Below are 129,263 nucleotides of genomic sequence, written 5' to 3' on the forward strand. Positions count from 1 at the left end.
AGTAAATGTGTGGGTTCAGGAGCCTTGGTTCAGTCCTAGCTCTGCCACACCCTAGCTGTCTGAGCTTAAGCAAGTGACCTAACTTTCCAGTGCCTTGGTTTCCCCATCTGTAAAGTGAAGGTAACATGAGCACCCATTAATTACTGATTAAATGCCTTAGTTCATTCTGCGTGCTTGAAACAGTGCCCGGCACATAATAAGCATTTAATAAGTGTTAGCTGTTATCATAATTATTATTTTATTATGTTGGATTCCAGCTTCCTTCTGAGCTTCTAAGATGAGAACTTAGGGGGCTCCCACCCCCAAGATGGAGGAGGAAAGAGGTTTCCCAATAGCATTAGAAAGCTGGGACCACCCCTCCTTTTGCAAAGCCTGCTCAAGAGGTGAGGTAGCATGGAGAGGGAGACACGCTTCTGTGAAAGCATGGAGTGTGCAGTGCACACACACACATGGATATACACGTTTGCACACACAGTCCTTGCCCACACACCCCCTTTTAGAATGACTTGGGCACAAATGACACACAATTACCCGAAGCTCCCACACAGCCACACACCTGGTCGCGCACATTTTGTACAACACCCAGGCAGATGGACCGAGTCATGGGGACACTGACACACACAGTCCTTTACACACGGTCACAGCTGCCCAAATGCCACTGGGAGTAACACAGACCTCACTTGCTGCCACTCTGCCAGTCACACACACATACACAACTCCGGGTCACAGACTCACAAGCCTCCCACTGTCACAACAGCCCTTCAAGTCACAGCTTCCAGCTGTGACACTCAGACTCTGCCTCACGTACACACACCCTCTCCCAATCCCGCCCCAACTCAGGCACAGCCGGCCCCACACCTGCACAGCCACACACACAAACTCTCAGTCACACCCAACCGTGACACAAAGGCCCCCACGTTTACCCAGCACCCCTCCAGCACCTCACACACATCCCCATCAGTCACACACATGTGAGTCCCACCCCCTGCCCACACTAGGGGGTGCTGGCGAGGAGTGGGGGGCTGTGATGGAGGGAGTGAGGGACAAGTAATGCCCAAACCCCCCTGAAGTCCCCTCCCACAACCCCACTAAGCTCGAGCGAGATGGCGGGTGTGGGCTCCGGGTCACCAAGAGGTTGATAACCCCGAAGCTGGAGTCAGGTGGTCCCCCAAACCTAGGATGCTTTGAAGCTGAATTTAAAGCTTCCCTTCTTATTCCCAAAGCCAGGGTGGACCGCCCAGCCCCTCCCCCGCTGCGACCCCCCTTCCCTCACCGCCCCGGGGGGGAAGCCATGGAGCCCCCAGTCCCGTTTCTGCGGGACCTCCTGAGCCCCCTCCCCTCCTGGAGCCCTCCGCGCCCGCACCTGCCCGCCGGGCCCCTACCTGTCCGGCGAGGCCTGAACACAGTAGCAGCAGCAGCAGCGGCGGCGGCGGCGGCGGGACCGCGAGCGGCCACATGACGTGCCCCCGGCCCGGCGCCCCGTCCCCCGCCCGCCCTAGCGGCGCCTCGGCCCGGGGACCGCCACCAGGCGCGACCCCGCCCGCCCGCCGGCCAGGGCGACCCTCCGCCGCGCCTCCCCCGCCTCGCCGGCGGCTGGGATCCCGCCCCACCCCCGCCCCCCGCGCTCGCTCAGAGTCTTTGTTGCGGGCTCCGCCCCCCAGCCCAACCCCCAGCTCGTTTTCGGGAGCGGATCTTACTGGGTCTGGGGGTGGGGAAGAGGGGGAAGGAAGATGGAAGGAAGAGGGGGAGGGTAGCTGGGGACGCGACCCAGAACCCCAAGGCCATGGGGGGGGTGGTCATGGAGATGGGGGGGGGAGTGAGGTTCCATCACGTGGTTGTCAATTTCCCCCTCCCTGGACATTTCCTACGTTGTCGTGAGGGGTGGGAGGGGGGATCAAGGGACGGATTAGTAGGAGGAAGGCCTGGTAGCAAAGAAGAGACATTGAGAGGCCTCATGTTTAAAGAAGTCAGGAGTGAACAGAGAAACTGAGGCAAAGTGTGTGAAACTCTTCTTTGCAGGAAGGGGTCACGGCCATGACCTGGGGGGCGAGGGGTGGGGTGGAAGAAGGAGACAAAAAGGAAGACAGATGCAGCGGGCGGGAGGTCGTTAGACTAGGCCGAAAGGGGTGAGCAGCTGGCGCGCACCTTGTTTTCACCTCTGCCCCTTCTCCAGGGGTCCTCGGCTGCCTCCCTTCCCCCACCACACCAGCGACAGCCTCTCCCTCTCATTTCCACGGCCCGAGACTGGAGACCAGAGTCCTAAGAGAATCCGTACTAACGCCACCTCCACACGAAGCTGTTTGCAGACGAGGAGCGTCCTTGCCTTGCCTCCATCCTTGCTCTGCCTCCGCGCTCCTCCTCGGCTCCTCCTCGGCTTCCCCAATCGTCTTCTCTCCAAAGTCCTTCTGTGGCTTTTTTGACGGGGAGGGGTAGTAAGGGAGCAGGCCAGTCAGGTTATAGAGGAATTGATCATAAATATTGGGAATAGGGAAGCATGGAATTTTGCTGATCCTATTGTGCGGGACAGATAACAAGTTATGGGTGTTTTTGTCAAAGCAAGGAGAAAGAGCTTGTTATACGATAAGACCTGGGTTCCACCCTGCTCTGTCCCTTCTCGGCCATGCAATGCCAGGCAAAGAGATTTCCTTCTCTTGGGAGAACTGTTTCCTCTTGAGTTGTTTGCGGACTTTGTGACTCACGCATAAAGAGAGCACCTCGCCAGCGCTCAAGTCCCAGAGGGCATTACTACAATGAAGGATATATTAAAATTATGAACAGGTCATACTACGGTCAGGGTCATACTGGGTGTCCTGACTGTACGTTGTCAGTTTGGACATCAGCGCCATTGGGAGTCCTCACCATGGTTCATTCAGCTCCTGCCAGGTGGCCGTTACCCTGGTAACCCGCTCCTCCCTCTGCTGCTTCAGCCCTTGGAGGTGGTAGCTTGCTACTCTTGAGTAGATTCACTTTCTCGTATTTACTTTTAAAGCTTAACTGCCATCTCTGTGACTAAATCCCCATATAAAATTCTTGCTGTTGAACTATCTGGTGTGAGCTCTGTTTTTCTGACTGGACCCTGACCAATACATTCAACAGCTGTGGTCGGCCAATTTCAGTGCCCTGATCATGCTGTAGTCAGTGTTCTGTTAAACTATGACCTGTGCTGGCATCAGCACCCTGGTCCTACTGGGGTCAGCCCTGCAGTCAGTACTCTGGTCTCTACTGCTCTTAACTGTGCTGTGGTCAGTGTGGTGGTCAGCTTCCTGGCTGTATTGTGCTCAGAGTCACAATCACTGTCCTGGTCATGCTGTGGTCAGGGTTCTGACCTAGCTTAGGACGGTGCCCTGGCCATGCTACCATCAAAATCATGATCAGGCTTTACCGTGTTCACTGTCATGCTCAGTGTCCTGGTTGTACAGTTGTCAGCTCCGAGACCAGCATCACGGTCAATGCTATGATGAGCATGGTGTCTGCCTTCCTCTGTGGTTAGTGACGTGGTCAGAACTGAGCCCCAGCATTGAAAAGAGATCGGCTTCTCAAGGACCTTATACAACAAAACTGTTGGGCCAGGTGGCTTGGGGTCTGGCACTGGCAGTTGGCTCTCCACAGTGTGCAGAGGTAGGGTAGAAGGGCCATGGATCCCTGCCAACTCTCATCAGTTATCATTGGGTTTTCTTAATTGGTGCTTGGGTATCCATTGGCTTTACTCACCTATGACCCCTCTATGTGTCCAGCTAGAGGAAGAAACAGTCCAGGCCTTTGTTTTCCTTTACTCTTTGCAGAGCCTGACATGGAGAAGATGATCAAGAGCAATTTAATGAGTAAGTCAACCTAAGCCATGCATGTCTACCCATGCCTTTGCTCTTGCTAATCCCACCACATATTATTCAGTGCTCCTTTGATAGCAAGTAGCAGAAAGACAACTTGAATTGTCTTAAACAGTAAAGACTACCTATTATCTCACAAAACTGAAAAAAAAAACAAAAACCAGAGGCAATGGAATTCAGGCATGGCTGGATCCAGGGATTCTCTTGTATCATCAGAATTCGGTCTCTCCCCATTTATCATCTCTACTATTCTCTATGTTGTTGTTGTTATTCAGTCACTCAGTCATGTCTGACTCTTTGTGATCCCCTGGACTGCAGCACGTCAGGCACCCCTGTCCTTCACTATCTCCCAGAGTTTGCTCAAACTCCTGTCCGCTGAGTCAGTGATGCCATCCAACCATCTCATCCTCTGTTGCTCCTTCTCCTTCTGCCCTCAAGCTTTCTCATCATCAGGGTCTTTTCCAATTAGTTGGCTCTTTGCATCAGATGGCCAAAGTATTGAAACTTCAGCTTCAGCATCAGTCCTTCCAATGAATATTCAGAACTGATTTCCTTTAAGATTTACTGGTTGGATATCTTTGCTGTCCAAGAGACTCTCAAGAGCCTCCTCCAGTACCACAATTTGAATGCATCAATTCTTTGGCACTCAGCTTTCTTTACAGTCTAACTCTCATATCCACACATGACTACTAGAAAAACCATAGCTTTGACTAAACAGACCTTTGTCAGCAAAGTGATGTCTTTGCTTTTTAATCCCTATTCTCTATAAGGGATCTCTTTTAGCCAGGAGATGACATAGATACTTCCCAGAAGCTTTCATCTTCCAAGCTCAGCAGCTTTAGCAAAAAGAGAGCTTGCAAAATAATGAATCTCATTGGCCTGTCTCAAGTTATGTGCCTATCTCTGAGCCAATCGTATTTCAGAGGACTTGACTGTGTAGCTTGATCAGACCTGGTTCATATATCACCCCTCTGGAGCCAGAAGGAGGAGTTAGCCTCATTTAAACTATATTGAATAGAAAACAAGGGGGTAGGGGTGGAGGATATGAAACTTTTACCATTGAAAGAGGGAAAAAATTCTGTGTATCAAAACCAAGAGACAATGAACTGTCTCAACACCATCCCAAGCCCCTAGTGTGCCTTCCTGTACTACAGAAGCTGCAAAGCTAAAAACTATGTTCGCCAGACTCCCTTGCAGCTAGATTTCTGTATGGCAATGAGATTCCGTCAATTAGAAGCATGAGATGTGGGTGGGGGAAGTGAGTGAAGGTGGGTGGAGGTCATCTTTCTATTGTGTTACAGTGATGTCTAGCAAGCACAATTGTAGAGACACTAGGTTTTCCTGCAGGAATGCTACTGTCTACAGTCACGAGTGTCACTCACTTTTGTTGAGAGGCAGTTGCAAGTGCCAATGATGGAAGCTTCCAAATCTCTAAGTTAAAACCAGGGAGAAATATATATGTGTATATATATATATATATATATTTAAGTTTTATTGAGATATAATTCACATACCATATAATTTGCTCTTTAAAATGTACAATTCAGTGGGGTTTGGTATATTGCAGTATTCATTTTTTTAAGTTGTAAAATACATGTATCATAGAATTTGCCATTTAAACCATTTTTAAGGGTACAATTCAGTGGTATTAACTACCTCTGTGGTGTTGTGAAACATCAACACTATTTTTTTCAATTTTTAGTTTTTATTTATTTATTTTTAATTCATTTTATTGGAGTATGGTTGACTTACAATGTTGTATTAGTTTCAGGTGTACTGTACAGTGAATCAATTATACATATACACATATCCACTCTTTTTTATATTCTATCCCCATATCGGTCATTGCAGAGTACTAAGTAGTTCCCTGTGCCATACAGTAGGTCCTTATTAGTTATCTATTTTATATATAGTAGTGTGTATATGTTAATCCCAATCTCCCAATTTATGCCTCCCCCATGAAACTGTTTTCAGAACTTTTTCATCTTCTCAAAATTTTAGATATTCTATATAAGTAGAATCATACAGCATTTGTCCTTTTTTGTCTGGCCTCTTCACTGAGCATAATGTTTTTGAGGTTCATCCATGGTATAGCATGTGTGAGAACTTTATTCCTTTTTATGGTTGAATAATATTCCATCATGGGCTCCCCAGATGGCGATAGTGGTAAAGAACCTGCCTGTCAATGCAGGAGACAAAGAGATGCAGGTTCGATCCCTTGGTGGGGAAGATCCCCTGGGGGAAGGCATGGCAACCCACTCCAGTATTCTTGCTCGGAGAAGCCCCATGGACAGAGGAGCCTGGAGGGCTACAGTCCATAGGGTCGCAAAGAGTTGGACACAACCGAAGCAACTTAGCACACAATATTCCAATGTATGGCTGGACCAGATTTTATTTATGCATTATGGTGCATTCTTGAAGTCAGTGGTTCCCACTGTGTTATTCCCACCTTCCTGTGAATAATAGAGGTAGAAGTTCCTGGAAGCACAAAGTTCCCTGATTTTGGTCCTTATTTCCTACAGCTAATCCCTGATTGACATGTGCTTAGAACATGCATTCCTCTTATTTGTATGGAGAAAACCTCATCATTCACGAAGCCCTAATACCCCGGACTATGTGAGACTACCCACTCAGGTCTACATCTCTTTTAAAAAAAATTTTTTTTGGCCGTGTCTCACAGTTTGTGGGCCCCTAACAGGGGCCAACCCCATGTCCCCTGCTGTGAAAGTGTGGAGTTTTAACCACTGAACCAGCAGGGAATTTCCTACCTCTCTTTAACAACAACAATCCCACTCATTGAGCTCCCACTTAGGACTCAACACCAGGTGAAGTCTTCCATTGCTTCTTTGAATTCCTCCAACAACCCTTGAGGTAGAAATTAGTATCCCCATTTTAAGATTGAAAAGTCTGAGGCTCAGAGAGGCTAGGTAACTTGGCCAAGACCGCCCAGCTATGAATATCAGGCACAGGATTCAAAGCTAGTTCTGTCTGACACAAAGTCAACCTATTGACCTCCGTAGTATTGTATTGGGTTATTTGTTCTGCATCTTTCCTTTCCTATCAATTCCGATTAGACAACTGAGGGTCAGTCCTCCTGGAGACCCCTGGGAGAGTGTGTAGATGCTGGCTGCCCTTCATAATTGTCCCACAGGAGGGTGAGGGAGGTGGGTTTTTATTCTCCAAGTCCCACGTGTCACTGGGGGAGGGCTGCTCCCAGAAGTGTCAGCTCCTCAGCATTTCTGGTCTGGCCAGCATGTGAGCTGAGACATCCCTGAGGCTGAAATGTGCACAGGAACCCATGAGGGCAAGGGGTATACAGGCAGGGAAGTGACATCATCTGCCTAGGTCCCATTTTTCAGATGGAGAAATTGAGGCTCAGAGAACTTAAGACACTTGAGCAAGGCCACAGAGGGTGTATAGCAGAGCTTAAGACCGTAATTTGATTCATGTGCAATTCCAGACACAACGTACTTTATTTTCTTTATTTATTGAGTTTTAGCTGCACTGGGTCTTCATTGCTGCGTGCAGTCTTTCTCTAATTTTGGAGACCGTGGGCCACCCTTCACTGCAGTGGCTTCTCTTGCTGCAGAGCACAGGCTCTAGGGTGTGTGGGCTCAATAGTTGTGGTGCATGAGTTTAGTTGCCCCGCAGCACATGGGATCTTCCCAGACCAGGGATGGAACCCGTGTGTCCTTCATTGGCAGGAGGATTCTTAACCACTAGACCACCAGAGAAGTCCACAAGGCTCTTAATGCTGTGGTTGCCAGGGATATCAGGGCCAGCTCCTCCAGTGTCACATGGCTTCCAAACACCTGGTCTATCCCAGGTGAGCTGAGCATCATCCCTTCCCCTCCCCAGCCTCCGCATCTCCATGGCGATCATTCCAGGGCCCTTCCAGTCCAAGGCTCCCAATCCTGCCCCTCCCACTGCTCACCCAGAACGGAGCCCAACTCTCTTTCCGTGTCCTGGAAAAAGCTCCAAGTTTGAGCCCTTGAGCTTGGGGTTCCCCACAGACTGTCCCCACCGTCCAACCCCATTCTTTCCTTCTTGTGAGGCTTTCTCAGCATGGGACTGTAGTCACCCAGGAAATCCCTCCTCTCCAGGTATCACACACACACACATACACATTCACACTGAATGACCACATGAAAATAGGAATTTGTCCTCCAGTTGCATAAGACTGGCCTCAAGTCAACTGACGCACAAGCACACAACATGAGCGTATGGTCACCCAGGGACACTACACCCCCATAAGTGGTCCAGGCACAACGCCATGCTCAGACCGAACAGTGTACACACAACCACAATCAACATACAGCCAGATACGTGTTCCAGGCACAAGGGCCCACAGAAACCACCCCACCACCGCTGACACACACACACATACCCATCAAAGGGAAGAAGAACATCAGAGGTAAACCAGCCAGTTACCCAGGAACCAGTACTCACACAATTGACCCAACGCACACACAGACCCCCAACACAAAAAATACACAAACCCCACAGTTCCGGCACACAGCTCATGCACACAGATTCACACACATAGAGATCTGTAAAACAGATTGTTACTACATTAACATGCGGGACTTCCTTGGTGGTCCGGCGGCTAAGACTGCACTCCCAATGTAAGGGGCCCAGGTTTGGTCCCTAGTCAGGGAACTAGATCCCATATGCTGCAACTATAAGTTTGCATGCCACAACTAAGCCAAATAAATACATAAACATTTTTAAAAAATACAGTAACATGCACAAACCCACAAGACAATCACACAAAACAGGACAGATAGACTACATGCAACACAATTCAGACACAGTCACACGCACAAACAGTACAGGCAGACAGCTCAGACACACATACAGACCCACAGGGACCCATGACACGACAACAGACATCCTGGACACGCGAACCCCAGGCCGGGGCAGCGTGGGAATGAGGCTGTGAGAAGCTGGGAGAGGGGAGGTGGACCAGATGACTCAGGAGGCCTCTCTGGGGGAGGAGGTGGAGGAGGGCAGGCGGATGGGTGGGCAGGCGTCCAGCGCATATGGTTCCCATTAAAGGCTTGGGAATTGAGGGTTGAGTTGGCGGGACAAGGAGACCCAGCACTGCTCTCCAGCCCTGCCAAGCCAGGAAGGAGTGAAGCCCTAGTCCAAGGTTGTGGGGCTGGAACTTGGCTCTGAACCACAGAAGCTCCTACCAAGAGTGGTCTATCCTGAGCCAGGTCCGGCTGGGGCTCATTTGAACCCCTGCAACAGCCCTGGGAAGGGTGTCACAGAAGAGGAGCGTGAGGGGCTCAGAGGGGTTAAGACACTTGCCTGAGGTCACACAGCCAGGAAGCAGTGGAACTGGGATTGGAGCCCAGGTGTCTCTGCAGCTGCTGCCCCAGCCCCAAGACAGATGCAAGGACTCCTCCATTTAGCCAGCAGCAGAGACTGGGAGCTCAATCTGGGCCCAGCCTGATTTGAAGCAACCCCATTTACAAATAATTGAAAGTTAAGAGTGGGGCAGGGTTTGCTGACTGGGGGTGTCAGCATCAGAGAGTGACACCAGAGTTATAACCTAAAGGTTGAATAAGAGCTGACAGGGTGTGTTGGGCAGAAAGAAGTGCAGGTGCAAAGGACCTGAGGCCATGGGGTGCAGGAGGCTATGTCTTCTGGTGAGTTATGGTAACAAGCGAGACCAGAGAGGCAGGTAGAAGAACTTGGACTTTGTCTCAGGGCCAACAGGGAGCCTCAGGAGGGCTGTGAGCTGAAAGATACACAGTGAAGTTTGGACAACCAGCATGAAGATCATACTCAGGATAGATGAACATGTACTTTCTCCCTGACCCAGAATTTCCTGTTTTATTATATTTTTATACACTCTAGAAGGGGAAGATCCCCTGGAGGAGGGCATGGCAACCCTACTCCAGTATTCATTCTTGTCTGGAGAATCCCATGGATGGAAAAGCCTGGCTGGCTATGGTCCATAGAGTTGCAAAGAGTCAGACACGACTGAAGCGACTTAGCATGCACGCCCTGGATACACTTAGCCATGTGCACACATGCCTGGATGTTTGCAGAGGAACAAAATGGGAAACACCTAAAAGTTTATGAGTAAGAAAACAGCTAACTCTGTTGAGGTAAACCTTTTCAAAGCAATTAAAAAGATAAGATTAGAAATACTTGTGTCTACATGGAGAAGTTGGGGAAAAAAATCTCTGGCTGAGCTAACAAAGCAAGTCGCAAAAGAGCATGTTCAATATTGTACCCATGTGAGACAGTTTAGAAACTTGCCAAATCATGTTGTGCATCACCCCTGGATACAACTTCCTGTATGAGGTAAACATGGAGAAATAATGAGGTCAAAAATTCCCACAACCTAGGGAAAGGAAAAAATAGGGAGTTAGGGTTTTATGGGGACAGAGTTTCAGCTGGGGAAGATGAAAAAGTTCTGAAAGCGAATGGTGGAGATGATGGCTCAACAATGGGGCACAGAACCAGACATTTAAAATGGGTAAATGGTTTAAATTTTATAGTATGTGCTTTCAACCACAATTAAACCCATGTTTTTCACTGAAATTCATCTACACTTGGTGGAGAAGGAAGAGAAATGCCATGGCGGAAATATACTCTTGTGTGCAATGCTTGCTAAGTCATGTCTAATTCTTTGCTACCCTATGGACTGTATCCCACCAGGCTCCTCTGTCCATAGGATTCTCCAGGCAAGAATACTGGAGTGGGATGCCATGCCCTGCTCCTTCCCAACCCATGGATCTCAATTGTGGTTGTGATGCTTTATCCTTAGGTTGGGTGGTAGGCATATGTGTGTTCATTATAAAATTTCTCTCTTTTTCTCTCTCCATACGTGGATGTATATGTTGCATTTAAGTGTTGCATATATATGCATATTTTTATATATGCAACACTTAAATACAACATTTGTATAGCATTTACCTCATGGCAGACATTGCTCTAAGTGTGTGATCTCTTTTAACTAATTCAACCCTCGCACAAATCTGATGCTGTAGGTGCTATTATTCACCCCATTTTACAGCTCTGGAGACTGAGACTCGGTGTGGTGAAGATCACATCTGTTATAGCAAAGGAGCTGACCCTTGCACCATGTGACTTGGCTCTAAATATTATGCCACACAGCCTCTGTACAACTCCCATGTTTCATACATAGGTTTTGTCACACGTGGAATGGATCTGAGAAGCGGGTGTGTCTGGGGGCGCATGGGAAAGGATGTGAGGAATTTTCTGGGTGCTGGAAACAGTCTACGTCTTGTTTAGGGTGTGTAGACAATTGTCAAAATTCCTCCACAAGAACACTTAAGATCAATGCATTTTATTGTACATAATGTGTGTCTGAATGAAAACAACTTCCAAAAAGAAATAATACCCGATCCAGCAATTCCACTTCTGCGTATAGATCCAAAAGAATCAAAAGCAGGGTCTCAAAGAGATACTTGCACTTTTTTATTTATAGCACCATTATTTACAGTAGCCAAGATCTGGAAGCAATGCAAGTGTCCATCAACAGATGAATGGATAAACAAAATGTGGGCCAACCATCCATTGGATTATTACTCATCCTGAAAAAGCAAGGAAATTCTGACACATGCTATAACACAGATAAACCTTGAGGATACTATGCTAAGTGAAATAAGCCAGTCACAAAAAGACAGATATTGCATGATTCTACTTATATGAGGTCCCTGCTGCTGCTGCTAAGTCGCTTCAGTCATGTCTGACTCTGTGTGACCCCACAGACGGCAGCCCACCAGGCTCCCCCGTCCCTGGGATTTTCCTGGCAAGAACACTGGAGTGGGTTGCCATTTCCTGCTCCAATGCATGAAAGTGAAAAGTGAGAGGGAAGTCACTCAGTCGTGTCCGACTCCTCACGACCCCATGGACTGCAGCCTACCAGGCTCCTTCGTCCATGGGATTTGCCAGGCAAGAGTGCCGGAGTGGGGTGCCATCAAGGAGTCAAATTCCTAGGGACAGGACTTTCTAGGTAACCCAGTGCTTAAGAATTCACCTGCCAATGCAGAGGACATGGGTTCATTTCCTAATCCAGGAAGATTTCACATGCCATGGAGCAACTTAGCCCGTGTGCCACAACCGCTGAGCCCAGGCATCCTAGGGCCTGTGCTCCACAACAAAAGAAGCCACTGCAATGAGAAGCCTTCACACCACAACTCAAGAGTAGCCCCTCATCGCTGCAACTAGAGGAAGCCTGTGCACAGCAACCAAGACCCAGCACAGCCACAAACAAACAAACAAAAAATTAAAGGTGAGCACCAGGGTTTGATGGGGGGGAATGAAGAGTTGTTTAATGAGTATAGGTTTTCGGCTTTGCAAGATGAAAAAGTTGTTGCCCAGCGGTGTGAACATACTTAACACTACTGATCTGTACAGTTAAAAATGGTAAATGGTAAATTTGATGTTATGTAGTTTTTCAACACAAAAATACTGTAAAATAAATACAGCAAGGGAGGAAAAGCGTATATAAGGGAGATGAGACCAGCATCGTGGAGGGACAAGACAATCCCTTGATGTCAATCTGGTCTCTTGTCTGCTCAGCCTCCCATCTCTCCTGCGCTACACAGTCGCCTTCAGGGTCCAGGCCCGTCCCCTGAAAAGGAAGTTCTGATATGTCTGGGACACTAAGCATGGGAGGCCACACGTCTGCTCTTGTGGGGTCGGAACCTCTTTGTGTGACCAGGTGGGAATCAGCATGGTTCTGAGTGGTTCACTGCCTCTGGGCCCAGCTGTGTGAGGTGTTGCTAGGCTCCCTCTCTCTCTCTGTATGAGCCTCCACTTCAAAGATGCCTTCTCCAGGAAGACTTCCCTGACTACCCTGTCTTAAAGAACACCCCTCTAGTCCTCCTCCCTGCCTTATTTTCATAGTGCCACCTGACACATCATATATATATATATCTGCTCACTGACTGTCAGCCCCACTAGAGTGTTAACTCCACGAGGGCAGGGAATCTTGTTTTGTTCACTGCTGGGTCCCTGGAGCCTAAAACAGTGCCTGGCACATGATAGGTACTAAATTCAGATTTGTTGGGACTTCCCTTGGTGGTCCAGTGGTTAAGAATTTATCTTGCAAGGCAGGGGACAATGTGGATTCAGTCCCTGGTCAGGCAGCTAGGATCCCACATGCCACAGGGCAACTAAGCCCGTGCATCACAACTACTGAGTCGCCCATGCCACAGCTAGAAACTGTGGGCCCCTGCAATGAAAGACAGAGAAAGCAATGGCACCCCACTCCAGTACTCTTGCCTGGAAAATCCCATGGACAGAGGGGCCTGGTGGGCTGCAGTCCATGGGGTCGCTAAGAGCAACTTCCCTTTGACTTTTCACTTTCATGCCTTGGAGAAGGAAATGGCAACCCACTCCAGTGTTCTTGCCTGGAGAATCCCAGGGACAGGGAAGCCTGGTGGGCTGCCGTCTGTGGGGTCGCACAGAGTCGGACACGACTGAAGCGACTTAGCAGCAGCAGCAGTGAAAGATCCTGCGTGCTGCAGCTAGGACCCAGTGCAGCCAAATAAATAAATTAAATATTTTTTAAAAAATCGGTGGATTGATTGAGTGAATGAATGTGTGGGCAGAGCAAGGGTGGTCTCTGAAACAACCATGATGGAGTTTACCTGGACCCACATCTGTGGCTTGTGTGTTGGTGGCATGTCTCTGTGTGTGGGGTTGTGTGTCCGTCTGTGTATCTAGCGTCTGCCAAGATGTGGTACTTCTGTGTGTGACAGTGAGGCTCTCCCTCCATAGGTGGCTCCATCTCTGAGTGTGGGTTTGTGAACACAGTGGTCTGGGGGGCTCTGGGTGTGCATCCAGACACAACTGTGTGTGTGGCCTGCTATGCATGTCACCATTTCTGCATCTGACTAAGGATGTAGGGGTGTATGTGAGGCAGGTCTGCCTCTCTGAGTCTGCCTGTGGGCCCAGACTTGCAGCTGTTGGTGGCAGAGGGGGAGGGGAGGAGGTGACAAGATGCGGGTCTGATTCCACCTGCCCTTGGTCTGTGTATGTCATTGTTTGTATCTCTGACAATGTTGTCAGTGAGTATGTGTAAATCACCCTGCTCCAGCCACAGTCTAAAGCCACAGGCAGGCCTCCCCACTGGCTGTCCCATGCCCCCTCCACCACCACCTCGAGAGTAATTGCTCAAGAAGCACTAGCGGTGTGATTAATTATGGCTGCTGAATATGCAAATCAGCTGGGGGTTTCCTAGCAGCCGCCTGGGTGCTGGTGATGATGCTGAGTAAATACACAGAGCAGAGGCGAGCCAGGCCTAGAATTCCCTCCTTACATCTTTGTCAATTACCCTTTAATTTAGCAGGGCAGATTTCTAATTCTTTAATGAGCTTTTACCTAATTAAAGAGTCCTCATTACACTATTAATTGGTCCTCCCCTCCAAAATACCTGTACCAGCATGGGATTGGAGTTGCCAAAGCAGATGCTGGCTGACCTGCACTCAAACCCTGGGGTGTTATTGGGTGTAATTTTTAAGATTATGTTGGAAATAATTCCCTTTAGGGAGAAGATGGCTTTTTGCTTAGCAAAATCTTTAGCTGTAGACTCTGGGCATGTTACTCTCTACTTGTTTCTTAGCTCCGTTATCTGCAAAAAGGAGGTAGTAAGAGAACCTAGTGGCTCAGACAGTAAAGAATCTGCCATCCTCTGGAGAAGGGAATGGCTAACCACTCCAGTATTCTTGCCTAGAGAATTCCATGGACAGAGGAGCCCGGCAGGCTACAGTCCATAGGATTGCAAAGAGTCGGACACAACTGGAGTGACTGAGCACAACAGAACCCTCCTCAAAGGTGGTGATGAGAAATAAGTAAAAGCATTCAGGAAAGGCATTTGATGAACAGTGTCTGGCATGGAGGCTATCAATGGTCTTTATTAATATTATTAACAGTGTGAGTTGAACTAATCGTGGATCATGTAGTCATGGGGACAGGATCTGAACAAAGGGTTGAGGTGATCGCTCTTCATAAGAAAGTGAGATAAATTCGATCTAGCAAGATAAGTTTGATCCAGGGAATTCCCTGGTGCTCCAGTCATTTAGGGCTCTGTGCTTCTGCTCCAGGGGGTGTGGTTTCGATCCCTGGTCAGGGCACTAAGATGTTACAAGCCGCACTGCATGGCCAAAAATTAAAAAAAAAAAAAAAAAAAGAGCAGAAAGACTTAGAGGAAGGGAGTGAAGACTCAGGCAAGGAGAGCTATCAGGGAGGGAAAGATGGTCGGGGGCGGGAGAATGGTAGGAAATCTGGGCTTGGGAAGAGCATACCTCCAGTGACAGATTCACAGTGGTGGACACATTTGAAGATAATGATATTCAATAGTAAACTTTTGGAGAAGGCAATGGCACCCCACTCCAGTACTCTTGCCTGGAAAATCCCGTGGACAGAGGGGCCTGGTAGGCTGCAGTCCATGGGGTCGCTAAGAGTTGGACACGACTGATCGACTTCACTTTTACTTTTCACTTTCATGCATTGGAGAAGGAAATGGCAACCCACTCCAGTGTTCTTGCCTGGAGAATCCCAGGGACGGGGGAGCCTGGTGGGCTGCCGTCTATGGGGTCGCACAGAGTCAGACACGACTGAAGCGACTTAGCAGCAGCAGCAGCAGCAGTAAACTTTAGCTTGATTTTCCTGCAATGAGACCTCCTGGTTTGCACACATGCTTACATGCTGATCTTCAGTAAAAGTTGGATTTATTCACTGTGTTAGGATAATTAATGATAGCTGCTGTAACAAGCAACTCTTAAAAATCTCAAGGGCTTCTTCATATCTAATGGGGTTCTCCCTGACAGCATTCTTCCAAGTGCAGTTGACCCTTGCACATGAGTTTGAACTCACAGGTTCTTTTATATGTAGATTTTTTTCCAATAAATATATACAGTACCACGGGCTTCCCTTGGTGGCTCAGCGGTAAAGAATCTGCCTGCAAAGCAGGAGCCACAGGAGATGTGGGTTCGATCCCTGGGTTGGGAAGCTCCCCTGGAGGAGGGGGCAATCCACTCCAGCATTCTTGCCTGGAGAATCCCATAGACAGAGGAGCCTGATGGACTACAGTCCATGGGGTCACAAAGAGTTGGACATGGTTGAAGCGACTTAGCATGCTCACATAGTACTATAATGACCTGAAGCTGGTTGAACCCATGGATTCGTAATCATGGATGCAGAGGTCTGACTATAAAGTTATGTGCAGATTTTTGACTATGCAGGGGTTGGCTTTCCTAAACCCAGCCTTGGTTCAAGGGTCAGCTGTAATAACTAATGGAAGCAGTCTTTCTAGTTCCACATCTGATACTCTCATCTGACACACGTGATCTCCAAGATCTTCATGGAGTGGAGAGAAAGAGCAAAGAGGGCTGTGTGGGAGGTTTTATGGCTACACACATCCTATTAGCTAAGACCCAATTGTCCCCAACCTGACTACCAGGGGAGCTGCGAGATGTGATCTCAATTATGTGTGCCCAGGAAGAGGAAAATAACATACAGCATTGGTGATACTATTATGCATTCTTCTGGGGGGCTGTGATGGGTCTTAACTGCAGCACGCAGGGTTTTGGTTGCTACATGTGGAATCTAGTTCCCTGACCAAGGATGGAACCTGAGCCCCCTCCATTAAGAGTCTTAACCACTGGACCACCGGGGAAGTTCCCACTCTAGGCCTTCTTTTTTTTTTTCCTTAAAAGATGCATTTATTTATTTATTTTATTTAGCTGTGGTGGGTCTTTGTTGCTGCACGCAGACTTTCTCTAGTTGCAGCAAGCGCAGGCTACTCTCTAGTTGCAGTGCGCGCCCTTCTCTGCCGTGTCTTCTCTTGTTGTGGAGCACAGGCCCTAGGTTCGTGGGCGTCAGTAGTTGCAGCTCTCAGGTTCTAGAGCACAGGCTCAGTAATGGTGGCCCATGGGTTTAGTTGCTCTGCAGCATGTGGGATTTTCCTGGACCAGGAATTGAACCTGCATCCCTGACATTGCAAGGCAGATTCTTAACCACTGGACCACCAGGGATGCCCATCATATGCATTCTTGAGTTAAAGATGTCTGAGAGAGGAACTAAAAGAAGGCAGGGCCAAGTTAACATTTGGATTGATAGAAGTCAGGATGAAGAAATCAGCAAAAGCCACACATCCAGAGAAGAGGGGACTGGGAGAAACACCATCCTCTCAAGAGCCCTCAAGGGTATTTGATGCTTTCCGGGTTCTTACACTGTGTGTCAGATGCTTCCTTAAGACTTCACATGATGAGTTCCCTGGTGGCCTAATGGTTAGAATTTGGGGCTTTCACTGCCATGGCCTGAGTTCAATCGCTGATCGTGGAACTGAAATCCCAAAAGCCACATGACCAAAACAACCTCCATATGGCTCTTCTCTCACATCCTTCAGATCTCTGCTAAAACACCGGCTCCTCAGCAAAGCCTCATCTGACCAACCAGTTTCAAACAAGCCATTACTCCGTCAGTCTCTATCCATGCAACTTGTTTGATTTTCCTTCACAACAATTGGAAGTGTTAGTGGCTCAGTTGTGTCCAACTCTGCGATCCCATGGACAGAGGAGCCTGGAGGGCTACAGTCCATGGGATTCTCCAGGCAAAAATACAGGAGTGGGTTGCTGTGCCCTTCTCCAGGGGATCTTCCCAGTGGACTCTTTACCATCTGAGCCACCAGGGAAGCCCTTACCACAATCACTACCACCTGAAATCATATTACACAGCTATTTGTATATAATGTTTTCCACAGGAATAAGATCTTAAGGGCAGACACCACATCTTTCTTTTATCCCCAGCACCTGGAAACATGCCTAGTTCTGAGTACATGTGCCACAGAGATAAATGAATGAATGAATAAGTAAATAAATGGATGACCTCTGGGCATCAACATTCTTCATAGAATTTCAACTCTTAGTAACATTTATTGAATGAAGCTAAAGCTGAAACTCCAGTACTTTGGCCACCTCATGTGAAGAGTTGACTCACTGGAAAAGACTCTGATGCTGGGAGGGATTGGGGGCAGGAGGAAAAGGGGACGACAGAGGATGAGATGGCTGGATGGCATCACTGACTCGATGGAAGTGAGTCTGAGTGAACTCTGGGAGTTGATGATGGACAGGGAGGCCTGGCGTGCTGCGATTCATGGGGTCGCAAAGAGTTGGACACGACTGAGCGACTGAACTGAACTGATTGAATGAATAAATGAATCCAGGTGGCCTCAGAGAGCCTGCTGGCAGAAATAGCAGAGTAAGCCCTGGTTTGGGCTTCCCACGTGGCTCAGTGGTAAAGAACCCACCCACCAATGCAGGAGACACAGAAGACTCATGTTTGATCCCTGGGTCAGGAAGATCCCCCAGAGAAGGAAATGGCAACCTACTCCAGTATTCTTGCCTGGGAAATCCCATGGACAGAGGAGCCTGGGGGGCTACAGTCCATGGGCTGGCAAAGAGTCAGACATGACTGAGCATGCATGCATGCAAGCCCTAGTTTGGGAGAGGCAACTTACTCCAACCTGTTACTTCTGCCCACCCAATCCCACCTGATCCAACTTAATGCACACCAGCCCTCCCTCACTCCTAACTCAATAGTGTCTATCAGTCCAATGAATGGATAAACAAAATGCAGTAAATTATTATTCAACAATAAAAAGGAATGAAGTTCTTATACATGCTGCAACTTGAACTGTGAAATTATGCTAAATGAAAGAAGCCAGACACAAAGGACCACATGTTGTATGATTCCATTTATGGGAAATGTCAAGAATGGGCAAATCCATAGGGACAGGAAGATTAGTGCTTTTCTACCACTCAGAGGTTTGGAGGAGATGATGAGTGACTGCTAATGGATATGGGATTTCTGTCTGAGGTGAGGAAAATGTTTCAAAATTGATTGTGGTGATGGTTGCACAAGTCTGTGAATACCCTAAAAACCATTTAATTATGTACTTTAAGTGGGTGGATTAGATGGTAGGTGAATGACATCTCAATTCAAGCCAGTGGCTTGTGGGATCTTAGTTCCGCCACCAGGGACTGAACCTCGGCCACAGCAGTGAAAGCACCAAGTCCTAACCACTTAATCACCAGGGAATTCCCAATCAATCTGTTTTTTAAAACCCTCAACCCGGGGACTTCCCTCGTGGCGCAGTGGATAAAAATCTGCCCGCTAATGCAGGGGACGTAGGTGCAGTCCCTGGTCTGGGAAGATTCCACGTGCCACGGGGCCACGAGCCCACACACCACAGCCCGTTCTTGAGTCCGTTCTCGAAGGTCTGTGAGGCCCAAATACTGAGCCCACGTGCTGCAAATACCAAAGTCTGAATGCCCTAGGGCCCGACAGCCAGGACTAATGAATACCTGTGCCACAACTACTGAAGACTGTGTGCCCCAGAGCCTTTGCTCCACAAGAGAAGCCACTGCAAGGAGGAGCCTGCACGCTGCCACTGCAGTAGCCCCTGCTCTCCAAAATGAGAGAAAACCTGCGTGCAGCAACAAACACCCAGCACAGCCCAAAATAGATAAAATAAAGCAGTGTGTCCACGTCAACACCAGAGTGAAAATCCTCAACATCTAATCCCCAACACAAGTCATCCCACATCCAACTCATCTTAACTGATCCCATTTTGACTCACCAAATAGGTAATCCTCCACCTCAAATTCATAGTAACCCCCACTCACCTCTACTCAACTCAATCTACTTCTTAAGTCAACCCTAATTCAGCTCAATCCAGTATCCAATTTCAAAACCTTAACTCAGTCTTCTCATCATTTCAACCTCCAACTCAGCGGATACCCAGACCAACTCAACTCACTCCAAACTAACTTCAACCTGACTCATCTTTAACCCACCTCCCCAGTGGCTCAGGGGATAAAGAATCTACCTGCAATGCAGGAGACACAGGAGGTGTGGGTTCAGTCTCTGGGTTGGGAAGATCCCCTGGAGGAGGAAATGGCAATCCACTCCAATATTCTTGCCCGGAGAATTCCATAGGCAGAGGAGAGCCCGGTGGGCTACAGTCCATGAGGTCACAAAGAATCAGACACAATTGAGCATGCACGTGAATCACTAAAGCTGACTCTACCAAAAGGCACAATTAATTAAGACAGATGATGGCAAGATGCCTTGGGTGAGACAAGAGCCAGACCCTAAGAGAGCACCAGTTGACAGACACAGACAAGGAACCTCCCTGGTGGCCCAGTGGTTAAGACTCCGCCTTGCAACGCAGGGAACATGGGTTCTGTCTCTGGTCTTGGAAAATTCCATATGACTCGGGACAATTAAGCCCGTGCACCGCAACTACTGAGCCCACGCTCTCACACTCTAGAGCCCAGAAGCTGAAACTACTGAACCCGTGTGCGCTGAAGTCCATGCTCTGGAATAACAGAAGCCACTGCAATGAGAAGCCCAGAGACCATGGCTAGAGAGTAGCCCCTGCTCACTACAACTAGAGTAAGGCTGTGCACAGCAATGAAGACCCAGCGCAGCCAAAACTAAAAATAAATAAATAAAAAGGTAAAAAGAAAGAAAGACACAGACAGGACACAGTTCACTGATTTATTCTCAGACTTGAGATGCCAATTATGCCCTATGGCCTGGGGCAGGTGGTGGTATGGGGGAGTTAGGGTGGGGATGGGGATTTCTCTCATCATATCCCAGCCTTCCCTAAGGAGGAAGCAGATTAAATATACAACAGAGGGGATTCTCCCTTTTAATACAGACCCAGGTATAAATAGGGCAGCACCATTAGAATCCTGGTTTCCCCCCAACCCCACCAGTTTGGTCCCCACGCCTCCTGGCATGGCAAGGTGTATTTGGGGAGTCATGGAGGGAGACAGTATTCAGAGCTAGGCTGAGGCAGCAGAAAGAGTACGCAGCTCAGTCCAGGGAAGTCCCACTTCCCTCCGTAGTCTGACATCAATCCCTTCACTGCGAACCCACCTGAAAAGAAGAAATGAGCGAGGGGATCCCAGTCTGGGCTCAGGAGACATCCAGTGCTTAACTATGCAGAAGGTAGCACCAAAGGGTGTTGAGAGCACTGACTGAGGGGGTGGGAGGCGGGCGTGGGTGGGGGCATTCATCAGCTCTGAGTTAGAAGTTCATTGCTGGGGTGGGGGTGGGGGTTCAGGGGAAGGAGATGAGTGATGGGCACCAAGGGGAGAAAGAGCCAGACTACAGTTATGCCAGCTGGGGCGCAGTGCAGAGAAACGGGACCCATGGACCAGGGTAGGCCAGCCCCCAGACCCCCTGGAACGGAGAAGGAATATTGTTTGACCGTGATGAGCAGACCGTTTCCTGGCTCCACGCAGTCACAGGAGACAATAAATCCGACGGCTTCAAAGCCTCAGCACCAAATGTGGCCCATCTGGGGGGCTCCTTCATTGTCCCTCCAGCCCCCGAAGCTCTCAGCTGCTAAAGCAGACAGGGCCCAGTTCAAACCCAAACTTCTGGTTCGTCTGGCCAAAGTCAGCAGCTGCCACATCCAACAAGGGCAGAAATCCCACTCGGGAGGAGTTGAACTCGAAGAGGGTCTTCGACTGTCCCTTCCGGAGCTGACACGGGACGACACGGATGGTGGGTGAGTCAGGGGGAGGGGAGTAATCACAGGCTCCCCTCCCCAATCTGGCCAGTCCCTGCCCTCTTCCTTACCCTGCAGCCATCGTAGGGGACCGTGATGGTGGCGGCTGCCGTCTGGTTGAAGGACAGCTCCTCCCCATTGGCCCCGAGGAAACGGGCAGAGCGGTTGTGGTCACCTGCAGCTTCGTCCAGCCAGGCGGCCGCGTTCTGGCAGGTGTACGTGAAGCTCTGGCGGGCCGTGGCACTCAGCAACTTCAGGAAGGTCAGCTGTACCACACTCACCGGGGCCCCATCGGCATCCACGTAGGAGAACTGGAGGTGGGACAAAGAGGAGGTGAGGGTGTGTCCTTCGCCTCGACTCTTTCCGAGGTACCCACCTCCCAGGATCTCTATCCACTGCCGACCCACCCCTGCTGCCCTGATTTCCTCTTTGGCTGCCCCACCAGCCATCTGATCATCCCTGGTTCTCCTGCAAGCCCCTAGGCCTGTGTGGCTATTGAGCACTTGAATGGTGGCTGGTGAGACTGAGAAACTTTTCATAATTTCAGTTAAATTTTAATTTTTTTGGGGGGGGAGCACTCATTTCTTAAGAATTGAAGTATAGTTGATTTACAATGCTGTGTTAGTTTCAGGCTTATAGCAAAGTGATTTAGTTATATGTATATATATATAGATATACACACACACATATATATACATATATATTCTTTTCGATTACAGTTTACTACAAGATACTGAATATATAGTTCCCTGTGCTATAGTAGGTCCTCGTTCATCTATTTTATACATAGCAGTGTATAGTGTGTATATGTTAATCCCAAACCTCCAATATATCCCTTTCTCCCTTTCCCTTCTGGTAACCGTAAGTTGGTTTTCTGTGTCTGTGAGTCTATTTCTGTTTTGTAAAGAAGTTCGTTTGTGTCATATTTTAGCTTCCACATGTAAGCAATATCATCCGATATTTGTCTTTTCTGACTTACTACACATAGTGTGATAACCTCTGGGTCCATCTATTTAAATTATTTAATTAAAAACTGTTTAACTTTATTTAATTTATAACTAACAACTGAGCCTCAACCCATTTATCAGAAAACTGAGGTTTGGAACAACTTGAAGATGCAAATCTACCTTTTCAACTGCAGGTTTTATGCAATCTAAGTATTTCCAAGGAAATTTAGTATCAAAATCATGATGTGCTATAAATATAAAATATGCACCAGACTCTGAAGAACTCACGGGGAAAAAGTTGAAAATGCTTCAGTAATCTTTATATTGATACGACAATATTTTGGATATATTGGGCTGCATAAAATATATTATTAAGTTATCACTGGCTTGAGATAACCAGCCCAGTAACGCATCTTTTCTGGCTTCCTTCTCTTCCCTGTATCATTTCACATTTCCTGATTTATGTTTTCTGGACTCACATCACAGATCAACCCCTCGCAATTGAGTCTCAGTGTGTTTTAGGGGACCCCAAACCCATATACCACTTGGCATTATATGATAGCTTTATTTCCTTGGTTATTCTCTGTCTGCTTCCTTGGTCCCATTCCCAATAGAACAGTAACTTCAGGAAGTCAGGAACTGCGTTTCCTTGGCTGCGATGTTCCCAGTGCTTAGCACACATACACATGTTACATAAACAAGTCTCAAGTGGACCCAAGATCCCCCACCACTGCATAAACCTGATCCTCTTCCCTTTATATATCTCAGGATCTCACTAGACTGTTCTTCAAACCAGGAACCTGGGCATCATTTCTATCTCTTTCTTTTCCTCCCCTCCATCTCATCAATTAATATTGATAGGTCCCATTGACTTGCCATCTCATCAATTAACTAGGTCTATGGACTTGCCCTCTTAGATAACGTTCTAAGCCATTCCTTCCTCTTCATCCCCCATGCCACTAGCTCCAGCCTCTTCCCTTCCTTGCCTTTCTAAACCAACACATCAGTCTCCTCCTGGGTCTCCCAGCCTCCAGTTTCCCCACCACCACCACCAGCAGCCCAGAGGCATTTTCCTATCATAGAGATTGAACCTCAGTCCCTCTCACTTAAACACGTCCCATGGCTCCCTGCTGCCCATAGTCTTTCTGAGGAGGTGGTCTTAGCTCTCACCTACCTGCCCAGCCTCTTCTCCTACCACACTCCCCCTCACTCTCTCTAGAGCAGAGCAAGTCGCTTTTTCTTCTTTTAATCTACCAGGCTTTCTCTTGACTCTGGGACTTTGTATATGCTGTTCCATCTCTCCAGAACACCCTTCCTTGTCCTCCCAAACTTGCAAACCAGTTAATTCCTTAGACCTCAGCTGAGCTGTGACTTCCCTCAGGAAGCCTTCAGGTCCTTCCAGCACTGCCTTTAGACCACCACCATGCCCTGTGTTTCCCCCCATATCACACATCTGATGCTGCTCCCCCCCCCCGCCCCCCCCCACCACAAGCCTATGATCAGCATAAAGGCAGAGATGAGGCTATTCTGTTCATCTCGCCTCCTCCAATTCCCCATGCTGGTTTACACCAATTTTTATACCATTCCCACCCTGGCTTTGCAGGTAACTCACCTTTTTCCCTCGACGAAATGTGCTATACCAGCCACCTGGCTTTTCTTTGGACCAAGAGGCCAATTTCACCTGGGGGACAGAGAGAAGGGTGTAACAGGTGCCCTGGTCGGGGGTGCTGGCAATGTGTCAACTTTGCATTTACCACCCCACACTGAAAGCCATGAAATTAAAAGACGCTTACCCCTTGGAAGGAAAATTATGACCAACCTAGATAACATACTGAAAAGCAGAGGCATTACTTTGCCAACAAAGGTCCGTCTAGTCAAGGCTATGGTTTTTCCAGGGGTCATGTATGGATGTGAGAGTTGGACTGTGAAGAAAGCTTAGCGACGAAAAATTGATGCTTTTGAACTGTGGTATTGGAGAAGACTCTTGAGAGTCCCTTGGACTGCAAGGAGATCCAACCAGTCCATTCTGAAGGAGATCAGCCCTGGGATTTCTTTGGAAGGAATGATGCTAAAGCTGAAACTCCAGTACTTTGGCCACCTCATGCAAAGTGTTGACTCATTGGAAAAGACTCTGATGCTGGGAGGGATTGGGGGCAGGAGGAGAAGGGGATGACAGAGGATGAGATGGCTGGATGGCATCACTGACTCGATGGACGTGAGTCTGAGTGAACTCCAGGAGTTGGTGATGGACAGGGAGGCCTGGCGTGCTGCGATTCATGGGGTCACAAAGAGTCGGACACAACTGAGCAACTGAACTGAACTGAACTGAAAGCTACTGACTGTAGGGGACTTCCACGGTGGTCCAGAGGCTAAGACTCCGCACTCCCAATGCAGAAGACTCCGGTTCAATCCCTGGTCAGGGAACTAGATCTCACATGCTGCAACTAAGATCCAGTGCAGCTAAATGAATAAAAAGAAATCTATTGACTATAAATATCAGGAACGCTTAGGTTATTCTCTGGCTGTGGGACTGGGCTTGGCTGGTACCCAGGACAGATCCAAGAGGCTGGGGGTTTCTGACTTCTGAGGGTGCCTCCACTAATGATTGACAAGAGCTGGTGGATAAATGCTCTGGCTCCCACCTCCCCCCACCCCCCGAGCTGAGGTAACTCCCAGGAGCCTGCCCTACACTGTCTCCCTGAAGCCCACTGTGGATTGGAGCCTTGGGTGTCCAATGGTGATGTTTTAACAATACACCCCTTGGGATTTTCCGGGTGGTCTAGTGGTTAAGAATCCACCTGCCAATGCAGGGGATACGGGTTCAGTCCCTGGTCTGGGAAGATGCCACATGTTGCATAGCAACAAAGCCTGTGCGCCAAACTAATGGGCCTGTGGGCCACAACTACTGAGTCTGTGCGCCTAGAGCCCATGCGCCTCAAAAAGAGAAGCCACTGCAATGAGAAGCCTGTGCACCACAGCAAAGAGTAGCTCCCGCTCACCACAACTAGAGAAAGCCCACACACAGCAAGGAAGACCCAGTGCAGCCAAAAAATAAATTAACTAAAAAAAAGAACAACATTACTGTGCACTTTTGCAGGCCCTGTGCTCACTATGTGGTTTACCAGCAGTAGAGATATTAGCAAAATGTGTTAGTCAAGTGACTCAGTCGTGTCCGACTCTTTGCAACCCCATGGACTGTAGCCCGCCAGGCTCCTGACTGTCCATGGAATTCTTCAGGCAAGAATACTGGAGTGGGTAGCCGTTCCCTTCTCCAGGGATCTTCCCAAACCAGGGATCAAACCTGGGTCTCCTGTATTGCAGGCAGATTCTTTACCATCTTAGCCACCAGGGAAGCCCCAAGAGGTATTAACACAGCCCTGCACACAGTCAGTGTATCAGTGTCATCTGATATGTGTGCTGGTAACATGAGTGCTCAACTACCCTATGAGGCAGATACTTTCTTGAGCCCCCACTTTACAGATGGAAAAACTGAGATAACAGATCTGGATTCCAACCCAAGCAGTCCAGGGTCCAGAGGCTCACTGCTCACCCACTGCTCTCTACAGCTAAGCCTGGTTCTTAGTGTCAGAGACTGTTAGGCTCCCTGATGGAGAACCCCAGGATTTCTGGGGGACCAGATGGGGCCTGGAGAAGGCAATGGCACCCCACTCCAGTACTCTTGCCTGAAAAATCCATGGACAGAGGAGCCTGGTAGGCTGCAGTCCATGGGGTTGCTAAGAGTCGGACACGACTGAGCGACTTCACTTTCACTTTTCACTTTCATGCATTGGAGAAGGAAATGGCAACCCACTCCAATGTTCTTGCCTGGAGAATCCCAGGGATGGGTAAGCCTGGTGGGCTGCCGTCTATGGGGTCGCACAGAGTTGGACACAACTGATGTGACTTAGCAGTAGCAGTAGCAGATCAGGGCGGGGGGGGGGGCAGTTAACCCATGGGACCTATAAGAGAGCAGGTTAGGAGGCAGTATAGATGGGTGGTTAAGGGCTGAGACAAGGGCCAGGTGGTCATAGGTAATCTTGTCCTTCGTGCCTTAGTTTCCCTATCTGGGGGATGATAACAGAATTGTTATTTTTTTAAATGGAAACAGAGCTGACTTCTAATGTTGTGTTAGTTGCAGGTGGACAGCAAAGTGATTCAGTTACACACATATATCTTTTTTTCTTTTCAGATTCTTTGCCCTGATGTTGGTGTTTAGTCTCAGTTGTGTCCAGCTCTTTTGCAGCCCGATGGACTGCAGCCCAGCAGGCTCCTCTGTTCATGGGATTTCCCAGGCAAGAATACCAGAATGGGTTGTCATTTCTTTCTCTAGGGGATCTTCCTGACCCAAGGATCTGACTCAGATCTCCTGCTCAGCAGGTGGATTCTTTGCCACTGAACCACTAGGGAAACCCTTTCTCCCCTTATAAATTATTACAAGATATTGAGTATAGTTCCATGAGCTGTACAGTAGGTTCTTGTTGGTTATCTATTTTAGGGATAATAATAAAATGACCACATCGGTGGCTGGGACTCAGTAAGTTAATGCAGCTGAGTGCTTAGGGCTGGCACATATATCCTGCTATTTCAAGGTTCACCACTATTATTGATTTCTTTACTATTTTTTCTTATCTGTCTTTCCCCACAGAAAATAAGCTCCATAAAACAAAACGAAGCAAAGAAGCGTTTTGGTTTTTTTTTGGTTTGGTTTGTCTGTCTGATTCTCTGCCGTAGCCCCAGCATTTCAAGGACTTTGACATACAGAAGGTGCCCAATAGACGTCGGCTGGAGGGAAAATAAAACCTCAATCAACTCCTGGGTGGGGGGAGGGGTTGGGAGCGGCGAGGTATGAATGAGATATTTTCGAGTCCCTCCTTCCACCAACTCCTCCCAGCCCCCTTCGCAGGTACTCACGGTCTCAAACTTCTTGTCTGGGTAGAGGCAGGTTTCTCCTCCTGCCGTGAAGTTACAGAAAACCCTGAGTGCATCCCGCGCGCAGCCTTGATTGGGATCAATCCAGTATTCCCCTGCCGCAGAGCCAGTGAGGAGAGGATGAGCCGGGGGCTGGATCCCACGGCTCCCCGCCCTCCGGGGGGAAGGGCGGGACCTCACCATCGGGCAGATGTGGATGGCTGCGGTGCAACTCTTTGCACACGAGACCCGGGCGCTCAGCTGTGCCGGGAGGGCGCCGCAGCTGCTCTAACTCGAAGCTCAGCGACGCCATTGAGGCCAGCACCTCCTCCAGGCCGCCCTCCGGGGTCCCCAAGCCTGGCAGGGAACGTCGGCGCCGGCGCAGCCCGTGCAGCTCCGCAGAGGGACCCTGGGCAGAGGTGGGGATGGAGGAGAGGAGGACGGCAAGAAGAGACAGGGAGAGAGACAGGCAGAAATGAGAGATGTGGGAGGCAGAAAGACACAGGGGTGTCGGGGGAAGAAAAAGAGTAGAGAGAGATACAGACAGGAACCGGGGACATGGACAATCAGAGACAGAGGGAGACACAGGAAGGAGAGGGACAGAAAGGCTCAGAGATGGGAAGTGGAGAGAGGAAAAAGAAGAGCCAGAACCACAGTCAGGCAAAGGAGAGAGAGACAGAGAGAGACCCGAAAGACAAAAATAAAGATAAAATAGTGAAACAACGTTTTGAGGTAGACAGAAAGGCCAGAGAGATGGACAGACAGAATCCAATCAGAGCCCCCATGGAGGTCCCCCCAACCCCCTACACACAGCCCAGATCCTCCTTCAGCTTTTGAGCCACCTCCCTTCCCACATGCAATCCCTGAACACGTGGTGTGCACTCCGCCCACTTCTAGTCACTGAGAGACCAGGGGAGACACTGGGACAGAGCCCCATGGGGAACTTACCGGGGGACCAGGAGGACCTGGGGGGCCGGTGTCTCCACGAGGACCTTGGGATCCCTGTAGGGAGAAGTCACTCGGGTGTGAACTCTGTCTATGGAGACCCCTGCCCGCACACACACACACACACACACACACACACACCACTGGAGGAAGGACAGGCAATTTTCAGCCCCAAGCATAAAATGCAAATTTTCTTTCCATAGTTGAACATCTCTGAAATCAGCATCTTAACATCTATGACAAGTCATCATTTACTTGGCAGAACTGTTTTCTTCTGCACAGTTCATAAAACAATGGCGCATCTTACAATGGATGACATCTTAGATTTGATAAAATACAATGGTAAGTGGTGAAGAAATAGTCAAATGCCTGACTGAATAAATAAACGAATGAACCCAAAGGCATTGAGGGTTCTGGTACAGTGAAGGGGGCTGGGGAGTTGGGAGGTGAGAGCCCAAGGGAGCAGTGACTACTTACTGGGGACCCCTTTGAGCCTTTCTGTCCTGGAGGACCCTGTAGGGTAGAAATAGGAGGGCTTGGACTCCTGGCCCAACAGGGTGACCCCCCCCCACCCCCGCAAACCCCTCATACTCACCACCACGCCTTGGGGCCCAGGGTGGCCCAGAGAGCCAATGGGGCCAGGGGAACCCTGGGGAAAGGACATCAGAATCATCACTGACGGGGTTCATCCTTATGGTCCAGACACATCCCCCAGACCCCATGGACTGCAGCCTACCAGGCTCCTCCATCCATGGGATTTTCCAGGCAAGAGTACTGGAGTGGGGTGCCATTGCCTTCTCCGATCCCCCAGACAAGTCCCCTCCAAAGAAGGCCCTCAACCCCAGACACAACCATCAAGTCCCCCAGATAGAGCCCCACATTTCCTTCAGACACAAGCCCTATCGTTCGAGACCCAGGCTTCCCAACCCCCCACACCCAAACAAGCCCCATTTCTGCTTTCCCATTCCCCTCGAACACAATCTTCCCTCGGGGCAGGACGAACACTCACCGGTTCTCCCTGGAGGCCAGGGGGGCCTTGCACTCCTGGCAACCCCTGATCCCCTTTCTCACCAGCCTCCCCAGGGGGGCCGATGAGACCAGTTAATCCAATGTGGCCCTGGAGGATATGAGAGACACATGTGGGGGAAGAATGGGGACGGGGAGTTGACAGACTGTTCCCTTCCAGCCTTGGGGCAGTGAGTTTGGGAGCAGAGAAGACCCCAGTCTCCTAGCCCTCTGGCTACGGAGGGAGGTAGCTGGGGGAAAAGAAGAAGAAAATAAGAAGCAGAGAATAAAAAGAGGCATCCTTACCTTTTCTCCCTTGGGGCCAGCATCTCCCTTCAGCCCTGGGAGGCCAGAGGGCCCCTGGAAGGAGAGTTAGGATCAGTTGAAAGAGAAAATATTAGTCACTCAGCGGTATCTTTGCAACCCTATGGACTGTAGCCCGCCAGGCTCCTCTGTCCATGGGATTCTCTAGGCAAGAATACTGGAGTGGATTGCCATGCCCTCCTCCAGGAGATCTTCCCAACCCATTGACTGGACCCAGGTCCCCTGCATTGCAGGCAGATTCTTCACTGTTTCAGCTACCCGGGAAGCCCTAGGGGCAGTTGTTAGTCTCAAACAGAAAGCCTCCTGTGAGTGACTGGGGGGTGGTCAAACGGGAGATTACCTAGATTTCAAATGGAATTTACCAGGGAAGTGGTCGTGGGGGTGGTCAGGAGAGGAGAGAGATGATGAGAGATGAATGGAGGGGCTTTTGGAGGATGGTCAAGATAAATGATCTGTAGCCCACATTGGTGTGGGTAGTCAGTGTAGACTGTTAAGAGAGATGGTCAGTTTGGTCAGTGTAGACCATCAAGATGAGTGATCTGAAGAGATGGTTAGTATAGATGGTCAGGGCGGACCATCAGAAGGGTAGTCAGTGAGGGGTCAGTCTGCACTATCAGTACCCAAGGTCACTAGATGGTCACTGGATGGATGCCCAGTGTGATTCTCAGTGCTGGGACCTCAGGGATGAAGGAGTCTCTTACCAGGGGACCAGGAGGGCCTAGCAGTCCAGGAGGTCCCAGGAGGCCTGGTTCACCCTAGGGCAAAATAGAACATGAGGGGCCTGCACTCTGCCAGAACTCAGTGTGGCGCCCCACCTCCCACCCGGACCAGGGTCAGCTCCTCCCAATTATGATGACAAATTACAAGAAGCGAGCAGACAGGGAGGGCCTGATCCCGCAACCAATCCCAACCCTATTCCCAGTCCACTCACCACAGGTCCAGGGATCCCACGAAGACCCTCAGGTCCGACACGTCCAGGGGGCCCTACAGCCCCCACTGGGCCTGTCCTCCCTGGGGGTCCATCGGGACCTGGTTCCCCCTGAAAAGGAGCAAGGTGGAAGGGAGGAGGCAGAGAGAATCAGGGGCAGCCTGCCTCCTGACCCTCCAGCCAAGAACCATCAGGGAGTGGGAGAAATTGGGGCAACTGTGGTGGTCACAGGTCCCTCCTCATTCTGCTGGCCCAACTGTTGACCAACGGGTCAGGATAAGGACCATTCCCTGGGACTTCCCTGATGGTCCAGTGGTTAAGAATCCACCCGCCAATGCAGGGGCTGCTGCTGCTGCTAAGTCGCTTCAGTCGTGTCCGATTCTGTGCGACCCCATAGACGGAGCCCACCAGGCTCCCCCGTCCCTGGGATTCTCCAGGCAAGAACACAGGAGTAGGTTGCCACTTTCTTCTCCAATGCATGAAAGTGAAAAGTGAAGTCGCTCAGCCGTGTCCCACTCTTAGTGGCCCCATGGACTGCAGCCCACCAGGCTCCTCCGTCCATGGGATTTTCTAGGCAAGAGTGCTGGAGAGGGTTGCCATTGCCTTCTCCACCAATGCAGGGGACACGGATTTGATCCCTGCTCTGGGAAGATCCCACATGCTGCAGGGCAGCTAAGCCTGAGCACCACAGCTAGAGGGTAGCCCCCACTTGCTGCAACTTAGAGAAAGCCCACACACAGCAATGAAGACCCAACACAGCCAAAAAGAAAAGGAACTCACCTTGGCACCTTTCTCTCCTTCTCTGCCTTCTCGACCCATGCGGCCAGAAGGACCCTGAGGGGTGAGTAGAAAGTGTGAGTAGAGGGCTGTGAGCTGAGTAGGGGGCTGTGAGCTGAGTAGGGGGTTGTGATGGTGAGTGGAGGGCTTGTTGGGATGCGTGGGGGCCTCTAGGTATGAGGGGGGCTTGTGGAGGTAAGGGGGGCCTATGAGAGTGAGTGGAACCAAGTTAGAGCCAGGGGGTGGGGTGTCATCACTCACCCTTTTACCAGGAGGCCCAGGGGCGCCAGGCTCCCCAGAAGCGCCAGGTGGACCCTATGGAGATTGTAACCAGCATGGGAGTCAAGGATGACAGTTTCAGGATGCCTCTGATGGGAAGACAGCCTTCCCCAAGCATCACCCCAGCACCAGCCATCCCCCCATCCCCTGCCTCCTGCTCACATGCATGGTACAAAGCAGATGCGCCTCTGGGCGCCCTGGGGCCCTCACTAACCCATTCTCCTGGCCCTCAATTCACCCACTCAACTGCCCCGACACCCCTCTTTAGGCACCACCTCCTCTGTTCCCCTACTCACCGGTCCCCCCACATCTCCAGGGTTTCCCTTCTCCCCTGGGGGGCCACCTTGACCCTGTGGTAGAGGAAATGAAGTTGGGAGCGGTCGTGAGGGCACAGCAGAATGTTGGGGTGATGCTTGGAGGAAAGTGGAGGTTTTTTGCTTCATTGACCTTGCTCAGGTTTGTGATGAGATTGGGGACAGAATAGGGAATAGGCTGGGCTTTTGAGGAAGAGGGGGTAACACTCACCGAAACTCCAGGGTCTCCAGGGGGGCCTAGGTCTCCTGGGAGGCCGGCGGGGCCCTGGGACACAGAATAATGAAAAATCATATCTCTGAGTGAGGGAGCATTCATCCATCCATTCATTTATTCATTCATCCAGCTGTCCTCAGACACAGTTCTGGTTGCTGGGGATGCATTGGTAAAGAAAACACAAAACCCCAGCCCTGCTAGAAGGAACATTCTGGTGTTTAATGGGAGCTAAAAATGTTCCATGAATCATTTCACTGCATCCTCCCAGCTAGGGATTCACAGATAAAAATCAGAGAGGGGACCCGGTAAGGGGCGGGGTACTGAAATTCAAATCAAGGTCCCTCAGACTCTGAAGCTCCTCACCACCCTCCCTCCCCACCCGGAGCCCCCTCACCATGGCAGGAGGGGTCACCCTCTACCCTGATGGCAAATCCCAATCAGCCAACCCTGATCCCTCATCAGTGGCAACTTTGACCTTTCCAGCACTGTTAGAATGACTCGATGTGGAAGCAAGTTTCCCCTGCTGCCATGACCAGTTACCACTGTATGTTTACACTGACTCATTCTTTCATTCAACCATTCATTCATTCGGCCACGTTCTGGGTTGCTTGTGGAATCAGCACACTGACCAGCACACAGGACCCCTGGCTGGAAGTTGGGGAGCAGGTTCGGGTTGACACACGTGCCCCTCCCCGGGTCATGGCCTCCATGTGCCCCTCCCCGGGTCATGGCCTCCGTGTGCTGCAGGACTCACCACATTCCCCTTTGCTCCATCCTCTCCAGGGGGGCCTTTCTTGCCTGGGGGTCCAGCAGCCCCAGATGGGCCTGTATCCCCCTTTTCACCAACTTCTCCCCTGGGGCCCTTGGCAGAAACAGAGGTCAGAGGTCAGAGTAGCCTGGACTCTCCAGGGGTCAAGGTTAGCATACCTGAACTCAGGAATCTGCGTGGCTTGGGACTTCCCTGGGGTTAGGGGTCAAAGTAGCCTAGACTGCCCAAGGGTCAGAGGAATCTAGGATTTACCGGAGTCAGGGGTCAGGGTGATCCAGTTGACCAGAGGTCATGGGCAAGTTTGGGCTAGCCCATGTGCCACCCTGGGGTGAATCAGAAAAGAGATCCCAGGACCTCCCTAGTGGCCCAGTAGTTAAGAATCTGCCTTGCAATGCAGAGAACACAAGTTCAATCCCTGGTCAGGGAACTAAGATCCCACACGCTGTGGAGCAACTAAGCCCACATGCCACAACTACTGAACTCTCGCAACACAACTGGAGCGTCTGTGCACCCCAAGGGAAGCTCCCACACGGCCCAGCAAAGCTCCCACGTGTCCCAGCTAACACTGGACACGGCCAAACAAATAAACATCAATAATTTCAAAAGGAAAAACAGGGATGCCCTCTGGGCAGCTCATCCCTAAGCCAGGGCTTGTGCTTTAGGTCTGAGCCCCTCCTGCCCCCTCAGCCGCACACCCTTGCGCAGTGCACAACCTAGAGAACTTGATGTAGCAACCCTGACACTTTCCAGGTCTCTGTCATCAAGATAACTGGGGATGCCCAGAGGTCTGGGTCCATGAGTGACCTAGGGCTGCCCAGAGGTCATGGGGGTCCAGGATGCCCAAGGGTCAGGGATTCCCTGAGATGGGTGCAGGGGCCCAGAAGAAAGTCACTCACCGGGGTGCCTGGGGTCCCTGGGGGTCCTGGGTCTCCAGGCTCTCCTGGCTCACCCTGCGGGAGGCAAAGTGAAAGTGAAGAGGGGTCCCCTCCTGGCAGCCAGAACTGCCACCATCCCCCGCACTCCCACAACCAGGCAGGACTGGTTGAGCCTCCCCGACCCTGGGCAGCCCCTTGTTCTCTCTCTCACCTTCTCACCCACAACGCCGGGCTGACCAACTCCCCCAGGCAACCCTGGAGGACCCTGGAGAGACAATGAGGGGTACAGGTGGGATGGAGGGATTCCAACAGCCCCTTCTTGGGAAAGTGATGTCCTGGGGCCTCCTGAGGCCCTCCCCCCAAGTCCTCACCTCTGATCCGCTGGGGCCCTGGGGGCCCCGAGGGCCTGGAGCTCCATGGGGACCCTATGGGACAGTCAGAATAGCATCCAGTGACCTCACGGCCCCTCAAAAAGCTCCAAGCAAGAGGAGAAGGGAGCGACAGAAGAGGAGACGGTTGGATGGCATCACTGACTCAGTGGACATGAATTTGAGCAAACTCGGGGAGACAGTGAAGGACAGGGAAGCCTGGCGTTCTGCAGTCCATAGGGGTCACAAAGAGCCCAACACAGCTGAGTGGCTGAACAACAAACCACAAACACCACCCTTGATACTGATGACCCGCACGATCCTTAAAACAATGTGCCCCATGACCCCCCAAACTGATCTGATGGCCAACCCTGCCCTACCACCCCTCCCATTTCCCCCCATAGTTCATACCATGGACCCGACATCTCCAACTTCTCCCTTTTCTCCAGCAGGGCCTGGCATTCCCTGTGGAGCAAAGAAGCAAAATTGGGCCACAAAGTGGGAAGGATCAGAGGCCATACCCTCAAACTCAGACACCCACCTGTAGGCCAGGAGGACCAATCACGCCAGGGAAGCCTCTCACTCCGTCATCTCCTTTCTGCCCAAAGAGGCCTGGGGGTCCCCGGCGTCCCTGAGCCCCATCTGCTCCCTAGAAGGAGGACAGGGTAGGACACAGTTAGGGTCTGTGTCAAGGGTTGGAGTTAGGTTCAAGGTCAAAATCAGGATGGATGTTCAAGGTTGGGATGAAGTTTGGGGAGGGTCAGGGTTGGGTCTGAAGCTAGGGGTGCAGGTTAAGGGTCAGGGTTTAGGAATGAAATCTAGGACTGAGTCAAAGTTTTGAGATGAGCTTGGTGGAGAGTCAGGGTCAAGCTGAGGTCAATTAAGGTCCAAGTGGGGTTGAGAGGTAGGGTTGGGCTTGAGCTCAGGTCTGAGGTAAATTCAGAATTGGAGCTCAGGTTTGGGGTCAGTATTAGAGGGTGGGTCTGGACTGAGGTCAAGGGTAGGACTGGGTCAGGTTCAGCTAATGTTGGATGTGAAGATAAGGTCTGAGTTGGGATTGAGGTTAAGGTCACAGTTAAAATTAGGGTGTTAAAATTAGGGCTGTGATGAAGTTTGAGGGTTGAGGTCAAGACTGAATCAAATTCTGGGGTGAGTTTGAATTGAGCATTGACACGAAGGGGTAGGGGTTAGGGTTGAACTGGGGCCTGAGTCACAGTGGAGAACACTGTCCCTTCCCATAAGGGATCCAGAGGAGGACCACAAAGCTGGGAGTACTCACTGGAGAGCCTGGGTGTCCCACCAGACCCCGTATCCCTGTTGGTCCAGGCGGGCCCTGGAGGTGGGAACAGAGTAAAGAAACCCTCAGGTTTAAGATTAAGGTCGCAGGTGGGGAACTTCCCTGGTGGTCCAGTGACTAAGACTCTGCACTCCCAAGGGGGTCAGGATTCGACCCCTGGTCAAGGAACCGGATCCCATGGGCCACAATGAAGATCAAAGATCGCATAAGCAGCAACTAAGACCCAGTGTAGCCAAATAAATAAATATTTTTTTTAAAAAACTGAAAAAAGATGAAGGGGGAACACTAGCGACATCAATCACTGCACCCCTGTCCACTCCCCACTCCACTAGAAAACTGAATTTCTCTCCCCACAACCCTGTCTTCCTCGCCACCAACTCATGGGACCAGACACAGCATCTCTCATAAGCTTGGCCCATCAGAACGTTGGCCCCAAAGTCCCATCGATTTCCCAGGACTGAGCTGGCTTCCGGGTGATGGGTGCTGAGACTGAATTCCTGGAGGGAAGTTGGGAACACAGTTGGCCCCTTTATTCTGGGTAGCTTAAGTGACTTCTGTTACTTGCGAGTGTCAAGATGGGGCTCAAGAAGGCAGGAAACCCCGTGACCCACGCCCCTGCCCATCCTCTCAGTATCCCTTTTACCCTCTCCAAAGACCAAAGACCAGCTCCCTCTCTGGGTGCCCCACTCACCGCATCTCCCTTGTCTCCTTTGCTGCCTTTGTGACCGGGGGCACCCACTTCTCCCTGCAAAGGAAACAGGATGAGCAACGACCCAGCGTCCCTCTTCCCCCGTCCTCCCCCAGCCCCTCCCCTCTGCCTCAACTCTCTCTCACCTTGTCCCCTTCCTCGCCAGAAGGCCCCGCAGCTCCAGGGGGCCCAGGAAGGCCCAGGGGCCCGGGGATCCCATCTTTACCAGTGGGGCCAGGGGCGCCACGTTCACCCTGTTAGGGGGAGTAGAAAGAGTCAGGGCAGAAATGCAGTCCTGGTATGTGGAGGGCTGGTTCTTGGGGATGAATGGAGGGGGCAGGAACTTACCGGGGAACCCTTCTCGCCTGTGGGGCCCACGGGGCCTTGGCCTCCACTTTGACCAGGAAGCCCAATGCCCCCTGCTGGGCCTACAGGACCACGCTCCCCAGGGGATCCCTGAAAACGGGGGGAGGGTCAGGAATGATAGCAATAACAGTAGATCTCATTTATTGGAGGGTTTGCAAGCAGCCTGAGTTAGGTGGTTACCACCAATCCAGGCCGTTCCCCACACAGCAGCCAGAGGGCGCTGTGAACATCCGAGTCAGAGCACGTGACTTCCTCTGCCGGAAGCCCTCCAAGGCTTCCACTCACTTGGAGCAAAAAAGCTCTCCCGGCAGCTCATGAGGCCCTCCGCGACCTGCCCCTATCTCCTCCCTGCCCTCACTTCCTCCCACTCACTTCCCTCCAGCCGCGCGGCCCCCCTCACTGCTTCCTCCAGCCTCAGGACTTTGCACGTGCTCTTCGCTCTGCCTGGCACCCACTCTTCTCCTAGCCAACCACACGGCTCCTTCCTCAGGTCTCAGCTCAAATGTCATCTTCTCAGGAGACTCTCCCTAGTCAGCTTTTTAATTTATTTTTTGGTGCCTCAGGGTGGCATGTGGGATCTTAGTTCCCCCACAAGGCATTGAACCAGCGCCCCCTGTATTGGAGGCACGGAGCCTTCACCGCTGCACCTCCAGGAAAGTCCCCTGGCCAGACTGTTTAAGGGCTCTTCCCTGCTCCCCCACTAGCCTGTGTTATTTGGCTTTGTGGCATTCACCGCCGCTGATCCATTATCTCCTCGACTAGATAGTAGTAAGCTCCAGAAGAAAGGAGGTTTTTAAAGGGGCTCATGTCCAACTTCCCTGAGGTCCAGTGGTTCAGACTTTGCCCTTCCAATTCAGAGGGCACAGGTTTGATTCCTGGTCAGGGAACTAGGGCCCACATTTAAACGGTAAGGTCTGGGATGCCAGTAAGTAAGTGTTGGACGGATCATCTCATTGAGGTTTACAACCTAGAGACAGGACTATTTTACAGACAAACCAACTGAGGCTGGTGGAATGATAGACTGCCTGGCCAGTGAGTGGCAGAGAGGAGTGTGACTCAAGCCTGTTTGGCTCCCAAAATAGCTGAACATGATCATGACCATACCCAGCTTCCCAGATATTTTGAGACCCCTCCACCCTGCCCACCCCCCATAGCAGATGGATTTACACTTACGTTGGCACCGACAGGACCTGGGGGACCCTTGTCACCCTTTAAACCAGTTGGTCCCTGAGGAGGAGATGATTCATAGTCAAGAGACCCCCAAAGGTAATTCACTGGTAGTCCAGTGGTCAGGACTCTGCTCTCATTGCTGAGAGTCTGGGCTCAATCCCTGGTTGGGAAACTAAGATCCACAGTTCAGTCGCTCAGTCGTGTCCAACTCTTTGCGACCCCATGAATCGCAGCACGCCAGGCCTCCCTGTCCATCACCATCTCCTGGAGTTCACTCAGACTCATGTCCATTGAGTCCGTGATGCCATCCAGCCATCCCATCCTCAGTCGTCCCCTTCTCCTACTGCCCCCAATCCCATAAGCCCCCATGAATTGCTTTCCCAGAAAGAGAGACCCCCCAAAGTGCTCCCAGGTCCTGTGTTTACTCTGGGGGGCTCAGAGCTCCTACCCACTTCCTGGCACTGAGATTCAGGGATCCATCCCTCCTCCTCCATGGTTAGGAGGCTATAGCCATGTCCCTCCTAAGCCCCCCTTTCTTTCTCCATTTCACAGCCCAGCCAGGCACATGCAAACCATACTTACTGGTTCCCCGGGGGCTCCATGAGGACCAGGGAGACCTCTGGGTCCAGGTGGCCCTTCCTTCCCAAGGGGTCCCAGTGGTCCCACGTCCCCCTGCAGGAGTCCAGGGGAGGGAAGTCAGACTGTGGAGGAGGGGGCGTCTCCCCTCAATCTGTGAGTCTGGGTCCCCTCCCCCACAGGGTTGATGCTGAGACTGGGGATGACAGTAAGGCCATTCCAGGATCTTTGAGGTCACTCAACCGAGATGTCCCGTGGGGTGGTGGTCTCACCTTGGCCCCCTCTCTGCCTTCCAGGCCCGGAAGACCTTGTTCACCTGGAGGTCCAGGGGGCCCTGGGGGCCCCCTCTCACCCAGAGGCCCTGCTTCTCCTGTCTTTCCCTGGAGAGGAAGAAGGCTCATCTTGAATGGAGGTGGCCTGGGGTAGTGGTTCTGTCTGGGATCACCATCTCCCCTCCCCCCAAATATCCCCAAACTGGTGCAAAACTGGGGAGACCTGTGGGGGCCACTCTGACCTGAGGACCCACGACACCAGCCGGTCCAGGTGGGCCTGTCTGACCTTGGAAACCCTGAGGAGAAACGTTGAAAGAAGGTGTCATGGGACTTCCCTGGTGCTGCAGTGGTTAAGATTGAGCATCCGCTGCACAGGGTGCCAGCTCCCTTCCTGTAAGGGAACTAAGATCCCACATGCCACAAGATGTGGCCAAAAAAATTTTTTTTAATAAAATATAAATGAAAAAAATATCATGGAGTGGAAGAAATGAAGAGCCCAATGGGGTCAGGGGTCAGAGGTCAAAGGGTTGCTCACCAATTCTCCTCTCTGTCCAGGGTGTCCAGGTAGCCCATCTTTCCCCTGGGGACCCTGACGGACAAAGCATGAGAGCACAATAAGGAGTTTCCCTGTCTGCCTGGCTCCCCCTCCCCCCAGCAGGATATGCTGACTTACAGGGGGACCCTTTGGTCCAGAGAACCCAGGAGGACCTTGCAGACCTGGGAGGCCCTGAAACGGAAGCAGAAATCATTAGAGCATCGTTTCTGCTTTCCTCCCCCTCCCTCTGAGTCCCACCTAATGACAACAAGCATTTTGGGTGCTTCCTGCAGGCCAGGCATGGGGTCAAGCATTCTGCCTGCAGGAAGTCATTTCATTTGCCACTGCAGCCCTTTGGGAGGGGAACTGTGGCTATTCTCATTTGGTAGAGGGAGAAACCAAGGCACAGAGAGGTTAGGTGACTCAACCAAGGTCACAGAGCAGGTGAGCAACAAAGTTAAGACTTGACTCACAGCTCTCAGATATCAGAGGCTTTTTCTGCATTCTGCATTATAATGTCTCCCTACCTTCTGGGCTTGTCTCCCACCCAGAATCACACACACACACACACACACACAAACACACACTCACTCACTCACCTTTTCTCCAGGGAACCCAGGGGCTCCATCCTGGCCCACATCACCCTAGGATAGAATGAATTAGACTCAGGCTGCAGAACAAACTCAACAGGGATGTATTGGGAGGGACTTGGTGAGCCTGAACCAGAAGGCTTGCATGGGGGTGCCTGGCCACCCGTCCTCTCCATACCTTAGGGCCCGGCTGCCCTGTGGCACCTGGTTGCCCTCTCTCTCCACGGGCACCCTGAAGAGAAAAGAAGCAAAGATTAGAAGGGAGAGGGTGGGGGGGCCCAGGAAGTGAGGCCAAGTCCTTAGGGCCCCTTCCCTCTGTGACCACCCAAGGACCACCGACATGCCCCAAACTCTCTTCCCACCCACCGCTCCCCTCGTAGCCCATCTTTCTGGCCCTGTCCCCATTTTCTTACTGGTGGTCCCCGCTCTCCTTCCAGGCCTGGCTGCCCGGCCTTCCCCTGGAACATAAATTGGGGCGAGGGGGAAGAAGAAGTTGGTGTTGGTGCAAAGACAGGACAGACACACACAAATACACCCAGTCAGAGACCTGGAAAGATGTCTGTCTCACATTTGCTCACAAGCCTTTCACTCACTCATATACATAAACACAACTTACACATCCAACTATGAAAAGATGACACACACCCAGTTATATTATGATTGCACCTACAGGGTCCACACCTAGAAGCACGCTAACTCACACAGACGCCTGTTTAGTTATCACAGCTGCATGGTGTGCATACAGGATTGTGTACCACCGTGGCATGCAAGGGGTAACCACAGCTTCGAGATGACACATGGAGCTTGTCGTGTAATATGTTCTTTGCCCATGTGTCTACCCAATGTGGTAAACACATATGTACGTGGGCTCATGTGAGGACACAGTCTTGATAAACACAGTAGTATACACGCTGGGTGCATATACGCAATATCCATTTACATAGCTGCAGTGCACACATAGCCAAACCCTGCATGCAAGTGTACACAACCCCTCAGGTGCACAGAAACACATACACCTATGTGTGTTTCCCTATTCTTTCGTACACATCAACATGCCCTCTCATGCATTTATGCCCACAGTCACACAACAATCATGCAGCTGGTGCCCTTGTTCACCCACAAGCCCCGAGGCTACAGCATCCAGGCCCCATCTGATTCGCACTGAAGGGCATGTAGGATGCACATGGACACATGGGCACATGGGCACACATGCTGTAGTGCCAGGTGGGATCACCTACATGTGCCCTGCATTGCATGTGGCAAGGTGTGTGCACACAAGGGCTTCCAGGCATAGACACACCTGCCTAGGGTCCCACCTGCTGTCACGCACAGCCACACACACTCCTCCTCTCGTGCAAGCCCTTCCCCTCCCCCCTGACCCCTAGATCATGACTCACCCGCTTCCCTTTTTCTCCTAATGGTCCCAGGGGTCCCGGAAAGCCAATAGATCCCTGAATCAAGAGAATGAGAGAGAAGAAAAGGAGATGAGGCATGGGCGGCGGGCAATGGTAGCCCTCCATTTGGCCATCCCATCGTTTCAGGCATTTCCAGGCCACTGATTCCAGAGGCTTCTTTGGTCCCTCCAGCCCCTGCCTCCTCCAAGACAGCCCTCAGGCGTCCTCTCCTCTCTCCTCTTGCTCTCTCCTTTCCAGCCACACTGGCCTCTTTAATGCTACTCACATACCAGTACATTCCTGCCTCAGGGCCTTTGCACTGTCTGCCTTTGCCTAAAATTCTCTTCTCTCAGATCCCCTCCTCATCTAGATCTCATTCAGATGTCACCTCCTTCCAGAAGCCTCCCACCACCATCCTGACCACCTCATCCTCAAATCACACACTAACACATTTTCCTATTTTGTTTCCCCTATAATATTTGTCTTGAAATGACCTTGCTTATCTGCTTACTTATTCAATGACTGGGACATAATGCTCTGGTCCTAATCCCCACTGCCTGGCATATTAACTGACTCCAGTAGTTGCTCTCCTGCCCATCATGGAGGCATCCTCCCTTGACCGGGGGGGAAGACGCCATAGGCTCCAATATCCCCTCTCACCCCTCACTGTGTTTTGAATCCTAGATCCATCACTGGACTAGCTGTGTGGCCCTAGACAAATGGCTGAACCTCTCTGAGCACCAGTCTCCTTGTTTGTAGCCTGGGATGATATGAACAATACCTCCTTCACAAGGTTCTGGTTAGGATAGATGGGATATGTGTAGAAAGTGTCTTGTTTCGTTTTATTTTTGTTACAAAGTACTTGGTACACAGCATGAATTCAAGGAATGTTAATTGTCATTTTATTCACGCAACTACTAACTGCTATGGGTTGAATGTTTGTGTCTTCTAAAAATTCATATGTTGAATCCTCAATCCCTAGTGTGATAATATTTGAAGGTGGGGCCTTTGGGAACTAAGTAGGTCATGAGGGTAGGAGCTTCGTATATAGGATTAGTGTCCTTATAAGAAGAGACCAGACGTACTGAGTGAAGGAAGTCAGACAAAGAAGGAGAAATATCGTATGACATCCCTTATATATGGAATCTGAAAAGAAATGATACAAATAAACTTACTTGCAAAACAGAAAGAGACTCACAGAATTAGAGAACCAACCCATTGCTGCCGGGGGAAGGATGGGGGAAGGGATAGTTAGGGACTTTGGGATGGACATGTACACACTGCTATATTTTAAATGGATAACCAACAAGGACCTACTGTATAGCACATGGAACTCTGCTCAATGTTATGTGGCAGCCTGGATGGGAAGGGAGTTTGGGGAGAATGGATACATGCATATGTATGACTGAGTCCCTTCATGGTTTACCTGAAACAGTCACAACATTGTTAATTGGCTATACCCCAAAGCAAAATAAAAAGTTTTTTTTTTTTTTTAAAGAAAGAAGACTATATCTCTCTTGGTCTGTGTCTCTCTCTGGCTCCCCCCTCTCTCCTTTGTTGTTGTTCCATGGACTGTAGCATGCCAGGCTTCCCTGTCCTTCACTATCTCTCAGAATTTGCTGATTTCTGTCCATGGAGTCGGTGATGCCATCCAACCATCTTATCCTCTGCTGCCCCCTTCTCCTTCTGCCTTCAATATTTCCCAGCATCAGGGCCTTTTCCTCCCCTATGTGAGGGCAAAGACAGAAAATGTTCATCTACAAATCAGGAAGAAAGTCCTCACAGAATCCAACCATGCTGGCGCTCTGATCTCAGACTTTTGGCCTCCAAAACAAATTTCTATGTTTAGAACATCCAGTCCAAGGCATTTTTATTCTAGCAACCCAAAACTGACTTCAGCTTAACTAATACATCAGGCCTCCGGTAATGTGCTCAGTGCTTGATGCCCAAGGCACACTGCTCAGTCTTGGCTATGAGCCTTTGAATTTCTTTGAACTCCCAGGAATTCCTGCTCCAACAGGCTGAGTTCTGCTCCGAATTTTGGTGCCTTGAGTTAATTCCCAAACCTGTTTATAGCAGTTCCCCTTGCCAATGGACTCATGTGATTTAATGAAAGCTTATGAAAATGGATGAAATGTAGAAAGGGAAAAGAAAGATATCTCTAAAATCAAAGTTACATGGAAAAGACAAGAATTCCCTGGCAGTTCAGTGGTTAAGGTTCAGAGCTTTCACTGCCGAGGGCCTGGGTTCAATTGCTGGTCTGGGAACTAAGATCCTGCAAACAGCAGAGTTCAACCAAAAAAAAAAGAGAGAGAGAGAGAGAAAGGAATGGAAAAGACTTAATATAAAGGAAAGCAATTAAAAGAAAAAAATCACTGTCAAATTAGGCATGGGCAAGATAACTATGGGGCTTCCCAGGTGGCGCTAGTGATAAAGAACTCATCCGCCAATGCAGGAGTAAGAGAGGCGGGTTCCATCCCTGGGTCTGAGAGATCCCCTGGAGAAGGGCATGGCAACCCACTCCAGTATTCTTGCCTGGAGAATCCCACGGACAGAGGAGCCTAGCGGGCTACAGTCCATGGGGTCACAAAGAGTCGGACATGACTGAAGCCACTTAGCATGCACGCAGGCAGGGCATCCAGGGTATGCAGGGCCCTGGTTAAAGGGAAGCCTCAGAGGCAGCACCAGGGGCAGGGTCAAGAGCGTGGGGGCAGTTGGGTAAGGGGCAGGTTAGAGGCAGGAAGATCCCCTGCAGGAGGGCATGGCAACCCACTCCAGTATTCCTGCCTGGAGAATCCCATGGACAGAGACTAGCGGGCCACAGTCCATGGGATTGAAAAGAGTCAGACACAACTGAAGAGACTTAGCACACACAAACGCAAGGTAACTGTGCCAGAGCAAGATGCCAAAAGTATGGAACTCGAGGATTCTGTGCTCAGATTTCTTCTAAATGTCTTTGATTTTCCTGCTCCACTTTATGTAAATAAAAACTACAAATCATCAGTGATGTAATACGGGTGTGGCTTAGGCAGAAAGACATGTCTTACCAACAGCCTCATCCATCAAAACATTGGCAGCCAAAGGTACATTTTTACACAAATACACTCTAAGTTATAATTAATTCAAGATATGTAAGCTGCGTGTTTTGTATGATTCTCCTCCTTACTGACTTTTTGTTTGAGCCAACCTTAATCATACCAGTAAGAAGGATCCTACAGATTTATTATCACCAAAATCATCAACATTATTATAATCAAATTGATGAGGTAGCTACTGCTGGTATCTCCATTTTGCAACTGAGAAAAATGGCTCAATAGACTTGTTCAAGTTCGTTTAGCAGGTATTAGGGGGTGACTTACTCAAGGTCATTTAGCAGGTGAGGAGTGACTTACCCAAGGCCACTCAGCAGATAAGGTTGGGTATTCGAGCCTAAGTTTGATGTCAAAGCCCACATCTTACACTTTCAGTGCCCCATGAGGTGGCCAGTTCACACCCCCAGACCATAGCCTAGAACCCCAGATGTTAATCAGTCTCTAAACCCTACCCTTGCCCACCACCCGCCTCATAGCGTCTGACCTTAGGGCCTGGACGTCCTGGATAACCTGGAAGACCCGGCACGCCAAGCTTGCCCTGCAGAGAGATTGTAGGAAAAAAAGTCAGAGATTGCAATTTGGGTGTCAGTTGGGGAGGGGCAGGATGGCTGGGGCACGGTGGCAAAGGGAGGTGGGTGGGATCCAGGGAAACATGGGTTCAACTCCTGGTCCCTGCCTGCTAGGGGCATGTCCTTGGACAGCTCACTCAATCGTTCCAAATCTCAGTTTACTTGTCTGTAGAACGGGGATAAAAATGTCTGTTGCCTGTCGTGGTTATAGGGATATAAATAAGATAGAGTGCATGGCATTGCTCTATCATGCTGAGCTCCAGAAGTGAAGAAAGGAAGAGCCTCCTAAAGTTGGAGATAGAAGAACCGAAGGCTGAGGGCAAAGGGCCAGGGAACACCTTGGCTGGAAGCTGGGGACAGACTGGAGGGGGGTGACCAGGTCCACTCACCTTCTCCCCAGCCGAGCCTGGGGGACCCTCCTCGCCAACCAGCCCCTCCTGCCCCTTGAGCCCTTCAGGACCATCCTCTCCCCGAGGACCTGGAGGTCCGGGTTGCCCCTGGAACAGAAAGGAGAAACCCTGATATCAGTCCTTCTTTGTCACCCCTGCCCCCTGTCTTTGCCCCAGTTCACCTCCTCACTGTTTTTCCCAAGTCCCCCAGATTCACCAGACTCTTCCCTTGGAGAGCATCTTACCCGATCTCCTTTAAGCCCCGCATCACCCTTGAAGCCTGGGAAACCATCCTCTCCCTGGGTGGAACACAGTACAGAGATCAGAAGCCAAGGTTTTCACGAAGGGGCAGAGTCAGAGCCCCATTATTAGGGTTCCCCTCTCCCAAGGAATCCCCTTCTTTCTTACCCTCTCTCCTTTCTCCCCCTGGAGGCCCCGATTGCCAGAAGTACCCTGAAAAGAAAGAAGCTCTCAGTCCCCACACTGCTCTGAAAGGGCCCGGAGCTCAGTCCTCTGCCTGAAACAGCCAGGACAATCCCAAGAGGATGCAGGGCTAGAGGGAGGGGGTGGGGAGCAGCCCCAGAGAAAATTATCTGGTCCCATCATCTGCGAGTATGGTGTACAAGAGACTGCATTTCCCCTGCCCCTTCTCACTGGCAGCCTCCCAAGGTCATCTGTGTGGGGGTGTGAAGGGAAGGCCAAATTTCCAAGTAATTGATTTCCATCTCCTAGGGACACTGTGTCCACAGTTCCTTCTGGCAGGAGGAAAAGGATGAACATTCCAGAACCCAGCTTCATTCTAAAGGCGAAGGAATGCTTCCCATTGTGCTGGATACAGCGCGACTCTGTGCCTGGCAACAAGGGGAGTCTGTGCTTGGCTATACAGCACGACTGCTCAGTGCAAGCCCAGATGCTGCTCACACCAAATTCTTGGCTTGGGCCATAAGAAAAGCTGCACTTGGCTACAGTGTAACTGAGCTGTGAGTTAAATGAAATTGTACTTGGATACACTATAACTATGTTTTGACAATAGCATGACTGTTTCCAGCCACAGGGAGACACACTATAATGGAATTCAGTGACTACAATGAAGTTACACTTGGATACAATGTAACTATGTGTTTTGACAATATCACCACTGTCTCTAGCCACAGGGCAATTCATGGACCATGATGTAACCAAGTTTGACTACAATTGTTCTCTGACCATGGCTATGGTGTAACTGCTGCTAAGTCATTTCAGTCCTGTCTGACTCTGTACAACCCCATAGACGGCAGCCCTCCAGGCTCCCCCGTCCCTGGGATTCTCCAGGCAAGAACACTGGAGTGGGCTGCCATTTCCTTCTTCAATGCATGAAAGTGAAAAGTGAAAGTGAAGTCGCTCAGTTGTGTCCTACTTTTTGCAACCCCATGGACTGCACCCCACCAGGCTCCTCCATCCATGGGATTTTCCAGGCAAGAGTACTGGAGTGGGGTGCCATCGCCTTCTCCGATGGTGTAACTAGACTCAGCCAAAACATAGCCTTCAACTCTATATAGAAAACCACGCCTGACTTTCAATGGAACTCTGAGTTTGGACACCCACAGGACTTCATGGCCAGCTACAACATAACTACACCTCCTTGGTTATAGGGTAACTAACCCACTCCAGTGTTCTTGCCTGGAGAATCCCAGGGACGGGGGAGCCTGGTGGGCTGCCGTCTATGGGGTCGCACAGAGTTGGACACAACTGAAGCGACTTAGCAGCAGCAGGCAGAAGCTGGTCTATAATGCAAAAATGTGAGGAGCTGGCTTTTAGACTGTTCTTAGACTAACCAAACTCTGTTCTTAGACTACAGGTAATGGATACCTGTACTTGGCTACAAGGTAACTGGACTTAGCTACCATACATTTTAATTACAATGTCCCTACAGCTGGTCAATAGTAAATCTCTATTCAGTACAGCTCTCAACTGGTCCTAGCATTTCTAGGCTTGTAGATTGTATGGCTCTTGGCTTGAGTTTTTGTTGCTTTTGTTTGTTTTAATTTATTTATTTTTAATTGAAGGATACATGCTTTACAATGTTGTGTTGGTCTCTGCCATACATCAACATGAATCAGCCATAGGTATACATATGTCCCCTCCCTCTTAAAATTCCCTCCCACCTCCCACCCCATGCCACCCCTCTAGGCTGTTACAGAGCACTGATTTAAGCTCTGTGCATTAAACAGCACATTCCCACTGGCTATCTATTTGAGCTTTAAAAACAACCCTCTGCTTGATTATAATGTGTTGACCTGGGGATGGGATGTATGTGCTTAACAGTGAAATGGGTTCAGCCTGTAATGGGTTTAACTATTCTCAACTACAAGGTGACAACTACGCTGTAATGTTACCCTTTGGCTGTTCAGCTTCAAAGTAGCACACACCCTACTGTATACGGTCAGTCCTACCGCACTTTGCCTGGCAGGCTGATTCCTCTCTCACACTCTTGCAGAAGTGTCTGATGGAGCCAGCTTCCCGAAGTCAGTGGTGATGAATCAGCCCTAACTGCAGGCCCCAAGCATCACTTACCTTCACACCCCGAGGTCCCGGATAGCCCGGAGGGCCTGCTGACCCTGTTGGACCCTGAGATGGAGATAAGATCAATGTCAACCTGTTCTTCCCCATCGTGTTCCCAGTGCACTCATCTCTCTTCTCGTGAGACTCCTGGCCCTGCCTGCCAACCCCCATCCCCAGATCAGCCCCTCTTCAGGTCACTTACCTGGGCCCCTTTCTCTCCTGTTGGGCCCTCATGACCTGGGTGACCCTGGGAGAAAGACGTTCTGAGTTGTCAAAGACCTGATTTGCCATCCAAACTCCCAAGCCTCTCCCTTCTCCTTCCTCTTCCTCCCAGAATCTAGTTCTCACCGGAGGGCCTTCAGATCCTGGGAGGCCTGGAATTCCTGGGTTTCCAGGGGGACCCTGAAAGAAGATGAAAAGTAGGGAGAGATACAGGGTCTCAGAGCCTGGCATTCCACCAGGAACATCCCTGCTCAGACATGCAGCTACCTCAAGGTTAGAGAAAAAGCAGATTCTACTGGTCACGCAATCTATTCTCAGCAATTCCGAACTTGCTGTATGACCCTGGACAAGCCACCTCCCCTCTCTGTGCCTCAGAAAGCCTCTGCTTCTGGGAGAATTCAGGCAAGGGATATAAAAACAGTGTGAGAGACATGCTGGGATGGGGGACTCCTTCCTTTAGAAGCCCCTTCAACCCATAGTTCCACCAAAGGCTGGTGGGTCTACACAGGCATGGGGGTGACCTCTCTATGTCCTGCAAACAGTTGATGAGTCCAGAGAGGGGATCCTGGCCAGTCAGCTAAGCCAGTCAGACTCTCTCCTGAAATTCTGAGGGAAGTGACACCTTGCCTCATAGAAACTATGATCAGATGGATTTGGGTAAAGAAACGATTAGATTCTAAGGAGCTGGGGACTGAAATAGCGACAGCAGTACAAGATGAGCTGGAGTAAGAACAGACTCAGACGGTAAAGAATCTACCAGCAACGCGCGAGACATGGGTTCGATGTCTGGGTTGGGAAGGTCCCCTGGAGAAGAGAATGGCAACCCACTCCAGTATTCTTGCCTGGAGAATCTTGTGGACAGAGGCACCTAGTGGGCTACAGTCCATGGGGTCAGAAAGAATCAGACGTGACTGAGCGACTAACATTTTTGCTTTTTCAAGATGTATATAGAAAGAATCCTGTCCTTCAGGGGAGATGGGAACAGACTTGCAGAGGAACAAAGACGACACTGCAAGACCCCAAAGGAAAGGATTTCTTGGCCCATGAATCTTGGTAATACTTTCTGGCTTCTGAGAGATTCCCCCGTGTCTTGATAATGTCCCCCTGTACTCCAGACTTGGTGGAGGTCTATTTCTCACAATCAGCCCTTCTCCAACAATGACACTTGGTTACTCTGAGCTGGTTTAGGGACTGTTGCAACTGATCATTATCCATGGCTTACAAAAGGGGCCCGATGGGAAGTTTTTCCTGCAGGCAGAGTCGGAGGAAGAAGACATGAAGGGGAGGAGGGAAAGGAGAGCTGTCACTCACCTTCTCCCCAGGAGTGCCGATGGGCCCCTGGGGGCCAGGAATTCCCTGGAGATATTTTAAAAGAGAGAGAAGAAAAAGCTTTAGAAACGGACAGTGAGTGCAGAAGTTGGAGGAGCTAGGAATGATCTATGACCTTCATGGACCACCGCTCCCCCCCTTATTGGAAAAATAGCTCAAACCTGGGACCCAGGATTTCCCTGCTGTCCTGGGGGGCCTGGTTCTCCTGGAGGACCCTGGGGAGAAAGTGAGGCTTCTGTGAAGCTGGAAAGGTTGTGGTGTTGAGGTGTCGGTGAAGCTGAAATGAGGGAGGGGGTCACGGGAGTGGACAAGGATACGGGTGGCCATAGGGTCAGAGTGTCTGAAAGCATCAGGGGGACTTCCCTGGAGGCACCCTGGCTGGGAATCCACCAACCGATGCAGGGGGCATGGGTTCAATCCCCGGTCCAGGAGGATTCCACATGCCGCGGGGCAGCTGAGTCCATGCACCACAAGTACTAAGCCCAAACACTATAGAGCCCACAAACTGCCAACTACTGAAGCCCGTGGGCCTAGAGCCCATGCTTTGCAAAAGGAGAAGCCCGCACACCACAGTGAAGAGTGGCCCCGGCTTGCCACATCTAGAGAAAGCCTGTGCCCAGCAACGAAAACCCAGTGCAAGCAAAACCTTAATTAATTCATGAATTTAAAAGAAAGCATCAGGTGGGGCTTCCCTCGTGCCTCAGTGGTAAAGAATCCACCTGCCCATGCAGGAGACACAGGTTGGATCCCTGATTTGGGAAGATTCCACATGGCAAGGAACAACTAAGCCCGTGCGCCACAACTACAGAGCCTGCGCTCTAGAGCCTGGGAGCCGCAACTACAGAGTCCACGTGCTGCAACTACTGCAGCCCATGGACCTAGAGCTTATGCGCCTAGAGCCCGTCCACACTCCGCAACAAGAGAAGCCACTACAATGAGAAGTCTGTGCCCTGCAACTAGAGAGTAGCCCCCACTTGCAACTAGGAAAAAAGCCCGTGCAGCAGCAAAGACTGAGTGTAGCCAAAGATAAAGAAAGCAAGCACCAGGTGTTGGAACACGTACCCCATTTCCTTTGGCACCTGGAGCACCATCACTTCCAGTCACACCCTGGGGGAGGAGAGGGTGTGAGACCAGGGCAGACACACGTGCAGGAGCCTGCGTCTGAGACGCTGAGAGGCTCAGGGGGAACGGTGAGTGGGCAGAGAAGCCAGGCAGCAAGGAATGGACACGCAGAGGAGAGAACGGTGAGGAAAGGACAAACAGGGATGTCGAAAGACAGCGGCGTTCTCACCGGGCGTCCCAGGGGTCCGGGGGAGCCTCTAGGGCCAATCAGTCCTCGGGGGCCCTGCAAGGAAGCGGGAGCTAACGTTATTCCAGCATCCCTGCTCTGAGGCCCGAGGAGGCCTGCCTCCCTCCTCTGTGTCAGACAAGCCGTCCAGGGGTCCCTCATACTCACCGGCTCCCCCGCCTGGCCAGTGGGCCCCGGAGGTCCCTCTGCTCCCTGTGGGAAAATGGCATCACTCGGGGAGGCAAGGGTATAATCTTCAGAGAATCACCTTCCCTCATCTGGGCAGCCCCTTCCAGGGCATCTCAGAGTCAGAACTTGCGGTAGAATCCAGCCAACGGGGTATACGTGATTTGAAATTCAGGCCTGTGACCCCAGTCCTGGACCTGCAGTCCTGGGCCTCACCTCTGAACTCAAGTTGTTGTCTAGTCTCTAAGTCAAGTCTGACTCTTTTGAGACCCCATGGTCTCCAGGCTCCCCTGTCCATGGGATTTCCCAGGCAAGAATACTGGAGTGGGTTGCCATTTCCTCCTCCAGGGGATCTTCCCACCCAGCGATGGAACCCATGTCTCCTGCACTGGCAGGTGGATTCTTTACTGCTGAGCCATAGGGAAAGCCCGGTAACTCTAGTACTAACCCCCAGCTCTCTATCTGTCTTTTTGAGCCCCTGATAGGGCCTCCTGTCTCTCCAGTGCAGACCTTCACCCCTCCCTCAGTCTCCTGAATGTTCTATTTCCCTCATTCTGGCTTTCTGGCTTCCAAACCACCCCCTAACTTGCTTCCAAACTTACCTTCCGCCCATCCTCTCCTGGGGGACCAGGTTTCCCCACATAACCAAAGTCACCCTGCAGTGGGGACACAGAGGGCCATTCAGGGTCAAAAGATGAGGGTAGAGAGCAGCCCCCAAGGAAGGGAGATGGGGTGTGAGGGGTGAGCACTCAGACACAGGGATGGAGGCTCTGATATTGGGGATGGGGAGAGTGTCATGAATATATTGGGAGGGGTTTGGGTGTGGGGGAGGGGCCTCACACACTCACCCTTTGGCCCTTCTCACCAGGCAGCCCTGGCAGGCCATCAAAGCCCCGATCACCCTGCACAAAGAGACAGCATCTGAGCCCTGAATCCTCTACCCTGACGGTCCCTCCAAGTCCCAGTCCTGGCCACATCACCTACCTTAGGTCCCGTGGTGCCTGGGAGGCCCCGAGCCCCATCCGCTCCAGGGCGGCCCTGTGGGGGGTGGGGGTCACACAGTCGAGCTGTCTACTGCCGTGTGTGGAGTTCCTTCCTCCTGCAGTCCCCTGTGCTGGCAGTTTCTCGTGTACTAATCGAAGCTCTCAAGTATATCTCAAACCCATCCATTGCTCGTTACCCCTAGTGCCCTTTCTCTAGTCCAAGGTACCAGCATCACAAAAATGAGGAACCCTCATCTTCAGGGAATTCCCTGGCAGTCCAGTGGCTGGGGCTCCATGCTTCCACTGCAAGGGGGCAAGGGTTCCATCTCTGGTTGGGGAACTAAGATCCCACATACCGCATGGCCAAAAAACAAAATAAAATTAAAAGAGGACTTCCTTTTTGGTCCAGTGGTTGAGAACTGGTCCCTGGTCCAGGAAGATCCAACACGCCATAGTGCAACTGAGCCTGTGCACAACTACCGAGCCTGAGCTCTGAGCCCATGAGCTACAACCACTGAAGCCCGTGGGCCCTGGAGGCTGTGCTCCACAACGAGAGAAGCCCCCACAACGAGAAGCTTGTGCACCACAACTAGAGAGTAGCCCCCACTCACTGCAACTAGAGAAAGCCCTTCACAGCAATGAAGACCCAGTACCGTCAGAAAAACTAAAAATAAATCAATTTTTTAAAAAGAGAAGAAAGAGTACACTTTAAAAAAAAAAAAAGCCCCCATCTTCAGTCCCCATTAATCTCCTTGCTGTATGTTCCCCATGGAATGTTAATGCTATCTGGAAATATCATTTTCCCCAATGTGCCAGTCTTTCCTTTTGCAAAACCCTCAGTGGACTGCCATTCCCTGTCCTCAGTGCTCTTATCCCACCAATGACACCAGCAGACCCTGAGAGCACAGAGCCGAGGCTCGTGTTGGGTGCTGAGAGATGGCTAAGGGATGATCTGAAGACCTACGAGTCACTCACCATCTTTCCTTCTCGGCCAGGGGGCCCATGAGGTCCCTGAAGCCCTCGGGGACCCTAGAAGAGAAAGAAAAGGAGGCAGAAAAAGAATAACAAAGAGTAAGGACTTAGTTTAAGTCATTCCCTGTTGTGTTCAGTCACTAAGTCATGTCTGACTCTTTGCGACCCCATGGACTGCACCACGCTAGGCTTCCTTGTCCTTCACTATCTTCTGAAGTTTACTCAAACTCATGTCCATCAAGTTTGTGATGTTATCCAACCATCTCATCCTCTGTTGCTCCTTTCTCCTCCTGCCTTCAATCTTTCCCAGCATCAGCATCTTTTCTAATGAGCTGGTTCTTTGAATTAGGTGGCCAAGTTATTGGAGCTTCAGCTTCAGGATCAGTCCTTCTAACAAATATTCAGGGTTGACTTCCTTTAGGATTGACTAGTTTGATCTCCTTGCTGTTCAAGGGACACTCCAGCACCACAATTTCAAACATCAAAAAGGCAGTAATTGCAAGCGTATCACCAGCCCTTTTGCCATTTTCCCCAACTCGCACTTTATCCTGTGGCCGTGGGAGACATCCACCTTCCCATCCACCCTGCCCCTCACCCCACGAATCTCACCTGCGGCCCCATTTCTCCCATCTCTCCTTTCAGACCTGGATACCCAGGGAGGCCCTTGGAGGAAGAAAGACAGGGTGATGCACTTAGAGGGAGTTTGAGTTAGAGTCATCTCCACGGATGCGTCCCCTCTTCCATGCAGCCTCCTTACTCACCACGGGACCTGGGCGTCCAGTGAGCCCCACCGGGCCAGGAGGGCCTTTCATAGAGAGCTAAAGAGACAGAGGGGAACAGAGCCTCAGGTCTTCTATATCCCCACAAAGTCATCGTCGAGAGTTAAATACCCACCTGTCTGCGGACTGTTCACTGTCTCCCATCTTTGGCATTCTCTCAGTGTCCTCCCATTACCTCCCGACACGCATGCTCAGTTGTATGCCACCTCATAGACAGTAGCCTGCCAGGCTCCTCTGTCCATGGAATTCTCCAGGCAAGAATATCCGAGTGGGTGGCAATTCCCCTCTCCAGGGGATCTTCCCGACCCAGGGATCAAACCTACATCTCCTGAACCGCAGGCAGATTCTTTACCGCTGAGCCAGTGGGGAAGCCCCACCCTCCAACAGTCCCCATATTATCCTCCCCTCACCTGAGCTTGTTGCAGGACTGCCTGAGCCTGGGCCTGCTGGAAGGATACTGGGGGTCCTTTGTGAGAGCCTCTTGCAAACTGGAACTAGAGGGCAACTAGTAGTGAGGGTAACTTCTACAAGAGGTCCCCACTTCCTGGGTCAGGACTCCACTCCCCAAGGCCAGGCCAGCCTGTCTCCCTCTTACCGGTATCATGATCACAGTGCCTGGGAGTCCCCGGATCCCATCGATGCCAGGGATGCCTGGGAGGCCAGCAGGGCCCTGAGAAAGGAAGAGAGACACACAGGGATGGAGATAGAGAGATGGAGCAAAAGATAGGGGAAGGAGGGGACAGAGAGAGACAGAGCGGGAGAGAGGGAGAGAGACAGGTGAAGGCAAAGAGACGGAGAGAGAGGGGCAGGGAGAGAGAAAATACGGAAGACAAGACAAACACAGAGAAATGGAGGGAGGGAGGGAAAAAGTGACGAAAAGTGAAAGAGAAACAGAAAGAGACAGATGAAAGAGGGGTGAGGAAACAGACATAGAGAGAAAGAGACAAGAAACACTCAGGGATACAGACAGAAGGAGGAAAGCAGGGGATAGCCCCACCCCCAAGATGGCAGAGGAGCCAGATGGCAATTCACAAGTGGGGAGAAAGAGGAGCAGGAGGGGATAGTGCCAGCCCCATGTGATGTCCCCAGCCCCAGCCATGCTCCCAGCTTCAGCTCCACAGCTTGAAATCTCCCTCCCCCCAAAAGGTTACATGCCAGAGAGACTCTCTTACCGGTAGACCACGGTCTCCAGGGAATCCTGGGGGCCCAGGAGGGCCTGAGGGGCCAACCACCCCCTGTTGCAGACAGAGGAATAGAGGTCATGAGAAGTGCAAAGTCTGAGCCAAGCGGACTTGCGGCCCACCACTGACCGTGGCCCCATGTTGACCTTCCTACTCCATCGCTGAGCCACTCCTGGCCCCTCAATGCTATGCTGATCCATATAAATCTCCAGCTTTACATCTCAATCCCCTTTTTCATTCATCTTTTGAGCCTCAAGTATCTTAACAGTCTTTGAATGATCTGGCAACATTACACTCCAACTCCCCACCCCGGGAGATCAAACACCCCAACTGGAAGTAAAAGGCAAGAAGAGAGGAATGCAGTCATGACTCACTTGGGGTCCTGGGGCTCCTGGGGGTCCTTCAAACTGCTGTCCCTGGGGGAGAAAGGAGTGTGACCCCCATTCTTGCCCATACCCCTGCAACTCTACCCGCCCCAGACCCCTTACCTGTTCAACCACGGCTGGTTCTCCTTTTTCTCCTTTCTCCCCAGCACCCTGGGGCAGGGGGTGGAAAGAAAAGAGATGTGAGCCTGGAACTCAGACACAAAACTCTCAGCTAACTGACTTCACACTAAACACACACACATACACTCATGCATACACAGGCATTCTCTGAGCTGCCTCTGTTCTTCCTTCAACCAATATGTTGCGAGCAGCTCAGCTTCCAGTTTTGAGCTGGCTGTGCTGCAGCAAGGTGAAGACCATGAACTCTGGGACATGCTGTGGGACCTTAATCCTGGAACTGCCTCTCACTTATTCAACGTATTCAACTCCTGCAGACTCACCTGCAAGGTTCATGGGTCAAGGCCTACCCTATACATCCCATGGGAGGATGAAGAAGTTAAAACAATGCTTAGTACATCACAAGCACTCAGGCTAAGATGGTTAGGATTATTCACTTTCTTCCCTGTCCAACATCAAGGCTTGGTTGAATAGAAAGTGGTAACCTGGATGAGAGTGGTGGTGGGGGTGGGGGGGTGGTGCCTTCCCTATCTGTGGTATTTTTCTAGACAATCTCCTCCAATCCCTGGACTAAAGATAGAATCTCTCTGCTAATGAGTTCTAAGTCTTTATCTCCAGTCTAGACCACCCCTTGAGCTCCAGAATTTTCTAACCAATCACTTGCACGGACAACCGAATAAGGGTTGCCAATTTGTCACTGTTGTTTAGTCGCTCAGTCAAGTACGACTCTCTGGGACCCCATGGACTGAAGCCCCCCCCTGGCGCCTCTGTCCATGGGATTTTCCAGGCAAGAATATGAGAGAGGGTTGTCATTTCCTTCTCCAGGGGATCTTCCCAACCCGATGATCGAATCAGCATCTCCTGCGTTGGCAGGCGGGTTCTTTACCACTGAGCCACCAGGCAAGCCCAGTTGCCAATTTAGCACATCCAAAATAAGATCACTGGCCCTTTCCACCTGCTCCTCCCTCATTCCCCATCTTACTCAGTGGTGCCACCATGCATCTACCCAGTCGTCTTAGCATCTTTCTTCACCTTCAGCAGCAAGAGCAAAATGGGGCATGGTTCAAATCAGTCCACTCCTGTCTATCTGCACCCCCACCCCTACTCTCCCCCCACCACCACCACTCTCATCCAGGTTACCACTTTCTATTTTGTATGTGTGTGTAAATTAATTGCTCAGACACGTCCTATTCTTTGTGTCCCCGTGGACTGTAACAGGCCAGGCTCTTCTGTCCGCAGGATTCTCCTTTTGCATAGACCGCTGGTTTCCCTGGCTCCCCCTACAGTCCATAGGCTGTTCAGCACCAGAGAGAGCTTTGAAAACTCCCAAGTCATGTTTCCTCTCCAGGGGCTTCTCATCATGCCTAGACTAAAAGCCAAATGAATCACTCTACCCACAGAGCCATTCATTAGCACAATGCCTGTCACATTAGCACAATATCTGTAGATAAATATTTGTCAACTGCACTGGGGTGGTGGGAAGGCATTCTAGGCCAGAGCAAAGAAAGCAAAAAAGAGGATGTGGCCAAGCGTGGCTCCAGGAAGGAGTCCCTGCACCTAAGCCACCCAGACTCACAGGAAAGATCTGGAATTCAGTATTCCATGACTGTTCTGCTGCCCGGAAGAGGGGGCCCATGGTGGGACCATCTTCTTCTTCATCTTCTCTGGCTAACTCAGTCTCCAGGGTCTCCAGTTCAGTTCCATTGTCAGGGTCCAGGCCCTCCTGAGGACATTGGAACAGACCAAAGTTTGCCCCTGACCTCTTCATCGTCTGCCACCACCACCACCCCAGGACCTTCCCTTCCAGCGCAATCCACTTCCCACCAACCTCTAGGATGGTGACATTGCTACCAAAGGTCACAGCTGTGGTGATGACCAAAGGCGTGGATGTCGGAGACAGAGGTGGTTCTGGTGTCTCTGTCTTGGGGATGTCAGTGGAGGTCTGGAGGAAGGACAGAGAGAGAGTATCAGGTCTGGGGCCAGGACAATCAAGGTGGAAGGGAGGGAACTTCCCTTGTGGTCCAGTGGCTAAGATTCTGCACTCACAATGCAGGGGGCCCAGATTCAATCCCTGGTCAGAGAACTAGATCCCACATGCTGCAGCTAAGAAAGATCCCACATGCCACAGCTAAGACAGTGAAAGTGTTAGTCACTCAACTGTGTCCAACTCTTTGCGATCCCATGGACTGTAGCCCGTCAGGCTCCCCTGTCCATGGGATTCTCCAAGCAAGAATACTGGAGTGGTTTGACATTTCCTTCTGCAGGGGAACTTCCCAACCCAGGGATCAAACCTGGGTGTCCCACATTCTGGGCATATTCTTTACCCTCTGAGCCACCAGGGAAGCCCAAGACAAGGTGAAAAGGGAAGATACTTTAAAAAAAAAAAAAAGGCAAAAGGGAGGTGAAGGAAGAGACAGACCCTGTCTCTCAGAGCACTCAGTCCAGGGAGGGGGACAGAGGAGGATTCTCAGAAAACAGCAGAGGGGTATAGGCCACCCGCAGGCCTGTGGAGGCGAAAGTGTACTGGCTGGATGAGGACAGCCAGCAGGGGGAGCCCTCGTGTGTGGAGGACAGACGGGGCTGGCCAGGGCTGGGAGGCCCAGCAGGACTGGATCCAAAGCCCAGTGGTCAAGGTCAATGTCCAGCACTCAGGGCCAGACTCCCAGCAGCCTAGCTCATGTGTCCGTTCCCAAGGCAGAGCTCAGCGGTCAGCCAGCCAGGCTGCAGTCAGAGGGGGAGTTGGAGCTCCTGCTGGCCCAGACGGCTGCACAGGAACTGGGTCAGGGTGCAAAGCGGGTGGTGGGGCCCAGGTGAAGGGCTGGCACTGAGGAAGGGGCTGAGGAAGGGTAGAAGAGTCCTGGCATCTCTGTTCTAGGCTGAAGTGCTAACCTCTTTCTCCACACTGATGCTGAGAACCGATGTAATGCGACCAGTGACCCTGCAAACAAGGACCCCACCAAAGGGCACCTACCAGGGGCACCTACACAGTAGCCCTGCCAACTGATGACCACCGTCAATGGCCCCAATTATTCCTACAGTCATGATCCATTGCATGCATGCGTGCTAAGTCGCTTCAGTCGTATCCGACTCTTCCTGACCCCATGGACTATAGCCTGCCAGGCTCGCCTGTCCATGGGATCCTCCAAGCAAGAATACTGGAGTGGGTTGCTGTTTCCTCCTCCAGGGGACCTTCCCAACCCAGGGATCAAATCTGCATCTCCTGCCTTGGTAGGTGGGTTCTTTACCACTAGCTGCACCTGGGAAGCCCAATTTAGTGACCTTCCAACTAATAACCTGTGATCAGTGACCCCCATTAAGAACCAATGACTAACCAATGACTAACCAAAACACCTCCTAATAATCTGTATCATTGATCTTCCACCAGGTATTCCTATAACCAGTCACCTATCACTGGCCCCCCAATTAATGACTTCCATCAATGACCCCAACCAGTTACTCCTTCAGTCAGTGACCTCCCCAACCAATGACCCTCCACAAGAAGTACCAACGAGTGACCCCCTAACCAATGAATCCTCTTAGCCAGTGATCTTCCAACAACGAATACCCACAAGTGAACTCAACTAGTGCTCTCCAACCAATGACCCCCAGACAGTAATTTCATTAACCAATGACCCATCAATGACTTCCCAACTAATTGCCCATCAGGGACTCCCAAATTAACTATGTCATCCATGATCCCCCCAAAATCACTCCTGAACTAGTGATTCCAACTGGTGACCGCACTAGTGCTTTCTAATCAATGGTTCCCCACTGGCGCCTTCCCCAATTAGTGATCCTCAACAATGACACTCCCCCACCATTAGGCCTAAACTAGTGACACCAGTAACACCAACAGTGGCCTCCATCAATGGCTTCCAAGAATGAACTCCAATTAGAAACCCCCAAACATCATCCTTAATAAGTATCTCCTTACAGTAACCCATCTCAACCAGTAGTCTCTATCAGGGAGTCCAAATAGTGTGCCCCTAATTGCCGTTGTTGCTGTTCAGCCACCAAGTCACATCCAACTCTTTGGAATCCCATGGATGTTAGAAGACCAGGCAACTCCACCCTCCATTATCTCCTGGAGTTTGCTCAAATTCACATTCCATTGAGTCAGTGATGCTATCTAATCATCTCATCCTCTGCCATCCCCTTCTCCTATTGCCTTCAGTCTTTCCCACCATTAGGGTCTTTTCCAGTGAGTCCCCCCCCAGTGAGTGACCCTTCACTGAATAACCCCAACCAGTCAATGCCAAACAATGATAAACCAACAAACCCATCACTGAACCTAGCCAGTGGCTCTTCTTAAACAGCAGCCTTCACAAGAACCCTGCTAATAACAATGTACTCATCTGGGTTTGCCCCCTCCCTCCAGCACCCCCACCCCCAGAACTGGAGGTTGGGAGGAAGATATGAGAGAGCTCCTAAGACAGGATCAGCACCCCCTCCAACAGTGACTGGTCAGCCGAGAGAAGTCAAAAGTCAGGGATTGGAGACCAGAGTGGGAGACCCTGGGTGAGGCAAAAGGGATCAGTGCGGATCAGAGGCCAGAAGCAGGGCGGTCAAAGGGCAGACCCCTTACCTGGTTGTCCAGGGGCCCAGGAGGCGGACTCGCAGCCACAGCGTCCTTGTGCTTCTTCTTCCTGCCCTTCCCCTTACGACCTCGCCCTTTCTTCTTCCCTTTTCCTTTCCCCTTCCGCCTAGGGGGAGGGGTTTCTGGCTCCCCCTGAGGGGCCTGGGGAGAGGATTCCAATCAGACCCAGAGTCCCTGAGTGGAAGCTCCATCACTCAGATCACTGGAGGTCATGCTGGCACATGGGCCACTGGCCCTGTGCTTTAAAGCCAGGGCTCGCTCAGCACTGGGAACTGGGCTCAAGGTCAATATACGATCTGGGGCCAAGGGCCAGTTATGTGACCGGAAGTCAAAGTCACTCATGCCTAGGAATGGTTTGAGGGCGGGGGTCACTCAGCCCCATGGACAGGGCTCGGAATTCACTTATTCCTGAGACCTGGGGCCAGCGATGTCTGAGCCAGTGACTGCAAGACAAGCCCCGTACTCACCCTGGTGACTGTTGGATCCAGGTCATCACAGCCAGGAAGGTACCGTTCACATGCCTGGAAGGCAGCCTGGGGATCTGGGCTTATCACCAGCTCCTGGACATCTCCCTGGGGAGAGAGTGGGGGGTGGCGAAGGGGTCCACAGGCTGACCCCAATTCCCATTCCAAGCATCACGGTCTCGTGTTTTTCCGCTCAAATCACCACTACTAAGTATAAGGAAGGGATAGCCCCACCACAGCCCCAGAAATCCCTCTGCACCCCAAAACTGAGAGCAGGAAGATTCCATCAGGGTAATGCCAAACCACAAGCCACACCCCAAAAACGTCTGTCCCATCAGAGGCACGTTTGTTCCTTTTTTCTCAGGCACACGGTGACACCTACTGTGAGTCAGGTGCCCTTCAAGGTACCAGGGACAAGAAGGGAAACAGAAACTTTCCCAGTGGTCCACTGGTTAAAAATCTGCCAGTGCAGGGGACATGGGTTCGATCCCTAGTCCAAAAAGATGCCACGCGCGGCAGTGAAGCGAAATCCATGCATCACAACTACTAAAGCCCACGTGCCCTGGAGCCCATGTTCCCCAACAAGGAAAGTCACCACAAGGGAAAGCCCACGCACTACAACCGGAGAGTAGCCACAGCAGCAACAAAGACCCAGCGCAGCTGTAACGATAGACATTTTCTTTTTTAGAAAAAGAAGGAAACCAGATGAAGAGTTCCCTGGATTTTTATGACACGCACGACAATCACTTCATTGAAAACACATCTGTCACAGAGCCTCATGACACCTTGCCCTGCTGGCAACACACATCATCACAACAGCCAGTGTGGTCACGGATCACAGTCTTATCCTCCCACCATAAGCCAAGTAGGGGTGTGCATGCTAAGTCACTTCAGTCGTGTCCAACTCTTTGTGACCCCATGGACTATAGCCCGATAAGCTCTTCTGTCCATGGGATTCTTCAAGCAAAGATACTGGAGTGGGTTGCCATTTCCTCCTCCAGGGGATCTTCTCGACCCAGGGGTCAAACCCATGTTTCTCTTGTCTCCTGCATTGCCAGGCAGGTTCTTTACTACGAGTGCCACCTGGGAAGCCTAAGCCTAGTATGCACCATCACAAATGATTGATTCGTGGTTCTACAGTCTCACAGCACACACCAAAGATGCATTAGAAAGGGCTCCCTTCTCTCAGCTTCCTGGTGCTGAATTGAAGCTGGATACTTCCCTTCTCCAATCTCTTCTCCGGATTCAGGCTGCAGACAAAACTTCCTTCAGCCCTCTGCCTCAGTTTCCCCATCACTGAAGTGAAGTGAAGTGAAAGTCACTCAGTCGTATCTGACTCTTTGCAATCCCATGCCCTATACAGTCCATGGAATTCTCCAGGCCAGAATACCGGAATGGGCAGCCTTTTCTCCAGCGGATCTTCCTAACCCAGGGATAGAACCCAGGTCTCCCACATTGCAGGTGGATTCTTTACCAGCTGAGACACAAGGAAAGCCCAAGAATAGTGAAGTGGGTGGCCTATCCCCTCTTCAGCGGATCTTCCTGACCCAGGAATCGAACCAGGGTCTTCTGCATTGCAGGCGGATTCTTTACCAACTGAGCTATGAGCGAAGCCCAATCCCTGAAAGGCTACCTCAAAAGTCTCCTCGCCAAGGTCCTGGGTCCCCAGCACAGTGAGTCCCGCTGTACTGATGAATCGAGGTCCCTGAGCCAACACGGGGAGCTGAGGTTCACAATCAGCCACCAGGGTCACCATCCCACCGTCCACACTGACTGCCACACGGTGCCACCTGCAAGAGCACAGTCTCAGAGGAGGGGTGGTCCTCACCCACCCTCCCGGGACCCCCCACCCTCCCCATATTCACCTGCCATCCGTGAGGTTGACCTGCTGGGGGAGGGGGCTGAAGGAGTCACCTAGGAGGTCCAGAGCTGGCCCCAAGGCCAAGCCCAGCTGCCGGACGCCACCCTCATCATAGATGGACAGAAGGACAGAGCGGTTGGTTGGCTGGCCCCGCAGGGTGATCAGGATGGAGAAGTTCTCAGGAAAGTGCCCATCTGGGAGGACAGAGGGAAGGGGGCAGTTCATGTTGTGACCCCAGCTCCCAGGATGACCCAGAGCCCCTCTGGCCCCGACTCACCTTGGAAGAGCTCCTGCGTGGGGACACCAAGTGTGCTGGTCTTGCCCACCCGGAATGCTCGGTCACCCTCCGGGGCCCTCTGGGGGCAGAGGCCAGGGCCCTCAGGGATCCCAGCCTGGCCCCCCCGCATGCCCAGCGCCTTCAGCACATCCACAGGATCTGCTAGAGAAAGAAGGTGGGTTGCGGGGCAGTCAGAACAAGCCCAGGATTCTGTGTGAGCAGCTCCAGTTTGGAGGACTCAGCATCTCCAACTGTGTTTATGGGTCGGGGGAAGGAGCGGGCCTGGGACCTGTGATCCCCTCACCCCTCCACAGCTGTTCCGGCCTCATCAGCCTGTTGACTCCTGTTTTTTTCCCCTCGGTTTTTGGTGAGAAGAAAAAAAAAAAAAAAGCTGACCTAGTTCTGGGATGAATCAAAGCTTCCTGGCCTGAGCCCCAGAGCCAGGCGGTCCCCCTCTCCACACTCCCCCGCACCAGCTCCCTGGGGCTGCTTCCCAGGCCTGAAGCCCCCTTGCCAGGGGAAACCCGCTTAGAGAGGAGCGGCTCCTTCTGCGTGTTCTTCCCACCTCTTCCCTTGGCTCCACTCCCTCTGACCTCCGCCCTCTGACCACCCTCGTCCATGACTTCCTCTGACAGCCTTCACCCATGACTTCCTCCCTCTGACCGCCACCTCTCCTGGCTTCTCCCTCTGACCACCATCACCCAGGACTTCCTGTCTTTGACCACTGCCATGTTGGATCTCTTCCCTCTGACCACACGTTATCTGATCCCCACTGATTTCTGGCCATGCCCTCTGACCTTCCTCTGCCCGACCCTGACCATCTCCTTCTGACTACCCCCTGACCTCTTTCCTCTGCCTATCCCAGTTTCTTTCAACCCATGACCTCCCCATTTTATCACCCTCTCCGACCTTCTCCTCTGACCACCTCTCCCTGATAACCTCCTGACTTCCTCCGTCTGACCCTCTCCCTCTCATCCCAGCAAAGAAAGAGACTGGTCCAATCAGATCTTAACCCAGGCTGTCCTACCAGCCCCACCCGGCACAGCCTGGCCAGTGCTAAGTAGAACCACATGGCTTGGGCAAGGGTGGGCGGGGTCCTCCCCTGGGCCCAAAGCCCCTGCCTGATCCCCCTCCCCTCAGCAAGACTGTCCCACTGACCCCCTGACCCAGCCTCTTGGCAGGAGCCAGATTCTGCCGAATCTGCCATGACCTCACCCTGGGGGCGGCTCGGCTGAGCTCACCATTGGGGAGCCAGGGTGAGGGGCCAGACTTGGGGGAGATCGGGGCTCAGATGTGGGCTTCCCATCTCCACTCCTCCTGGGTCAGATCCCGCGTTCACCAGACTACAGAACCCTGTTCTAGCCTCAGCTCTCTCCTGCCCCAAACTTCTGCTATTTTTCCTTCTCTCCCTCTCCCTGCCTTCTCCGCATCCCACTCTCTGTGTCCAACTCTGAATCAGTCCCTCTCCCTCTCTCTTTTGCTAACTCACGCTCGCTCTCACTCTCTAGCTCTCTCTGTCTCTGCCTCTTGGTACTTCCCTGGTTCTCACATCTGTTTTTCTCTGCATGCCTCTCTCTATCTCTATGTGCAGATTACTCTCCCCATCTCTCTCTCTCTTTCTCTCTCTCTCTATCCATACCCACTCCCCAACAACTCTGCTGTTTCCACTAGCCCCATCTTTAATTGCCTGAATTGCCTGTTCTATGGCTGGGCTGTCATTAAGAGGTATTTGGGTTACAGCCCCCTGGGGCTAAGATCTGGACTCCCAGGCTCTCCTGACCACAAGGGTCACTCCTGGGTGGAATAATCAGCCCAGCTACCCTCTCTCCAGGCTGGAGCCCCGGGGAGGGCTGAGATTCATGATTCCACCCAGCGTGGCTCTCCCAGGCTCTCTTTTCACCCAGACTCAGAAGGATCTCCCCTCGACCAACTGCTCAATCACATTTTAAAAGCCTTCCCCATCACCTAACCCAAATGTCTCCTACTTCAATCTGAGTTCCTTCTGTCATGGCCTTTCAGAAACTAACTGCCCTTTCTTTTCAGAGCTGGCTTGGTGACAAGGAAATACACAAGAGGCATTGAGTTCCGCCTGCAGGGCCAGGAGGTGGGGGTCTGTCAAGCACCCAGCTTGCCCTTCTCCCCACAGACTCTCCCCCGTGCTGGTTAGGACCCCAGGGAGATGCTGGGTGGGGTCTAGGATCTGGAGGGAGGCAGGCAGGGATCAGGCTGGGACAAGGCTGGGACCCCTCAGATGTGTAGGGGAGCTTATATATGAATGTGCAAATATGTGTACGTGCTATAATGTATGTGGGTGAGGCTGTGCAAGCACGTGTATGACTCTATACGACCCAGGGACTAGCTGAGCGTGTGCTTTGCGGTGTGTCTATGTCTGTGAGTATTCGGCCTATGATGGAGTGTTTAGGTGCAGTTCTTTACTTGTTCTGGCATCCCAGCAGTGAGTCAGAGGTTCTGCAGGTGATTCAGGGAAATCTGTGATTGTTATAGCTCAAACTTGAGCGAGATACAGGCGTGGGGTTATCTGTGAGACTGCGGCCAAGTCAGCGAGTGGGTGACTGGTTGAGAATATTTACTGCTTTGTGCAGATGCCAGTGGGAGAACGTGTGAGAGTTTGAAAATGTAGGCGGGTGACAAAAGCTGTGGCCGTGTGGCGGATGGCTGATGGGGTGGCCTGGGTGTGGGCATCAGGTGTTTAACATTCTTGGTGTCCCAAGGGCCTTATATTCGAAATGCATCCCTGAGATCGCACGACTGTGTGGATGTGAGCATAAGAATGGGGCATAGGCTAATATGGGATCATCTGAGGGAGCAGGGACCTCTCTGAACTGCTGAGAAAATTGGAGGGGCCAGGGTGCTCGGGTGGGAGTGGGCTGCGTCTGAGTTCGCCTTAGTGGAGGATTACCGGGAGGGCCTGACTTGGGGTATCTTAGACCAGGGAAGCCCCCTTAATCACACTTGAAGAACCACGACCTTCCCAAAGCCCGGGGGGCCCCCGACCCAGAACCCTGAGGGGAGGGGCGTGGCGTCCGGCCAGAACCGCACAGCTGGGCGTGCGTCAGCGCTGACTCATCTGTCCGGCGGCCCCCGGGACCCCCTGGGGGGCCCTGAGAAATTCCTCGGGAAAAACACCCGAGGCTTGCTCAGCTTGGGGTAGCAACTTCCACTCCCCCCACCACCCGGCCCGCACTCCGCCCCTCCCTTCCCTGAACCCCGCCCCATCTCGCCCCTCCCCAGGGCCCTCCCGAGGCCCTGTCCATGGTGCTGATCCCGGCTCTGGGGAGCGCGGGGTGGGGGAGGGGGGCAGGGATGGGGGGGAAAGGAGGTGGGAGCGCGCTAACTGGGGTCAAAGGAGGAAGAGGAAGAATAAGGTGAAGCCATTTGGGGAGCCGCCAAGGGAGCTCTGAATCCCAGGTCAACCCTCTCCCCTACAATCCCCACCTACCATCCCCCTTAGAATGAGCCTCATGGGCAGTTATTTACCTGTGTATCACCCAAGTCACAACCACAGCCCTCATAGCGTCACCCAGAGACACACAATCACACGCATAACACACGCGGTCATTTTTAAAAATCAGCCCCACACACAGACACACCCTCGCAATACAACTCAATCACAGATTCTCCCAGGGATTGTCCCATCGCCCATATCCATACAATCGTCAACTCCCACTCCGAGCACACACATAATTTCACTCTAAATGCCCCCCAGCTCATGGCTGCGCACGCACACATACCTATAAATTGCATGCGTTCCCATGCACACACCACGAAACAGGGTCACAGGTTTCCATGCCCCCCCAAACTGTCACACCCGCAAACCGCCCAGAGTCGAACACTAGCGCCCCACGCAACGTGCACACCCGCATTTCCCACTCCGCGGCGTCTTTGGGAGCCTCGCTGGACCCTGCACTCCAGGTCCTATTTCCCCTCTCCCAGCTCACCGGCCTGCGTCCGGGGCAGAAGCTGCAGAGAGGCCAGGAGCAGGCAGAGGCCGGCCCGCGGCTGGCCCGGGCCCCGGCGACTCCCCATCCCGGCGGGGCCCACACTCAAGGCGGGGGACTAGCCCTGGCGGCTGCGGGGCGCGGCGTCTCCTAGGGCTCGGTGCAATCCCTCCGCGGCCGACTCCACTCGGGATCCGCAGGAGACTGCCCGAGACCCCGCCCTGGCCTCGCCCTGCGCTCCAGAGCCCGGCCAGGCGGAGCTCAAGGGAGGGGGGGCAGCTGACAGCTGGTGTGGGGAATTGGGAAAGTTTGTGCTGAGCGCTGATTGGCCAGCTAAGGGTGGAGCCCTGGGCCGGGAGCTGGGCCCTTTTTGCCCCACCCCACAGTAGCGGAGAGTGAAAGAGCCAGCTTAAAACTAAATATTATTTAAAAAACTAAGATCATGGCACTTGGCCCCGTGACTGCAGCCATGAAATCAGAAGACGACTGCTTCTTGGCAGGAAAGCGATGACAAACCTAGACAGCGTGGTGAAAAATAGAGACATTACTTTGCCGACAAAGGTCCGTACAGTCAAGGCTGTGGTCTTCCCAGTGGTCAGGTACAGTTGTGAGAGTGGACGGTAAAGAAGGCAGAATGCCAAGGAATTGATGCCTTCGAAATGTGGTGCTTTAGAAGACTCCTGAAACTCCCTTGGACAAGGAGATCAAACCTGTCAATCTTAGGGAAATCAACCCTGAATACTGGTTGGATGGACTGCTGCTGAAACTGAAGCTCCAGTATCTGATGTGAACAGCCGGCTCATTGGAAAAGTCCCTGATACTGGGGAAGATTGAGGGCAGAAGAAGAGTGTATCAGAGGATGAGATGTCTGAATGGCATCACCGATGCAATGGACATGAACTTGGGCAAACTTCAGGAGATGGTGAGGGACAGGGAAGCCTGGTGTACTTCAGTCCATGGGGTCGCAAAGAGTCGGATACAGCTGGCCGACTGAACAACAGCGGTGGGGGGGGAGGGTCACTCCCACCCAGCCTTAAATTCCAGGGTCCCAGACTTTGTCTCCAAACAGGCTCTGTCGAAGAGCTTAGTGGCTTCCAAACCTGCAACCTCCATCTAGGGCCTGGAATTAGAGGGTAGAGCTTTATACCAGATCCTTTGTCTCAGTCAGGCCCCTAAATGGGGTCCCAGTTCAGTTCAGTTCAGTTCAGTCGCTCAGTCATGTCCAAATCTTTGCAGCCCCATGAATCACAGCACGCCTGGCCTCCCTGTCCCAGCCTGATGCTAAATCCTCACCCACAATAAGGTACCAGCCTCACCCCCTGCCTCCCCTGTGTGTGCTCAGCCATGCCTGACTCTTTGGAGACCTCATGGGCTATGGGCTGCCAGGCTTCTCTGTCCATGGAATTCTCCATGCAAGAATACGGAGCGGTTTGCCATTTCCTTCTCCAGGGGATCTTCCTGACCCAGGGTGAAACCTGGGTCTCCTGCATCAGAGGCAGATTCTTTGTTGTCTGAGCCACCAGAGAAACCCAAACTCTTAATCTTCAAATAAGGCCCCCACCTCCATCCTTGACGCTCTTCTCCCAGACTCAGATCCCAGCGGGATGTCCCAGGCAAAACCCCCAATCGTTACACACTTCCCTATTAAATCAGGGAGTCTGGTCCTACCCTCAAGCAGGGCACTGCTGCAGGGAGGGGTGAACCCCTGTCATTCCTGGGGTGAGGCAGAACGCTCCCTTCACCCCACTGGGAACCCTCCCCCACCCCAGTGTGGGGAGGACCCAGGGGGTCAGGTCAGGCGGAGCAGTCTGTGCAGTTGAACAAGCGCAGACAGGCAGGATCTGAGAGAGCTTCCGCAGGGAGGAACCCAAGGGGCGTGTCCCGGGCCCTGAACTGCCCCGCCCCCAATGGGGAAGAGGGAGAAGCCTCCCTCCAGGCCTCTGACTCTTAGACAAAGAGACTTTGTGTCCCTGGGGAGGAGGGGGTGGGGACCCATCTGGCGTGAGGGGGAGGGGTGGCCTTGAGTGGGAGGAGGAGAGGGAATCTCCTCAAGTCACTGCTCCCTCTTCAGGGACACTGGAGACTAAGACTTCCCTAGCTGAAGACCCATAAAGTTCCTGCCCTGCCCTGTTTTGTTGGGAAGTTCTTCCTATAGTCTACCCTCATCTTCTGCCATTTCTATGCCCTTTCTCTCTTTGAAAGGACCCTTCTGGGACCACATTCTCTCCACCAGAGATTCTTTGCCCAGGGTAGAAACAGCAAGAGAACACCCCTGCTCATTCCCCATGCACTCCAACCACCCCCCCCTCACCAGCCCTGAATAACTTATCATCATAATAAAAGCCCCCAGTTATGAGTGTATTGGGGAGGAGAGGAAATATTTGACAGATAAAAATAAAGGACTATATTGAAGTTAAGGGATTCTCCCCCACCCCCACCCTCCCGCCCTGTGGCTGCCTGTGCAAAGTCAGTTCATAATCGAGGGATCCCAAGGTCCCTTCACGCTGCTGGGGATCAGGTGGAGGGTGCTTAGGAGAGAGCAGATGAGCGGATGACAGGTGGTGGGAGTCAGCTGCTGGCCAGTGGAGGTCACGCGTCCAGGGAGGAATCAACATGGCCGATGCACCCCGGACTGTACTCATCTCAGGATGCTCCTCTGGGATTGGCTTGGAGCTGGCAGTGCAGCTGGCTCATGACCCCAGGCAGCGCTACCAGGGTAAGGGGGCCTGGGGGTGGGGAGGACAGGCCAGGAAAGACAGGAGTGGGCATGGTTTCCCAGGACCTCTCTGCTCTCCCCAACTATTTCCACTAGTCCATGCCTTCAGCTGCCTTGGTGAACTTGGGGAGAACCCAGAACACCAAGAGGCCCCCTTCCCACCTCTGCTTGTGAATCATCCCCCATCCAAAGAAAGTTTCTGATGCACCTATTGGGTCTCAGGTTTTAGGTGTGGAAATACAGCTGCGAAAAAAAAAAAAAAAAAAGACAAAAATCTGGGGGAGGAGAGGGAAGACAAATACTAAACAGATAATTTAATTGTATTATATGGCTAGTGCTGATGAGTGGTCAGAAGCAAAATAAAGGAACCGGGGTGCACGTGTGTGATATTTTTAGAAGGGCTGGCTGGGGAGGACTTTTCTGAGGTTTCACTTAGGCATTCCCCAAAGACTCCCCTCCCCCACCCCTCCCCAGATTACTATTCAGTGATAAGCCTCTTAAGTGACCCTGACCTTGAGGGTTTGTGGGGGGGAGCGCTGTAGATCTAAAGACTTGGCCTCCTGCCGCTCTGGAGTCAGTGGCCCCAATCTGCACCCCACCCAGAACCTCTGACCCAGAGCGCTCTAGAGTCGAAGCAGCCAAAGGGCCATTACTTAATAGGATGCAAGGATGAGGACATTGCCCCACTTGGCAAGGCTGCTTCTCCCAAGCGCTCTGCTCTCTGTCTTAGAGACATGCACAACTTTGGCAAAACCCACTGTCAGAGGAGCCTGGCGGGCTACAGTCCATGGGGTCGCAGAGAGTCGGATTTGACTTAGCAACTAAACAACGAGGATAAATTAGGCAAGAAACTTCATTTTGTTGAGACTTGGTGAGTTGATGGGGATACTAACATTATCTATGTGTTCTGATTACTACTGTTAAAAACAGAGCACCCCCAGATGTATGGCATACAACAGCTGTGATCACCTTTCTTGAGAGATTTACAAAGGTTATGAATTTGGAAGAGCTCAGCTGCGCAGTTGAGGCTCAAGGTCAAAGGCTTCAATGAGAACAGAGGAGACTGGAGCATGTCAGGGTTGGGCAGACATCTCTCCCTTCCAGCCATCTCGGGGCTGCTTCGTGTGGTCTTTCTGTCTGGCCTGGCTTGGGCTTCCTCCCAGCATGGTGGCCTCAGGACAGGGCTGCTATAGGGTAGCTAAAGGCTTCACCAGTAAGTGTTCCAGCAAGCAAGGCAGAAACTGCAACATCTTTTCCAACCGAATCTCCTAAGCCACACAGTGTTACCTTTATCACAGTCTATTGATTCCCAGCTAGTCACAGGATTCAAGAATCAGATTTCATGTCCTGCTGGGTGAGAAGCTACATTGTAGAAGAGCATGAGCAATAAAAGATGTTGTGGCCATCTTTGGAGAGTAAGTCAATGACCTAATCATAGGATTCCTGTGAGGATTAGAGTTAGCATTTATTAAAAAATGTTTAGCATAGTATATGGCACATAGTCGGAGAAGGCAATGGAAACCCACTCCAGTATGCTTGCCTGGAGAATCCCAGGGACGGGAGCCTGGTGGGCGCCGTCTATGGGGCCGCACAGAGTCGGACACGACTGACGTGACTTAGCAGCAGTAGCAGCATGGCACATAGTAGGCATTCAATAATTGCAATCTATGCTGATGATGTAAATGTGGCTATTCATACTTACATGTGCATATTTGCACATATGTTGACTTTATTTTTTTATTGGAGGATAAGGTGGTGCTAGGGATAAAGAACCCACCTGCCAATGCAGGAGACATGAGAGATACGGGTTCAATCCCTGGGTCAGAAAGATGCCCTGGAGAAGGAAATGGTAACCCACGCCAGTATTCTTGCCTGGAGAATCCCATGGACAGAGGAGCCTGGCAGGCTACAGTCCATGGGGTCACAAAGAGTTGGACACGAAGTGACTTAGCACAGCACAGCGGCTTTACAATGTTGTGTTGGTTTCTGCCATACAATGCAAATCAGCCACAATTATATTATATCCCCTCCTTCCCACTCCCATTCCTCTAGGTCATCACAGAATGGAGGCTGGGCTCCCTGTGTTATGAAGCAGCTTCCCACTAGCTATCTATTTCACACATGGTAGTGTATATCTGTCAATGCTACATTCTCAATTCATCCTACCCTCTCCTTCCCCCACTGTGTCCATTCTCTATGTCTGTGTCTCCATTCCTTCCCTGCAAATAAGTTTATCAGTACTATTTTTCTAGATTCCATATATATGCGTTAATATACAACATTTGTTTTTGTCTTTCTGACTTACTTCACTCCGTATAACAGGCATATGTTGACTTTAGATGTTCACACATTTCTTTTCTCAAACCAATCTGTTCTATGCTTATTTTATTGTCTCACCTACTGGTTTTGAATTCCTTGAAGGCATGCACTTTATCTTATTTCATGGGATAGCCTCTGCACCTCAAATAGGCCATAGGGTAGAGTGGATGTAAATAAATGTTTGTTAGATGAATGGATGGATGGATGGATGGATGGATGGAGGTACATATAAATGTCTGTACATAAGCATGCATTTGTGATTGTATGGTGAATGTAGATGTATAAACCTATGGGTCTCCATTCCTCTGTGACATTCCTCATGCAGTATCACAGGAACATGGAAGTTCACTCACAGGGTAAAGGAACCCCAGTGCCTGCTCCAACTCTGCTCTCTGTTCCCAGTGGTGGCCACCATGAGGGACCTGGGAAAGAAGGGGACACTGGAGGCAGCTGCTGGGAAGGCTCTGGGTCAGACCCTCACCGTGGCTCAGCTGGACGTGTGCAGTGATGAGTCAGTGGCCCAATGTCTCAGCTGCATCCAGGGAGGGGAAGTGGATGTGCTGGGTGAGTCTGAGCATCCCCTGGGGTCACTTGCCTCCTCCTTGGCCTAAGCAGAGATCCTCAATCACAGCAAGCCCTCTCCAGTGTCTGGGAACCAGCCCTCTTCTTTCACCAGTAACCTCTGACAGTGTACGGAAGGGGTAGACCAGTTGACTAAGAGCCCAGGATACCATCCAGTTTATTAAAGAAACAAAAAATAAATTGAGATCTGGGAATAGGGTGGATTTTTTTAATGGAACTTCTCACGTATGAAGAAAACCATACGTGGTTGGGAAAATTAATTTGATGAGTCATTGAGGGAAAGGAGCATGATGAAGAAGCAACTCATGGTCCCTAAATGGTCTTCTAAGGAGGGGTGATTATGGCTGTTTTGATGCAATTTGGGGTCAGAGCTGAATTGCTCATGCAATGAAGGAGAGGCTGTTCCCAGCAGTCCTCTTCCCCAGCCAGGGTTAAGAGTTCCCTGTAACAAACGCTAAACTGTATTTAAAGATTTTCAAGGTTCCACATTTGTCTGCCCTAGATACCCTGGATTAACCCCAGACTTGGAGTGGGGGAGGGGTGGGACAATTTAGCGAGTGTCCCTGGGATAGTAACCCTAGAAGGTTGAGGGACTTCAAAGTAACCCTCACTCCTACCCCCGTTAGTGAATAATGCTGGAGTGGGCCTGGTGGGGCCCTTGGAAGGGCTCAGCCTAGCTGCCATGCAGAACGTCTTTGATACCAACTTTTTTGGGGCTGTCCGTCTGGTCAAAGCTGTGCTTCCCGGCATGAAGAGGAGGCGACAGGGCCACATCGTGGTGGTCAGCAGCGTCATGGGGCTGCAGGGTGAGTCCTGAGGATCCAATGCTGGGAATCCTCCCAGTGTCTGACCCTCCCCCAGCTGGAAGGATGGCAACTAGGTTTTAACTCATATTCCCTAAATAGGCCTGCATTGAGAAGAATACTGAACTTCAGGAGGAAAAAGTTCTGGGATAGATAAATTACGTCTAACATGGTACAGGATTAGACAGGGCTGGTATACATGCTGCCAATGGCCATCCACATCCATTATCAACCCCACTTCTGCAGACCTCCGAAAATCTCTTCCAACCATCCCACAAAACTCAAAGGAACCATCAGCACTCCTCCTGAGACTCCTTCTTGCCAGACCCCACCAGACCCCAGAGATGTCTGGATCTGGGACTCTGAGGTTCTGTAGGAAAGAGAGTGGTGATTGACTAGAGATGTCTGCTATAGGCCTATTATGGAGGCCACCTACTTGCCATCCTTGTGCCTGGCTCCTTCCTTCTCAAACCTCTCTCAACTTCCTTCCTCTCCCTGGAAATTTCCTTGGAGTTGCCCCTCTCTCCAGCAGCCCCCTAAGGAATCCATCCTACTTGTAACCTTGACATGGAAAATCTGCATTTACCCAGCTCTCTGGCCCCTCTTCCAGCTACACTCCCTGACTTTGGGGGGACACATTCATGGTTCAATAAAGGGGCCAATAAAGACCCTGGTGAGTGGGGCTTGTCCTTGTGGACCCCAGGAATCCCATGACCAAGCAGCCCAAGCATTTAGAGGATGGAGGGAAATAGGAGAGTTCCTTGGACTGAGGATGGATGGAACACTGCAAGGAAGAGGTGGGACCTGGCACCCCAACTTCATCCTGACCCCACATGGTCCCATAATACACTTCCATACACCCATCACATTGGCCCCAGATATCCTCTGATCCCTAAATCCTCTTTGCTCTGTCTCCCAAGACCCCATCCCTCTGGACCCACTAAGCCCACCACCCAGACTCCCAAAGGGCCCGCCTTCCTGCCATCCTCTCAGGTGTCGTGTTCAACGAAGTCTATGCGGCCTCCAAGTTTGCCATGGAGGGGTTCTTCGAAAGTCTGGCTGTCCAGCTGCTACAGTTCAACATCTTGTGAGGCGGGCATTTGGACAGTGATGGGGGATGGAGGCAGTGGCAGGACAGACAAGGAGAGAGGAGCAGCAGAGGAGACGGGTGGGAGCGAGGGGGCGTGAGATAACAGTGGGAGGCATGGGGAAGTGAGGAGAAGAGAGGGACAGTGCTGGAGACTTTCCTGGCAGTCCAGTGGTTAAGACTTCACTTCCAATGCAAGAGGCATGGGCTCAATCCTTGGCCAGGGAACTAAGATCCTACATGTCATGCAGCCACAAAAGAAAAAAAAAAACAAAAACAAAAACAGAGAGACAGAGAGAGAGACAGCATTAGACAAAATGGGGTATCTGGCATTTGGGGGGCACCAGACTCTCTCCCCTCCCCCTTTTCTCAGCATCTCCCTGGTGGAGCCAGGCCCGGTTGTCACCGAATTTGAGGGCAAGCTCCTAGAGCAGGTTTCCACAGCCGAGTTCCCAGGCACCGACCCTGACACGCTGAGCTACTTTCGAGATCTGTACCTCCCAGCCTCCAGGGAGCTCTTTCACAACGTGGGACAGAGCCCACAGGATGTAGCCAAGGTGAGGTGGGGCCCGGAGCCCCAAGACGTGGCTCAGGTATGTGAGGGGGCCCCTCCCTACAGACACCCTGCCCCTCCTTGGGTCCCAGAGCTCAGGGCTCCACCCCACAGGTCATCGTCAAGGTCATCGGCTCGGCCAGACCACCCTTGCGCCGACAGACCAACGCCCGCTACACTCCACTGAGCGCGCTCAAGGCCATGGACCCCTCCGGCAGCCTGTATGTGCGAGCTTCCCACCGCCTGCTCTTCCGCTGGCCACGCCTTCTCAAGCTTGCCCTTCGGTGCCTGGCCTGCAGCTGCTTCCGCACCCCAGTGTGGCCCCGATGAACAGAGCCTCACCCAACCCTTCTCACCCCTGAACAACCAAGCATCTTTAGTTCACACCCCTCTCTGTATGTACGACCCTTCATTCATTCATTCATTCATTCATTCATTCATTCAACAAACTCTGCCTGACACATTTTTGTGTCTGGGCATTGCTGGAATCCCAGAGAGCACTCAGCCTCCAGGCACAGACCCCTCTGTGGTCAAGGCTAGGAGCAGAGAGAGCGGGCCCTGGGATCTTGGCATCCTGGGCTGAGGAGCCCAGATCAGAGAGCTGGAGTTGTGTCTGGGAAGGCAAGGAAGGCTTCCTGGAGGAGGGGGCATTGTCCCTGGACCTTGAAGGATGAAACAGGCTGTCTCAGTCAACCTCTGGACTTCATTATCTTCAATGTGGGGATTTAGGAATGATCCAAACATCCCCATCCCTCCTTCCCTCCTACAAACACACACTCAAAACTGGTTTGACTAAGGGGTTTCCAGACTTCCTTGTCACATACTCCATCAGGACAGCTTCCCAGGTGGTGCTAGTGGCAAAGAACCTGCCTGCCTGTAGGAGATATAAAAGATGAGGGTTCGATTCCTAGGTTGGGAAGATCCCCTGGAGGAGGACATGGCAACCTACTCCAATAGTCTTGCCTGGAGAATCCCCATGGACAGAGAAGCCCGGTGAGCTACAGTCCATAGGGTCACAAAGAGTGACCCTATGGATGTGAATGAAGCAACTTAGCACGCACACATTCCATCAGTAAAATGTGTTTGCAGACACACCAGCAATGTATGTGTATTTTTTCGTAAAATATATATTTGCAACTAATAGTAACCACTGTAAGTAATAAAGCTCAATTCCTCATGTATAAATAAAAACATTAAAAAGAAATAAGGCCTTTCTCACACCTATTAGCAAGACTACATTTTTTTTAATGCCCAGAAAATAGCAAGTGTTTGCAATGATGTAAAGAAATTGGAACCCTGTGCACTGTTGGTGGGCATCCCGGATGAATCAGCAGGTAAAGAATCCGCCTGCAATGCAGGAGACACAGGAGACTCAGGTTCAATCCCAGGGTTGGGAAGACCCCCTGGAGGAGGAAATGGCAACTCACTGTAGTATTCTTGCCTGGAAAATCCCATAGACAGAGGAGCCTGGTGGGCTGCAGTCCATGGGGTCGCAAAGAGTCGGACATGACTGGGCCCTTGGCACATTCCGCATTAGGCAGGCACTGTTGGTACGAATATAAAATGGTGCAGCCACTATGGAAAGTGGTATGGCAGTTCCTCAACCAATGAAATGAAATTATCATATGACTCAGCAGTTCCATCCCTGCTGCTGCTGCTAAGTCGCTTCAGTCGTGTCCGACTCTGTGCGACCCCACAGACGACAGCCCACCAGGCTCCGCTGTCCTTGGGGTTCTCCAGGCAAGAACACTGGAGTCCATCCCTGGATATTACCCAAAAGAATTGAAGAGATATTGTACACCCATGTTCAGAACAGCATTGTCCACAGTAGGCAAAAGGTGGAACCAACCCAAATGTCCATCAGCGGATGACTGGATAAACAAAATGTGACCCATCCGTACAGGGAGCATTTATTCAGCATTCAAAAGGGAGGAAATTCTGACACATGCTAGAACGTGGGTGAAACTTGAGGACATTATGCTGAGCGAAAGAAGCCAGACACAAAAGGATAAATACTGTACGATTCCACTTATACGAGGTCCCTAGAGGAGTCAGATTCAAAGAGACAAAGTAGAATGGTGGGTGCCAGGGGCTGGGATATGGGGGAACGGAGCGTTAGTGGTTAATGGCGACAGAGTTCCAATTCCGCAAGATGAAGAAAGAGTTCTTGGCGATGGATGGTGGTGGCAGTTACACAACAATGTGAATGTACTTGCCACTAATGAACTGGAGGGGCTTCGCTCGTGGCTCAGTGGTAAAGAAGCCGCCTGCCAATGTGGAAGAGATGGGTTCAATCCCTGATCAGGGAAGATCCCCCGCACCACGGAGCAACCGGGCCTGTGTGCCACGCTGTTGAGCCTGCGCCCTAGAGCCTGGGAGTCACCATTACTGGATCCCGAGAGCCCTAGAGCCCATGTTCTATAGCAAGAGAAGCCACTGCAATGAGAAGCCCAAGTACCAGAGCTGGAGAGAACCGGAGACTAGAGAGAGAGCAGTCCTTGCTCACGGCAGCTAGAGAAAGGCTGCACACAGTGATGAAGATTCAGCAACGCCAAAGATAAGTGAGCAATTTAAAAAAAAATCTAGTCAACTATACACTTAAAAATAGTGAAGAGGGGCTTCCCTGGAAGTCCAGTGGTTAATACCCCATGCTCTCCATGCAGGGGGTGCAGGTTCGATCCCTGGTCAGGGAACTCAGATCCTGCATGCCTTGGACAAAAAAAAAAAAAAAAATTAGTGAAGATGACACATTTTGTATGGTATATACTTTGCCACAATTTAATTTTTTTTTAAACCAATAAGGATTCCATCTGAACCCTGAGACAAGTGTCCCCCAAGTGTCTTGGCCTCCTCTTGAGAATTTGGAAGCAAATGGACTCTGGGTGTAAATGCAGACTTTGCCTATCATTCAGTGGGTGGCCCTGGGCAGGTGACCCCTCTGGTGTCATCTTCTACCAAACAGGACTAGCAATAAAGTGCTGAAACCGAAGTCCTCTGGACTGTTTCATTTCACTGGGAATACTTGTTGTGGTTTTGAGTTCAATAACCACCTTGAAATGCCAAGCTCCAGGCAAAGTGTTTTAATTAAAGTTTGCTCGGCAGCTTTATGGGATGGAGTCACTCAGAACATCCCCAGTTTCAAGAGATGGGGGTGGGAGGGGTGGGGAGAGACAGGAATCTAGTCTGGGGCCATCCAACTCCGTCTATGCTGGTCTTTAGAACCTCTTCCAATAAAAGGGAAACTGAAAGGAAAATCCCAGATCCTCAGAAGAGATCTTTTTGAGTCAGTGTGGGGGCTACTCAATATTTTTTTAAATCAGTTCCTCCTTTCTGCTCCCTCTGCACTGGATTTTTGAACAATGTTGGAATACCTGCAGAAGAATATCTGAAAGCAGACAATGGTGATGGTTGCACAAGCTTATGAATCCACCCAAACCCGCGGAATTGTGCACTTAAACAGGGCAGTGTTTGTGGCATATAAATGATATCTCAATTAAAAAAAATTTTTTTGAGTCCATCTGAAGAGGACAAGGGTTCAATCCCTGGTCAGGGAACTAAGATCCCCATCATGCTGTAACTCAGAGGGTAAAGAATCTGCCTGCAATGCAGGAGACCTGGGTTCCATCCCTGGGTTGGGAAGATTCCCCTGGAGAATGGAATGGCTACCCACTCCAGTGTTCTTGCCTGGAGAATCCCATGGATAAAGGAGCCTGACAGGCTATAGCCCATAAGATCACAAAGAATTGGACATGACTGGACAACTAACACTTCCATTTTCATCCCCGTAATTTCATTTCACGTGACCTGAATACTGATTTTTTTAATTAATTTTTCTTGGAATATAGTATTCACCTGTGATGTAGGAGATGCAGGTTCGATTTCTAGGTCCGGAAGATCCCCTGGAGAAAGAAACAGCAACCCACTCCAATATTCTTGCCTGGGAAATCCCATGGACAGAGGAGCCTGGCAGGCTACAGTCCAAGGGATCACAAAAGAGTCACATGCAAATTAGCGACTAAACAGCAGCACAATTGTGTTAGTTTTTGCTGTACATCAGAGTGAGTCAGCTAGACGTATACATATTCTTTTTTATTTTTATATTTTTCCCATTCTTTTTTAGATTCTATTTCCATATAGGTTAGTATGGTCTTCCCGCGGCACAGTGGTAAAGAATCCACCTGCCAAAGCAAGAGACCCAGGTTAGATCCCTGAGTCAGAAAGATCCCCTGGAGATGGAAACGGCAACCTGCTCCAGTATTCTTGCCTGAAAAATTCCAAGGACAGACGAGCCTGGGGGGCTACAGTCCATGGGGTCACAAAAAGTTGGACACAGCTGAGCGACTAAGCACATAGGTCATTACAAGGAATTGAGTAGAGTCTCCTATGTCAATTTTTAAATTAAATTAAATTTTAAAAATAATAGGTGAGGGACTTCCCTGGTGATCCAGTGGTTGAGAATCCTTCTTCCAATGCAGGGGACTCGGGTTTGATCCCTGGTCAGGGAACTAGATCTTTCATGTCACAGCTAAAAGGTCCCATGTACCACAAATAAGACCAGGTGAAGCCAAATAAAATAAATAGAGAAGTAAACACTGGGCTTCCCAGGTGGCGCTAGTGGTAAAGAACCCATTTGCCAATGCAGGAGACATGGGTTTGATCCCTGGGTCAGGAAGATCCCCTGGAGGAGGGCACGGCAAACCACTCCAGTATTCTTGCCTGGAGAATCCCATGGACAGAGGAGCCTGGCAGGCTCCAGTCCATAGGGTCGCACAGAGTCAGATACGACTGAAGAGAATTAGCATGCACAGACAAATAAACATTTAAAATAAAAAAGAGTAGATGACATAACATATGCAAAAGGTCTTCAATCAGGAGGCTCACCCAAGGATTAGATCAATCAGTTTCCTTCACCTCCGGCTTCCAGTTGCATTGGGTTCTGCCAGTGGGAGGCATCAGCAGGAGGTCAGAGGGTGGGAGGGGAAAGACCAGGGTGTTGTCCCTTCCATGCAGAGTCCCTGTGGATTTGAAGCATCTGTCCATCTCAGGCCCTGACTCTAGTTTCTGAGGACCCTCTCCCTCCTTTTGCCCCTTTCAGCTAAAGATAGTTGGGACCCCATGGTTGGCAGCACGAAGGCACTGCGTTATCCTCCATTAGGCTCCCGACCCCGGACCCTTCTTTAACCATTGAGCCTGTCCCCATCATTCCCCGAATTACCCATTGTGAGTGTGCTCTCTCTTCCCACCTGGGACGCTGACTGATGGAACAATACATGCATTTGACAAGACAGAGGAGCAAAGTGCATGCCCAGTAGCCTACCGTCAGACTCCACCATTAGAACGTTATTGATATTGGCTGCCTGCCTCGCCCCAAAGGGCTCCTCTGCCCTGAATTTTATGATTTAAAAAAAAAAAAAAAGAACTCCGATTATTTTTTTAGGACTTCCATATTGGTACAGTGATTAAGGATCCACCTTCCAATTCAAGGGACCTATTCAACCTCTGGTTGGGGAACTAAGATCCCACATGCCTTGGAGCAAGCCGCAACTACTGAGCCTGGGCACTCTGGAGTCCATGAGCCGCAACTCAAGAGAAGCATACCTGCCGCCACTGAGACTCGGCACAGCCTAATTAATTAATGTAGAACCTCCTTTAGAACTCTCCAGAATATTCTGCGATAACCTCTATGGGAAAAGGATTGGAAAAAGAATGGCTATATGTGTATATATAACTGAATCACTTTGCTGTACACCAGAAACTAACATAACATTGTAAAGCACTATACCCCAACACAAAATAAAATCTGTATTTATAAAATGTTTTTAAAACTCCCTTAAGTAAATTATTTTAAAAGACACAATTACCTCCTTACCAAGAAGGAAGAGCCATCATAGCCAGGATGAGTGAAGCCGAACTTGATTTTTATTTGCAGGTGGGGCAGACAGTATTCCAAACCCTGCTCATATAGATTTTTTTTTTTTTTTTTTTGGCTGCTCTATGTCTTCATTGCAGCTCACAGGCTTTCTCTAGTTGCAGTGAGCAGGGGTTGCTCTTCATTCTGGTGCACAAGTGTCTCATTGCAGTGGCTTTCTTGTTGCAGAGCATGGGCTCCAGGCACGTGGCTTCAGTAGCTGTGGAGCGCAGGCTTAGCTGCCCTGCGGCATGTGGGATCTTCCCAGACCTGTGTCCCCTGCATTGGCAGGCGGACTCCTAACCACTGGACCACCAGGGAAGTCTCCGTATAGACTCTTGGAACAAGAACACACCAGACCTTCTCTCCCAGCTTCCCTTGCAGCTTGAGGGTGAGCATGTGACCCTGATCCCACTCTGTAGATGCACAGGATTTAGAATGGAGAGCTGCCCACCCGGAGGAATGATCAGGAAGAGGAGGGGGCAGAAGGGATGCAAGCGTGGCATCACCAGTGTTGGCAACAAAAGCCAGAGCTGCTGGCTGGTTCCAGGAGGTGATTTCAACTGTGGTCTTAGCTGCTGTCCTGCCCTCACTTTGTCCTTTTCCATCTTCCAAGGCTGCTGATCCTATGAGGCCCCAGTATCCACCCAAGAAATTCCTCTGCAGCTTAAATCACCCTGAGTCAGTTTCTGCTGCTAATCAGGAAGAATCATCATCAATCCAGATAGCAACTCTACAAACAAATGCAGAGCCTCCCTGGTGACTCAGTGGTAAAGAATCAGCCTGCCAATGGAGGAGACATGAGTTCAATCCCTGGTCCGGGAAGTTCCCACATGCCACAGAGCAACTAAGCCCGGGCATCACAACTACTGAGCCTGTGCTCTAGAGCCCGGGAGCCTCAACTACTGAAGCCCTCTCGCCCTAGAGCCTGCAACAAGAGAAGCCACCACAATGAGAAGCCCACGCGTGGCAACTAGAGAATAGCGCCCAGCTTGCTGCAACTAGAGAAAGCCCACCAACAGCAAAGAAGACCCAGTCAAAAATAAATAAATAATTTACAAAACAATTGCAGTGGGAAGAGAAAGGCTGCTATTAAATTCTAGGTGGATGCTACCACTGACCAGCAGAGACTGGTCAGAGCTCAGAAGGTGATAATAACCAGCCTACACTTGACTCTCAATTTCTACACTCACACACCCCCCCATCCCATCTTCCCATCTTAGCAAAAATAAGTCCATCCTAACTGCTCGAGCCAAAAATCTTGGCATTATCTCTACTTTCTTTCACACCTCATAGATCATCTATCAGGAGATCCTATTCACCTGATCTGCAAAATATACTCAGAACCAAGTACTTCAAAACACCTTCTTGGCCTCCAGCCTAGTCCAACCGCCAAGATTTCTCACCTAGAATATTGTCCCAGCCTCCTCCCCTTCTGCATTTTCCTCCCTACAATATAGTCTCCAGACAACAGCCCAGAGGACCTTTAAAGATATCTTTCAAATAGTTAAAACATTCACAGTGCTTTTCAAAATAAAAAAATACAAAAGAACATACCCAAAAATAAAAATAAAAAATACATATTAAGAAATATTTTTAAGCCATTCTCTGACCCTTATCATTACTCAACTACCAAGTTTCTGATTCCCCACCCCTGCCTGTTATGATTTCCATGAGTTATTTATCCAGATTTTCTTTCTGAATATACAAGGGAAAAAAATACCTAATGAATGGATAAATGAACTGTGGTATATACACACAAAGGAATAGTATTCAGCCTTAAAAAGGAAGGAACTTCTCTGGTGGTCCAATGGTGAGGAATCTGCCTTTTATTGGAGGGTACACGGGTTCAAGCCCATGTCAGGGAACTAAGATTCCACGTGCCACCAGGCAACTAAGCCTGCATGATGCAATTAGAGAATCCCACGCACTGCAACAAAGACCCAGAGCAAGCAAAATTTTAAAATAAAAGGGAAGGAAATCCTGACCTGTGCTACAACACAAATGAACCTTGAAGACATTATGCCAAGTAATACAAGCCAGATGTCAAAGAACAAATACATCGCGTGATTCTATTTATATGAGGTACCTAGAATATGTAAATTCATAGACAGGAAGTAAAATAGTGGTTCAAAGAGTCTGAGGAACAGGAATGGGGAGTGAGGGTTTAGTGGGGATAGGGTTTCAATTGGGGAAGATAAAAAGAGTTCTGGAGATGGAGGGTGGTGGTCGGTCAACAACAATATGAATGTACTTAATGCCTGTGAACTGTACACAAAAAATGATCAAAATGGTCAATTTTATGTTGTGTGTATATTACCACAACTTTAAAAATAAGGGGGCTTCCCTGGTGGTTCAGTGGTTGGGACTGTGCCCTACCAAGGCAGAGGGGCACGTGTTCCAATCCTGGTCGGGGAACTAAGAGTCCACACGCTGCAGGGGTGCAGCCAAAAATAATACGAGAAGTTTTTTTTAAATTTTTTAACATAAAAATGCTCAAATACTGCCTACATTTAAAAAATAAATAAAAATAAATGTGTAGCATTTTAGTGGAAAAAATGAATATACACTTTTAAAACTTTCTTCACAAAAAGCAACATACTATACACAGAAGGGTGAAGAGTGAAGTGAAGGGATCTCTCCTTGAGTACGTCCTGGGAGTTTTCCCACATCAGCCGGAGGAGACTTCCTCATTCTTTGGTTCAGCCGTAATATATTCCATTGTGTAGATGGAGGGTAATTTACGCAACTGGTCCTGGAGTTCATGAAGAATCTTAGGGTTTCTCTGCAGCCTTTGGCTATGATAGAAATGGCTGCAGCGAATAACCTTGTGTTTATACATCATTTCATACATTTGCAAGCATTTCTATCATGGGATTTCTTGGCCAAAGGAGCTAAGCATTTGTAATCTTTATGAACATCATCAAATTCATCTCTACTGGGGAGGACTGAAGTCCATATATTAAGATGCTCACTTTTTAACAGCCCAACCATATTGAGCATCATTTTGCCAATCTAACATGTAAAAATTGGTATCTCACATTCCTCTTATTTTAACTTGCATTACTCTTATTAAGAGCAAGGCCCAGTGTCTTTTAATGCATTAAAGAACCCTTGTGTTTCATTTTTTGTGAACATTCTGACTACACCATTTGCTCAATTTTTTTCCTATGGGACTTGCATATTTTATGTAAATATATAAATTTATATTTATATGTTTATCATTAATTCTTAGAAACTCTTTACATATTATAGACATTAAGGGGTCTATAATATGAAGTACAGTTATGTTTTCCCAGGTTTTTTTTAACTTTTCTGTGGTGGCATTTGGCCCTTTTTTTTTTTTTTATGACGGTGCATTTGTTTATTTATATATTTATTTTGACTACATTGGGTCTTCCTTGCTGTGCTTGGTCTTTCTCTAGCTGTGGTGAGCACAGGCTACTCTCTAGGTTCAGTGCGTCAGCTTCGCATTGTAGTGGTTTCTCTCGTTACAGAGCATGGGCTCCAGGGCGCACAGGCTCACTAGTCGTGGCACTTGGACTTAGTTGCCCTGCACCGTGGGGAATCTTCTTAGACCAGGGATGGAGCCCATGTCCCCTGTACTGGCAGGCAATTTCTAACCACTGGAGCACCAGAGAAGTCCTGGCCTTGTTTTCATGTTGTGGGATTATTCACCTTTCTTCTTGTTACTTTTGGATTTCAAGTCATAGTAACAAAGGGCATCCTCAGACTAATTTGCTAATACAGAAAGAAAATGCCCCTCCCTTCTTCAAAATTCTCCATGGCTCCTTCTCTAACTTAGAATCAAATCCACAATGATGAGGCCTCCTACATGATCTGATCCCTGAATATTCATCTCAAATTATCTCCATCAGTCTCACCATCGTTCACTCCAGTCCCGGAACACAGGCCTCCTTGCTGTTTCTTAAACCTCCACACACACTTCCGCCTCAGGGCCTTTGCACTTGCTGTTTCCTCTGCCTAGAACACTTTTCCCAAATACCCACAAGTCTCCCTCCTTGATCTCATACAGGGACTCAGAGGGCCCCTCCCTGATCACCACAAGATGGCGCAAGCAGCTTCATTGTTTGCCTTGGACCTGCTTTATTTCTCATCACCTGACATATTGTTTCTTGCCCATCTCCATCCATTAGAATATCGACTCCACGGGGAGGAGACTGTTTGTGTGCTCAGTTGCATCACCAGCACCTATGGCACACGGTTGCTTGTTGTTCAGTCACCAGGTCACATCTGACTCTTTGCGACCCCATGGACTGTAGCCCACCAGGCTCTGCTGCCCATGGAATTTTCCAGGCAAGAATACTGGAGTGGGTAGCCATTCCCTTCTTCAGGGGATCTTCCCGACCCAGGGAATGAATCAAGGTCTCCTGATTTACAGGCAAATTCTTTACTGTCTGAGCCACCATGGAAGCCCTGAGAATCTCTGATTTCAGCCTAAATACCACTTCCTCCAGGAAGCCTTCCTTAACTCCTCAGACTAAATGGGTTATCAGGCTCCTCTGGGCTCTCACATCTGCTTATTTGTGAGTAGTTCTCCCTGACCTGGCTGTGAGCTCTTTGGGGACACATATTATTGAAATTCCATGGTGCTTTCAAACCCAGTAATCAACCCCAAATGTGATTGCTAAATTATTCTTTCTCCTCTGTTGGCAATAAGCTTCCCTGGAAAACTCTGGCAGACTTCAGAGACCGCCTTTGACCAGCAGAGAAGGCATGGGATTCCCGTAGGAAACAGGAAGCAAAGCCAGTTCTTGAAGCCCTGAGGAAGCCAAGAAATGCCCCAAGGAGCCTGAGCTAGGGCTGGAAGTGACTAAACTGGCCACATCCTGGCCATCCCTTCCACACTGAGAAGCTCCTGGCTCCCTCTACCTGAGCGATCAACCGTACCTCTCTGAGCGTCAGTTTCCTCATCTGTAGAATGGAGCAGTTGGTGGAAAGTCCCACCAAGCGCAGGAATTCGTAGGTGTACTACAGATGACAACTATCCGTTGTTATGTTGTTATGGGTGTTATTCCCAGTCTCCTGGGTCCTTCCCGGCCTTTCCCGGGAAGCCTCGGGCTGGAAGCCCAGGCGGAGGGGGACGAAAATAGACGCCACGGATCCGTGCAAAGCCGCTCCTCCCGCCCCGGCCTCCTTTCTGCAAGCCCGGCGTCCCAGGGAGGGAGGGGGAAGGAGGGCGGAATCAGCAGCGGCAGCAGCAGCTGCTCCGGGCTGGCCGCCAAAGTTCCCTCCCTCCGCCACTGACATTCCTGAGGGAGGAGGCCGAAGCGCTACTCAGCGACTGGCCGGAGGTTCGCGGGCGCCCTCTCGTGGCCAAGTTCAAGAGGTTGGACTTGATCACTGGTGGCTGCCGAAGACGTGGGTGGAACCCAGGCTACTCTCCCCAGTTCCTACCCTTCTTGGGCTCTCTTTTCGTTTCGTTTTTTAATCGAAGTAGAGTTGATTTACAGTGTTGTGTTAGTTTCTGGTGTATAGCAAGGTGATTGAGCCATAGGCTTCTCTGGTGGCTCAGATGGTAGAGAAGCTGCCTTTAATGCTGGAGACCCGGGTTCCATCCCTCGGTCGGGAAGATCCCCTGGGGGAGGAAATGACAACCCCCTCCAGTATTCTTGCCGGGAGAATCCCATGGACAGAGGAGCCTGGCGGGCTACAGTCCACGGGGTCGCCAAGAGTCGGGCACTAACGCTTTCACTTTCATATATATATATATATAAGTATATTCTTTCTCATATTCTTTTTCACTATTTCTAAGCCTTTATTGAATATGTTACAATACTGCTTTCTGTGTTGTTGGGTTTTGGCCCCCAGGCATGTGAGATCTTAGCTCCTCGACCAGGAAAGTGAAAGAAAATTAAAGTCACTCAGTCGTATCCGACTCTGTGCCACTCCATGGACTGGCCAGAATACTGGAGTGGGTAAGCCTTTCCCTTCTCCTCAACCAGGGATGGAACCCAAACCCCCTGAACTGGAAAGCACAGTCTTAAGAATGGACCAGCAGGGAAGTCCTCTCCATTATGAGTTATCACAGTATATTGACCGTAGTTCCCTATGCTATACAACAGGACCTCATTGTTTCTCCATTTTATTGACATATATATATATAGTTGTTTGCATCTGCTGATTTGGGCTCCCCCTTAAGTCCAGATTTCGAGGTGCAGTTCCATCTCTTAACTTGCTGTGTGACCCTGAGTGAGTCACTTAACCTCTCTGTGCTTCAGTTTCCTAACGGTACCGTTTAGGGCAGGAGACTTCACTCTGAGTTTTTTTCATGTGCAAAATGGGCCAATGATGGACCTTTAGATTGCTGAGAGGATTCCAAGAGTCCAGGTGAATGTGGCTCTGGTAAATATCCACTCCAGGAGGGCGGTGGTTTCCATTCTGTTCACTGCTGTGTCCCCAGCACCTACAGCAAGGCTGCGCATGCAGTAGATGCTCAAATTTATTTCAATTACTGAGCAAACACTTACCATTTTTCTTTTGGGGGACCTGGATTGGGGTGGGATGGAGGGGTCAGGTGGATGAGATATGAGCTCTTGTCATCACTCATTCAGTCAGCACCCATTCTTACCCCCATCCATTAGTTCATTGGATGGCAAGGTTATATCTCAAAGGATCCCCACCCGAGTAGTCTAAGTGCTTCCTGCCTCCTCTGCTGCTCACTGGCACCCTAAGGCAGTTTTTCTTTCCTGGACCCACTTCCAAATCAAAATACTGATAGAAACTCAAGAGACTGCTGCAGGCCTGAGTGTGCTGAAGAGAGGCTTGGAGGCACCTACCTGGCAAAGATTCCCACTCAGGAGACAGATGCATTGGCATGGAGGAAGGAGCCCAGACTGGAGAGAAAGATGAGATTATACAAGTCTCTGCAGCCGCTCACCATTGGGTATCCCCCATCCTGGACATGGGGGGGCCCCTGGGATGGGTAGGGGGATGTGAACACCTGGTGTAGGGATGAAGATGTGAAGTGGGAGAGCTCACTCCAGCCAAGGGAGAGCTGAACAAGACCAACAGAGGTTCCCTGAAATCCTGGGACAGCGGTAGAACATGGCACCCCAAATGGACACCAGTGTTCTAGAACTTTCTAAATTAGGTCTCACCTGCATCCCTCATCCAGGCCGTAATTCCATTCTGTTGGTTCTTTGTTTCATAAGAGACTGTTTACCATAGACTTAAGGTAAGGGCATTAACCAGCCCGCAGGGCTCACGGGCCTGATGTGGGGCAAGTTGCCCACCATCTCTGGGCCTCGGTTTCCTCATTCACACAATGGGTGGTAATTCTTACTTCCGCATGACTCTGAGACTTCAGCGAGTGTACATCTGGCACATAGTAGGTGCACAATAAGTGCCTGAGGAATAAATGACTACCTTCTTTGTGTCTGACACACTCAGTTTCCCAGCTCTCTACAAAGGTAGAATCCACACAGTGGGTACACAGCGAACCAAGGTCATGGGAAGCTATGAAATCTAAGGAGAAAATAAGTTCTCAGAAAAGTATCCACTCCATGAAAGCAGAGACTTTTTCTATTATGGTCACTGCTGTGTCCCCAGCATGCTAAGTAGGGCCAAGCTTGCAGGTGAATCTTTGTAGCATAAATGTATATTATCATTGTTTGGGGAGGTCTGGGTTCCTCCTAGGCAAGATTCCCCAAGCTAGCAGTGTTGCCCTCATCGAAGGAGGAGACCTCTTTTTATTTATCTTTGGTTGCATTGGGTCTTCACTGCTGCAGGCGGGCTTTCTCTAGTTGCAGTGTGTGGGGGCTACTCTTCAGGTGTGGTGCATGGGCTTCTCATTGCAGTAATGTCTCTTGTTGCAGAGCACAGGCTCTAGGGTGTGCGGGCTTCAGTACTTGAGGATCCCAGGCTCACGAGTTGTGGCTCGCAGGCTTTGTTGCTCCGTGACATGGAGAATTTTCCAGGACCAGGGTTCAAACCTGTGTCCCCTGTATTTGCAGGCGATTCTTACTTATCCACTGTTCCACCAGGGAAGTCCAAATAGAGCATATTAGACAGCCAGTGAGAATGATTTCAGGTCAGAGAAAGCCTTCTTCCAGGAATGCTTCAATCAGGATGTGTTTCCCTCCATGGTTTAATGGCAACCCAGTCCAGTATTCTTGCCTGGAGAATTTCATGGACAGAAGAACCTGGTGGGCTACAGTCCAAGGGTCACAAAGAGTCAAACACGACTGAGGGACCAACACTTTCACTTTCACTATAATAGCGTATCATTTGCCGTCTGGAAAAAGAACCCAAAGAGACTGGTGTAATTTTGGAATAATGGACAGTGGGCAATTTACCAAGTGTAACTGTCTCCTGCTTCCCTGATAGCTCAGATGGTAAGGAATCTGCCTGCAGTACTTGAGACCCGGGTTTAATCCTTGGGTCAGGAAGATCCCCTGGAGAAGGGAATGGCAACCCGCTCCAGTATTCTTGCCTGGAGAATCCCATGGACGGAGGACACTGGTGGGCTACAGTCCATGGGGGTCACACAGAGTCGGACACGACTCAGCGACTAACACACACCATCGTCTCCTTCAAGGAAGGAGAAAAGCCATGAGGTTCATGCTGAGTGAAAGTTGCTCAGTCGCACAGAAGCCCAGTAAGAGGATTTGACCTGTGCATTTTCCAGAACCTTCCACTACAGTGGGTCCCAGGGCCAGATGGCTAAATGCCTCATACGGTTGGTCACACCTGCGATTGGGAAATAAAAACATAATGCCTGCATTGCCCTTGTTAAAGCAGCTACCCCAGAAATTCTTGCCAATTTCACAAGGGCAGAGGTGGGGACATCCTGTCTCCTCCTACCCCTACCTCCCAATCCCAACCATGTCCCGAGTGTGTGCTGTGCCCAGTGGTCACCTGGCCTGGGAGCTGACCTCCTCCCTGCTGTGGAAGGAGAGGGCTTCAGGATGAGACTCAGTGGCTGATGGGAAAGCCAGCCCTCCGCACACTCTGGCCCCCAAGGTGGGGGTGGGGCTGGAGTAGTCCAGGTGCAAATTTCCCCACCCCCGACCCTGCAGAGTGCTGGTTGAGAAGGGCGGAGCAGCCCCCTCATCTTTCACTGGATTTATGGGAAGTTACTCCCCTGTTCGTTTAGACATTAACTCAACCAGGACAAGCCAAGGCAAACAGACCAGCGCTGAGGTGGACAAGAGGACAAGCATCTTCCACCCACCGCCATGGATGTGCCCTGGGGCCTGGGGTTGCTTCTTCTCCTCCTGGGGATCCCCGTCGCCCAGGCTGAGCCACTGTGAGTCAGAACTGAGGGGACCCTGCCGCTGGCATGATTCCTTGCATTTGACCCCAGCCCGTCGCTTCCCCCACTTGAATCCCCCCATGCCCCTGTGTATGGTCACTGGCAGGTACATCCTGGTGACCCCCCGGGTCCTGCGGATCGGCAGCCCAGAGACCATCCATGTGGAGGCTCATTCTGACTCCAGTGAGCCCCTCGGCCATCCCCTTGAGGTGAATCTCAGCGTGTGGGATTTCCCCATGAAGAATATTCTGGTGGCCAGGAGAAAGCTCGTCCTCTCACAGGAAAACCACTTTATGGACCAGGCCTCAGTGACGGTGGGTGACAGGCCAAGATGAGTGGGCTGGATATACTTGCTGCTCCTCTCATGTCCTATTTTTTAACTTACTGAAGTATAGTTGATTTACAATGTTAATTACTGCTCTACAGCAATAGTCTTCCCTGGTGGCTCAATGGTAAAGTACCCAGCAGCAGTGCAAGAGACTGGGATTCTACCCCTGGGTCAGGAAGATCCCCTGGAGAAGGGAATGGCTACCCACTCCAGTATCCTTGCCTGGAGAATTCCATGCATAGAGGAGCCTGGCAGGCTATAGTCCATAGGGTCGCAAAGAGTCACACACAACTGAGCGACTAACACTTCTTCTTCTTCTTTTTTTCCAGAAAATCTCAGAGTAATCAAGTGAAAGGTTAAAGGTGGGAAGGAGAAGATGGCTTTGTTTCAGGGTGAACACTCTGAGCAAAGACCTGGAAGGGAGATGCAGCATGGTGGTTTGGGAAGCAGAAAAAGATTTTAAGATCTTTCTTATTAGGCCTCAGCTCAGTTGGTAAAGAATCAGCCTGCAATGCAGGCTTTGATTCCTTTCCCCGGTTTGATCCCCGGGTCGGAAAGATCCACTGGGGAAGGGATAGGCTACCCACTCCAGTATTCTCGGGCTTCCCTGGTGGCTCAGATGGTAAAGAATCCACCTGCAAGGCAGGAGACCTGGGTTTGATCCCTGGGTTGGGAAGATCCCCTGGAGAAGGGAATGGCTGCCTGAAGAATTCCACGGACAGAAGAGGCTGGCAGGCTACAGTTCATGGGGCCACAAAGAGTCAGACACAACTGAGTGACTTCCACTTTCGTACATTCTTTTCCATATTCTATTCTATTATGGTTTATCACAGGATTTTGAATAGAGTTCCCTGTGCTCTACGGGAGGATCTTGTTTATCCATTCTATATATACCGGTTGGCATGCTTTATCCATTTAGAAATTCAAAGTCCCCTAAGTCTGGGCTCCAAGAAAGGCCTTGATTAGCCCACATGACACCTCTGTGTAAATCTGAAAAGAAATAATACCAATCAACTTACAAAACAGAAAGAGACTCACAGTATTAAAGAACGAACTTATTCTTGCCAGGGGGGAAGGATCTGGGGGAGGGATAGTTAGGGAGTTTGGGATGGACATGTACACACTGCTGTATTTAAAACGGGTAACCAACAAGGACCTGGGAACTTTGTTCAATGTTATGTGGCAGCCTGCATGGGAGGGGAATTTATGGGAGCGGAGTTTGAGGGAGAATGGATACATGTACACGTATGGCTGAGTCCCTTCACCGTTCACCTGAAACTATCGCAACATTGTTAATCGGCTATACCCCAACACAAAACAAAAAGTTAAAACTAAAATACAATAAATTGTAGCTTGAGATTTGAAAGAATAAAAGGCGCCCTCTGCTGGTGACTCGGGAAACAGCCTAAACGGGATTGCATCCGGGCTGAATGCCCTAGCTCGGCAGCAACCTGGGCGGTGCACGCGGGAATCTTGCCCCCAACGGCAGAGCCCGAGAGCTCCCACTCAATTGCTTCTCCAAAGCCTGGTCCAGGGCTTTGCCCGCAAAGATGGAGACCCCAGCAGACCCTAAGGAGTGTGGGCATCTCTCCCCAGATTCCCGAGGACCTGGTCTACCCCCCAAAACCCGGGACGCAGTATGTCATCATCAAGGCAACCTGGGCACCCACCTCAGTCTCCTCATCCATGGAGAAGCTGGTGTTGGTGGCTCCCCACGCTGGATACATCTTCATCCAGACGGACAAGACCATCTACACTCCCGAGCAATCAGGTACAGCCCCCCTGGGCTCCAAGTTCCACCTCCCAAGGGGTCCTTCTGTCCAAGGCCCCCCTCCCTCACCGCCCAAGATCCTCATGACGATACCCAGCCCCTCTCCAAACCCTAGCCCACGCTCAGAGTCTTCCCTCCTTCTCCAGTTCAATACCGGGTGTACACCGTGAACCACAGGATGGATCCTGTGCCAAGGACTTTCACTCTGGACATCAAGGTGACCTCTCCTGAGGGGAGAGTGGATCCCAGGTTCTGTCATATGCTGGAAGGCTGGGGCGTGAACCACCTGCTCTCTATTCCTGCAGAACCCGGAGGGGATTGCTGTGATCAGCAAGGATCTCCTGCCCGATAACGGTGTCTACATAAATTCCTTCACCCTCCCAGAGCGTATCAGGCACCCTGCCAGGAGCTCTAGAGATGGAGTGGGGGCAGGTCTTCCTTCTCAGGCTCCAACTCTCCTAACTTTCTGCCTCAGCATTGGGACCTGGACCATTGAAGCCAGTTACCAAACTGCTCCCAAGCAGAAGTTCAAGACAGGCTTTGAGGTGAAGGAGTACGGTGAGAAGGGCGTGCCGGGGAGGACAAGGTGGGTCCCCGCAAGGAGTGGAGCTGGAAATGCAAGGAAGGTCTCGTGGTGCGTGTTCCATGTGCCAGGGCCTGAGCTGGGGGCTGGTGAACAGGACCGTGTGTCCAGCCCACCAGAGCTGCCAGAATCATCGAGGAAGGAGCAAGTGGGGCAGGGAAGGGACGGGAGTAGGGCAGGCACAGTGAAACGCTGAGGGTAAGTAACTCTCTTTACCCCACCCAGTGCTCCCATCTTTTGAGGTCCAGCTGACACCCAACAAGACTTTCTTCTACCTCAGGGATGAGGTTCTGGGTGTGAATATCCAGGCCCGGTGAGTTCCTTTACCCCTAGCCTGGCCAGAATACCAGGGAGGCCAAGAAGCTGAATGGGCAGAGAAATGAGCCCTTCTGTAGCTCTTAGGATATAAGAGAGACACTCTCTGCCACCCACGAGACATTCTTGTCCTGTGAGGTCGTGCACATCATCCCCTAGGTCTCCAGGGTTGCACAAGCCACCTTGTCTTCATAACGAAGTTACACCATATCTCACGGTTCGGACCATCTCTAAAGATCCATGAGGTCGCATAGGCAACTTTGCCATCTCCTGAGATTGTCCAGGTCATCTCTGGAGCTCAACAAAGCTGCAAATGCCATTCACTGCCTTTTGGAATTTTACAGACCAGCTCCACAGCTCTATAAGGCTGTACAGGCCATGTGTCTGCATAGGGTTGTAGTGGCCGTGTCTGTCACTTCTTGACATTATACAGACCACTTCTTCAACTCTATCATCCCACACAGGTCACATAGAGTGCCTGATGAGGCTTCACAGACTGCCTTTGCCACCCCAGGGTTGTTCAGACTTCCCTGTGGCTCCATATGGCTGTACAGCCTACCTCTACCATCCTGGGAGGTTGCATAGGCCACATCTGCAACCCAACAAGGCTTCATGGGATTCTTTTGTCACCTCCCAGGCTTGTGTTGGTCAGTAATGGAATCATCTTAGTCACCAGGGGCCCCCTCTGCCCTTCCCAAGTGTTACAGCCTTTCCTCCAGCTCCATGAGGTCCTACAGGCTGTGTCTGCAGACACGTGAGGTCATGTCTGCAGGCAGAGACGTGAGGTCATGTCTGCAGGCAGACACCTGAGGTCATGTCTGCAGGCAGACACGTGAGGTCGTGTCTGCAGACACATGAGGTTGTGAGGGTGCTTCAGAGCTAGTGAGATGGCTATCCATCCTCCAGGTATATATTCAACAAGCCAGTGGATGGACATGCTCTGGCCATCTTCGGGGTGAAGCAGGACTCCCGTCGGATCCCCATCCAAAGCTCCCTGCAGAGGGTGGAGGTGACTGAGGCTTACTCCTCTGCTGTCTCTCCTCCCCCCGCCTCCTCTCCCCTCTTTCCCCTCTCCCACCTCCCTTCCTTCGACCATCCCGCACTTCCCAAGGAACCGTTTCCTCTCCTCTCTCCTACCCTGAGAGCAGATCGCTCAAGGCCACGGCCACATCTCCCTCCAGAAGGACGCACTGATGGCTGCCTTCCAAGGCTCAGAAGAGGACTTCATTGGGGCCTCAATCTTCGTCAACGTCACTGTCTTCTCCTCAGGTGCCATCCTCACCTGGGCCCCTGGCTAAGCTCACGACCCTGTGTCCTTTCCCAACCCAGGCACTCCACCCATGTGACCTCAGGCCAGCTCCTTAGCAGAGAAATTGGGAAATGCCAGAAGGACTGGGAGGAGTCAAAATTGTGTTACCATCTTATCTTGCCTTCACCAAGTGGTGCCTTCCGTACCAGCAGCCCTGCTTCTTCCCCAAGAAACTTAACATCTGCTGCATATTTCATGGTCCCCTTGCCTCTCCAGGGGGTGAGATGGTCCAGGCCGAGATCTGTGGAGTGAAGATTGTTCGGAGCCCGTACAACATCAAGTTCATCAAGACACCCCAGTATTTCAAGCCGGGGATGCCATTCCGCTTTAGGGTCAGAGTCTGGGTTTACTCCACTGAGGGACTCAGGGCCCCCCTCCCTGAAACAGACCTTCCCAGGACACAAAATCCCACACTGGATTCACCTGCCTCCCAGAATTCATCTGTCTGAGAGTTGGGTCCATCATGTCTCCAGACCTATTCCAGGGTTCCCTCAAGTCACAACTCAAATCCCCCCAAAGCACAGAGATGGCTCCAGAATTTCTCCAAAGATGGAGGGGGGATGGTTACAGACCACAGTCAGCCTGGAAGGTGGTGCTTAGACGTTTATCTTGAGACTGCATTTGCACAGAAAGTGTGCTATTTTTGTACACGTTCTTTAGGGATGATTTTGAGATGTCTGGTGGGCATTATTAAAGCTGGTGACAATCCTACTCCAAGTTTTCCCCAAGCCCTGCATGTCTCCTCCTATGCTTTTCTCCCTCAATTCCCCCCCACCCCTACCCACCTGGCACACCAAACACCAGGGCTGCCACATCTGGCTTTACTCTGCAAAACTCTAAGCGGCACCATTCATTGGCACTAAATGAGTGGTGCTCCTGGTGTTGTTCAGCACACAACTTGTACAGCTGTGCAAAGCAGTCTTATCCAGACTGCCTTCACAGTTCCCACCTCTTCCCTAAGGCCACTCTCAGGCCTGTCCTTGATCTCACACCAGATTCCACTCCAGGTCTTCGTCTCAAATCCCGATGGGTCCCCAGCCTCCAAAGTCCTCGTCAGCTGCAGGGATGAGAAAGTACAAACCACACTAAGCGGTGAGGCTACTCTGGTCATCAACACAGCTGCCAATCTGAAGGAGCTCACTGTCCGGGTACCACACTTACGGGGCAGGGATGGTGGGGCTGGGGTTTTGTAAGCTGGAAGCGTTATTGGGGGGTTTACTTGTCCATCACTCTCCTGAGGTGAAAACTGAAGCACCAATCCAGCCAGAGGAGCAGGCTTCAGCCAGTATGACAGCGCGGCCTTACTCAACTCAAGATGAGTCAGGGAACTTCCTGCACATTGACGTGAAGACACTGAGCACAGAAGTTGGCAGCAACCTCCAGCTGAGCCTCAACACAGATCTTCGAGATTCTTCTGTCAATAAAGAGATCACTCGCTTTACCATCCTGGTGAGGGGCTGGGACTGAGGAATTCTTTCTCTGGTACAACCCTGGCAAGCTGAGTTGGTGGGAACCATGTGGGATGGACTCAGACCATCCCACATGGGCTGAAGCAAAGGGACTATGGGCCTCCTTTGTGGGCTGGGATAACCTTGGGGAAGGGCTGGTCCTGTCCTTCTCATCCTTACTCTCCCTTATCTCCAAGGTCTTGAGTAAGGGTCAGATTGTGCACGCCAAAGAAGTAAAAAATCATGGGAGTGTCTTAGCATCCACCATTATTGATGTGACTTCCAAGATGCTGCCCTCCTTCCGCATTCTGGCCTTTTATTTACTGCCCAAGGGGACGGGACAGGACCCTGAACTGGTGGCTGATTCCATCTTGATTGATGTGAATGACAAATGCCAGGAGAAGGTGAGCCTAACTCCTTACAGTTGTACACCGCCATCATAATTCTTGGGAGATAGTCTGTACAAAGTCAAGGGCTCTCAGTCTGGGGGCAAGGGAGAGGAAGAGGAAGTGATGTGGCATTAAAAACTCAACCTCAGGGGTGAAGAAGATGCAAGTAAGTGTGCGGAGTTGAGACTGGCCTGGTGGGGTTCCCAGATGCACCATCTGAGCTGAAGGGAGCAGAGGCTGGAAAGTGGACTTCAGGAAGCCCCTTGGTGACCTATGAGCCTCTTTTCCTCACATCTCTCTTTTTCCTTGCTTAGCTGAAGATTGGCTTGAAGCATGAAGCATACGTCCAGCCTATACAACCCAGCAGCCGGGTGGCATTGAAGATTACAGGTGATGCAGAGGCCACAGTGGGGCTGGTAGCTGTGGACAAGGCTGTCCACATCTTGAACAGCAAGCACAAGTTCACACAGAAGAAGGTGAGAGCGTGTGGGCTTCGAGCCAAAAGATTTCCTGGAGATTCTAGCTGGAGCCTCAGTTTCCTCACCTATTAAATGGGTAATATTGGTGATTGCAAAGATTCAAGGAGCCTGTGGACAGCATAGAAGTTGGCAGGTGGTAAGAGCTCAATAAATTGATGATGGTGTGAAAATTTATTATTTGAACCAGCAATTACAGTGTACCATCGCACCTTCCCTGGAGGGGTAATACAAGCTCCAAATCCAGGGTCCTCTCTTGACCCTCAGATCTGGGATACGGTAGAGGAACATGACATTGGCTGCACAGCAGGCAGTGGGAAAGACAGACTTGCCGTGTTCAAGGATGCTGGATTGGACATGAAGATGAGCACAGGGATGGACACTTTGGCGAGCACAGGTACAGATCGGGGAGGAGGAGGGCAGAGGTAGGGAAAGTGCTATCCAGTGGTTAGGCACATGGGCAGATGAGCTAAAATCCAAGACGCTGCTGCTTACCGTAGGTCAGTCATATTTCCTCTCTGATTCTTAATTTATCTGACCATAAAATATACATAGTAATAGAAGTAGCTCGCTGTGTGCTAATTAAGATGCAATTTTAGCCGTGTTTATTAGAGATACAAATTAACATCATCTTAAACAAGGGAGACGTTTATTTCTTGCTCAGTAACAGGCCAGAGTGGAGAAGGCAATGGCCCCCCACTCCAGTACTCCTGCCTGGAAACTCCCAGGGATGGAGGAGCCTGGTGGGCTGCAGTCCTTGGGGTCGCTAAGGGTCGGACACGATTGAGCGACTTCACTTTCACTTTTCGCTTTCATGCCTTGGAGAAGGAAATGGCAACCTACTCCAGTGTTCTTGCCTGGAGAATCCCAGGGACAGGGGAGCCTGATGGGCTGCCGTCTCTGGGGTCGCACAGAGTCGGACACGACTGAAGTGACTTAGCAGCAGCAGCAGCAGCAACAGGCCAGAGATTATTCTGGGACTCAGGCTCCTTCAAGCTTATTGCTCTGTTGTATCCCAAGATGGAGGCTAATCAGGACCTCCTTCCAGGCACCAGGACAAAGGGACTTGAGAAGACACTTCTCTCTCATCTTATTGGCCAAAATTCAGTCACACGGCCCATCTAGACGCAAGGGAGGCTGGGAAATGTAGTATTCATTTCTGAGTGATACGTTAAAGATGGAGGCTTAATTGCCACAAACCACAGGGGAGAATGGATATATGGGGGACAACTAGGCATATCTTCTCTCAGCTACAAATAGTAAAAACAATAATGATTTCTATTTACTGCAAGATGGAGCCTGCACTAAGTACTTTATATGCACGATCTCACAGATAGAACTATGAGTATTCCATTTTACGCAGCTGAAGAAATTAAAACCCAGAGAGGTTAAGTGACTTGCTGAAGATTGCACAGCTTTTAAGTGTCAAAACTTGAATATGAAGAGGCCATGAGATAAAATGAGGTGATGCATATAAAGCACTGGGTAGGCAGTAAGCACCCAGTAAGTATCAAGAATGTGGATAATGGTCTTGACTTGTCCTCTCATTCTTCCCTCTGACTCCCAGACTGGCACTGCCCCCCAAGCCCCTCTCCCAGCCATCGCCGCCGCCGCTCCTTGAAGAGGTTGGAGACCAAGAGGAAAGCAGGTTAGTACTAAAGCTTGGTTCCCTGCTGCTGCTGCTGCTGCTAAGTTGCTTCAGTCATGTCCGACTCTGTGCGACCCCATAGATGGCAGCCTACCAGGCTCCTCTGTCCCTGAGATTCTTCAGGCAAGAATACTGGATTGGGTTGCCATTTCCTTCTCCAATGCATGAAAGTGAAAAGTGAAAGTGAAGCAGCTCAGTCGTGTCAGACTCTTCACGACCCCATGGGCTGCAGCCTACCAGGCTCCTCCATCCCTGGGAGTTTCCAGGCAAGAGTACTGGAGTGGGGTGCCATTGCCCTACCAGGGCTTAGAACAGAAAATTGAAACCACTCTAGATACTCCAATGAGGAGAGGAGTGAGTTAATGACGGAAGTTTAGTGCTTTGAAATTCATTAGCTGAGCTTTGGGAATGGAAGTGGGAAGGGTGTTTGCTGGGACTCAGTGTCATGCCACTGGAGATCTTGCAATGCACAAAATCTCAGGAAATTGCTGTCAATATCCCTTGGGAAACTGATGGGTCAATAATGAAACACAGAATTATGCCTGCTACAGAAACAGATGTTAGCCCACCTAACAACTACCACTGATGGTAGGGAAAACGGTCTCCACCTCTCTTCCACTTTCCAAATCCTATACAAGAGCGTCTGAAAAGTAAAAGTGAAATGGAATTCTCCAAGCAAGAATACTGGAGTGAGTAGCCATTACCTTCTCCAGGGGATCTTCCCGACTCAGAGATCAAATCCGGGTCTCTGGCATTGCAGGCAGATCTTTTACCATCTGAACCACCAGGAAAGCCCCCACAAGAGTTTCTGGGTGGCAGAATCTTGTTCCATCCAGAACCCTAGCAGCAAGGGAGTTGGGAAATGTAGTTTTTAGATGTCTAGAGTCTGTGATACTGAAAGGGGAGAAGGATAACATGTAGATGAAGACCAGGGTGTGGACAGGATCGAGAAGTCTAGAGCTGAAGGAAGATGGGAGGTAAAACTGGGTGTTTTTAGAAGATGGATTCTATGAATATTAGACTTTTCAGTCTCTTTGAGCGGAGCTAATTACTTTGTGGGTCTAAATAAGGGGGAAATAAGTGAAGTCTAATAAAAATTTAGGTAAAACGCTATCGAATTTCAATATCAAAAATTCTGCTAACCTTCACAGAAAAGTACATATTAGAAACTGGTGTTATATTTATGAGAACAATCAGTCATATTACTTAACTATAGATATTCTATCATGTTATATGGTAGACGGCAAGATTTTTAAACTGCTCTAACACTTTAACCGCTAAGTGCATTCCTTCAGTTGGATAATTTAGAAGCCTTTCAACTTGGCATCATGCTCTATAGCACGTTTTGTGTTTTCATTTTTTAAAAATACACAATAGAGCCAAGAGTCAAACTTGCATCTTTTTAAGGCTTATTTATTTATTTTTGGTTGTGCCGGGTCTTCGTTACTGCAGGCAGCTTTCTCTAGTTGCAGAGCGCAGGGGCCATGCTCTAGTTGCCGTGCGCGGGCTTCTCACTGAGGTGGCTTCCCTTGTTGCGGAACACGAGCTCTAGGGCACAGGCCTCGTAGTTGTGGTGCCTGGTCGTAGTTGTGGTGCCTGGTCGTAGTTGCCCTGTGGCGTGTGAAATCCTCCCAGATCAGGGATCAAACCTGTGTCCCCTGCGTTGACGGGCAGATCCCTCGTCACTGCACCACCAGGGGAGTCCCACAATTGCATCTGTAATAAATAAACATGGCATTGCCAATCCCCATCCAAAAGGAAGGAGGAAGAGGAGTGCTTCTGAGCTGTGCGACCCTGGGCCAGCGAATTGATCTCTCTGTGCTCAATTTCCTCATTAGAACACATCACAAGGGAAGGGTTCAATGTGAAGCTTCAGGGGAAAGATCGAGGCAAAGCTCTAGGGACAGCATTGCCAGAGATGCGGCTAAACAGAGGTCGAGTGTCATGGTGCTTAGGTGGATGGGTCCCTGCTTCTTCAGGTCCCTCCCAGCCCCTCCTCTGTCTCTCGAACTCTGGCCTGCAGTGAACAAGTTCAAGACAGAGCTGGAGCAGAAGTGCTGTGAGGCTGGGCTCCGGGAGAACCCAGTGGGACTGTCGTGTGAGGAGAGGATCCCGCATGTCCGCTATGGACCAGTCTGCACCGCTGCCTTCCTGAGCTGCTGCCAGCTGTCTGAGACCCTGACTCGGGAGGCCCGAGAGGAGCAGCTGCTTCTGGGGACAAGTGAGGGGGCCATGGCAGGAGGCACAGGGTTGGGAGGGCTCCACTGAAGGGGTGTGGAGTGCGATGGAGGGTTGGAGTGGGAGGACCCCACTGAAAGGTCTGGTGGGTCATGGGAGACGTGCAGAGGAGACCCTCCCCTGCATCTGCCCTCTGCAGCGGATGAAGATGATGACTTAGATGACCTCTTCCTGGAGGACGAGCCTGTCCGGAGCTTGTTCCCTGAAAGTTGGTTCTGGAAGACCATTACTCTGCCAAAAACCACAGCAGGGTAGGATTATGACTCTCATGTCAGCCTCTGGTTCCTGGCCCTTCCATGCATTATCAGGGGATGTGGAATCTTCCCAGACCAGGGATCGAACCTGTGTCCCCTGCTTAGGCAGGCAGATTCCTAACCACTGCACTACCAGGGAAGTCCTAAGATTGCGTCTTTAATAAGTAAACATGGCATTGCCCATCCCTCTCCAAAAGAAAAGAGGAAGAGAAACAGCAGCAGCAGCAGCAGCATAAATCCCACTCCCAGCTCTGCCGCTCGTGAGCTGTGTGACCCTGGGCCAGTGTATTGACCTCTCTGTAGCTCAACTTCTCCGCAAGTTGAATGCTTCTAAATTAGCTAACTGAAGGAATGCCCTTAAAGATTTTAAAATATAACAATTTAACCGTCTTATTGTCTACCACATAACACGATTAGAACAGCTATAGGTCGGTAATATGACTTGATTGTTGCCGTAAATAAAACAACTGTTCACATTATGTACTTTTTTCAGGGCCAGTGCTCCCGGGGTGATACTGAGCTCTCAGAATCGTCCCATGCCTTCCTGGGTGGGGATAAAGATCCCAGTGGGTTCCCATCCCAAATGATGGCCTTCTAAGGATAATGTCTCTAATTGGGTGACTCACTGACCCCTCCATAGTGATGTTAAGCCCAAGACAGTGACCTTCAAATCAGAGGCTCTGTCTAGGCAGCACAGACTCATCGTGTCCCCTCCATCCATCCCCCGGGGCTTCCTGCAGCATCTCTCAGTACACCACTGACGTGACCATGCCTGATTCCATCACCACATGGCAGTTCGTGGCTGTCAGCATCAAGACTGGACAAGGTGACCCCACAAGCCCAGGGCTGAGGAAACAGGAGAATGGCCCTGAGCAGCCCCCACCCCCACCCCCAGGACAGTTGGCCTTTGCTTGACTGCGAGTGCTCTCCTGGTTCTAGGTCTTTGCGTCTCAGATCCCTTTGAGCTGACAGTTATGAAACCCTTCTTTGTGGATCTTAAGTTGCCCTTCTCCGTGATCAGGAACGAGCAAGTCCAGATCCAAGCTGTGCTGTACAATTTCTTGCAGCAGTCAGTCAAGGTGAAGCCCCCAGCCTTCCCCCTGTCCCTTCAAACGTATCTGTTGATGTGTTTTATGAAAAGGGATGGAGTGTGTCCATTTACCGAAGGGGCCACTGAAGTGGCAGCCTTTTTGTGAAAGCTTCTAAGACATTTTCTCATTTAAGCCTCACAATAACCCCAGGAGATGGATGCTCTGACCATTCTCAGTTGAGAGATCATTGCTTCCTGAGGTTACACCGCACCCAAGTGACAGAAGCCTGGAATGCTTCAGTCCCTGGGGTCACAGAGTCGAACACTTAGTGACTGCACGTCAACAACAAGTGACAGAAGGGGTTGGAACCCAGGCAGGGTCTTTACTCTCAACCACTATGCTACATTGTCACATACTCAGGATTCTCAGGACGGAGGCAGGGAGGAGACTGTGACTTTAGGGTCCTGGGCCTCCTCAGGCAATCAAGATGCCCTAACCGTGCCCTCTGCCCCAGGTCCGAGTAGAGTTCCCTCACAAGGAGTCATTATGCAGCGCAGCAAAGCCAGATGACCTTCCCGCCGGATAGTGGCTGTGCCCCCCTTCTCCTCCAAGGTGGTGCCCTTCATGCTCCTTCCACTTGAAATAGGCAAAGTGGATGTGGAGGTCAAGGCCAGAGGCTCCATGGTCCAGGACCACGTGCGGAAGACACTCCTGGTCCAGGTAATGGGCACTCCCCAGCCCTTGCTGCCCATGTAGACAGTGGGGTGTCTACATTTGGGGCTCCAGGCTGTGATCAGGGGAGGGGCTGGTGGTTCCAAGATCAACAAACAGGCAGGAGTGAGGGGCATGCCAATGATTTAAAAGTTCAATCACAAAGCCCCCCACTTTGGGACTTTGGAGTCAGGCTTGGGTTCAAACCTTGTGTCTGCTGTGTGATCTTGGGCAACTTACTTAACTTCTCTGAGCCTCATTTGCAGGATGAGAATAATCCTCACAGCCATGAGTGATCAGAGAGCTGTGAACATTACACACAACCAGTGCCTGACCCATCAGTAATCATATTTTACTTACTTGACAAACACGTGTTTAACACTTAGGATATAGCACTTTGAAAATATTAACTCATTGAGCCCTCAGAACAACTCTGTGGGGTAGGAGTTATTATCCGCTCCCTTTTATGGATGGGAAAACTGAGGCACAGGGGGATGAAGTGTTTTGTCCCAAGTCGTGCAGCTAGGAAGCAAAAGAGCTGGGATTTGAACCTGGTTATCTGGGCTCCAGAGTCTCTGGTCTTTTCTTTTTTTTTTACTTTTTTGTTAGTTTGTTTTTGGCTGTGCTGGACATTTGTTGCTACTTGTCAACGTTCTCTAGTTGCAGCAAGTAGAGTTAATCTCTATTTGTGGCGCATGGCCTTCTCTTTGTGGTGGCCTCTCTTGTTCCAGACCACTGGCTCTAGGGTGCAGTGAGCTCAGTAGTTGTGGTCCATAGACTTAGTTGCCTCAAAGTATGTGGAATTGCCCCGGACCAGGGATTGAACCCGTGTCCCCTGCATTAGCAAGAGGAGTCTTAACCATTGGACCACCAGGAAAGACTGAGTCTGCTCTTTATAGCTAAGCAAGACTTCCTCTTACTGTCATCATGAATGTCATTATGACTATTGTTTTTAACCTGCTTCTTCATTGCATCCTACAGGCAGGGGGTCAGACTGAGCAAATATCCCAAAGCTTCCTCCTGAACCCCCAAGGTTTGTGGGGTTTTCATGGGGCTTGTGGGATCCTGGGGCCATGCTCTGGTGTAGGGAAGGTTTGAAATGAGGGGGTCCGGCTAAGTGGGCAGTCTGAGCTTCTCCCAAAGTCTACACACCCTGACCTCCCCAGTCCCAGAGCCCACTCATCACACAAGGCTGTGCCTGCTCAGGTCAGACCCAGATGCAGCGGGTGCCAAAACAAGAATTCTTGAACAAGATGCCCAACACAGAGGTGGACGTATTTGTCAGCGTCCAAGGTACCTAGGAAACCGAGCTGGCTCCTGTGGGGGCTGGGGTGGGGGTGGGGTGTGCTGACTCCTCCAGAGCCCACCTGGGCACAGAGTGATGGGGGAGACCTGGTGGCTTAGACTGCCCACCTGACAGGTGACATCCTTGGCGAGACCATCCTGGGGACCCTGACACCCAGTGAAACATGGCGGCTGCTGAGGATCCCGTCTGGCTGCCCCGAGCAGACGCTGAGCTCCCTGACACCCGTGGTCATCCTGACACGTTACCTGGATACCACGGGCCAGTGGAACAAGGTTGGGGTGGAGCTCAGGGAGAAGGTGATGAAGAACCTTGCCAGAGGTGAGAGCGGGTCACCTCCTGGGACCTTGATGAGGGTGTCTGAGTCTCTCAGGCTGAGTGCTGAGGTACCCTTGGGGCTGAAGGAGGGCCCCACTGGCCTCTCCCAGACAATAGCACCCGAATTCTGACTCCCAGGGGGCTTCCCTGGTGAACCAGTACTTAAGACTCCACACTTGCCCTGCAGGGGATGGGTTGGCTCCTTGATTGCAAGTGTGCATCTGGTGTGCATGCTCAGTCGTTCAGTCGTGTCCGACTCTTTTGCAACCCTATGGACTATCGTCTGCCAGGCTCCTCTGCCCACGGGATTCTCCAGACGAGAATACCTGAGTGGGTTGCCACGGCCTCCTCCAGGGGGTCTTCCCAACCCAGGGTTCAAAACTGCATCTCTTGCGTCTCCTGCCCTGGCAGGCAGATTCTTTACCACTGAGCCACCTGGGAAGCCCTGGATCCCTGGATAGGGAACTAAGATTCTGCATGCCCTGTGGCACAGCCAAAAAAACAATTCTCAAACTCTGACTTCTCTCCCAGTTGACAGCCTAAGACCAAGTTCCCCAGGTGATCTCCAACTATGACTGACCCCTAGGTTATTCCTTCACCCTGACCCCTCTCCCAGGCTACACGTCTCATAACAGACACCCTGGTTTACCCTAAAGCAGCAACTTCCCAGGTTATGTTATATTTAGACACTGTCCCAGGCTTTAGCCAGTCAGTTCCATGCCCTGGGCTACATTCCCAGGGAACCCCCAGGTAGAAAACTCCAGAATAATCCCAGGTGGTGTCTTCCTGGTTACACCTGAATGACAACACTCTCCCAGGTTACATCCAAACCCCCCAGGTAACAACCAGAGATACACACCCTGCTTACACCCAGAAGGAGACCCTCAAGCATGTCAGGATGGCCAAGTGGTCTAAGGTACCAGATTCAAGTTTCTACTTTCCCAGACAGAAACCCTCAAGTTAGTTTGGACATTCACCCCTCCTCTCCCTGGTTACACTCAGACAGCAACCCTCCATCCGCATGCTCTGGATGGTGCTCCATCCGGCTAACACCCAGACATTATCATCCCGTGTTAAGCCCTAACAGTAAACCTGAACTTCCCTGCAGGCCCAGTGGCTAAGACTCTACGCTCCCGATGCAGGGGCCTGGGTTCCATCCCTGGTCAGGGAACTAGATTCTTCATGCCACGATGAAAGATCCTGCTTGCCTACAATGAAGACTGAAGATCCCACGTGCTGAGACTAAGACCCAGTGCAGCCAAGTAAATAATTTAAAAAAAAAAAACCTCCAGATAACCTTCAGATAATACCCAAGTAGCAATGCTCAGAATCCGACAGAGAGGTGCCCCCTTCAGACTGCACCCAGGAGTAACCCCTTCTGACTACTACTGACACCTTTAGATTACAGCCAAGGAACAGCCCCCGAGAAAACACCTAGGTCGTGGCCCCTCAGGGTTTCCTGGTGGCTCAGTGGTAAAGAATCTGCCTGCAACGCAGGATATGCTGGTTCATCCCTGGGTTGGGAAGATCCCCTGGGAAGGGAATGGCAACCCACTCCAGTATTTTTGCCTGGAGAATCCCATGGACGGAGGAGCCTGGCAGGCTGCAGTCCATGGGGTCCTAGAAGAGTCAGACATGATCCCTCAGAATATGCCCTTTCCTGAGTTTTACCGTCCACGACCCTTGGTAGCAGTAATTCCCCATCACACCCTTCCCCGGAGGACCCAACAGCACTTTCCAGTTTATTCCCATATACAACTGTCCCCTGGATCCCACGGTCACACTTGGCCATGACCATCGTTTACACCTGGGCCCTGCAGGCCCCTCCGTTCTGCACCTGGACAAGTCACCACCTCCAGGTTCCATCAATATGCAAAGCACCCCTAAGTCTCACCCACACCCTGCTCCCCAGATTCTGCCTGGTAACTGACCCCTCCCTTGACCACACCCAAACACCAACTCTCCCTGTAAATTTCCCATCCACCTATTTCCCCAGGGTACAGCCAGATGTTGACCCACCGGAGTGAAGATGGCAGCTACCACACCAGCAAGGGAAACCCAGGAAGCACCTGGTAAAGATGAGGACACTGGTGGGAGGGGCCAGTCTGGGGCTCAGGGACCCCAGGAGCACCCCAACTGTGGGATCTTGGGGCAGGCAGGCTGGGGGGGCAGGCAGACTGTGGGGCCAGTGGTGTTCCAAGTTGCTATGGTGTCTGGCATAGACCTCTCCACAGAGTAGAAGCCCCTGTCCTAGAATGCCTTGGTTAATGTTGCCAGCCATCACCCACCCATCTCCCTCCCAACAGGCTCACGAGCTACGTATTCAGGGTCTATGCCTTGGCCTACCGCACCATGACGATCAGGGCGCTCAGTGTTGATTCTGTCTGCAACATCGCCAGCTGGATCATCACCCACAGACAGCGGACACGTGGGAACTTTGTGGAGGAGAGCCCTGTGGTCATGTGGTCTATGCAGGTACCCACCATCTGCCTGGCTGAGCCGTTCAAATAAAACCCCAGGGCTCTGCATGTGAGGAGGGGATATCAGCCCCCTGGCATGTTCACAGGTAGAATGAGAACAGGAAAGGGCTGAGGCCCAGCACCCAGCATCACATCCCCCTGCTCTGGATCATCCTGGACTCTATTACAATGTGGGGGGTACATCCAGGACCCACCCCCCTCAACCCTACTTCAACGAGTTGCCAGTCCCGGCCCACCTTTCTCTGGGTCTGAGTCCTCCCTGTTCCCCCAGTCAATACACCCATCCCTACCAAGTACTCCTCCACACCAGCCTCCAGAAACAACTTTTAAAGTGGGAGGTGTGAGATTCTGGAAGGCTTCATGAGGGGATGATGGGCTTCCCAGGTGGCTCAGTGATAGAGAATTCACCTGCCAATGCAGCGGACATAAGAGGTGTGGATTTGATTCCTGGTTTGGGAAGATCCCTGGAGGAGGAAATGGCAACCCACTCCAGTATTCTTGCCTGGAGAATCCCGTGGACAGAGGAGCTTGGTGGGCTACAGCATAAGGGGTTGCGAAGAGTCAGACATGGCTGAGTGACCAAGCGCACACACTCTGATATTTATACAGACCTGGGGAGGAGAGGGAACGAGTCCCAGTGGATAACTGAGGCCAGAGTGTTCCATGCAGGGGAAGCAGCATGTGCAAAGGTCCTGAGGCTGGAATGTGTCCAACATGTTTGAGGAGCAGTGAGGAGGGCAGTGTGCCTGGAACAGAGTGAGCAAGGGGAGAGGGGGAGAAGGTGAGAGGAGGGAGGTGGTGGAACAGATTGTGCAGGGCCTTCTGGGCCAAAGGGAGGACTTGAGCTTTGCTCCTGAGTGAAGGCAGGAGCCACCGAAGATTCTGAGCAGAGGATGGATGCAAACTGCTCCAAGAGTTCACAGGCTTCACTGGCCACTCCAGGAAGAAGGAGCTGTGGGCCATGTATTAGCTTCCTAAGGCGGCCGGAACAAAGCAGCCCAACTAGGTGACTTAAAACAACAGAAACATATTTATTTTGTCACAGTTTTGGAAGCTTAAAGTCCAAGATTAAAGTTTTGGCAGGGCCATGCTCCTTTGGAAGGCTCTGGAGGGTGGGGATGGGGAGGGGAGAATCTTGCTTTGTCTCTTCAAGCTTAGATGTTCCTGGCAGTCCTTGGCATCCTTTGGTTTGTAGCCGCATCACTCCAATCTCTGCATCCAACATCACATGCCTTTCTACCTTCTGTGTGTGCTTTCTTATATGCACACCAGTTATTGGATATTGGACCCACCCTAACCCAGTAGAACCTGTACTAGTCGCTGAGTCATGTCTGACTCTTTGTGACCCCATGGACCACCAGGCTCCTCTGCCATGAAATTCTCCAGGCAAGAATTCTGGAGTGGGTTGCCACTTCCTCCTCCAGGGGATCTTCCCAACTCAGAAACTGAACCCAAGTCTCTTTCATTGCAGGCAGATTCTTTACCGTCTGAGCCACCAAGGAACCAGTAGAACCTGTTCTTTTCTAAATTTTTTTTAAGTTTTAAATTTTATTTATTTATTTGTGGCTGCACTGGGTCTCCACTGCTGCACATGGACTTTCTCTAGTTGTGGCGAGTGGGGGCTACTCTCTAGTTGCAATGAGTAGACTTCTCATTGCCGTGGCTTCTCCTGTTGCAAAGCACAGGCCCTAGAGCTCTCAGGCTTCCATAATTGCAGCACATGGGTCTGGCAGTTGTGGTTCCTGAACTCTAGAGCACAAGCTCAGTAATTGTGGCACAGGGGTTAGTTGCTCCACGGCATGTGGGATCTTTCCAGACCACGGATCGAACACTTGTCTCCTGCGTTAGCAAGCAGATTCCTCACCACTGAGTTACCAGGGAAGCCCCAGTATAACCTGTTCCTCACTTAGTGAGTTACGTCTACAAAGACCCTATTTCCTAATACGATCACATTCCAAGGTTCTGGGTAGACAAGAATTGGGGGAGGCGGGGGTGGACATTATTCAACCCAGCACAGGGATTGAGGGTGGAACCCCGGAGACTAGAGAAGAGTTTGAACCTTAAGTTGGTCATTTACTATCAATGGAGACACGTCTCCAACCCTAAGGTTCATTGCCAAGAAAATGGAGCTGCTGCAAGAATGTTTTGAGCTAGCTTAGAGAGTTTAGCACAGCATCCTCCATGGCTGCCAGCTTTTGTTAGTAAGACAGACCCTGCACAGGCAAGTCTCAAGATAGCTCCTCCTCCTCTCCCTGTCTCCACATCCTGCTTTCAACATCATCCAGCCTAGAGCTGAGCACCCAGGAGCTGTTCAAGGTCAGAGAGGAGAGACTGGGGAAGGTGCCTCCAAGATGGTAAAGGGATCATGGGTCTGGTTCTGCATTTGCAGGGTGGCTACCAAGGCTCTGAGGCAGACATATCACTCACAGCTCTTGTCCTGATCGCCCTGAATGAGGGGAAGGAGTTGTGCAGCCAGAAGATACCGGTAGGACTCAAAGAGGAGGGCAGGGTCTGCAAGGTGCTGTAACCCCCGCACACAGGATGCTCCCTTGCCATCATGTCCTTCTCAGTGTTCTAACTCCCAGACCCCTTCCCCCCCATCACCTCCCTCTAGCCTCCTCTCTTGACTTTCTAGAGTTTGGCTGACAGCATGAAGCGTGCCGGTGACTTCCTGGAGAAAAAACTCCCCCACATTCGGACAGCTTTTGCCATGGCCATAACCTCCTATGCTCTGGCCCTCATCAGGAGCCCCCGAGCCAATGACCACCTGGACAGCTTTGCCAGCAAGGGTGGGTGTGGGCCACTTTTTAACCAGCTATGTGTTCACCATAGCTGTGGAAGCAGAGTGAGGGAGATTGCAGGATCTCAAATCCAGCAAGGTGTGATTCATCATTTATTGTGCCAACCCTTGAGCTCAGGCCCTGAGAAACCAAAGTGAACAAGACTGATGTGGCCCCTCCTCTCAAAACTACCACTGTCTTTAGGGGAGGCTGGCAGAAGACAAACAGGTCAATAGAGAATTACAAATTGAGACTGGTGCTGAGATAGTAACATACAAGGTGGGTGGGAGTGATGATGATGAGGGGAGGGAAGTATAGACCGGACAACTGGGAAGGGCCTCTGTGGAAAGGCGACCCTCTCAGCTGAAATGAAAGATGAGAAGGCTCACCTTCATGAAAAGGTTATTCCAAGTGGAGGGGCTGGCTCATACAATTGCCCTGAAGTGAAGCGCTTGGTATGTTTGAGGCTAGAAAGGTCATTAGACACAGGTAATTGAGAGGGGTCTGCTTCCCATGGTCTTGCCCTATCCCATCCCAGAGGGTCTTTATCTCATCCTCTCCAGCCCCCAAGTCAAGAGGAGTGGAGTTAGAGAAACTCACTTGCGGTGGGTCTGGGAAGGATGTGGAGGAGGTCCTCTGAACCTCAGTTTCCTCAACTCTAAATAGTGTCCCTGTCCCCTAGAGTGGTTCTGAAAAATTCAGGGTCCATATGTCTCCTCAGTAAAGGTTTTCACATAAAGTAGGTGCTCAATAAAGTAGCCATGAAAGAGGGTGAGATGGTGGGATGACATCACTGATTCAACGGACATGAACTTGGGCAAACTCCAGGAGATGGTGGGGGACAGGAAAGCCTGGCGTGCTGCAGTCCATGGGGTCGCAAAGCGTCAGACATGACTTGGCAGCTGAACCACAACAATGACACAAGGAGAGGACAGGTTTGGGGAGGTGGTTCCTGATCTACATGACCAGGGGGACGCCTATCTTCTAGACAAAACCCATTGGCCAGTGGGTTTGGATGACCTGGACCTAGACGACTCCCTGTACACCATTGAGGCCACGGCCTATGCACTGATGCAGAAATTGGAGCTGGGTCGGCGCAATGAAACGCATGCCATCGCCAACTGGCTATTGAAGAAACGCCAGCTGGGAGGAGGCTTCCGGTCCACCCAGGTGACCAAATGGAAACTAGGGGTGGAGGGGTAGAGGGTGGAGGGTTGGGTTGCTAGCCGAAGTGCTGACACGACTGGCCCTTCGGGGGCAGAGCTGTCCATGGTGCTGGTACCCGTGGAGTGGGGGGGGAGTGGGTCCCAATGTGCTGTCCCTGGTGCTGATCCAACACACACCCAAGCACCCACCCTGTCCCAACGCCCAGACCACGGTCGTGGCCATCGAAGCCCTCACCCGCTTTCGCGAGGCTGTCCCCTTCGATGGTGTCCAGGATCTCCATATCCAGATCAAAAGTTCCAAGAAAGCCTTGCATGTGGAATGGGACATTGATGAAAAGAATGCCTACCAGCTACGGTCTGCAAAGGTATGGAGCTCGGGGCAGACAGGAAGTCCACACGGAAGTGGCACTGGAGATGAGGCCAAGAGGCATGTCCCTGACAGTCTCCCTCACCAATAGTATCTAGCCACCATGGGCTATACTGTCAATGTATTGGTTCATTTATTCTTCCTGAGCACCTACTGTGTGCCAAACATTCTCCTGGGGTACATTATGAAGCATCTGTGGTCCCTGCTCTCAAGGAACTGACAGTCTAGAAAGAAACTAAGACAATAAATTTAATTCTATATTCTGTTTTAAGCTTTCTGAACACAGGGAAAGGAAATGAGTATATAGAGGAAAAAATAACCTGGGTATGGTGGAAAAGGTAATCTCCATGACCTTACTTCATGGAGGAGGTGATACTTACCTTCAATCACTTAGTTATCTTTACTGGGCACTTACTGTGTGCCCCGCACTGTTCTAGGTTCTGGGAATATGGCCATAAATGAGACAGGGAAAAAAAATCCTTGTCCCTGTAGAATTTTATATTTTAGTGAGAACAGACAATAAAGAGATGTGAATAAGTAAGATGTGTAATGTGTTAAGTGATGACAAGTGCTACGGGAAAGAATGAAACAGGAAGAGAGGTAGGAACATCAAGCAGTTGTCATTTTAAGTAGGTTGGGCAGGGAAGGTCTCACCAAGAAGGTTACATTTGAGCAAAGATCTTAAGGAAAGGGAGGTGTGATCCTTCTGGAGATCTAGGCAGAAGAAACAGCGAGTGCAAAGGCCCTGAGGCCAGAGTGTTGTAAGAATACCAGTGGGATTTAAGCAGGGGTGGTGTGATTGGATGTGAATGCGTAAGATTTTGCTCAAGCAGATGAGGGAAGAATGTATGAAGGGAACAAGAATAGGTGCAGAGAAGCCAAAGAAAGGAGTCTTGGGGGGGCTTCACACATTTGGAACTTCAGAGACACTGCAAAGTTGACGGTGCAGACAGATCTACATCAGGACTGAGCCGGCAGCTGTAGTTGATCTGTGACAGTGTAGAAACCACAAATGCTCAGTCAAGAAGGAAAAGTCAAGCCATCTTCATGGAGAGGGACAGGAGAGTCACTAGACCCCCAGTTAGGGAACTAACTGAGTTCCCAGTGCCCATGGACGCTTCCCTCTTCATCCTCACTGCGTGTGGGCCATGTTTTGCTGCTTCCTCTGCCCTCAGATCCTCCTCCCCCTTCATTTCAGTTCTCTGCTGAGGAAGAGCTAGAGATCAGAGCCAGCGGCACTGGAAGAGGCACCATCTCGGTAGGTCTTGCGTTCCTTAGCGAGAGCCCAGGGCTCTCCTGTTGATGCGAAGAGAGGCAAATAGAGACTCCAAAACAAGGTTGATATCATCAATAAGCTTAGCTATCATTTAGAGCACAAATATGGGAATCAAGCTAAGGACACCTCAAAAAAACCCTGAGAAGTAGGTAAAAATATGGGCTCCATTTGACAGGTGGAGAAATGAGGTTTTCACTTGCAGTAAGAGCTGGGGTAAAAGCCAGAGATACTTGGGGTTTTGGTTTGGTTTGGTTTGTTTAGGCCACACCATGCAGCATGTATGATCTTAGTTCCCCCACCAGGGATGGAACCCACAGCCCTGCAGTGGAAGCACAGAGTCCTAACCACTGGACCCCCTGGGCGGTCTCAAGGCCAAAGATTTTTGGGTATTGAGTCCTTCCTATGTTGAGTCCCTAAAAAGATGTTTCTTTCCTTGCCCCCCACAAAGGAAGATTCTCCCTCCAGGGTGCCTCTCAAGGCCCAGAGAACAACTCCATCCTTCCCCCAATATCTGGGGGCTCCATTACATCATCTGGCCCTATGCCCTGTGATCCCAGGAGGACAGCCCTCTTGGTCACTGAATTCAAGGTAGCCTGCTATCATGTGTCAGGTGATTGAGTCACAGTTGAATCCCTGCCTTTGCTGTGTGACCTCAGGCAAGTCACACTCTGCCTTCAGCTTCAGTCCATTTTAAAATAAATAAAACAAAAAAATTCAGTTCCTCAGTGGAACTGGCCACATTTCAAGTGCTCAGTTAGCCACACGTGCAGACTTCCCTGGAAATCCAGTGGTTAAGACTCTGCACCTCCACTGCAAAGGGTATGGGTTCAATCCCTGGTCAGGGACTAAGATTCTGTATAGCACAACGAAAAATAGCCACATGCGTCCAGTGGCTGCCACATGGAAAGCACAGATAGAGGCCACTTTGCCATCAGTGCAGGAAGTTCTACTGCACAGAGGGGGCATAGACTCCATAGGCTGTTCTGGCCACTGAGCCCACTGGATTGAGGAGGAAAGACCTCACTGTGAATTCCCTATGGAGCAGAGAGCTGGGCAGGCAAGAATTGAAGCAAGGAGGAAAGGAGTAGGTGTGAATGAGCTCTGGCCTCTCCCCTGCCCGACAGATCCTGACCGTGTACCACAGGTCCCCAGAGTTCCTGGAGGACACGTGCAAGCAGTACCACCTGAATGTGACTCTAAACGAGGCCCAGGAAGGTGAGCCTGGACCCAGAGATGCTCTTCTTCTCTTTTTGAATATAATTGTGCTTATTTATTTATTTTTGCTTGTGCTGGGTCTTCATTGCTGTGCCACGGGCTTGCTCTATTTGCAGCAAGCAGGTTGCCATGCCCGGGCTTCTCGTTGCAGGGGCTTCTCTTGTTGCAGAGCGCAGGCTCTAGAGCTCAGACTTTAGCAGCTGCAGCTCATGGGTTTAGTTGCTCTGCAACATGTGGAATCTTCCCAGACCAGCGATCGAACTCGCGTCCCCTGCATTGGCAGGCAAATTCTTATCCACTGTCATCACCAGGGAAGTCCCTCTCTCTTCTTGTTTCTTACTTTACTTTAGCTGCCATTCAGTAATCACATGTATTGCTTTATTCAGCCATTCAGCAAAGAATCTGTGAGCATTTACCACGTGCTTCACTCTGTTTCTTGGCCCTGAGAACACAGGCATGAGCAAGAAAAACAGCCCTTCTTCTCTGGGAAATCACACTCTAGCAGAGGGACACAAACAGTAGGACAAAACCAGTATGGCATACTTTCATTGTTGTCCATTTATAACATAAGGGAATCTGCACTGTAAAACGTAACGCGTAGCAGAGTAGCAGGTGATGACTAAGTATCACATAAAATAAAGTGGGAAGAGGTGCTACAGACTTGAAGGAGGTCCAGGGGAAGCTCTCCCCAGCCTGCTTTCAACTGAGATAAGGAAGATGTGAGAGAGTGAGCCGTGGAGGATCTGAGGGAAGAGCACTCCAGGCAGGCAAAACAGCGGGTGCAAAGGCCCTGAGGCAAGAATGAAGTCACCTGGCTTGAGTAAACAGCAGGGAGGCCAGTGCGGCTACAGAGGAGCAAAAGTGAAGATTGTTCAGTTGTATCCAACTCTTTGTGACTCCGTGGACTGAAGCCTGCCAGGCTCCTCTGTCCATGGGGTTCTCCAGGCAAGAACACTGGAGTGGGTAGCCATTCCCTTCTCCAGGGGATCTTCCTGACCTAGGGATCAACCCCAGCTCTCTTGCATTACAGGCAGATTCTTAACTGTCTGCACCACCAGAGAAGCCCCCAGAGAAGGAAGGGGTAGTTTTAGGAGGAAGAGTCGGAGAGATGATGAGGCAGGGACGTGCGGGCCATGGTGAGGACTTTGGGTTTGGCTTGGAGGGAAGTAGGAGCCAGAGAGGGTTCTGAGCAGAGGAGGGACATGGTCTAGAACAAGCTTGCACAGGCTCCTTCTGGGGGGAACAGACTGTAGAGGGCACAGGCGGGAGCTGGGACAACAAGGAGGCAGCAACTGCACTGTTCCTGCAGGAGATGATGGACTGGACCAGGGAAGGGATGTTGGAAATGATCAGAAGTGGACTTGCCTGGTGGTCCAGTGGTTAAGACTCTGCACTTTCAATGCAGGGGGTGTGGGTTCAATCCCTGGTCAGGAAACTAAGATCCTACATGTCATATGGTGTGGCCAAAAAATAAAATTTTTAGAAGAGGAAGAAATGGATTCTAGAACTTCCAGTCCTGAGTACCAAGAAGGAAGAGCCAAGGCGCTGCCACTGGGAGCTCACTGTCAGAGTAGTGGGGGGAAACAAGCCTCACCAGTCCCAAGACTTTTGGGGACTAAAAGTGACCAAGAGAGGACTTCCCTGGTGGTCCAGTGGTTAAGACTCCATACCCAAATGCACAGAGCACTTGTTCAATCCCTGGTCATGGGACTAAGATCCCACACACTGTGCCGTCAACAAATAAATAAATGAAAATAAAAGTGACCAGGACTTTGGTTGGGGTCATATTTCTTAATAGTAGTAGTAATATGATAGTAATAACTGACCATTAGAAAGCCCTGATCCAGCACTATATTAAATGTTTCACTTGTATTTACTCACTTAAAAGTAACCAACTTGGTTGGGAATATCATGATCTCCTTTTCCAGATTAAGAAACCAAAGCACAGAGAGGTTAAACAACTTGCTCAAAGTCACACAGCAGAGCCAGGATTTGAGCCCAGGAAGCCAGCTCCAGAGACTGTGTTACCAGCCTCTAAATTCCCACTTTCTTTCCGCAGAGAACAAAAAGGGGGAAGCAACCTTTCGGCTCCGGATGGAGACAAGGTCAGGGCACAGGATCTTCGCCTAGGCAGGAGGAAGGATGCACCTCCTGGAGTCCAGAGTCCTTAGCAGCTCTCCCTGCATACTGAGTGGAGGCTGGGAACCAGCCAAACCCGCCTCTCCATGCCTGCTCCATCATCGCTGCCTCTCATCCTGCCCTCCCCTGCTTGTCTACCACCCCACTGCCCCAATCCTGTCCTTCATCCTGCCATGTCCCAGAATGGCAGGCTCCTGAATGGTGAACAGGCACCATGACCCAGATGCCCAGAGCCTGCTCCAAGCGTGGTGGCTCTCCCCTGGCTTCATCTTCTCCAGACATTCCAGCTCCCATTCTGGTCTGGCTCTGTCTCCCAAATACCCCTGCCCAGGTCTAGATAACAAAACATGTACTGAGTGCCTCCTGGGTGTCAGGCTCTGTTCTAGGAGCTACAGAGACAGTTGTGAGCAAGACAGCTCCTTCCTGCCTGCTGAAGCCCACGGCCTCTCAGGAGAGACAAACAATAACTGAATAGTCACCCAGAATCAATGCAAAATGACCACTGTGATTAAATGTGGTGAAGGAGAGGTCCACAGAGCTGCGGGATGGCAAATTAGAGAATTATCAGTTGCAAGGGCTGAGGAAGGCTTCTGGGCGGGGGTGGGGGGCATGGTTGGTGAAGGGATGCATCAGGTGAGATTGGAAAGATGAAAGGATTTTTCAGGGCAAAGAGGGAGGAAGGAGAATTCTAGGCTGAGAGAACAGCATGTGCCAAGGTCCAGCGGCAGGAGAGAGACCAACACTTCAGAGCAGTCAACTGGAGGCTGGAGTGGGAGGAAGTGAACTGGAAGGATGAGACCAGGAGTTTTGTAAAACAAGGAGGGTAAACCAGGAGGCGATGTATCAGATTTCTTTCTGTTTGCTAAAGCTGTATGCTGTTTGGGGGCAGAAGAGTGACAGGGAGTCACAGGAGGGGGTTACTGCCTTTGTCCAGGCGAGAGGTGACAGCAGTGGGAGTGTGGGGGAGGGGCAAGAGGACAGTGGGAAGCGACTCGCGCTGTGAAATCCCCAGGTTCCAGGGTCGTCGAGATGCCACAATGACCATCATGGAGGTGTCCCTGCTCACTGGCTTCTACCCCAACCAGGATGACCTCAAACAGGTAAAGAGCAGGGTGGGGATGTCCTGGAAACCTCCCACCCCCCGAGTGGGTGCGGAGCGCTGTCTGTGAGTCAAGGCCCCCAGGTTAATGCCCCCACGGTCCGTGCCCCAACGTCAGTGGCCATGGTCAACTTTAGCTTAACCTCAGCCCTGATTGTGCCTCAGTTTCCCCAACACTGGAGCTGATTGGACAAAGGTTGGGAGCTCTAAGAGTGGAGCTCTCAGGGCTGGGTGCCTCTGTGGATCTCTGCTGCCAAGTGGCAGGTCTCATCTTCTGCCCCAGCTCACGAACGAGGTGGAGAGGTACGCCTTCCAGTACGAGACCAAGATGAACTCCAGCGACAGCACCGTTGTCCTCTACCTGGAGAAGGTAAGGCAAGCCAGGTGTCCTCTGCCAGGGCTGTGCGGGCCGCAGGGTCGGCCAAGAAACGACGCTCAGCACCCTGGTCAGTGATGCTGGAGAGTCACGCCCTGAGGTCGACCCTTCGGTATCCAAGACCACGTGGTCAGTGGTCATGACCAAGGCCCGTGGTCGGTATCCCCATGCTCAGTGGCCCTGCGCGCCTCAGACTCTACGCCCCTCCTCCAGCTCTCCCACAAAGAAGACACGGTGCTCGGCTTCCGGGTCCACAGGATGCTGAAGGCTGAGTTCCTGCAGGCTGCCCAGGTCACAGTCTACGACTACTACGAGCCTTGTGAGCAAGGCCTGGGAACGGAGGGGATCCTCAGAGCGTACAAGGCCTGAGAAGGATGGGGTCAGAAAACAAAACAGAGGGGTGAGGCGCGCGGAGCCAAAAAAAGGAAATGGGGCGTGGCAGAGAGGGTCTTCTTTGGCTCCGTGGGAGGGGTGGCCAGAGGGAAGGGACTTAAGGGGCGTGGTGCTGAGGGGCGTGTCCTTCCCTGGTGGTTAAAGTGCCGGGGAGGTGGGGCGGTAGGTTGCCTGGAAGGGGGCGTGGCCGAGCTGAGAAGGGACTGGGCGTGGCCTGCTGGGTCAGGGTGGGCGAAAAGCGGGCAGGGTCTTCAAAGAGGAGGGGCTTGTTAAGGGGGTGGCCGCTAGTGGTAAAGAACCCTCCTGCCACTTCAGGAGACGTTAAGAGGCGCGGGTTCGATCCCTGGGTCGGGAAGATTCCCAGCCCACTCCAGTATTCTCACCTGGAGAATCCCATGGACAGAGGAGACTGGTGGGCTACAGCCCAAGGGGTCGCAAAAAGTCGGACAGGGCTGAAGCGTGAAGAATGTTAAAATGATGGGCAGGGCCGGTGGGGCGGGGCCTTCTGGGGGCGGGGCCAGACCGGCACCCAGCCGTCCAGGAGCAGAGGCCCAAGCCAGCCCGACTTACTTGCCCCTCCCGCAGCCCGAAGGTGCACCTCCTTCTACAACCTGCCCACAGAGCACGCTTCCCTGCGGAAAATCTGCGACAGAGACGTGTGCAGATGCGCCGAGGGTGAGGCCATGGAGACGGAGGGCTGGCGTTGCCAGGCTAGGGAGTCAAGAGCTGTTCATCACCTCCTGGGTGCCTTCTGGGTTGAGTTTAGACCGCAAGAGGGAGAGAGAAAGACAAAAAGAGACAGAGGAGGAGAGAGCACACTACTGACCATAAAGGCCAGACCCGTCCCGCCCCCGGGGTTGAGCCTGGGGCCGGATGGGGATCAGAGTGGAGAAAGGCCCCACTCCCAGCGCAGCCAGAGCACCCTCCCCCTCCCCCAACCTTGCAGAGCAGTGCCCATCCCCAAAGAAGGACAGTAACCACCTGAGTCAGGAGGAGCTCCAGACAGCAGCCTGTGAGGCTGGAGTGGACTTTGGTGAGTGTGGGGCTTGGCAGGGGGGTTGGTGGGGCAGACACCTGCAGACTGGACACCAACACGACACACCCCTGGTCCCCTTTCTCAGTGTACAAGACCAATCTGGAGTCTGTGGAGACCTCCGACTCCAACCCCTACATCTACTACAACATGAAGCTCCAAGCCATCATCAAGAGTGGTATGTCCAAGGTGGCAGAGGAGATGGTGTGGGGGCCTACACCAGGGGTCCCAACGTGGGGACAGGCCAGGCCCATGCAAGCGAACACACGCTGGCTCTCATCTCCTCCAGGCACAGACTCTGCCAGACCCCTCACCGTAAAGAAATTCGTCACTCACACCACCTGCCGAGACTCCCTGGGGCTGCAGGAACATGAGACATACCTCATAATGGGCCAGATTTCAGACCTGTGGAGAGTCAAATCTGAGTGCGTGGCTGGGGGCCTCCTGCTACCCTGGGGACTCAAGCCTGGGCCCCTTTCCCTACCCCAGGCCAGTCCTTGGTGTCAAAATTTCTACTGCATCTGTTAACAGGAGTCTCGGGTTTCAGGGCTACCCTGGATGAAGGCGTAGGCTGTGTACTGCACAGCTCCTGGCACCACTGTTCATTAGGGGATGTTCATTAGGGGAGGGCAGGAAAGAGTCAGAGAAAAGAGAAACATTTCTAATCTCCAGTAGTATGGGCTGGGGTGGGTTGGGGGACAGCGAGACAGCCCTGTGGAGGATATTATAGGTTGTGGTTCTGGGACTCCATCAAGCAGGTCAGAGGGGCAAATCAGAAAGGTCTCCACACTTCCAAAGCAGCAGGCTCTCCTTACTGTCCTTGCCTCCCCTCACCCACAGATACATCCATGTCCTGGGCAAGGAGACGTTTCTCATGCACTGGCCAGCGAATGGGATGGTGGGCAAGAAGGAACTGCTGGACCAACTGGCAGGGTTTTCAGATTATATGCACACCCATGGCTGTGAGTCCTGAGACCCTAAGGATTTCTGCTGCTCACAGGAGAGTGTCTCCAAGTGCGACTGAACCCCTGGGCTTAACCTCAAATAAAAAGCATAGAATATTGTACCCAAACTCCAGACATGTGTTCCTGACCCGGAAAATTAAGCAGGGACCCTGCAGAACCCGCTCTGACATTAACCTGCCTCCTCTTTCTCACTCCTGTTCCATTCCAGTCACACTGGTCTTCTTTGTGACTTTCCAACATCCAAGCTGATTCCCACCACAGGGCCTTTGCACAGGGCCCTGTCCCTTCTGTCAGGTACACCCTTCCTCCAGATTTCATTATGGGTTGAATACTTACCTTATTTGCAGTCTGGGGGAGGAAGTTGTTTGCTTTGGTTGTTTCATTTAATTAGTTAATTTATGGCTGTGCTGGGTCTTCGTTGCTTCATGCAGGCTGTCTCTAGCTGCAGACAGCAGGGGCTACTCATTGCTGTGGCTTCTGTTGTTGCAGAGCACGGGCTCGTTGGCTTCAATAGTTGCGGTGCATGGGTTTAGTTGCTCCACGGCATCTGGGATCTTCCTGGACCTGGGGTTGAACCTGTGCCCCCTGCATTGACAGGCAGATTCTTAACCACTGGACCACCAGGAAAATCTCTAGACTCTGTTTTAATGTCACATCCTCAAAGATATGTGCTTTAATAACATATCTAAAATAGTCCCCCTCCCTTGAGACTTACTTCCCTGGTGGTCCAGTGGTTAAGAATCTGTCTCACAATTCAGGAGATGTAAGTTCAATCCCTGGTCAGGGAACTAAGAACCCACACGAGAGAGAGTGAGAGTGTTAGTCGCTAAGCCATGTCTGACTCTTTGTGACCCCATGGACTGTAGCCTGTCAGGCTCCGTTGTCCGTGAAATTCTCCAGGCAAGGATACCGGAGTGGGTTGTCATTTCCTCCTCCAGGGGATCTTCCTGACCCAGGGATTGAACTTAGGTCGCCTGCATTGCAGGCAGCTTTCTTACCATCTTGGCCGCCAGTGATCCCACATGCTGCAGAGCAACTAAGCCCACAAGCCACAAGAGACCCCTTGTGCCATAACTAAGACCCGATGCAGCCAAAAATAAATAAACAAATATATTTTAATAAACAAGTAAAATAGGCCTCCTCCCATCACTCTCAATAACACTTAAAATACATAGAATGTGACATTTATTGATTTGATTGTTAGCTAATCAGGTATTTCTCCTGCCCCACAGTATCAGCTCCTTGACACCACATATCTGTCTGGTTCATTGTGGAATTCCCAGCTCCAGTAGCAGGGGCTGGTATACAGAAGGTGCTCAGGAAATGACTGTTGAATGAATGAGTGAATTTAGCATACACTCTGTACTTGGTCTTGATGGAAGCTTTGACCAGGAATCCTAGGAAACTGGAGAACTGAGAAAAGGGACAGGGCAGGATGACTGAGTTTCATCAGTGTGGCCTGGAATGGGAGTAGGGGACTGGCAAGCCAAGGCAGTAGCCCATGGGGGTCAAGGGACCCCTGCCTCAAGGAGTTCTGGAGGGATTGCAAGTCATCCAGGATGGCTTGAACTCAGAGTGTCAAGGAGGGGCTGCAAGTGAGGGAGAAAAAGAAAGATGGAGTTTTGAACACCAGGCTAAAGGGCTTGGTCATTATGAAGGGCAGTGGGGAGCCACGGAAGGTGTTTGAGCAGGAAGAGGAATTGACCAGCTCTGAGGTGGAATGGCCCAGTTGACTGACGGGCAGAAACTGAGTTGATGGCAAGCAAGCGGAAGAGGAGGCTGGGGTTGTGGGCCCACTGGATGGCATGGCAGCAGCTACCTGAATGCTGTCTAGCTGCACCCCCTCTTCAAGGCTGTGTGTGACCTTAACAGTTATTCACCTCTTTGTGCCTTGGTTTCCTCATCTCTAACCTTATTCCCATCAGAGAGTTACTGTGAGTGTCCTGCGTTCTAAGTATTCAATAAACCTTCATCGGCCTTATTATCAGTGAGCCAGATAAGAGGCCTTGGGGAGGGAGTAAAACGGCTGGAATTCACACAGTCAAAGAAAATCAGATCACAGCAACCCCTGCCCAACCCCGCCTACCCAGATGAGGCTTCTCTGGTGGTCCAGTGGCTAAGACTTCACGCTCCCAATTCAGAGGACCCAGGTTTGATCCCTGGTCAGGGAATTAGATACTGAATGCTGCAACTAAAAACTAGCACAGCCAAATAAATACTTTTTTTAAATTTAATGGGACTTATCCTGGGACCAGGGCAATGAGGAGTTACCACCCCTTCTTGTATTCTTCTTCTTCCTCCTCTTGTTATTTTTAATCATACATGAGGACCTTCTAGCAAAAAAGATTCCCCAAAAGGCAGACATAAAGGGAAAAAATGTGAGGGCCCCTGTTCCCTCCCCAAAGGAACCAGAACTGTCCACAGTTTGCTTGCAAACCCTGACTTCTATTTCCTGCTGTTTGTGGGCACTCTGATGACCACAGGCAGAACTGTAACTTAAGGCTTTATTTTCCTATGTATATAAAGACCTCCTCTTTCTAAACCAAACATTTCTTAATGTTTAACTGTTATTTCTTGTTAAGAACAAACACAATTCTTGCAATCAGAAAAAAAAAAAAAGGCAGAGTCTTTGTTTTTTTCAAGGGGGCTTTCCACAGATTTGAAATTTCAAACTGTGACATAGAAAGAGATCTGGCCACCCGAGCTCCCAGAGCTGAGTTACCTCACGCACTTTCCTGAAACTTTTCCTGTGAGATTTCTGGAATGTGGGATCAATGATTAACTGTGAATGCTTCTGCTGCCAGGAGCAGACACAAGGCTACCAGGCCCAGGGCTGGAGCACAGAACTGTTTTCCCACAGTGGACACCTTTAGGAAAAACGATAGAAACCAAGGTGCTTGCATGCTCAGTTGCTTGGTTCTGTCCGACTCTGCGACCCCATGGACTGTAGCCTGCCAGGCTCCTCTGTCCACGGGATTCTCCAGGCAAGAATACTGGAGTGGGTTGCCATTTCCTCCTCCAGGAGCTCTTCCTGAACCAGGGATCAAACCTGTGCCTCCTGCATGGGCAGGTGCATTCTTTACCGCTGAACCACCCGGGAAGCCTGTAAACCAAGGTAGTATGATCATAAAAATAGCTACATGGTCCTTGAAGGATTACTATGCTTTGTATCCTCTAAATCAACACAGTCCCATAAGAATATAATGAAAGTCACATGTAATTTTTTGTAAAAATTTAAAAATTTTTTGGCTGCACTGGGTCTTCACTGCCATTCACAGGCTTTCTCTAGTTGTGGGAGATGGGGGCTACTCTTTGTTGCGTTGCACAGGCTTCTCATTGAAGTGGCTTCTCTTATCACGGAGTATGGGCTCTAGGCTGCAGGCTTCAGTAGTTGTGGCACACAGGCTTAGTTGCCCCTCCGCATGTGGGCTCTTCCCTGAGCAGGAATAGAATCTGTGTCCCCTGCATTGGCAGGCAGATTCTTAACCACTGGATCACCAGAGGAGCCCCCATACTTATAATTTTAAATATTCTAGTCATTGCATTAAAAAGACAAAACAAAACTAGTGAAATTAATTATAACAATTTTATTTAGCCCAATATATCTAAAATATTATCATTTCAAAATGTAATCAGTACAAAAAGTTTAAAATGTGTTATTTCACATAAATCTTCAAAATCCAACGTGCAATTTGACACTGATAACACGTCTGAATAAGGAGCTACCATATTTCAAGGGCTCAAATGCTACATGTGACCAGTGGCTATCCTATCAGACAGCCCAGTTCTTAATGGTTTATCTATATTAACTCACAGAGTCTTTACAAGAACTCTATTCCCATTTCATAGATGTGGAAATTTAGGCTCTGAAATTTAACAAAAGAAACTGCTCAGAGAGCTAGCATTAGACTCAAACCCAGACTGTCTGCTTCCAAGGTGTACCCCCTTGGCTTCTATACTCATCCTTAATTCCATCTGGAAGGAGCGATGCACTCAGCTGTCCTGGGTCCAAGTCCTGACTGTGCCACTTACAAGCCAGATCACTGCATGATTTGCTTAATCCCTCTGAAATTTCATATTCTTCATCTGAAAAAGGGGCAGTAGTACCTAAGCCAGAAGGTTGAGGGATCACTTGCTAGTCTAAAGACTGGAGGACACTCCACAGAGAGCCCGGCACCCCGCTGACCCCTGGGTACACTCGGGCTCTTTCTACCACTGCGATTTCTCCATTCGCTGAATTCATTTGGGCCGCCCAGCTTTGCACATAACACATTCTTGAAAACGTATCTGAAGCCGATCTTGCACAAGTCGAACAATAGATTGCTGTGCTGTCAAGGGCACTGCATTTACAAAGGACTGCACAAATTATGCAGTTCCAAATTACTTCTCACCTCTTAGGCGTCATTGTCAGACAGATTCCCAGGGTCTCGTACATGTTATTTTAAAAAGTAATTGGATTTGTCTTATTGTGTATTTTCTCGATTCTCATTACAAAAGTGATGGATGCTTATTGCAAATAAAAAAAATTTGATACTTTGAGAAATATGTCATATTGAGAGTAAAGGTAGTGTGGGGATCCACATGCAGAAATGCACACGGATGGGGTGTGTGTGCCAAGGGAGTGTCAGCGAGGCCTCACCTGTCGAAGCATCAGAACACAGAGGTTGAAAGAGACAATTAAAATAACACACAGTATTCTGAAATTTCACACATACATACACACAAACATATAATGAACTATGTGGATGAAACTTTTTTCTGAGCCACAAATAATAAAAAACAAATACTGATCAATCATGCTAGAGAAAAAATAAATTATCTTTGTAGTCAATCTAAAGAAAATATTACAAATCACTGTCACATGAAGAGTCGGTTAAAGAGTTTGTTGTTGTTTAGCCACTAAGTCATGACTGATTCTTTGTGACCCCATGGACTATAGCCTGCCAGGCTCCTCTGTCCATGAGATTTCCCAGGTAAGAACACTGGAGTGGGTAGCCATTTCCTTCTCCAGGGGATCTTCCTGGCCCAGGGATCAAACCTGAGTTCCCTGAATTGCAGGCAGATTCTTTACCACTAAACTACCTGGGAAGTGAAGTGAAGTGAAGTCGCTCAGTCATGTCCGACTCTTTGCGACCCCATGGACTGTAGCCTACCAGGCTCCTCCTTCCATGGGATTCTCCAGGCAAGAGTACTGGAGTGGGTTGCCATTTCCTTCTCCAGGGGATCTTCCTGACCCAGGGATCGAACCCAGGTCTCCAGCATTCCAGGCAGATGCTTTAACCTCTGAGCCACCAGGGAAGCCCACACCACCTGGGAAACCCTGGTTAAAGAGGATATACCCATAAAATGTAGGGGGATGTTTGGAGAGGCATGCTTGACAGTTAATTAATAAAAACACTTTGTTATTTTAAAAAAATAGCACATCACGCTTTAGTAGGTGTTGCAGAGTTGCTCTCTCCAATGATTCTACCAAAGGACACTCTTTCCAACCAACAGTATGGAGATTTCCCATACCCCAACATCCCCAGTTCTAGGCATTCCCAAATTTCTTCATTTGGTTAAACTGAGGGAGGGACTTAAACCAGCAGTTAAGACTCTGTGTTTCCACTGCAAGGGCACAGGTTCAACCCCTGGTCAGGGAACTAAGATGTTGCACGCTGCTCATCGTGGTCTAATTAATGAAGCTGAGGGAGAAATTGACTAGGTTTTGAAAAGCACACACATCCTCCAGTCATGTCCATTTCCTCCACAACTAAACATACTTTTCACCCAGCATATGCCCCTGAAGGTCCAACTGAAGGTCAAGATTTGGGTGTGAGCTTCCCCTCCGTTCACTCTCCACCCTGCTCACTAAACCCCAGCTGAGGTCTCCTATAGATTCCTGCAATATACCCAGCCCCCTCCCACCTCAGGACCTTTGCACATGCTTCTCTCTCTACCTGCACCTTGTCACCTTGTTGTTGTTATTCAGTTGCTCAGTCTTGTCTGACTCCTTGTGACCCCATGGGCTGCAGCACCCCAGGCCTCCCTGTCCTTCACCATCTCCCACAGTTTGCTCAAACTAATGTCCATTGACTCGGTGATGCCATCCAACCATCTCATCCCCTGTTGCCCCCTTCTCCTCCTGCCTTCAATCTTTCCCAACATCAGGGTCTTTTCCAGTGAATTGGCTTTTCACATCAGGTGGCCAAATTATTGAAGCTTCAGCTTCAGCATCAGTTCTTCCAGTGAGTATTCAGGGTTGATTTCCTTTAGGATTGACTGGTTTGGTCTCCTTTCTGCCCAAGGGACTCTCAAGAGTCTTCTCCAGCACCACAGTTCAAAAGCATCAATTCTTCAGCACTCAGCTTTCTTTATTGTCCAACTCTCACATCCATACATGACCACTGGAAAAGGCATAGCTTTGACTGGACAGACCTTTGTCAGCAAAGTGATATCTCTGCTTTTTAATATACTGTCTAGCTTTCTCACAGCTTTTCTTCCAAAGAGCGAATTTTTATTTCATGGCTGCAGTCACCATCTTCAGTGATTTTGGAGCCCAAGAAGTAAGGTTTGCCACTGTTTCCATGTTTTCCCTAGGTAGTTCCTATTCCCTATTTATCCTTTGGAGAGACCCCCTCCACCCCTAGGAGGTTCTTGTTTTCCCTTTTGTAATAATATTACCCCCTTTATATGATTTCTGTCTGGATCAAATGAGATACACAGTTCAAAACCCTTGACACAGTGTTTCAGAAAGTGTCAAGACTTCATTTCAGTGGGGCTTCCCTGGCCTCCAGAGGTTAGGACTCATAGCTTTCACTGTCATGGCCCCAGGTTCCATGCCTGTAAAGGAACTAAGATCCCGCAAGCCACAAATGCGGCAAAAAAATAAAAACTTCAGTTCGAGAGACATCTCATCCATGAAGCCCTCCCTGACCACCCTACCCACGTCTGGTTCCCATGTGTTATCCTTTCTTATGGATCTCTCAATTTCTCTTTATAGTACATACCATAAATATAATTAAATAATTCCTTCTGCTATCATCTGCTTCTTGTTTCTCTTTCAGATTAAGACCATGACTCTGGAAGGATAGAAATGGTGCCCAGCCCCATACCTGCCAGATAGGAGGTGTTTGATCCATGTCTGTCCAATTAATGAATAGATAGGTCAAATGGGTTCCGTCTTTGACTCAATTACTAAAATGTCAGAGATTATACTTCTTATCACTGTAATCACCACATCCATCCCCCCTCCCTTCACACCTTTCCCTAAAGGCAAAGAATAAAATGCATTCGTGTTCACATCATGGGACAAGAAAGCTATCTATATGTGTCCAGACAGACCAAGATGGTTACAGAGCTCAAACTAAACTTTCAGGTAGGCAGCGCCTCCATGTGATCGCTGGGAATCTTTGTTTTTCTGTTCATCATGTTTAGTCACTAAGTCGTGTCAGAGACTTTTGCGACCCCACGGACAGTGGCCCGCCAGGCTCCTCTGGCCATGGGATTTCCCAGGCACGAATACTGGAGTGGGGTGCCATTCGCTTCTCCAGGGCATCTTCCCAGCTCGGGGACCAAACTGCGTCTTCTGCACTGGCAGGCGGAAATTGCCAAGCCACCAGGGAAGCCCTCTGTTCACCTATAAATGCCCAAATTCAATACTCACAGGCTGTATCTCTGTCCCTCCAGAGTGACTCTCACCCTCTCCTCCTGCTCTGTGCCCTGACAGGCTGACTGCCTGACCGGCTCCCTTTCCTTCCTTGCCTTCTGGCGCTGGAAGTGAGAGACTCCAGTAGGAGATGGGGAGGGAGAAGGGGAGAGAGGGCAGGGTCTTTATCCTCCTCCTCCTAAACACAGGCTGGATCTGGCCCCTCAATTTTACCACACAGGATGTGGCGGCTGAAGTGATGCTCTGGGACTTTCAAGGCTAGGTCACGATACAACTTCCACCTGGCTTTCCTTCTCTTGTGTTGCCTGCCCTGGCGAGGCCAACTGCCAGGTTGGGCATATCAAACTCAAGTCAACCTAGGTAGTGCGGAACTGAGGCATCCCGCCAACAACCAGCACTCACCTGCCAGTCACGTGTGAGTGAGCCTCCTTGGAAGCGAGAGCCTTCAGCCCCAGTCAAACCTTCAGAGGAACGCAGCCCCAATCAACATGTCGACTACAACCTTATGGACACCCTGAGCCAGAAAGCCTACGAAAGCCGTCCTTGGGTTCCTGACCCACAAAAATTGTGTGAGCTAATAAGTGTCTCTTGTTTTAAGTCGCTACGTGTGTGCGTACTGCCACTTCAGTCATGTCCATCTCTGTCACCCCATGTCAGTCCATGTCACCCCACAGCACCCCATGTCAGTCCATGAGGATTCTCCAGGCAGGAATACTGGAGTGGGTTGCCATGCCCTCTTCCAGGGGATCTTCCTAACCCAGGGATCGAACCCACATCTGCATTGGCAGGCAGGTTCTTTACCACTAGCGCCACCTGGGAAGCCCTTAAGCCATTACATTTGGGGAGATAATCTGTTGCACAGCATCACCTGGTAAGAAGAGGCCCCAGTTACCACTCTTCCCGGAACCCTCTCCCTCTGCACCCTTCAGGTTTCCACTCAGATGCTGCTTCTCACAGTCCTCCCTAAACTCTCTTTACCCATCCCCCTGTCGCAGTTTATTTTTCCTCCTGGCATATATTATCTCCTGAAAGTTGTAAGAGTGTTAGTCGCTCAGTTGTGTCTGACTACAACTCCGCGGAGTGTAGCCCACCAGGCTCCTCTGTCCGTGGCATTCTCCAGGCCAGAATACTGGAGTGGTAGCCATTCCCTTCTCCAGGGGATCTTCCTGACCCAGGGATCAAACCCAGGGATCGAACCCAGGTCTCCCACATTGCGGGCAGATTCTTTACCGTCTGAGCCACCAGGGAAGCTGCCTACCCATCACATATTTGTTTCTTCTATCTCCCCCACTAGAATGCTAGCTCTGTAGGGCAGGGATCTTTGTTTTCTGTGATGCTGTGTCCATGGTGCATGGAACAGCGCCTGGCACAGAGCAGGCTCTCACTATGGTGATCATTAGGATGAGAAGCTAACAGACGTGAGTTGTGTTGGGGCTTGATCAGATTCCCACCTGTTTCCTGCCTGTTCTGTGCTCACCGTGACCAGGGATGGGACATAGCTGTGACCTCCCCCTCCACTGGGTAAGTAGTAGTTGGGAACTATAAGGAGAGAGCCCCTCCATGCCTCCCCGCTTCTCTGGGATAAAATCCCAGGTCCTCTCAGCAGTCTTCAACCTTTTCTGCACCAGAAACCATTTTCCTGGAAGACAATTTTTCCACAGACGGCATGGGGGGTGGGGGGATGGTTTCGGGATGATTCGAGTGCATTACATTTAGTGTGCAATCTATTTCGATTATTATTGCATCAGCTCCACCTCAAATCACCAGGCATCAGATCCCAGAGGTTAGGGACCACTGCTCTGTGACGCCTACAGCCCCTCATTCCTACCTGAAACCCCACCACTCAGCCACAAAGAACCATGAACTGTTTACACTCGTTAACAGAGTAGGCTCCAGGGAGGAATGCCTAGACCCCACAAACAAAACTTTGGAGTTCGAGTAGAAAACATTAGAACATTTATATTTTTAATCATTGGGGATCTTCCCCACCCAGGAATTGAACCCCCGTCTCTGGAGTCTCCTGCATTGGCAGGCGGATTCTTTACTACTAGCGCCACCTGGGAAGCCCAAGGAAGATCATTATGTAATAAATACATTATTATAAAATGATCTACAGAATCTGATCTTTCTCTAGTAGCTCAGTTGGGAAAGAATCTGCCCGCAGTGCAGGAGACCTGGGTTCGATTCCTGGGTTGGGAAGATCCCATGGAGAAGGAAATGGCAACCCACTCCAGTATTCTTGCCTGGAAAATCTCATGGACAGAGGAGCCTGGCAGTCCATGGGGTCGCAAGAGTCGGACACGAATTAGCGACTAAACCACCACCACAGAATCTGAGTAAAACTGTATTTGTATATAATTCATAAACAAACACTCTTCGAGGAATTGAGCTTCCACATTTTTACTGATGGAGGTTAAACAATTTGAGGGGTGTCATTTTTCCTAACACAATTTTGCCACCTCCAGGGAACATTTGGCAACGTCTGGAGACATTTTCAGCTACCACGACTGGGGCAAGAGTGCCACAGGCATCTAGTGGATTGAAGCCAGGGATGCTGCTAAATATCCTACAAAGCACAGGGCAGGCCCCCAGAATCACCCAGCCCTAAATGCCAATAGTGTTGAGGTTGAGAAGCCCTGGCTTAAAGCGCTAGTCACTTTTTTCTGGGGTCTTTGCACCCAAAGCTGTTCCATCCCGCACTCCGATCTGACTGCTGAGACCTCGCTCTTCCGGACTCCTCCAAGAAGCCATTTTTTTCTTTTTTTAAAGAAACCATTTCTGATGCCGCCAGGCAGGGCTCTTCCAGCCCCCTCGTCCACCCCCC

General features: G+C 50.7%; 4 protein-coding genes across 7 annotated transcripts; 3 read left to right on the forward strand and 1 right to left on the reverse strand.

The window, feature by feature from the left end:
- Nucleotides 1-20,470: 20,470 nt before the first annotated feature.
- COL5A3 (collagen type V alpha 3 chain) lies at nt 20,471-66,223 on the reverse strand. The gene is made up of 67 exons (XM_068979579.1): nt 66,136-66,223; nt 62,177-62,335; nt 61,904-62,093; nt 61,672-61,828; nt 60,042-60,146; nt 59,563-59,715; nt 56,806-56,919; nt 56,554-56,700; nt 54,963-55,010; nt 54,849-54,890; nt 54,466-54,528; nt 53,889-53,963; nt 53,704-53,787; nt 53,276-53,332; nt 53,124-53,177; nt 52,518-52,571; nt 51,544-51,597; nt 51,408-51,461; nt 51,162-51,215; nt 50,542-50,586; nt 50,377-50,430; nt 50,148-50,192; nt 49,247-49,300; nt 49,068-49,112; nt 47,883-47,936; nt 47,737-47,781; nt 47,547-47,600; nt 45,402-45,446; nt 45,239-45,292; nt 44,994-45,101; nt 44,520-44,573; nt 40,947-41,000; nt 39,963-40,007; nt 39,728-39,781; nt 39,559-39,603; nt 39,098-39,151; nt 38,960-39,013; nt 38,667-38,720; nt 38,425-38,532; nt 38,159-38,248; nt 37,580-37,633; nt 36,389-36,496; nt 36,187-36,294; nt 36,044-36,097; nt 35,335-35,388; nt 34,597-34,704; nt 34,467-34,520; nt 34,059-34,112; nt 33,899-33,952; nt 33,709-33,762; nt 32,798-32,905; nt 32,041-32,094; nt 31,812-31,865; nt 31,498-31,551; nt 31,240-31,293; nt 30,463-30,570; nt 30,233-30,286; nt 29,514-29,567; nt 29,212-29,319; nt 28,798-28,851; nt 28,680-28,715; nt 28,206-28,259; nt 27,459-27,666; nt 27,261-27,373; nt 23,962-24,030; nt 21,474-21,713; nt 20,471-21,376 (listed from the first exon to the last, which is right to left on the reverse strand). Exons 1-67 carry the CDS (start codon nt 66,221-66,223, stop codon nt 21,230-21,232), a joined length of 5,238 nt encoding a protein of 1,745 aa, XP_068835680.1. The 3' UTR covers nt 20,471-21,229.
- A 2,525-nt stretch (nt 66,224-68,748) lies between these two features.
- RDH8 (retinol dehydrogenase 8) lies at nt 68,749-74,525 on the forward strand. The gene is made up of 6 exons (XM_068979264.1): nt 68,749-68,851; nt 71,573-71,734; nt 72,379-72,558; nt 73,549-73,642; nt 74,016-74,199; nt 74,310-74,525. The coding sequence occupies exons 1-6, from the start codon at nt 68,749-68,751 to the stop codon at nt 74,523-74,525; spliced, it is 939 nt and encodes a 312-aa protein (XP_068835365.1).
- Nucleotides 74,526-89,259: 14,734 nt separating this feature from the next.
- LOC138086645 (complement C3-like) lies at nt 89,260-101,877 on the forward strand. Of its 4 annotated transcripts, XM_068981486.1 has the most exons (20): nt 89,260-89,374; nt 89,487-89,694; nt 91,305-91,479; nt 91,626-91,696; nt 91,785-92,037; nt 92,288-92,375; nt 93,284-93,386; nt 93,526-93,646; nt 93,903-94,018; nt 94,694-94,834; nt 94,926-95,135; nt 95,332-95,538; nt 95,838-95,999; nt 96,267-96,396; nt 97,567-97,647; nt 99,671-99,868; nt 100,025-100,136; nt 100,880-100,965; nt 101,079-101,218; nt 101,685-101,877. In XM_068981486.1, exons 1-20 carry the CDS (start codon nt 89,304-89,306, stop codon nt 101,754-101,756), a joined length of 2,745 nt encoding a protein of 914 aa, XP_068837587.1. In that variant the 5' UTR covers nt 89,260-89,303; the 3' UTR covers nt 101,757-101,877. The 4 variants fall into 4 exon arrangements, 3 of the variants coding, with proteins under 3 accessions (XP_068837587.1, XP_068837589.1, XP_068837588.1); XR_011145395.1 differs by lacking the exon at nt 101,685-101,877 and having other exon boundaries at nt 100,780-100,965; nt 101,079-101,196; XM_068981488.1 differs by lacking the exons at nt 100,880-100,965; nt 101,079-101,218 and having other exon boundaries at nt 101,685-101,761.
- A 1,513-nt stretch (nt 101,878-103,390) lies between these two features.
- LOC138086647 (complement C3-like) lies at nt 103,391-118,882 on the forward strand. The gene is made up of 19 exons (XM_068981489.1): nt 103,391-103,505; nt 104,611-104,764; nt 105,499-105,574; nt 105,809-105,977; nt 108,372-108,467; nt 108,618-108,771; nt 109,751-109,932; nt 110,135-110,293; nt 111,494-111,553; nt 112,696-112,786; nt 114,846-114,891; nt 115,938-116,025; nt 116,308-116,394; nt 116,614-116,719; nt 117,379-117,468; nt 117,740-117,826; nt 117,915-118,004; nt 118,116-118,251; nt 118,667-118,882. Exons 3-19 carry the CDS (start codon nt 105,510-105,512, stop codon nt 118,797-118,799), a joined length of 1,839 nt encoding a protein of 612 aa, XP_068837590.1. The 5' UTR covers nt 103,391-103,505; nt 104,611-104,764; nt 105,499-105,509; the 3' UTR covers nt 118,800-118,882.
- The last annotated feature ends 10,381 nt before the right edge of the window (nt 118,883-129,263 follow it).

Source organism: Capricornis sumatraensis, chromosome 9, assembly GCF_032405125.1.
Source record: "Capricornis sumatraensis isolate serow.1 chromosome 9, serow.2, whole genome shotgun sequence".
Lineage (NCBI taxonomy): Eukaryota > Metazoa > Chordata > Mammalia > Artiodactyla > Bovidae > Capricornis > Capricornis sumatraensis.

Bases quoted from the DNA above. Each gene is read 5' to 3' on its own strand.
- COL5A3 (XM_068979579.1), bottom strand. From the start codon at position 66,223: ATGGGGAGTCGCCGGGGCCCGGGCCAGCCGCGGGCCGGCCTCTGCCTG. The intron at 62,094-62,176 runs GTGAGTCGGGGC...CTGTCCTCCCAG, and splicing joins CACGCAGGAGCTCTTCCAAG to ATGGGCACTTTCCTGAGAAC. The intron at 54,891-54,962 runs GTAAGGGGTCTG...TTTCTCCCCCAG, and splicing joins AACCAGCCGTGGTTGAACAG to GGACAGCAGTTTGAAGGACC.
- RDH8 (XM_068979264.1), top strand. From the start codon at position 68,749: ATGGCCGATGCACCCCGGACTGTACTCATCTCAGGATGCTCCTCTGGG. The intron at 72,559-73,548 runs GTGAGTCCTGAG...CCATCCTCTCAG, and splicing joins CAGCGTCATGGGGCTGCAGG to GTGTCGTGTTCAACGAAGTC. The intron at 73,643-74,015 runs GTGAGGCGGGCA...CCCTTTTCTCAG, and splicing joins CTGCTACAGTTCAACATCTT to CATCTCCCTGGTGGAGCCAG.
- LOC138086645 (XM_068981486.1), top strand. From the start codon at position 89,304: ATGGATGTGCCCTGGGGCCTGGGGTTGCTTCTTCTCCTCCTGGGGATC. The intron at 89,695-91,304 runs GTGGGTGACAGG...ATCTCTCCCCAG, and splicing joins TGGACCAGGCCTCAGTGACG to ATTCCCGAGGACCTGGTCTA. The intron at 94,835-94,925 runs GTACCACACTTA...CACTCTCCTGAG, and splicing joins TGAAGGAGCTCACTGTCCGG to GTGAAAACTGAAGCACCAAT.
- LOC138086647 (XM_068981489.1), top strand. From the start codon at position 105,510: ATGTTGACCCACCGGAGTGAAGATGGCAGCTACCACACCAGCAAGGGA. The intron at 105,978-108,371 runs GTACCCACCATC...CTGCATTTGCAG, and splicing joins TGGTCATGTGGTCTATGCAG to GGTGGCTACCAAGGCTCTGA. The intron at 112,787-114,845 runs GTGAGCCTGGAC...TTCTTTCCGCAG, and splicing joins TCTAAACGAGGCCCAGGAAG to AGAACAAAAAGGGGGAAGCA.